This window comes from Zootoca vivipara, chromosome 10 (genome assembly GCF_963506605.1).
Source record: "Zootoca vivipara chromosome 10, rZooViv1.1, whole genome shotgun sequence".
NCBI classification, from domain to species: domain Eukaryota; kingdom Metazoa; phylum Chordata; class Lepidosauria; order Squamata; family Lacertidae; genus Zootoca; species Zootoca vivipara.
In genome coordinates, this window is record NC_083285.1 from 57,235,185 (window position 1) to 57,379,363 (window position 144,179).

The 144,179-nt window shown below is 45.3% G+C and overlaps 2 protein-coding genes and 1 non-coding gene across 3 annotated transcripts in view; 2 read left to right on the forward strand and 1 right to left on the reverse strand.

The window, feature by feature from the left end:
• Positions 1 to 1,929: 1,929 nt before the first annotated feature.
• Positions 1,930 to 109,101, reverse strand: RERG (RAS like estrogen regulated growth inhibitor). The gene is made up of 5 exons (XM_035126985.2): positions 108,840 to 109,101; positions 99,049 to 99,227; positions 18,299 to 18,355; positions 11,175 to 11,248; positions 1,930 to 8,623 (listed from the first exon to the last, which is right to left on the reverse strand). Exons 2-5 carry the CDS (start codon positions 99,107 to 99,109, stop codon positions 8,216 to 8,218), a joined length of 600 nt encoding a protein of 199 aa, XP_034982876.1. The 5' UTR covers positions 99,110 to 99,227; positions 108,840 to 109,101; the 3' UTR covers positions 1,930 to 8,215.
• A 10,278-nt stretch (positions 109,102 to 119,379) lies between these two features.
• On the forward strand, positions 119,380 to 119,453 carry TRNAK-UUU (transfer RNA lysine (anticodon UUU)). The gene has a single exon. It is a non-coding gene; the product is annotated as a tRNA-Lys (tRNA).
• Positions 119,454 to 130,291: 10,838 nt separating this feature from the next.
• The window catches only part of PTPRO (protein tyrosine phosphatase receptor type O), a 127,186-nt gene continuing 113,298 nt past the window's right edge, over positions 130,292 to 144,179 (forward strand). Inside the window, exons 1-2 of the mRNA XM_060279443.1 lie at positions 130,292 to 130,326; positions 130,873 to 131,081. Coding sequence (XP_060135426.1) covers positions 130,292 to 130,326; positions 130,873 to 131,081 — 244 coding nt within the window. The remainder of the gene's footprint in view (positions 130,327 to 130,872; positions 131,082 to 144,179) is intronic.

Here is a 144,179-nt window from a genome sequence, read left to right on the forward strand (position 1 = left end):
CCTTATGGTGCCAGACCACTGTTGTCCCGATGCGTGCATTGATAAAACACTCCAAGAAAGCAACCTCAATGTGTTTGTAACCCATTGCCTTGTGGTGGCTTAAGATAGAGGTGGCTGTGTGGCGCTTTACCTACTGATCAAGAGTGCATGCATGCAATCATTGAAACATTTCACAAAAGGAATCTTGATGCAACGGCACGTAATGTCGAGATTGCTGTTTTGCAGTGTTTAATCGAGGCATGTATGGGCATAGGTGGGAACTCCTGACTGGCGCACCCCTCTTATTCATTCTTCTCACTCTGAGCATCTTTGAAATCATGCACAGATTGAGTTGCCTGCCCCCGCCCCCCCGGCAATGATCTTAAATCTAGCTTCTACATATATGGTAAAAGCACTGGACGACTCCGCTTGGAGTCTCCTTTACAGATTGCATGGCTCCCAGAATGCAACTGTATTGGACAATCCAGGACCATTAGAGCAAGCATGGGGAACCTCAGCCCTGGGATCCAACTATGACCCTCCTGGTCTATCTGGCTCTTGAAATTTTCTGCAGGCCACATCCCTCATCAGCTTTGCTTTGCACACCCCCCCCCCCAGTGCTTTTCAAGGAATGTGTCCTTGAACTCTGATTGTGCTTTTGCTTGCCGAGAGGACGGAGAGATGTGCGAATGCTGAGAGGTTTCCACACAGTATACAAAGGTAAAGTTTATATTTCTTGCTCTGTCCTCATTTGCCTCTGACCTTACTCAGCTCTGCCATATGGCCTCCAGAAAGTTGCCATGACAGGAATGTGGCCCTCAGTCAGAAAAAAGTTTCTTATCCTGACATTAGACCGAGGAGTGTTTGGACTGTGATTTCAGTGGGAAGTAGATAAACACCGCTTGTTTGTACTCTTCCGAGTTGAAGATCGTCCCAAGAGCTCATGGCAGGCTGGCAATGACCTTTTGTTTCCTTTCCTATAGATCTCATACTTTTGTCTGGAACAGCAACACATCTTCTAGGCTCTACGAATTGAGTTATAACTAGGATGTGAAAGGAGGCTGGGGAGAATCCCCCCCCTGCAGCCGTTATGCAAGCTAGATCTGTCTTTGTCTCCACCGAGGTACTTTGTAGACTGAAACGCGGAGGAAGAATTGCTACCAGAGGGAGGCTGATTCATGAAGTGATGCTCTTGAAACTACTTCAGGTCCCCACAGGAAACAAGACAAGCCTGCTGTGTCAGGCCAATGGCCCACCTAGCCCAGTATCCTGTTCTCACAACAGCCAACCAGATATGTTTTGGGGAGCCTGCAAGCAGGACATGGGTGCAACAACACTCAATCCTGCTACAGGTGGTCATGACAAAGTCCCAAGTAGATAAGTCATTATACTAAGTTCCAAGTCTTAGTCAGGGCCGGCCCTAGAATTAGGCAGTACGAGATGGCTTCCTCAGGCGGCAGGTGCTGGGGAATGGCAGGCGGCAGGGTGTTGGAGGGCAGATCTTTGTGCGCCACACAGCTTGTCCTCAGGTGACAGGAAACTGTCAGCAGCCAGTCTGGTCAAAATGGGTACAGTATATGGAATAATAGGGGGTGCTATTTTGGAATGGAATGAGGGACATTATCTTGTCCTTCACCTCAGTCAGCATAATGTCTTGGGGTGGTCTTAGTCTTGGGCTGCCTACACACTACAAATTTAAAGCACATAGCTTCCTGCAAATCATCCCAAGAATTGCATCTCACCCCTCACTCAGCTACAATTCCCAGCACCCTGAACAAACTGAAGTTCCCGGGATTATTGGGGGAAGTTATGTGCTTTAAATGTACGGCGCATACACAGACATCCTCGCAGTTAACTGTTGGGCCATCTCCGTCCTCACGGAACAAGATGACTGAAATGTTACATTTAACTTCTGGCATAGAAGGTGGAAACAGCATCCAAAAGCCGAGAGCTTTTAAAATGACACTTTTATTATAGATTAATGTTTTCAAGGAAAATAAAGTCAGCTATGCCAAATAGCCAAGAAATATTGTTCAGTTAAAGCCTCTATATTTTACAAACGCTTTCGTTTCCTTTCTGAAAAGATATGTGAATACCTCAAGCCGAATACCTCAAGCCATTAAAAACAAAATACTTGGGGGTGGGGACAAAAAGCAGCCAAACTCAATGTCCATCTGGCAAAAATCATTTAGGTCCCTTCTCCTCCAGTACAAAGTATTACAAAAAATGCATGTTGAAACGATGCCCACCCCGCTTTCAAATCAAGTAAAGAAAAGATTAGAGTTGAGGCTAATCATTGATAGAACAAAATATGAATAATAGGGGTTTCAAAGACATTTCCTTTCTGGCTGCCTTCCACAAGTTTTGTGTAATGCTAAACCGTTGAAAATATGACCGATCATGTATTGACTTGGAACAGAACCAAATGGTGAGCAGAGCACAAGGTACCATCTTCACCACTTCAAATAAATTTCTGCCTGCAGTTTGCTTGTTTGAAAAAGCCCTCATGCCACTATTAGTTACAAAGTCATCACATTACATTGAAGGCAGGCCCAGGAACCTCCCTGAAGTGCTGGCTTGCCACATGTAAGGGGGTCTGAGTACAAAGGATACATTCAGACCTGGAATGTTCCCACCTGGAAAGTGAGATGATACACTCCTGTCTCCCCCCATGCAACATCTCCATCAGCATGGCCTCCAACAGGTCCAGGCCAAAAATCAGGACACACGTCTTCTGGGCCATGCTCCCATGTGAGTCACGAGACTCATGCGAGAGCACAGAGCCCCCAAATGTGGATTTTTGGGTGCTATGCTCTCATATATTTTGCCACTGCTGTGTGAGAGCATGGCTCCCAAAAACTTGATGTCCCAATTTTATCAGGACAGTTGAGGGGTAGCATCAGTTCCCAGACTGTGGCACACCATCTAGTGAACAGAGATTATATAATTACAGTATACACTGTGGCACTTTAAAATGAAGACCTTGGGAATCCTTATAGCAATCCTGCCAGGTGGATTAGAAACATATATCAGAAGCAGTATTCTACCAAGTTAGACCATTCGTCTGTCTTAAGACGGGGACTTTCCCAGAGCTACCTGGAGATACTTGGGATTGAATCTGGGACTTTTTTCACATAGATGCTCCAGCTACAGCCCTTCACACATAAGGGGGGGTCTCAAAATATGGCATGCAGACCTCTAGCAGTCCACTACCTCCATTCGGATTCAGCTGGTCTGCTGAAATGTTGCAGAACAGTTGAGAACATCTGTGCTTGGCCCTGCACTTTTTGTTGTTGTTGATGATGCTTCCCCCTCCCTTCCAACCAAAGCCAAGTAATCAAACAGGGTCACAACAACTGGGCCTGTGGTTTTCTTAATACTGTACAGGTGCAGCCTACCAATTTCTCCCGAAAACAATTACCACTTTAAGGGGATCTTCCCAAGGTACCTAGGCTAGAGCCCACGATTAGCATAATACAATGCTGGCTCTTGCGTTGCTGCCACTGGAGGAAAGATGTTATTAAAATATGAGTTATGCCTGTGCTGTGAAAGTTCTTTAAGTGGTCTGCTGAGGCCGCCAGCCATTTTCAAGCAGTCTGTGAAGAAACGTTTGAGAATCGCTGCCTTAGCTGGGCAACATCCTTAACCTGCTCCGGGTTCTACCTCCCGGATTCAAGAAGCAGACTTTTTTAAAAACTTCAAGATTTGGCACCCATTTATAAATAAATGTGTGTAAGATTGAGCTGTTGCTGCTGCTGCCTATCCTCCCCATTAGCTAATGCAACCCTGGCTTAAAACCACTTTCACTACAGGCAGAGCTCCAGACCCTCCGAGTGTCTCTATTTTCCAGGGACAGTCCCAGATTTACAGAAGCCATCCCGGTTTCTAACTTCACCCCACTTTTCCTTAGGGCATCCCTGTTTTCATTCGAGAAACATCGGAGGGTATGGAGCTATCTGACCCATGAGCCATCTGAAAGCAGCATCGTACGGGGAAATTTTTCAGTGTTTAATGTTTTGTTATGTTGGAAGCCACCCAGCATGGCTGGGACAACCTAGTCAGATGGGTGGAGTATAAATAGAATAATAATAATAATAATGATAATAATGGCCCTATTTTTATTGAAGATATGCTGGAGGGTATGGAACTCTGTGTTTAATGGAATCCACATTCCCTGACTTGACAACCTCTCACCAATTTTTAGCCAAACGATGGCCATTGTAGGCCTCTGTACAACTCAACCACAGATGCTACTACACTCATTGCCTCCAGTTAGTGCAGCAAAACACGCATATGTCAATCAGATGGCTAGTATGGTAAACGGCGTCAGCTTCAGATTTTTAGGGGCTCTGTGCAAGCTGCCCTCAGTCCCCTCCCAGCACTGACTGGGACCACAGTATTGGTGGTTCCTCAGCCTTTAGCATGCTCACCACCCCCATCACATGCTTCTGAGCTCACCTAGTTGCATGCTTGCTCATAGACATACTTGGCGGTGGTCCTTTCATGGGCTAGGAGCCACTCAGCACACAACAGCTGTTAGATAAGCAGCAGGAGGTTGCTGGGAGTAGCTGCTAGCCTTCCTTTTGCACGTGCAAGCGGGCTTACATTATTTTATATACCACTGATATTAAGAAAAATAACTCGCGGCAGTGAATGGCATAAAATCAACAATAAAATTACGTTAGTAGAGCAAGCTCATCGTTGCTGGTTAAGCACGCTTGAAAACAGGGAGGGGAGGTGTTGGCAGCACAATCACCCAACCACCAGGGGGCAGCACGTGAGGGGGTACAGAGGTGACTCAGCCAGGCAAGGGGTCTGCCTTGGTGGGCCCAGGATGTAGGGTGCAGGGCTGTCCAGCAGAATATCGCAGAAAGCATGAGAGCAAAGCTGGGGAATTGGAGCGGTGGTGGCCGGCAGAAAGAACTCAAAGTAAAGAAAGTAATGGGGGCTATTTCAACCCTGCTACTTTCTGCTGCTGAAAACCCAGTTGAAAGTGGGTCATGTTACATTGACTCCTTTCAACACGGCTGCCAAAATTGAAAGACTTCTGGAAGCAAAGCTTTAATATACTTCAACACTTTTCGAAAGTGGTACCCTGGGCTCTAGGCAGGAACACATTGCAATAAAAGAGTCGGCTGTAACACTTTGATGACTGAATAGCCAGGCTAAAGGGAACAAAACCCATCTTTTCAGATTATTATAACCTCCTGAAATCTTGACCATTTATGATAGCAATAGCCACACTTGTTGGGCAACTCAAGTGTGCCGATTCCTATAGATGCTTCTGTGTTGGTCACACCATAAACTTCTTGGGTACCTAATAAACTTGGGAGGGGTACAAGGGTGGGGACCAGAGCTTTCAGATGTTCCTCCACATCATAGACAGGGAACTTTTTTTTAATGTAAAGGAATTTTTTCTCTTTTTCTCTTTCTGTCACCTCTCTCTCCCGCCCCCATGCAGCTGATCTGAACTCTTTGCTTGGAGATGATTTCCCCCCTGCTCCTTCTCTCATCACTACATCAATTTCTGCTTTTCCCCACTGAAGGTGGGTGCAAAGCCAGGCTGGTAAGAGGGGCAGATGGAGAGGGGTGTGTGTGGCCTGGTGAAAACCCCAAGGGCCAGATGAAGGGGCCTGAAGGGTCACATTTGACCCCCCAGGCCTGAGATTCCCCATATATGAGGCAGATTGAGGCAGTTGATTCGGGGAGCCCCATGAAAGGACAGCACACTTTTAGTCATTTAATTGGTTGTTGTTGTGCTTTTATTGGCAGGGGCAGGGAGAGACACTTGGGATATTTTCTGCCTCAGGCACCAAAGCAACTTGACCACCCTTGGGTACTTTGTGCCTTGACTGGCTGGCAGAAAAATGTCTTCGGCCCGTTCTACAAGGAAATTCAGATGCTCGTATATTCCAGCCCTTGCACAAATCAAGCTCCACCCAACCTGGAATCAGCTCCAGTACCGAGCTCATACTGTAGACAAATACAGTGGTACCTCGACTTACGAACGATTCGACAACCGAATTTTTTGACTTACGAATGGGGCTCATGGCCGTGTGCTTACAAATGTCTCGACATCCGAAAGGAAACTGCGGCAGTTTTAGAAAGGAATTTTTCAACTTACGAATTTTTAGACAGGATTGCTTCGACTTACGAATTTTTCCGTTTCCAATGCATTCTTATGGGAAATCGCTTTTCCAATGGTGTTTTTCGACTTACGAATTTTTCGACCTACGAAGGTGCCTTCGGAATGGATTAAATTCATAAGTCGAGGGACCACTGTACAACTTTTGATCAGCACAAATGGGGCTTGTCAACCCCAACAATAAACAGGACCTGCCGAAGTGGTTTCTTTATAGCCAGTTCCAATTAAAGTAGAAATGGATCCACCAGTTAGGAAGCAGAACAAGAAAAAAGCCAAACCTTTGTTTAAAGAAATGAGTATTATTTCCTGTCTATCTCTGCAGGGCTTACAAACATAGGTACACAGCCAAGCGTATAGTGTGTCATTTTCATACAATCTCTTGGTAACTGATATTTTATTTTTTTAAACTTTTTATTTTTTGCATTTTCACTTTTCTGTACTACTTTGGGGAACTGAAAAGCGGCATAAAAATAAACTTTTAACATAACGTAACAAATCCAGTTGAGCCTACCAACTCGTTGAAGAGTTTCCGTTAGCTGAGTTTACAAAGATATCCTACTAAAATGTAGGTGTCATAAAGGTTCGGGAAAAGTGACACAAGGAAAGAGGCGGCTTTGTTCTTAAGAAAAATTGACCATGCATTAATATAGTGTCGTGAAAAGTGTGAAATCCATCCCATACCCTCCATAGGTTGACAGCCAGATACATAGCGTTGATAGATAGCGTTCTCCTAACCCAGAGACTGCCTTCTGTGTTATGTAGGTAGCAACAGGCCACTTTGCCCACAATGAGCAAGTTAGACCACCTTCTCCAACCAGGTGCTGTTGGGGGCTCCTGGGAGTTGTGGTCCAAAACATCCTGGTGGTGGGAAGGCTGATGCTTGCTAAGGTGCCCACTTGCAATAGGCCAGTAAGCACACTGGAGGAGTTAGGTGACAATTCCTCTGCTTTCTTAGATTATGGATGGGGTTTAGACATCCGGCAGAAAGGGTGGATGTTCTTGATCAAATGCTATATGAATCGGCAACATGCAGATTAACGCTGTGTACACACTAACCAGGCCTGGGCCACCCATGAAAGCCCTACTGCCTCTGCCCCTGGTGGGGAAGTTCTGGCCTCGGTGCCAATTTCCAGCAAGGCATTGTGAGACCTTATCAAAATCTCATGAGATCTTGCCAGATTTCAGCAAGATCTTGCTGGAAACCGGCATTCACGTTGTCCCCATTTCTCATTCTTGCTTATCGTCAACATGCTCAAACCATTCTCATTCTCAACATGCCTTCAAACTAGATTGATTCTAGAGCCTGCTGTCCACAAGAGTGGGTGTGGTTACTCAGTACAGATTTGAAAACCCTCCCCTCGATTAGTTTAGCCACACCTTTTCCACCCTGCACATGCACCAAGTTGAATGAAGGAGGAAGTGATGATTCCCTTCTTGTTATACATCCTTCATCAAAGCCAGGTACGGATGCAACCCCCACTGCTGGGACCACCTACATCTGCTTTCAAATGGGGGCAATGCAGAATCAACTTGCAAGGAGCTATCGTTTTCTGAACGAAACCAGTTCCTCAAATCAATAAAAATGCACTAGATCTAGCCTGTGTGTGTGTGTGTGGACTATGTAGGAAAAAACAAATACTGCATCCATACTCCTTTGATTCTAGAATAAAATGTTGTGTGTACACAGCCTAAGTTGCCAGTGGTAAAAGACCCCATAAAAGAATATATCACCCAGTAAATCTGGACTGGAGACTCATTTACCTATTGGCCAGTGATAAGTCATCAAGTAATAGTGAGAGGTGAACATGCTGTGTTGTAGGGGAAGCAGTAACCGATCTGGTACATTCTTCCATGTTCCCCATTCTCTAAGTGACCCTGTGAATTTATTATTTTAAAAAAATTATTCTATTTGGTAATTGCTCCAACTCCAGAAACCTGCTTTGCTTCTCTTAATTTCAGGAAGAGTAATGTGATGGTTTTGGCAGTGTAGGGAAGAGCAAAGCTTTGACCATCTTGTTGATTGCCCACAACCCGGCCTTTTCACCCCACCTCAGTTGAGATGTTCTATATTAACGAAACAAGCGAAATATTTTAGCTGCTGATTTTGGTGAGCATCTTGTTGATTGCTTGCTTGACGTGAGTGGTGGAGCTCCGTCTCCGGGCCTTGCCCTGGACCATCTTCCGGCGCCGCACTTCCCGGCAAAGCTCATAAAAGGCCTCCATGATGTTGCCTTCCCCTGTACAAGCAGAGCACTCGTAAAATGCACAGGCTAGATCGGTGGCCAGCTTTTCCCCTTCTTCGGTGCTGACCTGCCTCGAGTGGTCCAGGTCTGCTTTGTTTCCAACTAGGATCAAGGTAACATTCTTGGGTTTCTTAACTTCGTCCAGCAAGTTCTTAAGTGGTAGGACTTCTTCAAAGCTCCCTCTGTCGGTGATGTCATAGACCAGCACAAAGCCTTCGCCCCATCGCACATGGCCTTCCCTCTGAATGGCATCCTCCTGTTTCGAAAGAAAGAGGCAGGGAGAATGGTCAAAAGACACAAACAGGTATCAAGGGGGTGTCCGTATTTTGGACCGCAGAGGACTCTGTTTTGATTTAGTGTTGCTGTACTATGGCTTTTGTTTACGATCTATAAAAGTATCCATTCTTCAGGGCCAGGCACTAAATGTGCAAGCCCTAGTGCAGCAACACTAGCAGAAAGCATTATTACCCTGCATTCCTTCAATGGTTTTATGGTACATTGATGCTACATTCAAATGAACAAGGCAGCATGAAAAATAGGAGCAGTAGTAAAACAAGGACTTCTAACCTTGTGTGTGTGTCTGTCTGTGTCCCGATTTCTGGTCCATTTAGATCACTCTAAATGCCCTGTTATGCAATGGAGACCTTTCTTTAAGCTTTAGTATGATGACATTGAGGGGAAGCGGGTGGCGCTGTGGTCTAAACCACTGAGCCTCTCGGGCTTGCCGACCAGGAGGTCAGCTGTTCGAATCCCCGTGATGGGGTGATCTCCTATTGCTCGGTCCCAACTCCTGCCAACCTAGCAGTTCGAAAGCACCCCAAAAAGTGCAAGTAGATAAGTAGGTACCACTCCGGCAGGAAGGTAAACACCGTTTCCATGCGCTGCTCTGGTTTCGGTGTTCCGTTGTGCCAGAAGTGGCTTAGTCATGCTGGCCACATGACCCGGAAAAACTGCGGAGCGGACAAACACCGGCTCCCTCAGCCTGTAAAGCGAGATGAGCGCCCCAACCCCAGAGTCCTTTACCTTTACCTTATGATGACATTGATCTCAGATGATACCATGCTAAGGAGAACCAGTGTGGCGAAGACACCCAACCCAGCCATAAAGCTCACAGGGTATTCTTGGGCCAATCGCTGTCTCTCAGCCTAACCTACATCACAAGGTCATTGTGGACAAAATGGGGAGCAGGAGAGCCGTATCTGCCACCTTGTACAGACTGGAGGAAAGGTGGGATATAAATGTAACAACCAGAAGCAGTTGTCCTAAGCACCAGGAAAATAAACCTCACCCGCCCCTTTGTAACTAAGGTGCTTGGTTCAGCTAGGACTCTGTGCATGCCTCAAAACTCATTGACTCCGTTAGCTTCGTTCAACAAGTTGCTGTGTAAGGAGCACAGTTTCATTTTCTTTGTTTGGTAGAGAAAAAAGGTATGTTGGGTGTTGCGGGAACAAGATGCTCTTGGGTAGAGAGAAAAAGGGAGAGAAGGGTATGTAGGGGGGGGGAAGGAGATTCTCCACTGCAAAAGACACCAGGGGTGCAGATGAGAAGAGGGGCTTGGATTGCAAAAAGGTCTGACCTCTTCTGACCAAAACAACAACACACCCAGTGAAATATGAACCGTTCTGGATGTTGTGCTCATCAGCTGTGGCCCTTCTTCATGTGCCTCCTCCAGGAGAGGTACAGAGGGTGGCAAGACAAGAACGAGCCTTTCCTGTGGTGGCTCCCCATTTGTGGAATGCTCTCCCCATTGAGACTCACCAGGCACCTTCATTAAATATCTTTAGGCACCAGGCAAACAGGCCTTTTCGTCTGATGAATGTTCTACGTCCTTTACATATGTTTGTGGGAGCAGGGTTATTGGTTTGTTCTTGTTTTTATTATGTCTTTTGTGTTCTCATTTTGCAATTTTATGTTGTGAACTGCCCTGTGATCTTCAGATGAAGGGCAGTATACAAATTTAATAATAAATAAATAAATAAATAAATAAATAAATAAATAAATAAATAAACAAATACAATTACAGGCAAGGAAAATAAGATGTTACCTCCCTACCCATTCGGCCCATTGTGTTTTGGCATGTCCCCTTTTGCCTCTTGAATGCTTTTAACATCTAACGTTCGGCTTAGCAATGCTTCACAGCAAGGGCGTACCCACCACGGGGCAAGTTAGGGCAGCTGCCCTACTCTAGAAGCAGGGCTGGTGGGCAGAGGCGGAGCACAGCCCGGCGGAGCGCGAGTTTGCCATTCCCGCCGTGCCGCGCTGCACCCTCCCTCCAGCTCCCCGCCGCGCCCTCAGGCAAGGCCAAGCGCGGCGGGGAACCAGGGAGCGCGGCGCGGTGGGCAGGAACGCCGAACTCGCGCTCCGCTGGGCTGGGCTCCGCCTCCGCCCACCAGCCCTGCTTCTAGGGAGGGGCACAGCCCGGCGGAGCGCGAGTTCGCCGTTCCCGCCCGCCGCGCTGCGCCCTCCCTCCAGCTCCCCGTCGCGCCCTCTGGCAAGGCCAAGCACGGCGGGGAACCAGAGAGCGCGGCGCGGCGGGCGGGCGGGAACGCTGAACTAGCGCTCCGCTGGGCTGGGCTCCGCCTCCGGCCACCAGCCCTGCTTCTAGGGAGGGGCACAGCCTGGCGGAGCGCGAGTTCGCCGTTCCCGCCCACTTTGTGGCCCCTCCCCTTCCGTGCCTTGGCCCCTCCCCTTGCCCCCCCCTAGTTTTGATCCTGGGTACGCCCATGCTTCACAACCTTCCTCTGAAGTTACTTACAGTTCTTTGGCATTTGGTTTCTGTTGTAGGAATCTGTAGAGTTCTGACTCACCTGCCCAGCTGTGTCTAGTATTTCCATAGAAACAACTTCATCGTCAATTGTGGCCTGATGACGGTAAGTGGACTCTTAAAAGAAACACGAGAGAGAGAGAGAGAGAGAGAGAGAAAATGAAATTAAAACTCAAGAAGCAAACAGTTTTGGGTGCAGCCACTCTCAACACATCTCTATATATCTGGTTAATTAGGCCTTGGGACCCCTCCTCCCCACTCTCTATTCCGACAGATATGTGCTATGATCCCAACCAGTGTGAGGCAGTGTGGCGTACTGGCTAAATTGTTGAAGTAGGAATGATCACCCTCTCTCAGCCTAACCTACCTTGTGAGCATAACACGAGGAGGGGAGAACTATATATGCCCCTTTTTGCTCCTTGGAGGAAAGGTGGACTAGAGAGCTAATAATAACTACAAAAGCTGGATCAGGAAGTCATGGATGTTCTGAACCCAGACTCTGGCTCTAAACCTGAGCTGGAGCCTGTTGGTCGAATCCCCTTGAGCCAGAGACCCCCAAACTGGGTTTCAGAAGATGGCAACCTTCTCCTTGCCTCGAGCCAGGTTCTCCTGACAAACCAGCCTGCTCTATACCAGTGGTCTCTCTGCTCCCAACATCTGTTCACCAACACAGGCAATGCAGAAGGTGGGGAGCTGATGAGGAGTTATGCTGCAGGCAACCGGTCTACCCCTTTAAGAGTGTCCACTCTTCAGAAAGAGGGTGGAGCTTGGGAGGGGTGGCCTGGCCCAAGAAGGATAAAAGGTCTCAGCTGAGTACCAGACCTTTCCACCATTTTGGGAATTCAGATATTTCACACGATTAGAGGAGGAGAGCAGAGAACCAGCATGTCTTGTGTCTCCCTGCCCTCATGGCTCCTCGTGAGCTGGAAGACTGAATGTCTGCCATGTTTAAGAGTGACAGACTTAGGGCTAGGGTGACCCATCTTTTAAGTCCACACTCAGCCATGAGAAGATCACCAGGTAACTTTGGTCCAGGTACAATCTCTCCATGTAACCTCCCTTACAGGGATGTTGTGAGGTTAAAAGGAAGGAGCAAGAGGAATGTGACATCACCCAACGCCTTGAAGAAAGGGCAGAATATAGGTGTAAAAATTCATAGCCACAAAACATGATGTTAATCCATTTTACATGCTACTGGCATAACCTTGGATCATTTCCCACCGTCATTAATCCAATGGCTGGTTTGTTATTTGGCTCGCTCTCCTGTCATGTTCTGTTCCCTGACTGGATTGAAAGCCAAGATTTTGAGATATGTAAAACTCACGCTTTAAATATTTAGATCCATGCTTGAGATATTAATTCGGTTCAGCTTTCATTTAAAAACAACAACAATGGGGGCTACGGAATATTGGCAGAGCCAGGCACTTTCATTCCTTCCCACCCCATGTCGCCCAATTCAATTTATTTTTAAATTGCCAGAGACACAGAGTTCTTCTAAAGGAGATGCAGCGAGAAGGGGGGGGGAAAGAGAAAGCAGAATGAAAAAAACTCTCCTGGGCTGATTTGTGCCATAGAGTTGATGAATACGCTAGAAAATATGGAATTAGAATGTAGAGCAGGCACCCCCAAACTCCGGCCCTCCAGATGTTTTGGACTACAATTCCCATCATCCCTGACCACTGGTCCTGTTAGCTAGGGATCATGGGAGTTGTAGGCCAAAACATCTGGAGGGCCGAAGTTTGGGGATGCCTGATGTAGAGTCTCTGGAGTTAGGTGAAACTCATATACCCACTACACAAACTCCTAACTCAGGAACTGGAAACCTCAGGCTTGGGGGGGGCCAAATGCTTGTCTGACTGGCCCTCGGGACTCTTCCCAGACCACACCCCTTCTTCCCAGACCATATCCTTCACCAGCCTTGCTTTTCACCCTCCCTGAATGTTTTTTTTATCGCATTGCGATGTGTCCTTGAACTCTCTTGATGCCTCTTGCTTGCCTGGATGAAGGACAGAGAAGGATGTGTGAGATGTGTGTGTAGAAACTAGCCTACTATTCAAAAGTAAAATTTACATACAGTACTGTCATAGACTGGCTGGATGCAGAGGAATGGGGGGGGCACCAGCTGGGGAACCCCCAAGTGAAGAAGGCTCAGAGCCCAGGAATTGGTGGTGGGAAGGCGATGTGAGGTCAGAGGGAGGAGACTAGGGGGGAAAGTGTCAGACGCTGCGGAGGTAAAATGGCTTAGTGAGCTGGGGGAGTCTGTGGCAAAGAGAAGTCCAGAATCAGAATCAGAAATCCAGAATCAGAAATCCAGAATCAGAATCAGAAAGGAGGCCAAGAAGCAGAGATGAATCAGGCTGGTGAAGAAGCCATGGTGTCTCCCCCTCCTGCTGCAACAATCTCCCCTCCCCTGGATCTCCTATGACCAGGAAAGGTATGAAGCAGGAGAAGCAAAGAGAGGCATGTCGGCGTATCCTCAGATTGCTTTAGAATGACCCGGAAGAATAAGAGACTTAGGCAGCTGTGGGAAGGCAGGGACCTTCAGTCTCAGCAACTGCTTCCTAAGACCAAAACCCACCACAGAAGAGTTGCTGTGCTCATTAAGCCAGGGACTCTTGAACAGACCTCGTTTCTTCTAATAGAGAGTTAACTTCACTTACTCCGTGTGATTTATTGCTGGCTCACTCCTGGAACATACATTACTCTGCCCACTGTTGCCTCTGGCCCTACCCACCACGTTCATGTGGCCCCCAAAAGGTTGCCCAGGAGGAAAAGGTACACTATCCTGTCTAACACTTTGGTGGTGGAGTCTCCTATTGGGGCTTGCTAGAGGCGGGCAGAGTTGTGGGAGAGAACGAGTGAGAGGGAGAAGTGGTAGTTCTGCCCACATGGGTTGTGGCTCCACCCACCATTGGCTCTGCCCCTTCATTGACTTTTCCTGAGAGTCACTGGCCCTCCCTAGAAACGAAGCTTCCTACACACCCCTGTAGGAAACCATGTACTGTGGACACCACCCACTGGAAATTTCAGACAAAAAAGAGCAGGAACTCCCCCTGCCCCCCAATAAAACTCCTTTTTATTTACACAGTGGTACCTCTAGTTATGAACTTAATTCGTTCCGGAGGTCCATTCTTAAACTGAAACTGTTCTTAACTAGAGGCGTGCTTTCGCTAATGGGGCCTCCTGCTGCTGCTGCGCTGCTGGCACACGATTTCCATTCTCATCCTAGGGCAAAGTTCTCAACTCGAGGTAACTCTTCCAGGTTAGCGGAGTTTGTAACCTGAAGCGTTTGTAACCTGAAGTGCTTGTAACTTGCTTGGGGGCAATTACAGGTACCACTGTAATTGCTTGGGGCACAAACCATGGCTCAACATATTGCAGTGCACTCACTGCCTTGCATTATTTAGTCCCGCATGGCATTTGGGGATATAGGATGGATGGGGAAATCTATCTGGGAGCCCAGATTTTAGTTCTGCTGCACAAATGATGTGGAAGAAAAGCCCAAAGCCCAATCCATTCACGTTCTTCACTACGTCAGTGGAGAGGAGAGAAGTGAGCTGCCAACAGAAGGCATATTAAATTCGTATGAAGTCAAGTGACTTGAATATTCCACTCTCCCTTTTGGCAACTGGAAATAATGTCTTTGCGGGGCGGGTACCTGTCAAGGTCGCCTTGAGAATGATAACACACTATGGTGCTCTTTAGCTGTGAAAATCTGGATAAGAAAGCAGCTCCCCAAACAAGGCATGCCACTAATTAAACAGGGGACAGACTACAGAACTCCGATACAGAATTCAGTGCCACTTTCTTTGGAGAATAGCAACGCCTCCTTTCTTCACTATTCCCCCCCCCCAAAAAAAAAGTATCAGCATTTTTTGATGAGTTAAGGAGCTTGTGGTGGACTTTAGGAGACAGAAGAACGAGGTCCAGCCACTTTTGATTGACGGAATTTGTGTGGAGAGGGTAACAACGTTTAGATTTCTAGGCATTGAGTTACAGGAGGATCTGTCCTGGAGTGTTAATACAAGGGGGCTTGTGAAGAAGGCGCAGCAGAGACTGTATTTTTTGAGAATTTTAAGGAAAAACCATCTTCCACAAAAGCTGCTGCTTGCCTTCTATCACTGTGCCATACAGAGCGTGCTCACGTACGGTTTATGTGTGTGGTACGGAAGCTGTACTTCCCAGGACAGAGCAGGGCTGTGTAGAATTATTAAAACAGCAGAGAGCATTATTGGCTGCTCACTCTCCACCTTAGAACAAATCTATACCACCAGGTGCCATAGAGAAGCACTAGACATATCAAGAGATCCAACGCACCCTGGTCACCATTTCTTTCAGCTCCTGCCATCGGGATGGAGATATAGAACAATGCAGGCAAGAACGAGCCGTCTCAGGAACAGTTTCTTCTCTAGAGCGATTTTGGCCTTAAATGGAAAGCCTGGACTTTGAAGTCATCTTATTTTACTTGTTATTTTGTATTATATTTACTGTTTTTAATTAGGTTTTTGTAATTTTGGATTATGCGGAATGCTTTATCTGAGTGGATGTAGCAACCGAGTAATTTCGTTGTTCCCGCAAGGGGACAATGACAATAAAGATATCTGTTGCTGCTTCTAGACAGCCGATATTTTGCAGCTGGGATTCAACTGCATACTGGCAAATGCAGTTTGTGCAGTTGAAGAAGTGGATCGGGCACTCTTGCACAACAAACTTTCATTTAAAAAACAACACCCCCCAAAAAACAACAACAACAACTTGTGGACTTAGTTCAGGAAGGAAATTGAAAGGGCAAATGCACTGGAAAGAGCAGCATAAGGAATGCTTGGGATAATATATAACCTCTCCACGAACTAATTGCAATGAAGGCTCGGTAAACAGCACCTTCCCCACAAACAGAGCTTGGGAAATGGTATTAATTGTTAAACCACTCTAGGATTTGTAGTTCTGCAAGGGGAATAGGAGTCTCCCAAAAGGGATGTGGGTGGCGCTGTGGGTTAAACCACAGAGCCTAGGGCTTGTCGATCAGAAGGTCAGCGGTTCAAATCCCCGCGACAGGGTGAGCTCCCGTTGCTCGGTCCCAGCTCCTGCCTACCGAGCAGTTCGAAAGCATGTCAAAGTGCAAGTAGATAGATAGGAACCACTACAGCGGGAAGGTAAATGGCATTTCCGTGTGCTGCTCTGGTTCACCAGAAGCGGCTTTGTCATGCTGGCCACATGACCTGGAAGCTGTACGTCGGCTCTCTCGGCCAATAACAACGAGATAAGCGACGCAACCCCAGAGTCGGTCACGACTGGACCCAATGGTCAGGGGTCCCTTTACCTTTACTAACAACTTTCAGCACTCTTAATGAACTACAGCTCCCAGGATTCTTTGGGGGAGGGGGGCAGGAGACATGGCTGTTTAAATTGGTATGATGCTACTTTAAACACATAGTGCACATAAGAGCCATTAATGATCATGTGACCTATCTATTTTTGAAATGTCATTGAGCTAAGCATTATGGTAAGTAACTCCATACTTACTGGCGTAAAAGATTTTAGAGAACAATCCTATGTTTAAAAGCCAACCCGCCTATTCCTTCCCCCTCCAGTGGTTTTTAGAAATAAAATGTTGAGGTCATCTGCGCTGGCAAGAGCCCCAAACATCTTTCCCCCCACAACACCGCAAGTCATACCCATTCTGTGTATCTCATTGCCTGACATAACTGCTCTCTACTCAACGGCCACAAGGGAGCATTTAGAAGGTGGTAGCGGTGGGGGAGGAAGATGTTCCAAAAGCACTATTAAGAATGAACAGCTTCATTGGCAAGAGAGCCATTTATTTGATTTTGCACGGGCTTGTTTTTAGAGGACCTGGCAGCCGTCCACAGATCATTTAAATTGTCCTTGGTCTGCAGAGTATGCGACTGGAATGCCATATGCTTGAGTCGAAATGGGTTGCCAGAAAAAAGGATCACACAAATTCTGACTTTGCATGAATACTCCACATTTGGAGCAGACCACAATTGGAAGGCCGGATCATTTGGGTTTTTAGAATAGCTCGGAGAATTTGAATCATCAAGAAAAGACCTTTCAAGAAGCCAAGATTCTCCCCACCCCCCAAAAAAACCTCGGGAATGCTTAATGGACTGGTTTTGTATTGTGCTCCAAATCTAACTTTAATTGCCTTGTTGGGGGTTGAATCAGATCCAAATCTTATTGCCTGGTGTATTGGCAGAGGAGAGTGCTCTTAACAGTACATGGCTTGACTCTTCTGCACAGTTACCAGAGCGGTTTTCATTACACCTTCAGCTTGAGGCAGAAGGTTGCTGCTTCTAGTGTCATGACCTTTAAAGATTTGTATACTCTGCTCTTTAGGGGGGGGGGATGAGCAAAACCCTGTGCCAAGCCAACTCGAAAACCACGTCAACAAATGCCGAATTCTTCACAATTTATATAAACACACCCACGTTCGCATAAACTAGGGGTGAGCTTCATTTCCCGTTCCATTTTTGTACGGCCATTCTGCCACCACCTGCAAAAATAGAGTGGGAATTGCTTTTTTGGGGGGGGGAGGGTGTTCAAATTGCTAAAAGAAGGGTTTTATTTGTCTTTTATTTCCTTTAGCGGAATGTATATATTGCTTGCTTGCAGTAGAACTTCTAAGGAGTTTGCGAGAAATATCAAAATTATCAATAAAAAACATTTTAAAACAATAGTAAAATGCATCAGCGTTGATGGGTCTGGGTAAACCTGCCTAAGCAAAAATGTTTCAAGCAGGTGCTGAAAAACATACAGCGAAGGAACCAGCCTGATGTCAATAGGCAGGGAGTTCCAGTTCAAACTTTACCAGGAAATGGTCTGACCCATAACAAGGGCATGTATTGCACCCCCGCCCCCGACTTGGGTTCACCCTCATATCGCTAGGGGTAAAGATTACATCGAGAGTATGCCCTACCAGGTGCATTGGATCAATGACCATTGGGTGGTTTTTTGGGATGTGTGTGTGTGTGTGTGTTATCATTGCAATAACAATGCTAGGATTGTTCCCTTGCTGATCTTGAAAGTGACTGGAAGTTAGAAGGTTGTAGAGAGGGAGAGGTACTATAAATCAATCAAGTCCTATAAATCATCTTTCCAACCGGCTCTGCGGCATTCCAGGGTTACAGGCAACAGAATAGAACTTACCAAGAGTAGGATCATACTCCCATATAAACCGTTTGGTCAGAAAACGCACCACGAGAGCTATGGAGAAAGAAACAAATGACGTTAGATTCAAAGGAGTACAAATCTTTTGTTCAGGAACATTCTCTAGGTCAGGCATCCCCAAACTGCAGCCCTCCAGATGTTTTGGCCTACAACTCCCATGATCCCTAGCTAACAGGACCAGTGGTCGGGGATGATGGGAACTGTAGTCCAAAACATCTGGAGGGCCAAAGTTTGGGGATGCCTGGTCTAGGTGAAGAGCCTGCAGCTTCTGGATGCTACTGGACTACAACAACTTCCATCATCCCTTACCACTGATGATACTTGGAAAAGGGCACAGGTTCCTCATCCGTATTCTAGACAGTTGCTGTATTTGAGGGCTGTGTGGCACAATATTGCAGGACAGAGCAGATTCACACAACCAAACTAGCATGTTGAGAATTTGGCTTGAATGGATTCCACACTGAATTCAGTGTATTGGGGGGGGGGCTCAGTCTCTTAGCTACAATACTGCAGCTCTGTACAAGAGTCTCGTAGGATGAGGACATTCAAGCAGAATTTCTTCATTATTTCCTGTCACGTAACGTCAGGTGCCCTAGGTACAGAAAGTGCTCAAATACTGACCTTTGACTGCAGCATGTGTCTGCACTGAGTGTAATTTGGGGAAGTAAATTCAGTCAGTCTGAGGGCCACATTGCATCATGGGGATCCTTTCAGGGGCCGCACCCCAGTGGTGTGGTCAGAGGCAAAAGTCAGGGTTTTTGTTTTTTTTAATACACACATACACACTTCTACTGCACTAAAAATCTGCATGCTCCATCAATTAATGAAAAGAGAAATGGAATAGAGAAAAAAATGTCCAAAGGGAGAAGAAAAATAAAATTAGTGATATTCTCATGGGTATTAACTTTGCATTCAAGGGGGGGGGGTCAAGGGGTGTGCCGTTTTTTGCATTCAGCAAATCATTTCTCTGGAGGGCTGCACTCTGCAACCATCCTGGTGCTTGTCTTTCCTGAAAAATGCATATAATAATAATAATAATAATAATAATAATAATAATAATAATAATATATTATTTATACCCACCCATCTGGCTGGGTTTCCCCAGCCACTCTGGGCAGTTTCCAACAGAAATATTAAAATACAATAATTTATTAAACATTAAAAGGGTTGCCTTCAGATGTCCTCATTCCCAGCTAAGCTTTCCTGCAAGCCCAAAAAGGTGGGGAGGCTGTCTGCTGTCTGCCTAGCCTAGCAGCTGTTCAATGTTATTTATTTAAGTGAATTTTTTAAAAAGCTTTTAAAGAAATCAGTGTAGCAATGTATTTTTTAATTCAATTAACAAGCAAGAGGTTTTTTTATTTAACATGCTGCTTTTTGAGTTTTCTATGTTCACCCAAGCTTCAAAATGCTAAAAGACCAGCAACATTTGGATCCTCCTCTCTCTGTTCAGCATACAAGGAAGGATGATAGTTCATAGCCACACCTGTACCATATGTTTAAAGCACTCTTATACCACTAAAAGTCATGGTTTTCCCTAAGAATCCTGGGAACTGTCGTTTGTTCAGGATGCTGAGAGTTATGAGGCCCCTGTTCCCCTAACAGAGCTACAATTCCCGGAGTTATCTGGGCTGAGGGATTGCTAAAGTTTGGAAGAACCCTTAGTTATTTTCTGCAATGTATTTCCATAAAACCAATTTGATTTACGCGTAATGTTTTATGAAACCAAGGCTAACATAACTTTTGATTAGCTATTTGCAATGGTTCATCATTATCGTTTTTTTTTTTTTAGGCACATATTTGCTTTCTGGGTTTGGCTAGCATCAGAGTCACAACCACAAAACTCTTAAGAAAAATGTTTTTCCTTGTGGTATAAACTACCCATCCATTAGCAGGATGGGCTGTTAAATCTTGTGAGAACATCTGCTTCGCTGAATGGATCGGAAGTCTGGAGAAGTTCAGGTAAACACCCTTGACGTTCTAATTCAGTGTACATCAAACCTCCCAACATGCTGTGGTTTCTGTAGTGCTCCAGCTAAACGCCATGGCAATAAGGAGATGGACAAAATGTTAAGTTTAGGATCCACATTTTGTTCTGTATTGTGACCTTTCCATTCCTCTGACCTCCAAACGGGGGCCACTTGGCAAGTCCTTCTCTCTCTTCCTTAATAGTGTATATGGAAGAGACAATTAAAAGCATTTTGGAAACCAGCTGCATCTAGCTGCATGCTTGGGCCATTTCCTCTTACACTTCCTTGGTTAACAGAAATATGGATGGAGGTTACATAAACATGTGCTGGACATATGGCTTCCTGAAAATGTCCTTAAAGGCATTTTTGAAGTAGAGGGGCCCTTCTTTCTCCTCAATGTCCGCAAGATGTAAAATGGGCCCAGGCAACTGCTCTTACAGCAGGCATCCCCAACCTTTGGCACTCCAGATGTTTCCTATTTATAGTAGGTCTAGCCAAGACAGTGCCCTGCAGATGTTTTTGGACTCCGGCTCCCATCAGTCCCTCCTAGCATGGTCAAGAATGATGGGAGATTAGTCAGGGGTGGTTAGGAAGTACCCAGGAAGCCTGAGTCCCAGGTCCTTTTAACAAGGCTCCAGATCTCCACCCCCATCCTCCCTTCTTGAACAATTTTCACAAATGAATCTTTGCCTGTTGTTCTGCCTTACATGGGAGTCCTTTTTTGAGGCATACAAAGATAAGAAGAACCTGCTAGTCCATCTAGTTCTGCTTTTTTCTTACAGCTGCCAACCAGAGGTCCATGCAAAACCCATAAGCAGAACCTGAGTGTGTCATCCATCTCCGCGTCTATGATTCACTGAGGTTCGCCATCTGATGAATATCTGTTGCTGTAATTCAGACAATGGCTTATATTACACAGTGCTTGGTCTCAAGTCTTGAGAAGCACATCCCCCTCCAGGTCTGGATGTTCTGAGATAAGAGATAAGTGCGCTGGGTTACCACAGCAACACCAGCAAGGCCTATAACTTGCTGAGTTATTCCTCCTCCCACTGGTCCAGGAATGGAGAGATGGGTATTGCCCTGTTGCAAATTATGATGCTGCACTCTTTGTGGGACAGGGTCTGACTCTGAATCTGTGAGAATCAGGGGGAGACAGTGTCGACTTTATGCGTTAGCTAGCATGGCGACCGTGTTAGTGGCTCTTTCTGTACATATGAATCTTTACTTCAGAGACCCGAGGAACTGCATGTGGCCTCACAACACCTCTGTATTTTCTTTAAAATAATGGAGGGCATTTGAACCCCTCTTTTCTGTAAGGATGACATTACTGAAGCTGTGATGGGAAAGAAGGTCAGAACAGGGAAGGTGACGAAAGCATCACATAAGGAAGGAATAAAGCTCTAAACAACAGTAATCACTGCTGATAAATATGCTCATCAATGCATTAGGTTAAATCCTGGTAAAATAATGCACATTGTGCCTAAATCTGCCACCTTTTGCATATGTTTACTCATGTTTATAATCAAGACATCTGTTTGTTCCTACTGATTGTTTAGCACATAGCGTCTGAAAATCTGCTGTCTATAAAATAGCTATTTCTACGGTAAACATATTTTATTGTCACACATGCGCACACAGAGCCTATTTCGCAACCCCATTAAATCACAACCCTTCCGATTAGTCCCACTGAAATAAATAAAATAAAAATCTAGAATAGAATAGATGCAACCCTGATAGGCCGACGCCAGATCTTTTCCACTAAGCAGAGTAGATGGCATTCCTAAAGGAACATGGCTTCTAGCCTTTTAAGACCACCAAGGGATACAACAGGGCTTCTGGTCCAGCTTCTCCCATCAGCTGTTGAACACCGCACTCCTTAGCAATGCTTAAAGAACACAGCCAAATCCCACTTGAAATATAGTCTACAAATTTTATTATTATTTAGATATTGCCGTCTGTGTACATGGTAAGCTGCGGACTAACATAAGCAGAGGAAAGGCTCTGCCCTGAGATGTTAATCTCCATTTAGGTCTAGTTCTCAGTGTGGTAGTTAAATCTGTGTCTGGGTGATGTCAATTCAAACAGCAGGTAGGGATGCGCAGAATGGAACGTTCCTTCCTGAAAACAATTCCTTTCAAACAGAAAGTCAGACGCCAGAGCAAAGCGCTAGCCCAGAAGCCTTTCCCTCCCCCTTTGGCAGTAGATAAGCAGAACAAAGGAAAATGAGCCTTCTTACCAGTTAGAAACTTTAATGATCACAGCGAGAGAACAAAGAATCCATTTCCTAGGAATGGCAGTGCTCCCAATTAAGGGTTCCACCCACTTCCTCCCTAGTCACCCACGTCACTACTGCATCTTGTACCCTGAGCTCATAACCACTGTGCTTTCTGTGCTGCCAACTTATCGGCTCTTCTTGACCTTGGGCTGAGTCAGTGAATGGTTTCCAGAGACAGTGAATCTGTTAACTCTCTCTCTCTTCCAGTGCTGCTGCTTCTTCTCCTAGCTGTTCCCCATCCAGTATTTCCCAGCTTCTGCCTTCTGAACTATGCCCCTCTGCAAACCACTGTTCCAAATCTATACTGTCTATACTGTCCTCCTGCTCCTGGGAAGATTCAGGATGCTAATCAGGAGCAGGGGGAGGGGGAGGGGGAGGCTCTCACCATTCCTCCTAAGTGCAGCCCTCCTCAGCACGGTCCCTGACATCGTCAGTCCCAGGCAAAATGGTCAACGGTCAGGGGTAATGAGAGTTGTAGTCTATCAAAAAGCACAGGATGAGAGCAAGGTTCTCAAAGTGTGTAAGTGTGGGTGTTCTTATAACAGCCAATACAACTGCTTTCTTAAAAAACAAACTGCAAATACCACTGAAATACAGTGCACACAATAAAGTTTCTGTAACATGTTATCCTATCACCAATATTCTCTTTATCCAACGTCTCATATTTCCTTTCTACAATCTTGATACACAGATTTCTGATTCCAGCATAAGCTGAGTTTACACTGTTGTTCCAGTTTTTCATATATAACCCTTTTCCAAATCCTATTCTGCAGGATATTGTGCATCAGTATTCTTTGGCATATATCTATTTATCACTCTCCCAAAGACAAAAGTTATTCCCCACTCCATCAATTTATTGTCACTAAAATGCCAGAAGCCAATATATGCTCAAATAAGTTTTAAAGACTCAACTGGAACCGAACCAAATCTGAATCAAACCACCCAATCTATCAAGGGAAAAGCCAAGGCAATAGTTAGCTGGGGTGGAGGAATCTCCATTGAATACCCTTCCTTGTTTTGTGTGCATGTCGATGGGGTAAAGAGGTACAGGTTTCTCAATAATAGATAGCTGGCTGCCATTTTCACTGCTGCCTGATGGGGTTTGAAGCCAATGCAATGAGTTCTTTCCCCCCAGCTGTTTTGTTCTGTTACAACTGGTGAAGCTCAGAGCATTTGTTTCTTGACCCTGGAGAGGATCAGTGGGGCAAAATTTGATATCTACCAGCCTTGCACTTGTTAACCCTTTTCCTGAAGTTTCTTCTCATATACCTTGAATTGTGCTTTCATCTTGCAAGGCCAGTTAAGTGAAAGATTATTATTATTTATCTAGGCACATTATTTCGATTAATATAGCAAAATGCTGCTTGGAGGATTATGGTTTTTGTGTGTCCCCCACCCCCATAAATATCAGTGCTGTTGAATAAAACCTACAGCTATACATAATGGATGTTGTAAAACCAACAGCTTATTGGGAGTTTTAGGATCTTGACAGCCAAGAGGATTCTTTTATCCCAGGCCTGCACAACTTTATTTAATTTTATCTCTATCTCACTTTTTGATGTAAGAAGTTTCCCAAGGTAACTTGTGTTACACAATAAATTATAATTATCCCGGGGCTGGGAATGGGCAAGTCTGACAATTGTGGTTCCTCTCAGTCTTTCACTTCCCTGCTCTTTTTTTATTAAATATTTTTTATTAATTTTACAATAAGAAACAACCAAAACAAACAGCACAATGAAACATAATAAACACAAAAACCATAACAATACAAAGAAAAACACAAAGGATCCAAATAAACAATCTTTTTCTTTTAACATTGTAAAGAGGGACTTCCTCGAGTTCTCTCCAACTGCGATTCATTTCTTCTTCATCTTTAGCAATTTCCAATTTAATTATTAAAAATCTCTCATACCTCTATTTATCTCTCCTTTTTCCGCAATCCACAGTTTCTATACACTTCTAAATCTAATCTTAATATACAATTTTACCATATTTTTTCAAATAAATTTTAAATTCTTTCCATTCTTCTTCTATCGCTTCTTCTCCCCGGTCGCGGATTCTCCCGGTCATTTCAGCCAGTTCCATGTATTCCATCATCTTCATTTGCCAATCTTCCACTGTTGGTAACTCCTGAGTCTTCCAGTTTTTAGCTAGTAATACTCTTGCCGCGGTTGTAGCATACATAAAGAAATTTACATTTTTCTTAGGGGTCTCTCATCACTTCCCTGCTCTTAAGCTCTGTCCTCCACATTTCCACTTCAGCCTTGCTTTTCTTAGAAACTAGTCCTCATTGAAATCCATTAGCATTTTAGTGCCAATTTCTCCTAGTCCACATATTTTTGTGTGCAGTTTTGCTTGCCATACACGTTTCTGCAAACAATTTCGCCTTGTATAATGCATTTTTGTACTCTATTTTCACCAACAGATGCATTGTTATTGCACACTTGACCCTAATATATTATGCATTTGTGTTCACGCTACTTGACTGGAGAATTGCGCTGTGAAATGTAAACAATTGCCAGTTGCAAAAGATGTCTGTTTTGGAATCAGAAAATGCAAAGTTATTGTTGCTGTGTTGCTTTTGAGCAACAAACCTCGAGGAAATATACAACCTTACACATGATCGGGTTCACCGATGCTGTTTTGTCTTAGTTTATTATTTACTGAATGTTTATGATGCAAAATAAAGACCTTTACAAAGAAAGTAGGCAAGTTCATCAATCAAGGCAATCTGGATCAAATAGCAACCCCCAGCAGTTTCGACCTCTTCTGGTAAATATCATTGCTCTGGGATCTTACCACACAAATCAACACCTTAGATAATGGCTGTCCACTGTCCCATCTTTCTCTCCTAACTGTTGTGCTGCTTTTATGAGACGTGAAAAGAGGGTGACTTCATGACTTCTGCCAGCTGCCTTTGGCATACTCTTAAAGAATCTAAGTGTCCACCAATTGCAGGGTGACTTACTGATTTAATTCCAGGGTGACTTAATGACTTCTGAATTGTTTGTCAAGGATCTGCTCAGGCAGAAAGTGCTCTGATGTGTATTGCAGCAGGGCAAAAGACGCTCTGTGTTCTCTAGCCTCTTTTGATCCAGTCCATCACCTATAAACACACAGGGCTGCATCCCACTCAGAATCGACCCAATTATGGTATTCGAGATGACTAATTTAGGATTATTCATTTACTCTTGAGTATAATGTAGTTGGGTACAACCAACCTTAAATAAGAATTACGATCTATGCAGCTTTGGGAATCAAAAGCTGCCTAGGCCATACCTGATCTGAAGGCCTAATCCAAAACTGGATAGATAGACCAACCGAATCCATGGTGTAGTGCAAATTTGAGCATGATATTCGAGTTTGTTACTGAAGGGAGCAACTGACATATTCAAAAATGCAGCAGTTGGGCTTTTCATGGACTCAGAAAATGGAGTTCAAAATGGAACGTTGGGGTGATTCTAATCTCTTTTAGCATTTTAACTTTTGTATGTTTTAAAGTAATTCTTTCTTGATTTTTACTGTTTTATATTTTGTAATTCGCTTTGAGGTTTCTTTCCCCTTACAATCAAGCAGCGTTTAAATTTTTCTGAAACAAGCAAGCAAGAAAACAAATGGAACAACATCTGGTGCTCCAACTGCATTCAGTGAGTGAGCTCTAGATGATATATCATATTTGAAATTTGTGGGGATTTGTCTGCTTCAGTATAATCTGTGCAGTTATGCAAAGCCGTTTATGCATTGCAAGAAGCATCTTTTCCTGCTGAGTCTGCCTCACTCTTCTCTTCCTTTTAGTGCTTGTTCTTTATCTCGCCAGCCTCCTAAGAAGAATTAGCAGACATGCTGCAAGCAGAGGCTAATGCCTGTGGCCACCAACCCCTTCCCCGTTAATAATATTTGCTGTTGTGTCCAACCATCTGGCTTCTGCCTTTCCTCAGCTCGACCTAGCCAGCAGCGTGGGTGGGTGGCAGAGCAGGTTAATTGCCTGCCTTTTCTAAAGATCAACAACTCACTGCACACCATAGAAGCTGTAAGAGTTGCAGCAGGCATGGAAGAACCGGAGAGGCGGGGCAAGGTAAGCAGAGAGGGGGTCCACTTCAGAGCTGGTTAAAAAGCATGCCACTTTGTGTACTGAGTAGGGATGAGGGAGAAACTCAGCTCCGTTCACATTTAAAGGTGACTCTGCCTAGTTTGCACTACCTGAAGCAATCCTCCTTAGAAATCCCGAATCATCCGAATTTTGCAATGCAGGTCTCCATTCAAGTAACGTGCCTTAACGATGCATATGCCAAGTTTAAGGTGTGCATTGTAATGCATACGGGAGCAAAAATGCCTGCAGAAATGCAATATATTGGGGAAAATTGATTTGCAAAAATGTGCACATTAGGCAAAATTGCCTAGAATGAAATTTTGCATTAAGAGGAGCCTGGATTCTCATCAAGCTCCTCCTCCTCCTCCTCCTCCTCCTTCTAAAAAAAGAATTGCAAACTGATGTGGAAATGTGGATAACTGAACTGCAGGAAGAAAAAAAATGGGAAACCAAGAGAATTCAAAACTGTCCGGATTGCCCATCCCAAGTACTGCATGCCAACAATCATTGAGCAGTTGCACGATCCATTTCACTCTACTTTTCCCCAGCATTCAGGGCTGGCGCAAGAAAATGGTCTGCCTGAACTGCTGTCCTTACTCCTCTTCATCTTATCCTGCCTCTACTACCGCTCTCACATTGTTACTCCCCCCCCCTAATTTTAGGCACCATTAGCCACCAAAGCAAACCACAGTTGTGGTGCAGGTGCTTTCATGGCCACCCTACCCAGAATGCTTCACACTGAGGGCCCACTTAACTCTTGCCAGAGGCAGGGAGGGAGCAGACAGAGCCCCTCACCCTGGGGCAGTAAGCCAGCAGAGGGAAGCAGCAGGCCTGGCAGGGGGGCAAGACAAATTTGCCCCCCTCTGTGCCTGCTTTCTGAGGCAGTTGCTTTAGTTTGCCTAATGGAAGCGCCGACTTCTGCTCCACCAATGCTTCTGCCTCCACCAGCAACCACGATTCCTGCTGGGATTTGAGCAAGGGCAAAGCTCTTCCCCGTCTTTACCTGTCACGTGGCTCTGAGATGTGACTCAGTCCTGGTTGCCATTTCCCCAAGCTTATGATTCCGCTCAAGAGCCTGCTCCCCACTCTCCCCACGAGTCAAGGCTTTATGTATACAAACAGTCTGAACTTCTTCAGCATTACAGTTCCCATATTCCCCTTTTTAAAAGAAACCACAGTGAAAAAGGTCTGGAAAATGCGTCACCGCTGTCAGAAAGTTCAGATACAACACAAGACCCTGAGAAAGCGGCTGTCAGTCAGAGCGGGCTGCCCTTGTGTCTGCTGGGTCAACAGCAGACGCTCGGCTTAAAAACAAGCTCCAGGAGAAAGTCAAGGGTGCTCCTGTGCTGAAATTGCCCCTCCAATTTCTTTTATGTTTTCTTCCCTTGTGATTTTTGTGCCTCATAGACAGGCATCTTTAGACCTTCTTTGTAATTTCAGTGTGTGCAGCGCTGAGCTTACCTCATTGCTGCTGGTGGCTGTGGGTGGACTGTTTTCACTTCTCTGATCTGAAGAATATTTCCTAATCTGGAAAAAGTCGCACAGGAGGAGTTGCCTCATGGTATCTTTGCTTGTACTTCAATTAAACTATAGCAGTGACCAATTTACAAGTGTCCAATTGGCGTGCGTCCGTGCACGTCACTCTAAACCCAGAAGTGACTTTTAAAATAGCAAAAATGGCCCTCAAAGAGCCCAGAAAGGGCCAAAGGTGCAAAAACGGTGCCTAGCAACCCCACAAACCTTTGCAATTGCAATCCCAGGAGCCCTTGCGCCGACCGTTGAGAATTGGGAGTTTGAGCAAGGAGGTTTGGAGGGAGCTCTGGTTTTTAATGGGTTTTCCAAGGGTTTCCAGGGGTTTGGAGGATGTTTGCAGGCTTTTCTTATGATGTTTCAAATATAAGTCATTTCACTGAAAAGGGAGGTGCCTTGGAACGTAACCCCCACGTAAATGGGGAGTTGCCTGTACAGATACCAGGGAGGTTGGTAACATAAGGAGAGCTCTCCTGGATCAGGCCAAAGGCCCATCTAGTCCAGTATCCTGTTTTCTCAGTGGCCCATCTATGTCCTGCTGCTTGTGTGTTTCACAAGGCATCTTGCGGACACTGTTAGAAATAGGAAACTGAATGAAAAGGAACTTTAGTCTGATCCAGCAAGGAAGTTACTCTGTTTTCAACAAACAGTGCAGAAAATATTTCAGTGCTCTTCCCTCCCTCTCCTATTCTTCCCTTCTTCTCTCTTCTGTATATTAATTTTTAAATGTCCTTTTATAATTCAGGGTATCTCTTTTCCCAGATGCTTCCTCTCCCTCTTCTTTCAAAAGAGTCGGCTACACAGGGAATTTCTCCAAGCAATCAGCAGATTTGCAGCTGTTTTGAGTTTTATAGGTTGCTGTTGTTTTTAATTAAAACACGCACGCGCACGCACACACACACCAGGAAAGCCCACATGCAAAGGCAAATTTTGAGTCCATTGCCATATTTTTCTCCTCCTGAAGTCAGAAGAAAAAGCATACTTGTTTTTCATGTGGCCTATAAAAGGTTCTGTTTCCTTCCCTGCCCCATCCTGCTCTCCTGTAATTTGCAGGATGAGATCAGAAATGAAAGTGATGAATTACTGGACTAAGGAAGCAGCGCTATGCACATTTCACCTGGGATGAAGTTCCGATGAACTCAGTGGGAGATCATTCTGAGCAAACACGCAGAAGATTGCTCTGTAAATGATGCTATTAGATTCCGAGTCAATTCTGAGAAGCAGCTTTGCTCTTAGAACATTAAAAGCATGCCTCTGTTTTAGGGGTGGGTGGGTGGGTTTGTCTGTTTAGGAAGTTGCTGTATACTGAATCAAGCCATTTGGTCCATATGGCATTGCCTCAGTGGCTGATAGTGGCCTTTCAGACAGGGGTATCTCCACTTCCACCCATAAATTTCAGAGACTGCACCTTCTACATGCAAAGCAGTTTCTCTACCACTGGGCTACACCCATTTTTGAGTTTGCAATGTTCCATTCATGTTCATTCACTCCTGTTTCCACTACAGTTTGTGAATTTTATTTCCTATTTGTGGAACTTTGCATTACTTTTACCCCCCCCCCCCCTCAATAAAATGCACATTTTGGAATACCATTCTCCTTGGTATTCCATTGCACTCTTACACAGTTACTGGGGTGAGACTTGAAATAAATGTATCATAGGCCAGCACAGCATGCTATTTTTGTTTGCAAAATTAATCACTTCTATTTTTGTCTGACAAATACTGGAGAGGGTATGCTGTCGTTTAATATACAAATTTGCCAAAGTTCAGAGCACCATTTCCCCCTCCCCATTTTTTGCTTCCCATGTTCTTTTCTTGTCCTACATTGCTGTCAAAAGCATCACTGTGCATAATATTCAAGCTAAAGTAAAACCAGGCGATAGAACGCAGCAAGCGGAGAAAGGAGGAGGTTCAAGAGTGCCAAAGGTTCTTACACACTGGAGGGGTGGGAACTCAGTTGGTCCGACATGGATAGATCACTCAAGCATGCAAGAGTTGACCTACATTGCCTGAAATGGTGTGTGATGTAGTGCAGGCCTCCTGAGACTATACCACTGTGGAATGCTGGTGGGGAACTGGATATTTGAATGCGCTTGCATTTTCACACCAAAGAACAGGTTTAGAATGATCTACTGCTGTTTAAGGTGGTTTAATGGAGAGGTGCATTTAACTATTCAATCCCTGACCTGCTGCCTGAAGTGGCTCATCTGCACAGGACTGTTCCACACAATGTTTCCAAAAGTGAAGCTTTGGCTCCAGTTCCTGCTGGCCACATGTAAAAAGCCAGCAACAAGCAGGAAGCACTTTAAGTTGTATCAGGACCTGTGGCCCTTCAGAGGTTAGGGGATTCCAACTCCCATCAACCCTGGCCATTGGGCATGTTTGTTTGTTTACAGTGTTGACATACTGCTTTCCCCAAAGATGTCCTGCAAGGCAGTGGAAGAAGAAAAGACTAAGGATTAAACCCTACTCAAATCCAGAGTGGAGTCCCTAAGATGGTTGGATGGAGCCTTGTACGCCTCCTTCCGGCAACTCCTGCAGCCAAGCTGGTGCCAAACGTCTTGCTCTGCTTTCCTTTGGTGTCACGGTCCGGTTGGCGGGCAATTGAAGCCCTGACTGAGGACGTCAGGACCAGAGGAAAGATGGTGATGTAGAAGCAGGAACAGGTGCAGGGCTGAGGGTCCAGCAGCAGGCAGTCGCAGGGTCAAGGAGCAAGGCAGAAGTGAAGGTCTGGGAGTCAAGGAGCAAGGCGTCGGCAAGGCAAAGGTCCAAGGGTCCAAGGGTCCAAGGAGCAAGGCGTCAGCAAGGCAATGGTCCAAGGAGCAAGATGCCAGATGCAACCAGGCAGGGGTAGCGTTGCTGTGGCAAAGAGCTGAAGGGAAATGCTGAGTTTTTATCCCTCCCAGCTCCTGCCACCAGGTGCAGTGAGGTATCAAGTGGCCTCACCTGAGTGACCACTCCTTGCCTCTCCAGCACAAGCTGAGGTCTCACCTGAGTGGCCACACCTTGCTTCTCCAGCACAAGCTGAGGCAGGCCCCAGTCCTGCAAAGCACTACAGGCCACAGAGCCTGACTCCTGCCCATATTCCTGACATTTGGGCCACATCAGCAGTCTTCTTGTCTCAGGACCTCCATACACACTGCTCAGGCTTGCGCCTCAGGGAGGTCACTTCGGTGCTTCAAACACAGCAAAAACAACTCAGGAGGCAACAATTGAGAGTTCCTGGCCTCTGCAGCCACAGCAGGTGCTGTGATTCTCCAGCGGTTTGACTTCACTCCCAGAGGCGCACTTCCATTGTCTCTCCAGAAAGACAGGTGCCAGCAACAACAATGCTGCTTTTCAGGCAGACCTCACAAAGCAGTTTACATAGCATTAGTTTAAAAATAAGCATCAAATTAGAAGGAAAAGGTTACAAAGGAATTGAAAGGGCAACTTGTCCCTTTAGAAAAAGCTGCTACTGCTTCTTCTCTCCTTCTCTCAGGGCAAGATGGTCCTTCAATACCCCCTGAGGTGGCAGCTGAGGGGAGGGGAGGGCCGCTATCCCTATGCTGGAGCTGTAGTCTCACAACATCTGGAGGGCCAGAGCTTCCCCCATTCCTGTTTTATGAGGCAGATTTATCACATGAATTCCCACTCCTTGCAAGTGGGAGCCTCAAGTGAGATTGATGGGTTACCAGGGAATGGTGGTTTGAAGGCTACAGGTACACAACTATCTGAAATGGAAGCAGCTGCTCTGTGACTTGTTCTCACAGCCAAAGCTGGATTGCTGAACATTTATTCTGCAAGACAACCAAACATTTTCATAGTTGGTGGTGGAGTTTGCTTCTTTATTTCCTACCCACAGAGCGATGCTTAACAGTCATGCATCACCCTAGCCTGCCCGCAAGCAATCATTCTTCTCCGATCTGTATGGCTTAAGAGTGATGTCGAATGAGTGAGTCACACGTTTATTCACAAGATAACACACAGGAGGAAGTTGCACATAGCAACCGGCGTGCTTATTTTCTGTGGATTTTGTGCGCTATAGAAGCGTTGCCTGAGAAAACTGTTCCCTGCGGAAAAGTGTGTTTTCAGTGAGAGGGGGCTGGTGAGAGGGAGTTCATAAAATGTTGATAACTTCGACAATAATATTTCTGAAGAGGAACTCGGAGGGAGGGAAACCTCAGAGACAGGCTAGACACACAGCTAGTCTGTACAATAGATTTAGTCGAGGCATTCAAAGGCCTTTCTCTGTCAAATTAATTGCATCTGGCATAGAATGCTGCAAATTTTAACTTTAGCTGTCAGGGATGACCTAAATGCAGGCAAGCCAGGAACAGTGATATCAGGTCAAACTATTTGCCCATTAACTGTCAACTCTGGTTGGCAACAGATTTCCAAAGTCCCACCCCCCTTTTGGGGGGGCTAGGGACAGAACTAGGGGCCTTTAAATGTTCGATGTCACTATGCAAAACTCTCTGCAAACAGAATAGAAAACGCAGGAGTTCGCAACAGATTTCAGTGTGAGATTCAACCCTGAATAAATCCTCTTCTTGCTCTCCGAGGGAGTACTTGGCTCTGATGTGTGTGTTGAATTTGACTCTGGTTAAGGGATAAATTTGGAAGTTTCCAAACAGTGGAGCAAAATGATAGGTTACTGTTGCTGGTAATATTTATAACCAGTTAATAATTCTTCTTCACCAGTGACTCATCCGTCTTGTCTGACCTCGTTTGGATTAGGCAGCCAGCCAGATTGAGTGGAGGGGGGAAAAAACAAACCCAAAAGGAAGAAAAAGTGGCCATCACAACCTCCCTTTAAACAAACTAAGGACAATTCCTCCAGAGCTTGTTTCCCACTCTGGCCTTCGGAGGTTTAAAATATTTAAAGCTCCTCATAAAAGTATGATAATGGGAGTAGAGGTCACACACAGAGAAAGTGTATAAAACAGAAGGAACGAAAGGAACGAAATGGAATCCAAATGAAAACCAGCTGGTTTTGTAGACATTGTATCCTCCCTTAAAGAGGGTGTGTGTTGCAGTGAGACCTGGAGACCGATTCCCTGTGTTGTGGGTGGGTAAGATTGGTCTGCCACAACACCCGATTGGAGGCTTAGGAAATTCTCAATGGATGGCCACTCTCAGCCTTGTCTTCCTCACAGGGTTGTTGCATAGCTGCCAAGTTTTCCCTTTTCTCGCGAGGAAGCCTATTCAGCATAATGGAAAATCCCTTAAAAAAAGGGATAACTTGGCAGCTATGGGTTGTTGGGAGGATAGACTGGGATTAAGCCAGTCTATCCTCACTGCCCCCTGCCCCATTTACTGGCCAAAATACATGAGAGAGCAAGAGAGAGAGAGAGAATGAATGCTGAAAATGGTCCTGGCTAATTTACAGGGAAAAGAAAGATAATCATTTCACAGTCAGCTTTAACATGCAGAGAACATGAATGAACTAACATAATACTATTTTCGTTCTATTTAGAAAATTTAGACTCTGCCTTTTGTTGTAGTGGTTGGTCAATGAGAACTTCCATTGCTACTGGTCTCCAAACTGCTATGGTTCAGTTTTAATTCTTATTGGTTGTTTTATTTGAATGCATTTCTAATTGAGTTGGTCTATATGTTCGAAACAACCCTGGGATGACTTAAGTGATGAAAGATGGTTGATAAAACTGATGGATGAATACATAAATAGGAAAAACAAGGATTGGAATAGAACAAAATCACATATAACAGACGTTGAATAAATGAAATTTATTCCCAGGTAAGAGCTCGGAGGGATCGTTCTTTTGTGTGTGGAATAAGGGTTAAGACATAATTAGGGTAGAAATTCTTGCGTTTATTTCTTCTTTTTCTATGTCTTTATTTTCTTCTTTTGCTTATTTTTGCTTCTTCCCTATTCATCTTCTTTAGATTAGTTTGGCTTTTATTGCATTTTATGTTGAAAACTCTTAATGAGATTGATTTAAAAAGAATAAATGTTTTTGAATTCTTAATCGATATACATACTTATATTGACAGATCTTGCAGCTCTGCTTCAATGATAAAAGATATTAAATATGTATTACATTTCTTCCAAAATAAGCTGTTATTTGTTCAGTCAATAAACAAAGGCAAAATGTGGCTTCTTCTTTTTGTTTCAGCGCAAGGTCGCTGCAAATTCTGCTGGTGGCTGAAAGCAGCACTGAAGCAAAAACAATTGCCTTTTTGAATTGTAATCTCATATCTGTGGCCAGTGTGTGTGGTCTTTATTCCATGCAAAAAGTACAGGCTGGTTTTCCACAGTCAAGGGCACCGACTGTGACGAGACACTCCTGGAATGGAAACCTGCTTCAACTTGTCACTGAGCAATCTCTTTCGCCAGTGAATGCCATGCTCACCCTCAGTCCCTCTGAAAGCTGCTGTGGTTTATTTATACAGGGCATTTATTCATTTATTAGATTTATATATCGCTCAACATCATAAGATCTCAGGGCAGTTCACAGAATAAAATACAGGATTAAAACATGAAAATAAACAAAACAAAACCGCAAAACAGACCGCAAAAACCTTCCCACAGACCCAATTAAAAGGCTATAGAATAGAAATCAGCCAAAGGCCTGGTTGAAGAAGAATGTTTTCACCTGGAGCCTAAAATATATATAATGATGGCACCAGGCGGACCTCCTTAGGAAGAGCATCCCACAAATGGAGCCACTACAGAAAAGGTCCATTCTCATTTCGCCACTCTCTGGACCTCACGTGGAGGAGGCACATGAATGAAGAAGGCCCTCAGAAGATGATCTCAGGGTCCAGGATGGTTTACCTTCTGCCCACCAGTGCTCCACGGCTGGGGGAGGAAGACAGTCCTCCCCTCCCCCCCAAATGTTCTCTAATGAGGTTCAAAATTGTCAACACAATTCTAAACACAGAAGGAGCTTGCTTACCACTAGAGATAGCACTGAGCTAGGTGGCTTGATGGCATGACTCAGTAGAAGGCAATTTCTAGAGATGCTGATGATTCCATTTCAGCCTTCTGACTTTCTTTGGCTTACTGCTCCCCCAGTGAAGCACTTTGTGGATCTGTTATACCTCCCGGAGTTAAGAGAGATCATGATTTTATTTTATTTTTACAGAGCCTGAGTCACCCTCTCTCAGGCGTGTTCAAACAGAGCCATTAATAGTCCGACTACTATTGAATGTTTCCACTCACCACCTACTTAAGTGGTTTGTGACTCAAATTTTGTCTTGAATTTTTTTATACACCTTGCACAGAAATATTCATAGGTGAGCCTCAGATGTGCAACATTTGGAGCAGAATCCCTGTGTTTTAGTCTAGGCGTATTTTGAGCTTAGGGGTCTGTTCCTCCACCCACTTGCTTTCCCCCTTCTTCTTTAAAACACACTTGCTCTTTTTTCTGTGGCAAGGTTGTTGGAGGTGAAAATATTAACCAATTTATTGACCCGAATGTTGAATTCACTAGCCGCAGTGACAAACAAGCCTGTAGATTTCCCCCCACATGTAAATGGTCCAGATATTTACTTCTTTTTTAAACAAACAAACAAACAAACAAACAAGCAGAGGTAGTTCTAAAAACCTGCAACTATTTTGGCAAACTGTACAAAGCACTCAATCTGGCCAAATATAATGAAGGAACTCATGCACAGCATGGGAAAAGCAGAGCATCTGCCTTACACACAAAAGGTCCCAGATTTAACCCCCAGCATCCCCAGGTATGGCTGAGAGAAAATCCTGCCTGAAATCCTGGGAAGCTATTGCCAAATGAGCTGCTGAGCTAGATGGACCAAGGACCTGACTTCGCATAAGGAAGTTTCCTATGTTCCTATACTAGATCTTTTCTTTTCTTTTTTCTTTTTGCCTTCAACCATTTTACAATGGAAGGGACGCGGGTGGCGCTGTGGGTTAAACCACAGAGCCTAGGGCTTGCCGATCAGAAGGTCGGCGGTTCGAATCCCTGCGACGGGGTGAGCTCCCGTTGCTCTGTCCTAGCTCCTGCCAACCTAGCAGTTCAAAAGCACGTCAAAATGCAAGTAGATAAATAGGTACCGTTCCAAGCGGGAAGGTAAACGGCGTTTCTGTGTGCTGCTCTGGTTCACCAGAAGCGGCTTTGTCATGCTGGCCACATGACCTGGAAACTGTGTGCCGGCTCCCTTGGCCAATAATGCAAGATGAGCGCCGCAACCCCAGAGTCGGTCACGACTGGACCTAATGGTCAGGGGTCCCTTTACCCTTATTTTACAATGGAACAGAGACTTGGGGTTGTCAGATGAACAATTGTCGCTTGGTCATTAGTCCCCCCCTTCCCCCTTTCTTTCTTTCTTTTCTTTTCTTAAAAAAAGAGAGGTGGCAGTCTAAGCAGAGGTCACAAGAACAAAAGAAAAGCCTGCTGGATCAGGCCAACTAGTTTCTGGGCCCAAGTGCTGGTTTGCACCAATAAATCCTTGCACGGCTCAGGACCACAATACCTCTAGGACTGCCTTCTCCCCCTATGAGCCAACCTGGACCCTGGGGTCACCCTCTTGACACCCTTCTTCATGGGCCTCCTCCACAAGAGGTCCGGAGGGCGGCAACATGAGGACAGGCCTTTTCTGCGGTGGCTCCTTTCTTGTAGAATGCTTTCCCCAGGAGGCTCACCTGGCGCCTTCATTATACATCTTTCGGTGAAAGCATTCCTCTTCAACCAGGCCTCGGGCTGATTAACATTCTACGTCCTTTTAAATGCGCTTGTGGGCAGGTATTGTTTCATTTCGTTCTCATTATGTATTATGTATTTTTATTTTGCATTTTTTAATGCTGTGAACTGCCCTGAGATCTTTGGATGAAAGGCAGTATACAAATTTAGTAAATAGTAAAATTAAAGTGACCCCTCCCCCCAACCCAGCAACCTGTTCTCACAGTGGCCAACCAGATGCCTATGGGAACCCTATAAGCAGGATCTGAGTGCAATAGCAACTGGTATTCAGAAGCAGATTGTCTCTAACCATGGAGGCAAAGCATATCCATTGTGGCGAGAAACCTTATCCTCCAGGACATCTTTTTTTTTAACCCAAGAGGCTGATAAAACTGGCTTTAGCCACAGTGCACTTCTCCAGACATAACAGGGCAGAGAGGGAGCACACACACACACAATCTAAATCAGGGGTCAGCAAACTTTTTCAGCAGGGGGCCGGTCCACTGTCCCTCAGACCTTGCGGGGGGCTGGACTATATTTTGGAAAAAAATATGAACAAATTCCTATGCCCCACAAATAATCCAGAGGTGCATATTAAATAAAAAAGACACATTCTACTCATGTAAAAACATGCTGATTCCTGGACCATCCACAGGCCGGATTTAGAAGGCGATTGGGCCGCATCCGGCCCCTGGGCCTTAGTTTAGGGACCCCTGATCTAAATGAAACCTCTACCCAAAGTAAGAATTCTGCTTGCAGGCTGCATCGCATTGTCCAGCATCCTCCAAAGATGTATTTGGTGCACAGCGTACAAGTCCCACATGTAATTATTCCACTGGGTAAACCCTGCCTACCTACATGCTCAGAAGAAATGCCAATATTAAGTTGCTAAAGCTCATTTACATATTCTTTTTTTTTGCAGAATAAAACATCTTTATTGATTTTTATAACAGAACAAACAGAACAAATATTTTCCTCTCACAAAAATAAAGATTTTCATTAAACAGACTACAAATTTGTTTTCATTATTATTACCCTGATGACTTCCCATCACCTCCCATAGCGCGACTCTTCTTTTTTGCGAAGTACATACTTTTCTCTTCGTCCTCTTATAATCTCTTTTGTACATCAATGAATCCAATCATACCGATAATTCTTTTAGGTTCTAATATTACTTTATAGGCCAGTCATTCTAAGGCTGCCATGGAAATTACAGAATATCCATTTCTCTCTTGCATATATCTCTTAAGCACATCCCATTTTTTGGTAAACATCTGTTTCGTAACTCCCCTTAAGTTATCTGTTAACTGAGCCAGCTCTACCATATCTGACAATTTACTTTGCCACTCCTGGAGTGTTGGGAGCGTGTCCCCCTTCCACCTGGCCGCTATTAATAACCGGGCTGCCGCTGATGCATATAAAAAGATCTCCCTATATTTAGCAGGTAAGTCTCTGTTCAGGATTTCCAACAAAAAGGCCTCTGGTCGTTTTTGGAATGTTAATCTAAAGATCTTTTTCATTTCTTCATAAACAAGATAAAAAGAAAGGATTTAATAATCAACCAACCGAATTGGAAAAAATTTTGCTTGACAACAATAACAAAATTATATCAAAAATGTACCGCCTCTTGCTTGACTGGGAGGTCAAGGAAGAGGCGGTAAAGGAAGTTATGATTAAATGGGCCCAGGACATCGGGCGTACGATAATGATTGATGAGTGGGAGGCCCTCTGGAAGAACAGCATGAGATTTACTGTGTCGTATTCCATCAAAGAAAATATGTTCAAAATGTTTTACCGATGGTACCTCACACCTGCCAAACTCTCTAAAATGTATAAGAACATATCAGATCGATGTTGGAGGTGTGGGGAAGGGAGAGGAGATTTTATGCATATGTGGTGGGGATGCCGGATGGTTAGAGGATTTTGGAATACAATTATGAAAGCTCATTTACATATTCATCTTACCGCACACCGTATAGATATTTGCAAAAAACTGCCTTTGAGAAATAAAGCAGAGCAATCTATTATCTGCTGGCGCCATGCACGAATGCAAATCTTTCTTTTTTACTAAATCAAATTATCTGAAACACTTTGTTCTGAACAGCGTGCTATTTAGCAGCCAGTGTTGCCTAGACTGTTGGGATCTGTACGTTTGCCGTTCCTCTGTTCCTGAAAGCAACGTTTTTGTCCTGGGCCTTGAATCTCAGGAACAGCTGCCAGCCCAATCAGTTTTGCCTAGAAAATATTTGCCATGTTTTCTGCAGTCACGCTATGCCACTGCCAGCCTCAGCAAATGACTTCATTCTTTTAAGCACATCCCTGATTATCTGCAAGGTGCATATTCTCAACACACATTGGAACCAGCCAAAATGGGGGAGGGAAATGGAGGAAGGAGGAATGTGGAAGTTTCAGGGCAAAAGATGTCTCATTATCCCACTTCCACCACTCCAAGGAATTGTGGCTGGTGAGAGAGGCTGGAAGATGGATGCAACTGAACACGTAGTAAGTAGCATCCATATAGGAAGTAAATGCAAATGGAAAACACACTCAAAGGAGAGTTGTCATTACTGAGGCCCCTTCTATGTTTGCATGTAGAGGTGGATACTGAATGGATTTCTGAGTGCTGGGTATGCAGCAGGCTCGGCTCTGGGTTTTGAGGGCAGGGCCTTAGGGCTAGCTGGTCACGAGTTCCCCCCAGCGGTACCATGAGCCACATAGCAGCCTCACTCTCTACCTATTCATTAGCTGTCCTTCACCCGAAGGTCCCAGGGTGGATTACAACAATTTAAAATTCAATATTAAAGCCAGTTTTGAAAACTTATGGTTACAAGAAATGACACCACAAAGTAAACAGTGGGTCCTGGAAACATATTAATTGGTTGGTAATCAGGTCGCTTGCCTGCCTGCCTTGGGCACATGCCAAGCAGAGCTTCTGGCTTGCACACCTGACTGTACTTGCTAGTGCAGGTGGCAGGGACTGGTTTGACGCAGAGGAATGGTGTGAGGAACCACTGAGGGAAGAAGGCTCAGAGCCTGAGGATTGGTGGTGGGATGATGACGAGTGGCCCCGGGGAGAAGAGGGGCTTAGTGAGCTGGGAGAGTCTGTGGCACAGGGAAGTCCAGAATCAGAGGCAAAAGCTGAAGCAGGAGAGTGGGATTAGAGAGGCCAAGAGGCAGAGAAGAGTCAGGCTGGTGAAGAGTCACAGGTGTCTCCTCCTCCTGCTGTGATAAGCTCCCTCCCCACCCTTGTCCTCCAGAACCAGAAGAGGCATGAAAAGGGTGGAGGAGAGGTTGACTTCACAAAGGCGCAGTCTCTGGTTGCTTGAGAAAAACGCTGGAGAGGAGGAAACTTAGACAGCAGTGAGGAAGTGGGGAGTTTCATTCTGGACAAATGATCCATGGGGGAATGAGCTGCTGTGCTCATTTGACCTGACACTCTGCCAAGGCTGTGCAGATCATGTTCTTGCTAAGAAAGAGTTAACTCCAACTTGCATGGTGTGATTTACTGCCCACTCCTGACAGCAGGCTTCTGAATCATGCCAGCTCCACTATTGAGTTTATGCTTACCATAGGGGTCTGGTCATTCCCCCTTAATCACCACCACACAACTGAGTCACATCTGCTGCGGCCATGGGTCCCTGGGTATGTTGTGTGCTGGCACCATGCACAACACACAGTCCCACTGAGACCTCATCTCTCTTGACTTTCCTCACTTGCTAAGTGAGACTTAGGAACCGAACAGAAGAGGTGTTTGAAACTTTGCGACTGCCTTTGTTTCTCTCTTGCCTCAGCTTATTCAAAAACACATCTAGCTCGGGGTTGTGCCATGTGAGGTAGCTGTTTGGCATCAAGCTGCTCTTAAGATCTCCTTTAAAAAAAGACTGAAACATTCCATTCATTTCCAAATCTCAGGGCTGGACACAGAGCAATTTGTTTCAGCAAAAGAGCTGCTCAATCAGAGTTAAGCACAGACTAGCACAGACATTTTATTTATGGGGGAACGTCACAGTGCATTAGTCAAGACGGTTTGGTCACCACTCATGAAGACAAAGTGCAATGTTTTGATTGCGTTTGGAAAACTGCTCATGCAGGGGAAAGTCAGAGTTCCAACTTCCTGGCTGTTTTTACAGCAGGGATTTTGAAAATGGCAATCAGAAGGGATTTAGCAAAGGGTTCACTGTCTCATAGCAATCATTGGAAAAGGTTGCACAATGTAGTTGACCATGTACATCTGCCACCAAATGCAGGTTTCAGATTTTGTCCAGCACCTTCAAATGGTACTTTGGGGTTGTGACAGAAACTGAACTTTCCACTCCATTCCACAATACCTTTCTGGGGGGAAACATGCCTTTGGGGGCATCTGAAGAAAACTGGACATTGAATCTAGGATTTACAATTAACAATAAACCTATTAACAGCAGCAAGAATCTGTATTACTTCTTCCTGAAAATGGTACATTTTGGGAAGGGTACATGTTTATTCATATATTTATTCAAAGTACTTTTTAATCAGAAGGTTCCAGGATAGTGTACAAAACAGTGAAAGCAATTCATGCAGTGTGTACACCACCATGCTGTGAAACAAGCATACACAGAGCAAACACAAGATAAAGACACAACAGTAAAGAACGAAAACAGCACCGGTAAAAATTCTGTCCAAAATGCCCTGGCATTTAGGAAGGGCTTAACCTGATGCCAAAAAGATTGTAATGGTCATGATAACATGGTAACATGCAGTTGATATCATGGCTATTGCAATTTTTAAAAAAAGTTGGTATGAAGAGTGTCTGCTAAACTGGAAACCCTATACTGAATTTTCTATAACTATGTTATGAATAGAATAAAAATGATTTAAGCCCATGCACCCCCCCCCGAATTCTTTATAAACCTTTACTGCAGTCTTTGCCAATCTGTTATGCTGGCTGGAGCTAATGTGAGCTGGAGTCCCAAACATCTGGAGGGCACCAGGTTGTCTAAAGCTGTTTTACTAGATCTACCTCCAGGGAAACCCATATTCAACTGCAGGATGGCAACTGGACTGGACCGACCATTGCTAGCCTTCTATAATTCTTGCAAATATTGCTGGCAGGCTCCATAGGATAGGGGAAGTCAACATGATACGCTCTAGAGCAGGCATCCCCAAACTGTGGCCCTCCAGATGTTTTGGCCTACAACTCCCATGATCCCTAGCTAACAGGACCAGTGGTCAGGGATGATGGGAATTGTAGTCCAAAACATCTGGAGGGCTGAAGTTTGGGGGTGCCTGCTCTAGAGTTAATGACACCATCCCTGGTCACTGGCCATACTAGCTGGGGCTACCAGGAACGAAGAGTCTGACAGCATCTGAAGGCCACCCCACCATCTAACCTCCCTACAGGAGATGGAAGATAATGTATTACAGACCCTAGTCCACTATGCTGTTAACATCAGTGGCAATTATGGAAGTTGTTTAATTTGCCACCGTTACGGCGAGCGATTAGTTACACACTCCTTTACACCAACATGCCCTATGGATCTTCCATGCCACCAACTTACATCCCCAGGAAACTTGGCACCGTGAAAAATGCTCCATCTTATCAGGAAGATCCAGAGTAAACCACTCTAGAATTTACAGCTGCCAACATGGAGAGTCCGCATACTAAACCTGCCTGCCAAAAGGATATGATCACATGGAAGCTGCCCTTTACAGGCCTCTTACTATCTTGACTCAGCAAAGAACTGGTGTCTATGCAATGCTTTACTAACAGGTGTTTGCCCAGGCACTGCTGAATGCTAAGCATGCCTGCCCCCAACGAGTTGCTTATAGAGACACTACATTTTCTAAATACTGCAAATGCCTGGATGGAATGAAGGTCTTTTTTATGATTGACGACATATCAAGCAAATATTTTGGACAATTTGTCAACTGGGGGACCAAACTATGCATTTAATTTACATGTCGCAAGGTGGCTGCTGTGTTTTAATACAATAATAACAGAGCACGGGAAGCATTGTTTGTGATGGTTTAATTACACCATGATGCATCCAAAAATTATATCTATTTCCAACCTCTGGTGGATAATTGTCAGTGCTTAAATATTTAATGTCTGTGGCTGCTTTTTATACAAGACCAGACTGTTAATTCAAAACTGCACAGATTGCTGTGAATTGCAACTGTTTATAGGCTGGATTTTTAAAAACGGGTTATAATGAAAACAGCTTTGATGCTTTGCTAGCAAAGATCCGGTCCATGTGATTGGCAGTGTGTGCATGAAGAAGAATTTGTATATAGGAAGACTCCCAGGTCCGTGGCATCTTAGACCTGCTCATGAATTCACTCCCCATCCCCAAACAGAATAGCACAAGGAAGAGAATGGGAACATGCACACTACCCTAATCTCTTCCACTGCTCTCTCAGAGGTTGGCTTTGTCACCCTCTCAGCATCAGGAGGGGAAGCGTCTGTAGAAGGGAACCTGCTTTACTTACAAAGGCTCTCTGCACAATTTAGAATGTCAGAGTGCTGGGTTCAAATCATGAAGGGAGCCTTCACAAATAGACAGGATCCCATTTCTGGGCTTACCCCTCCGACCCACAGAAGGTGATGGAGTTGAGCAAACATAACGAAGGTGGTGGGACCAACAAGCACATTCCTACTCTTCCCCCACACCCAATTCCAAGTGTGTGTTTGTGTGAACACTTGGACTGGGCCCTTATGTCTGTAGCATCTGTGGAAGGAATGTTGAACAGGAGTTGTGGGGAAAGTCTTAGCCCCTTGCTACGCCCCATCTATTGCACACATAACATTCCAGGTTCTGTTGTTTCGAATCACAGCCTTTGGTAGTACAGGAATGAAGTGTGATGAGGCTGAACAGCACCCTGGACAGCTCCATGCAGGCCTCAGACTGGAGGTTCCATAAGAGCTGGGATGTTGTTTCAGTAGAGGTCATCCTTAAATTGGGAGATGCAGCTCTATCTCAGTGGCCAGCTCTGCCATGAGAGGAACTTCTTCATCTGAAGATGCCCAGCCTGCTATAGTGTGATCCTAGCAGGGTTCTGAGCAGTAGTTATTGGGAGTCAACGGAGGGCAATGTGACATTTTCAGGGTGGAACGGAACTGATACAGTCAGGTTCCTCTCATGCTTCTGATTTATTATGTACATTTGGGGATGGTCCAGAGGCCGATTCTCTCATCCACTCCAAATCCCCAGCCTGAAGAAGGGGTCACGACAGTTCCTAGCTTTCCCAGTTGAAATAATTTCAAGTAGAAGGGATGGAAAAGACCATAGTCCATGACCAGCAGGATTCATTGGAACTTGCCCTGAGACTTGCCCTGGGCATCAGGTGGGCATTAGTGCTATGCCAGGTGCTTCAGGGTATTATGGGAAACTTACTACTACTGTCCCCAGGGAAGCCTATTGCTGGGGCAGGCTGGCACTGATAGAGAAGGGGCCTCCAGAAGGCTCCTTGGCTAGGCCTCCTCAAACTTGAAGTTGACCCTGGCTCAGCAGCAGGAGACCTTGGAGAGTCATTTGGTACAGAGAGTACTAAGCTGGATGAATCAATTGTGTAACATATTCTGCCTTTCCTCTTAAGAAGCACAGCACAGCGAACATGGTTGTTTTCCCTGCCACCAGATTTTATCATTCTGCATTGTAGGTTAAGATCAGGTAGACCTGTTGCTCAAGAGAAGTTCCACTGAGGCAGGATGTCCTTTCTACCCAATGGCTAGGTTGGGCGGAATCATTCTGGAAGGTTCTTCACTGTGAAGTACATGGGGCAGTGGTCAGCATTTCCCGTCAGCTTGAGTGGGGATTTGAATAGCTCTCTTTGTTCCTAACTCAGATACTTTCTAAGCACTACAGCAGCCCATTTATTCATATTTCATCACTCATTCATGTTGAAGGCACATATAGCCTGGCAGATTTTGGCTCTGTGGTGCTAAGCTGAGTAGCCATGGCGATATGTGCTGCCAAATTGACTTCCTGCTTTTGCCTCATGTATCATTATGGAACTCTATAGGCATGGATTAGGGTACCTCAGGTTGTGCTTTTGCTCAGACTCCTGACTTATTGTTCTCATGCTTCCCAGGTTCAAGTTGAAAGCACCCAGCCTGCCCCAACACTTCCTCACTGTCTGTAGTGCCGTCAGGAATAACACTCGCTAATACAGTTTCTGCCTTTGACAGTTCCTCAACAGCTGTACTCAGTTTGGCTTCAAATGCGCATACAACCCCCTGCCTTAAAAAGCAATGCTCTCATCCAAAAGCTTGCTGTTTGCAACTTGCTAGGCCTCTGAAACGCTTGGAAGTTACATATTTCCTCAGTGCTTTAGTGGGACATCACCGCTAGTTTCATGCTCAAATTAAGAAGTGACAGAATGTCCGCAGCTATCATTTATCAGTTTTAATCACACTCCCTGGTTGGGGAACATGTTGAGGAGACAGATCCTGAGTTCCCCTCCTGCCATACCTGCCAAGTTGCTGTCAGAGAAATAAGGGACCGGGCGGAAGTAGCAGACCGGAAGTAGCGCTGCCGCCATTTTGGAACTGGGCGGAGCATGCTCAGAAGTGACTTTTGATGCTGCTTTGCCCAGTTCCAAAATGGCCGTCGCGCCAAAAGTCGCACTGCAGCCATTTTGGAACTGGGCAGAGCAGCATCAAAAATCGCTTCTGAGCATGCTCCGCCCAGTTCCAAAATGGCCGCCGCACCAGAATAAACCGGGGGAAAACAAAAAAATCCATTTTTTCCAGCTAGGAACAGCTGGAAAAACGGGGATTTCCCGGGGAATACGGGAGACTTGGCAGCTATGCCTCCTGCCCCACGGGCTGCTTTGACAGGTGGGCTGGGCCATGCACCTTTCATCCATAGCTGCCAAGTTTTCCCTTTTCTCGCGAGGAAGCCTATTCAGCATAATGGAATTTCCCTTTAAAAAAGGGAGAACTTGGCAGCTATGCTTTCATCCCCATGAGGACTGGTGACTTGACTTCAAAGGAAAGAATAAAGGGTGTGCTCTTGATTCTTTCCTTTCTTGCTTTGCAGGAACAGCTTTAATTGAGCTGTGTCTGCAAACCAAGATGCTGAATGCCAGCCCCACTTGTGGCTGGGATGGGTTTCATTTGCAAGCACCAACTGGGTGTTCCCAATCAGAGTTGATCCCACTGCCCTTAGATTCAGAGTTGCATTTAAATTCAGTGCTGAACGCAAACCCCACTTGCAGAGGAACAATCATGAGCGTAGTCTAATGTTCCCAATTGTTCCTTTGCAGCCATGGGTTTACCTGCCCCATACCTGGGGCAGGTGGCTTTGGCTGGGGAAAATGGCCCCATGGGGCAAATTAGCTGTGGGCCTACTTTGGCTGTGGTGCAGAGATTTCCCATGTCTGTATTATTCCTGTCCTATTATTTCTCACTAGGATCCTATTTTTTTTTGGGGGGGGGGAATGAATTCTGGAGGTCACTAAGAAACGATCAATCAGCAAATAAAACTTCAGCCCAATACTATGAACACTCAGCATGAAAAGACAGGCATGAATTTCTTGAGTTTTACATTTCTTCCAGGAGGAAGGGCCATGGTCATACATGGCCGTCTAGGGGGCTACCAGAGAGAACGCTCTGCATCTTCCCAGCAAGTTTTCATGTTCTTCACTGTAGAATTTCTCAACAGAGCCCAACGAAAAGACTTTTTTAAAAAGTCAGGGGGAAGAAAATTTAGAAGAATAAAAATGAACCAGCAATATATATGTGTAGGGTGGTGGGGTGGGAATGGGGTGACCCTTCCGGGCTTCCACATTCAACTGCCAGTAGAAAACAACTTTCCGTGGTGCCCACAGAAAGATAGCCAAATAGCAGAAGCTAAATGCAACCTTTGGGGATTTTTCTCCGGGCTATTTTTGACTTCCAGCGTGTTCTGCAGATTGGCAGCCTGCTGTGTATTATTTTAAGCATTTCCCAACCACTCCCTTTCAAATAACATATCCCCTGACAAACAAGTCACTCTCAGGCGAGCTGAGCAACCTCGGACCATGAGCCTAGGTAGCAGTTCCAGGCAAGCTCCCACAGCTGGTTCCAGCAGAACGCCTGCGGCGGAGGGACTGAGAATGGCATTTTTCCCACGCGTGCAGAATGGCGATGGGACCCATGCTAAAGGGCCGGCGGTGAATTCCTTTCCTAGACATGTATGGTAGGAAATGCTTCGGGCAGTCCTGTTGAAATGGCCCATCATCGAGTGCTTATTAAAGTGAATGGGGAAGTTGCATGGTTGTGGGTTTTGGTTTTTTGTTTTGCTATAGACCTCTTTCTCTAGAAATGATGTCTTCTTCCTCTGTAGGTCTCTTTTGTTTGCTTCATTGGGGAAAAGAGATCAGGAGCGCACAGGTGCCTATCTCTTCCCCACCCTCCCCACTAAATACCCCAGCCCCTGGCCATCCTCTATCAGTGGCTGCTTTTAAGGACCCCTCCAGGTTAGTGTACTCTGCAACATGCCCTTGATGCAATAACTGCATTTGTGGTGGATTTATAATGGACCATCCATGTATCAGGGGACGCGGGTGGCGCTGTGGCCTAAACCACTGAGCCTAGGGCTTGCCAATCGGAAGGCCGGCGGTTCGAATCCCTGCAACAGGGTGAGTTCCCGTTACTCGGTCCCAGCTCCTGCCAACCTAGCAGTTCAAAAGCACGTCAAAGTGCAAGTAGATAAATAGGTACCGCTGCAGCGGGAAGGTAAACGGCGTTTCCGTGCGCTGCTCTGGTTCGCCAGAAGCAGCTTTGTCATGCTGGCCACATGACCCGGAAAAACTGTCTGTGGACAAACATCAGCTCCCTCGGCCAGTAAAGCGAGATGAGCGCCGCAACCCCAGAGTCGTTCGCGACTGGACTTAACTGTCAGGGGGTCCTTCATCTTTACCTTTATCCACGTATCATTCCACTTCATTAACTTTTTCTGCAATGCCTTCCTCAATGTCATGCACTATTGACATCGGAATTGAAATCAAGAGATGTTATGTGTACCTTTGTTATCCATGAAAATCTTTCAATAAAAACATTTTTTTTAAAAAAAACCTAGAAAAAGGCAAAGAAAAATAAAATAAAATCAATGAACGCAACTAATTTAGATTAATTTCAATGGGTCTGCTCTGAATAGAGTTGGATACAAGCCATAGCACCCCATACATAACAAACAGCAAAAAAGGAAAAAAAGACAAAGATACGCCCACCACCATCCTATTCTCCAAGCCTGTCCTGAATTAAAGGTCAGCAGAGTTCAGCAACCCTGAAAGTGGTGGCAAATAGCTTGCTGGAGGCAATGCACACAACCACCCCATTGCTCAGCCCGGACACCGGGGTCCTCCTCCGAGGGTCTTCTGCTGGTTCCCTCACTGCAAGAAACGGAGTTACGGGGAATCAGGCCTTCTCGGTAGTGGCACCCTCCCTGTGGAATGCCCTCCCACCTGATGTCAAGGAGATAAAGAATTACACAACTTTTAGAAGACACAGGCAGCCCTGTATCAAGGGACTTTTAAAGCTTGATGTTTTATGGTTTTAGATACGCTGTAAGCCGCCCAGAGTGGCTGGGGAAATCCACCCAGATGTGTGGGGTATAAATAATAAAAATTATTATTATTATTATTATTATTATTATTATTATTATTATTATTATTATCATTCACCAACTGAAGCTTTGCACAATCCATTTGTGCAAATCTGTTCCCTTTAGCAGCTGCTTCTCCTGTAGCATCCCCACCCCCACTACCTCCAGGCAGGCAAATTGTAACTGATGAATAACAAAGGAGGAGGTGCTATTTTTAATCTCAACCCTGTAGCACTCTGGTAGTGATGATGAATTCATAGCTCCTTTTCTTTACTGACAAAGGCTTACCTTTCTAAGGACATGCGTGGGTGCATTTAATCCAAGGTTGAAATTGTGCTAAACAATTCCCAACAAATGTGGCATTGCCCAAGGGTGACATTTGATATTTCAGGGAGAGGAGAAAGAGGAGGAGAGAGACTCAGGCAAACCAAAAAGGTCCAACTGTGGGAGATGCATATGCCCCATGACTGGGCTGCAATCAAAGGCACCCTGTAATGTAAACACATTTGCAGAGTGTGGATCCTTCTGCAGCCAAAAAGGCCCCGTCCACACACAACAGGGAGGTATTGGCAGGCTTAGGGGAAACCCAAAATTTGCAGAAAGGGGGGGGCAAACCAAGTGGTGTAGCGTGGGGGGGGGCACAGGGGTGGTTGCCCCGGGTGCAAAACCCTGGAGAGCCACTGCCAGCCAGTGTAGACAATACAGAGCCAGATGAACCAATGGTCTGATTTGGTATAAGGCCGTTTCCTAGTGTGCATTCACACCCGCTTTCTGTGCTTCAGCTCAGTTGGCTACAGCATGGTGCTGATATCGCCAAGGCTGCAGGTTCGATCCCTGTTCTGGGGCAGATGCATATTCCTGAACTGTGATCCTCAGGGTCTCGTCCAACTCTATGATCCTATGCGCAATACTAGCTGCGTGGAATTTCAGGGGGAGACTGACAACACAACCCTATATCTGTCTAATCCTCTTTTAAAGCCATCCAAGATCTCTGGGTTGCTGTTAATAACACCCCTCTCGTGTGAAAAAAAAACCCACGTGTTACGATATAACTATTTCGACCAAATAGGAAATACAGTATAAGCCCCAGTGTATGTGAACATTCTACTAAAAGCAAAAACAAAAAAGACGCACACAGAGAGAGAGCTTTACTCTCTGAGGAATTGTTGTTAGTGTTGCTTTTCTCTTTTGAGTCTGACTTCTCCCGAACAAAACACAGCCAACTCAAAGAGAAACACACCCTGCAAAAACACAACAGTGTGGCCTATGAAAGTAAGCTGAAGTAAGCTGAAACCCCATGGCACCGACTCAGACATCTCTCCCATCCCACTAGGACCCTCCCCAAGATTGTCCAGCTCCTTCCACTCTTTCTCGGGTTCAGATCCCCACTCCATGACATCACCAAGGGGCTTATGGCACAGGCCATATATCAGACCAACCTCTATCCCTGACAGCAGGCCGTGATGTTTTTAAAAACATGAAGCAACCACAAAAAGTAAGGAAGTCTTGAACGTCATTATCCAGATGCCCTATTGGCCAGTGTAGATTTTTATTATTATTATTAGTGTATAGACACTAATACAGATTCTCCCTGCGAGGCTTCTTTTATTATTGAGATAGGCACTGGTGCCATTGGTCTGCAATGAAGCAATTTACGGCGAGAGAATATTTTGTTTAAGTCTGCAAAAGAAACGCTGCTGAAGCCAAAAAAGAATTCCGACAAGTGATTCGGCCAATTTATTAAGCTGAAGAGATGTCAGTCAGATGTCTGGCAGAACATGGAACCATGATCAGCTGATTCAAAATATCCATCATCATTAGGATGGGAGGCCGGTTTCTTTCCTTATCACTCTCATGCATGAGAGATAAGATAATATAGGGGCAGGGAGGGAGGAGAGAGAAAGGACTTGTTTATTTCCGAAATGCGCCATAAATCATTCCAGCCTCCACTCATTTCCCATTGGCAATTCTGATTTGCCTAAGGGCTCATCCACACTTCCGCTCCCCCGCCCCTTCACTGCTGAATCGGAACAAACATCAATCGGCTTTTCTCCAAACTGATGTTTGCTCCAATTCAGCAGCAAAGAGCAGGTTTTCCAAGGGAAAGTGGTGGGGAGAAGGTAAAACTGCTCGGACCCATGCCTAGAAAGCAGAAGTGTAGACAAGAACTGATTTAGATATATATGGAAGTATAAGAATGGCAAGGTAATGGGGGGGGGAAGGTGGGGAGTTAAGCCAGAGATACAAACCGCAGGTGAACTGACTCACAAAACTCCCACCACCCTTCAGCACCAGATTAACAGCGAAGCATACAAGGCAAAAAAAAAATTATTTGGGGGGGGATTCGTTATTTCACGAGCTTCACCTCATTCCAGACCCTCCAAGTGTCCCTAATTTCCAGGGACAACCCCAAATTTAAATAAGTTTCCCCGGTTTTTGTTTTGATTGTGGAATGCCCTGCTTTTCTTTAGGACGTCCCTATTTTCATCTGAGAAAATTTTGGAGTTATGTGATCCTCGAGCCAAGGAGATAAGTAACTACCGTATACAACCTTTAGAAGGCATCTGCCCTGTATAGGGAAGTTTTTTTATCCTTAATTTTTTTTATTACGTGTTTTAAATTTGTTTTTGTATGACAGACCAATATAACTCATTTTAATTTACATCCATGTATGCTTATCGGATAAAATACTGACCTTTCCACTACTTTTAAAAGCTAGGGGAAAATAAGTAGGACACAACAGGAAGGAAGGAACTCAGATGGGACAAAAGTTTGGGGCAGTTTCAGGAGATATCAGAGACGGCATAAAGCGAGGTCAGGGCCAGATGTGGCCCTCAGGCTGTAAGCAACAGTCCTTGGTCTGTTGCTGAAAACAGTATTCCAATGGGAAGAAATCCCAGATATCTACCTCACCTTTATCTCCAGGGAATAGCTTGTTCCTCAGCAAAATGTGATAAAGAAGCAATTTATCGAGCACATTAGACCTAAGGCTCAGGTCCCAGCAACTCACATAAAAGGGCTGTACTTGGATAAAGCTCAGGAAAGTAATGGGCAGTAGGACCCTGGGGGAACGTGGCTGGTGCAAATAGCAACCCAGGGAGAGGGGTGCGGAAGAAGCAAGTTTACCAAGGGGTACCAGGGAAGGAGGTAAAAGTGGTTCTGCAATACAAGAAAAGAGCTCAAGGGGGAGGGATGAGTCTCTTCCCAAATATGGCTGGGATCTGTGGCTGTAGCCCACTTGCCTCCTTCACTGAAGTTGCCTTTGTTGCTGAGGCTCCCAAAGTGAAGCTCTGGCCCCCAAGGGACAGTGGAAGACATTCACTATCAGGGATGGAAGAGAAAGTCAATACTTCTTGCATTTGACAATGAGAAACTACCTGTTCCTCACTTCTTCAACCAATGTGTGACCCTAAACAGAGTCATCTTTCAAAATTTGCACTTTTTCGAAATTCCTATGTAGGAAAAAAATACATAAATTAACAGGAAATGTACATAAAAATGCATTTTTAAGTGAAGATAATGAACAAAAATGCATTTGTAGTAAATTGCTGATGATTTTTTATGAGATCATTTTTGGCAGCGGTGGGAATCACAAATTGCAGCAGATATGCAAAGAACTTAAATTAAGATGGGAGAAACAAGAAACTTAAGGAATGGAAATTGAACCATCTCTACTGCCTATACTCATGTCGTCGGAAGAATCTCCCTGTAATATTTCTTCTTCTTCAAGAAATGCTACAGTGCAATGTTCAAATGTATTCAAATATGTCCTATCGCACAAGTCATTCTTGACCCAGATTCCACTTTCCCCCCACCCTCCACTATTTCCCATGTACACCCAATCTGGCTTCATTAACATGACAAATTGAAATACAGTGGTACCTCGGTTTATGAACACAATTGGTTCCGGAAGTCTGTTCATAAACTGAAGCGTTCATAAACTGAAGCAAACTTTCTCATTGAAAGTAATGGAAAGTGAATTAATCCGTTCCAGATGGTCCGCGGAGTAAGCGTTCATAAACTGAAGCAAACTTTCCCATTGAAAGTAATGGAAAGTGGATTAATCCGTTCCAGACGGGTCCGCGGAGTACTTAAACTGAAGCGTTCATAAACTGAAGCATGGGTGTAATTGGTTCTGGAAGTCTGTTCATAAACTGAAGCGTTCATAAACTGAAGCAAACTTTCCCATTGAAAGTAATGGAAAATGAATTAATCCGTTCCAGATGGGTCCGCGGCGTTCATAAACCGAAAATTCATAAACCGAGGTGTTCATAAACCGAGGTTCCACTGTATGTGGAACAGCTTTCCTGGTATAACTCACTCTTCCTGAAACATTTATAAGGTGACGCCCGCACAGCGTCACAAACATACAAGATAAAATGAGGGCTTTGAGGGGGGAAATATGTGTAATCCCCTCTGCTCTTTAATTTCTAGCAGCGAAAGACTAAATAAAATGACTGACTGCTTTTCCAGAATACGAAACCCCAAACCAGAAAAAATAAATATACATGATTAATGATTAATCTGTTAGACTAGGGATTGTAGAGGTGTGTGTATTAATTACACGGTAGGTGATGAATGTGGTGGTTTATAAAACTCTCACAGAAAATATAAGATCTAGAAATCAAGATCTTCCAAAGGATGTTTTGTTTGCTTATGAGCACATTTATATCCTGTTTTTCCTCCAATGAGTTATTTTTGCCCCCTTTAATGCTGCAACAACCCAGTAAGGTAGGTTTTGCTTCATAGAGGTTGAGTAGGGATTCGAACCTGCGTCCCCCAGGTTCTAGTCCAACACTCTAACCACTGCACCACTATGGCTCTCTTTGCCCACAGAGCAAAGATGCCAACCCTTTTATTCTGTAGAATGATGACAGGCTCAAATAGCCTGACCCCCCTCCTTGATAGTTTGCAAAATAGGCTCCATTAGCAACACAGCATACACACTTGGCTGGGAAACGAAGATCATTCCAGACACCAGATTGGTGGTGGTCCTTTGGATCTCCAGAATAAACACACATAAATTATCTAATGTACACAGAGACTTATTGCTTCTTTCCCTCCCCGGTGACACCATGAGCAAATTTTACAAACTGAATTTTGATTAGCATTCAGGGCCAGATGGAAGTTTCTCTGGTAGTTGGAACCAGCTTAATAGTTTGACATCTTTGCTCTGGAGCTATTAAAAATATCACAGATTGGATTCAGCGACTCAGCAATGAGAACGCTTGTTGGGGTGTTATCCTGCAAACTGCTATGCAAGAGCTCACGGAAGACTTCAAAATACGCAGATGTTGCACAAGAATGCACCCTGAGACCTTTTGAGAGAGCCAGATATTAGAATCTAAACCTTTCATAAAATTTACCAGGCTGGTTCTTCATTTCATGCACAGAAGCGGCAGCCTAGCTTACGAGTGAACATCAGGCCATATGGCATGCACAGCCCTGGCTGCCAACACCTTGCCACTGTCCCCTGCCCTTCAGCATGAGCTGCCTGATGTGCTTGCCTCATCCTGTCTAAGGAAAGGGCCGGCCCCGGCAAGATCTTGCGCAAGAGATTATGAAGAGGATGATAAACTGAATTTAGATAGCCACTTGCCAATAAATATTCCCCGGACAGCTTACAAACAAAGCAATGCTAAAAAAAAGCAATATATCATTATTAAAATCAACAAACAGAATAAAAGACAGTGAAAAGAAGATTGCAACAGCGAGAAAGCATTAAACAAATGCAACATCTCCTGTACATCCCTAGATTTCAGGTCCAGTTTGTCAGGCAAGAAGCTTGTGCTTAGTTGGGGAACAGTTTTCTATGAGTCAAAGGACACTTTTAGACTCAACCCCGTGGCTATTAGCCATGGTGGTTATATGGAACCTGTCACTAGATACTTCCTCTCTGAAAGCCACTCTACAAACCCAAAAGAAGGGAATCCTCTGGGAATGCTTTCCCATGGCAACATTAGAAATCAAGCACTGCCTATCTGGAGGTTAGGTTGCAGCTCGGAGGTAGAGCTCAGGGGTGAAACTCAGGTTTAACATGCAGAAGATCTCAGATTCCCTGTCTGAAATCTCAGAGGGCTGCTACCATTCTATATTTATGCAGTACTGAGCTGGATGGGCCAATAGACTGACTTGGTGTAAGCAGCTTCCTAGTGCTTTGACTGAGCTAGAAGGCTGATCAGGGATCTGAAGCTAAATTTCATGCATTTAAATGCTAAAGCAGTTGCTTTGATGTTGCATACATGAATATGCATAGTGAATGTAGATATGCAGCAGTATTGAATACCAAAGACTTTCAATAATCTCATTTAGTTTATTGCACTTTACACTAACACCACCTTCCATGTCTTGGTTCTCGAATGGAATCCGTTCCGGAAGTCCATTTTACTTCCGAAAACGTTTGAAAACCAAGGGCAACTTCTGATTGGCTGCAGGAGCTTCCTGCACTCAATTGGAAGCCGTGGAAGCAGCCTGGGATGTTTGGGTTCCAAAGAACGTTCACAAACTAGAACACTCACTTCCAGGTGTGCGGCATTCAGGAGCTGAAACGTTCTAGTTGCAAGGCGTTCAAAAACCAAGGTACGACTGTATGCTTTATCTTAAAAAAAGTAGGACACCATTTAAAAAGAAACCCACTAAAGTAACAATTCATAGTAGCAGCAATTCAGAAGAACAACACCACTCAGTTAAATCTGAAAATAGAGAGGTGGGTTTAAGTGTCTCCAAAGGCTCACCGGAACAAAGCAGTCTTCAATTGACCTCCTGCAAACCAATTCCAAGCCAGCTTTCTGACCCTCTCTAGGGAGGTTTGTTTCGGTGGCTTAAAATATTTCCTGCATGTCACACACACAGAGAAAATGGGATGTATCAAAGTGGCTGCTTCATGCCAGCCATGATGTCCTTGCCAATTTCGGTGGGAGATTAGCAAAGGGGTGTTTGAAATTCTCCCAGCCTCTGCGTCTTTGGGCTTTGACATTTTGGTAGAATTAAACCAGATTCTGCCCCCACCCGAACTGCATCAAGTGGGCCTTATTTACTTGCTTCTTTCAGTGTCTGGGCCCTGTTGAAACAAGTTTTATGAGATAATCAAGTTTGTTTAAAGAATAATCTGACAGATAATGTGGAAAATATGATCTCTCCTACCCTGGTATGATATATCTCCAATAAAACCAGCTATTGTTAGATTCTGTTAAAACAGACAGAAGAGAAAAACATGGAGTCTGGTTTCTGAAACAGGTTTCTGGAACAGGAAATCTCCACCTGGCCTCTAAGGCATCCTTTGCCAGCCAGGAGTCCAGATGTTTTGGACTCCAACTCTCATCAGTTACTGTCACCAGGCTGTACTGACTGCGGCTAAATATTGCTGTGATGTCTGGTGATTGACAGGTGGCTGGGTGGGATATTCATCTGCTAACACAATACAAGGTATTGCAAAGGGGTGGCCGACAACTAGAATTTGGCAGCAACTAGAGTGATTTTAAGTGAAATGGTATCTCTGCCCAAGTGTAAAGGGAATCCTTGTTTTTGGCCTGATGATTCAGTACTTGCTATCAAGGTTCTTCAGTGGAAATACTATTGTGACAGGGTGAGCTCCTATTGCTCTGTCCCCGCTTCTGCCGATCTTGCAGTTCAAAAGCATACTAGTGCAAGTAAATAAATAGGTACCGCTGTGGTAGGAAGGTAAACAGCGTTTCCGTGCGTTCTGACTTCCGTCATGGTGTTCCGTTGCACCAGAAGCGGTTTTGTCATGCTGGCCACATGACCCAGAAAGCGGTCTGTGGACAAACGCTGGCTCCCTCGGCCTGAAAGCGAGATGAGCGCTGCAACCCCATAGTTGCCTTTGACCAGGGGTCCTTTACCTTTACTTTTTACATTACTATTGATACCACTGAGCATAAGGAAATGGAAACACACCAGAAATGGGGGGTAAATTCGATTCAGTTCACATCTAAAGGCGAACCTGCCTAATTTTCACTTTCCCAAACAATTCACAAACTGAAACAAAGCTAAGCTTTGAAATTCCCACTTCAGCCTGAGTTTTGCAAGTGAGTTCTCCAGCCCAGTGATGTCCCCAGAGATGCATATACAAGGGTAAACTGTGCATAATAATGCCCATATCAGTGAAAATAACATTTAGAATGCAGGGAATTGCTTCTCAAGAATGTGTGTTTTTCGGTAGCAATATAACCATGTGCCTATTAGGAGACATTTAATGATGAATTTTCATGAGGACTTGGAAACACATAATCTGGAAACTGATGTGGAAATGTGAGGAACGGAACTGGAGATATGAAAAATGAGAAGCTGAGAGAAACCAAAATTGACAGATTCGCTCATCCCTAAGTCATGTTGAGTAACCTTGCTAGGTAGAGGGAGGATGGAAGTGTTCCATGGCAAAAATTCAGCTCTTGGCAGGTTAATAATATTCTGTATTTTTGTTGGGTTTTGGCTTTGAATTCCTGCCAGAGGCCTTCATCCAATAAAAATGTTATTCCGTTTCTAAGGGTTACAGAACACATGAGAATATCGGGCTTCCTAGCATCTAACTAACCCACCTTGTTCCCTATGTCTTCTCCTATGGGTCATTCCACACCATCCCCTTTGACTCAAAAGTTATGAGGGTCCCCAGTCATTCTGACCTGGACATTTTCACATGTTCTGCTAATTGTATCTGATTTGGGGCAGGGCAAGGGGAGTGCTTCCAAGGAATGGCAAAGGAGTCAAAACCACCACAAACATCAACAAGAGAGGAGGGCAACTCCTTCCCACCTCCTCTTGCAAAATCTTCCACCAGGTAAAAAGAAGATCAGAAGAGCCTGGTGGAGCAGGCCAGGGGCCCATCTACTCCAGCATCCTGTTCTCACTGTGGTCAACCAGATGCCTGTGGGAAATATCCACCAGCAGGAACTGAACACAAAGTATTCTCCCTTCCTGTAGTTTACAGCAGCATCGATTCAGAAGCATTATTGCCTCTGACCATGGTGGCAGAGCATAGCCATCATGGATGGGAGCGATTGATATCCCTCTCATCCATGAATTTGTCTAATCCTCTTTCAATGCAATCTAGGTTGGTGGCCGTCACTGCCTCCTGTGGCAGTGAGTTCCACAGTTTAACGATGGGCTGTGTGAAAAAGTACTTTCTTTTATTTGTTCTGAATCTTCCAACGTTCAGCCTCATTGGACGGCCATGAGTTCTAGTGCTGGGGGGACGGGACTTTTCTCTATCCAGTTTCTCCATGTCATCCATATATTCTATAAACATCAAATTGGAATTTGAACCTGGCATGGCCCAGTCATAGACCAACAGATTAGCCACTACACCACAGTGGCTCTAGGGTGTTGCATTGCGGCATCAAACTGTGACAGAGCCTTGAAAGGCAGAAACACTGTAGTTTCTTCTAGATCTCAATGGGTGTGCAAAACAGGATCATGTTTGTGTGGAATGGCAAGGAAATCCTTCCCTTTCTCTGAATGCATTAATTTCTCTCTGCTGAAATGCATCATGAAGACAATCTGCTAAAAAGAAGTATTTCTTTGTTTTTACAAGGGCAGGAGAAGAAACACTGCTTTCCATAGACAAAGCATAGCATCACCACTGAGAATAACTCTTGCTGTTCTCGACAGAAGACCATCCAAGATAATGGAGCTACATACTGGACTTGATTGCTGCCTTGAGATTAGTATAAATGGCTGCTTGAGCCAGCCTTCCTGATGTCAGGAACTGGAAAAAGTACATCTTGAGCTACTTGCGAATGGCAGCCAACAGATCCCTGCAAACAAGTTGCCTTGACTATTTTATCACACTGTTAGCTTATGTGTTTGCTTAGGAACAATCTTTCAGAGTATATTCTATTTATAACGCAGGCTCCTGCAGGTTGGAAACCTTAACTCATTAGCTCAATTCAGGCACAGTTTGTGCTAATCATGGTTTACAAAACAAACCATGGCTTGAGCCCCCACATTTATAGGCCATGGGTAGCAAAGATTGTGCCTCTGGGGAGGCAATAATCCTTCCCATCTTATGTTTCCAGCTTTAGGCATTCAGCTATCCACTGCCTCTGTACTTTGAATCATTGAATCGGAAGAGGCTGATGAGAACATCTCGTTCATCCCTCCTCTACAATGCAAGAGGTAACTACATTGGCTATGCAGCCACTGCTTAAGTATCTCCTTCAAAGAGGAGCCCACCAGCACCGGAGGTCATTTGCTAGGAAGTGGAAAGGCCCATTAAACCAGGGATGGCACCTTCTACATGCCACTGACTACAACTCCCATCATCCCTGATGACTGGCCATGCAGAAGAAGCATTTTCTTTCTGTCTATCTGGAATCTTCCCATTGCTCAGCTTTACTGAGTGGCCCAAAGTTTGAGAGAAGGAGAAAACCGCCTCCCTGTCCAGTGTTTCTATTCCAGGTATGGGGAACCTTTGGGCCTCCAGATCAGTGTTTCCCAACCTTGTGCCTCCAGCTGTTTTTGGACTACAACTCCCATCATCCCTAGCTAGCAAGACCAGTGGTCAGGAACGATGGGAATTGTAGTCCGAAAACAGCTGGAGGCACAAGGTTGGGAAACACTGCTCCAGATGTTGCTGAACTGCAATTCCCATCATGCCTGGCCACTGGCCATGCCTGCTGGGGTTGATGGGAGCTATAGTTCAGCAGCAGCTGGAGTATCAAATGTTCCCCATCCCTGCTCTATACCATGCATAATTCTATACATCTCTATCATACCTCCTGCCCACTTGTTCACCTTTTTTTTCTAATAAAAGAGAGCTCCAAATGTCGCTGCTTTTGCAAATGTGGGATTCTGGGTGTTGTTAAGAGTTCAACTCCCATCATCCCTAAGCATTGGCTGGGGTTGATGGTAGCTGGAGCCAAACAGCATTTTTGCGCTGTCCCAGAGGACCCGAGACTGAAAATCTGGGGTGCTTCTGTCAGTCAGTGTGGACACTACTGAGATGGTGGCCCAATGGCCTGATTTGGTACTATAAGGCATCAGAAATGCTAGTTTTCCATGGGAAGGGAACTTCTGATGTGGAAGAACATTCAAACACATAGTCTTCCACTTGCACTTTGACATTTATTTACTTAAGAACTCACTTAATATTAAAGAAACCTCCCTTAGCAGTGTGCAAAACTCAACATGTAACAACAACATATAACCATTAATCCCCACATTGTTATAACAACAGATGAAACACAAATCAGAATTGCCAACTCCAGGGCTCGGGTTCAGTAACCAAAATTCAGCAGTCACAAGAAGTCTGGATGAATATACTGGTCTTTAAAAGCATCTCGTATGTTTGTGCCCTGCCATTTATTTCCATGGACACATCAATCAATTGCTCCAGAATCAGAAAAAGACCTGACTTTCAATCCAGTGGATCCACACAACACCTGCCAGATCTGCTGGGGCACATTTCACAAAGGGTGAAAAATTTTGCAAAGGGGGGAAATAATTCAGCTGCCTAATGACTTCACAGGAAACAATGCGGCTGAGAATCTGTGCCCAACCTCGCTGACCCAAACCGTTGAGGGAGTTCTGCCTCACATACCACATTTGTTAAGTAAGAGCAAAAAAATGATTAACTGCGGCCAGGCTGAAGAGCAACATGGTCCTATTAATAGAATGTTCCTGGGCTTACACTTCTTTGGTAAGAAAGCGTTCAGTCACTGAACTAACTGAGCAATCATATGCTTGAGTTACACCCACTCGGATCACTTCCAGACCACCTTGCAGCGGTGGAGCAAAGTGCTACGCCGATTGGGGGGGGGGATGTGCTGGTTTAAGCAATATCTTTGTGCCAGTGGGTGGAATCTGTGACTTGAACACCAACAGGGCAATTCTACAGCATCAGCTCCAGAGCATTCAAACTAACACCAGGAAGAACTTTCTGACAGTAAGAGCTGTTCGACAGTGGAAATGGACTCCCTTGGGAGGTTGTGGAGTCTCCATCCTTGGAGGTTTTTAAAGCAGAGGTTGGATGGCCATCTGTCATGGATGCTTTCGCTGAGATTCCTGAATTGCAGGGGGTTGGACTAGATGACCCTCAGGGTCCCTTCCAACTCTACAATTCTATAATTCCATGAAATTCAGGAAGGAGCTCCCGAGGGAGACCACTGTCAAACAGCTCTTGCCATTAGAAAGTTTTTTTTTCTGATGTTTAGTCAGAATTTCCTTTCTTGTAATTTGCTGGCATATGATTAAATCCCACCGGGGGGTGGGGGGACCAGTGATTTGGGAATGCCCCAAGTTTCAGAGTTTTTGCAGCAACTCCCAGGGGCGTAGCCAGGTTCAAAATTAGGGGGGGGCAAGGGGCAGGGGCAAGGGGCGGGAGGGGAGGGGCCACAGCAGAAATGTGGGTGGGGCCACGTGGCCTGCGCCTCCCAGGTCTTCCGAGGAGGCGGCCCCAGGCTCCCGCTCCCGGCGCGAAGCTCCAGAGTCACGCGGGGAACGCGAGCCTGTGGCTGCCTCCTCCGCGCCTCCCAGAGCGCGTTGGGAGCGGGAGCCTGGGGCCGCCTCCTCCGAAGACCTGGGAGGCGCGGAGGACGCAGCCACAGGCTCGCGTTCCCTGCGTGACTCTGGAGCTTCGCACCGGGAGCGGGAGCCTGGGGCTGCCACACTGCTGCGCCCCTCAGCCTTTGCTTCTAGGGGGGGGCAATTGCCCCCTCCTGCCCCCCCTGCCTACGCCCATGGCAACTCCTTCCCCCAAAGCTCACCCAGCCTTGCTGAGCAAAGCTTTAGCAGCGTTTATGAATGTTCTTTCCAGCACAGCTGGTTTTCACAGGTCTGAGGATGTCTAAATAGTGCAGGACAACAGGGGCTGACAATAAGCTCCCCACCCCCCTGCCAATTCATCATGCTGTAAAATGAAACGGACGACAGGCAGGAAGTTTTCATTGATCCAAAGGCCACACTCAACAAAAACACACACTAGCATCACTGACGATAACAGCTTTCTTATTGGAGGAGAGAGCGGCGGAAATACCTGGGTGTTCTGTGCTGAGATAACCACTATTTCTAAGTTATTAAATTAATAGGAAGCACCTCTCTCTGCGAACCGTCCTTGAGTTAATTACTCAGAACCGGCATATTGCGAAAGAGTAGCCTGCAGGCCCCCTGCTGCTTCCCCCTGTCAATATTCCAAATCAAAATGCCACAAAAGGAGTAATCATTAACTGTGATGCATGTTAGCTGCTCCTCGGCCAACATGATTTTGGCTCTGATATTTCGCTCTGATATTTTGCTGCTTCCAGAAAGCAATTATGGCATTTGCTATAAGGCAGGTGCGAAAAGCCCCAATGTAATCTACCCTGCGTTTTCTCATTTCAGAAGCCGTCTCCCATCGAACCAGCAACAACTTTGTAACTAAAAATTGGTGCCTGAGCTTACTCCCCCCTCTTCCCTCCCCAAAACCTTTTCCTTAAACTTGGTGTCTTTTAGTCGATAAACCCAAGGGAAAGGAGTCTCTTATCAGTGACCTTGGTAAGTGACTCTGAAAACCATTTTTAGCTGAAGCGTGGGCTAAAAACCTATTAATAAATGCAATAACGAATATTTACACCAGGCATCCTCAAACCTCGGCCCTCCAGGTGTTTTGGACTACAATCCCCATCATCCCTGACCACTGATCCTGTTAGCTAGGGATCATGGGAGTTGTAGGCCAAAAATCTGGAGGGCCGCAGTTTGGGGATGCCTGATTTATACACTCTTTTAGACGAGGTTGAATCCATTAAATTTCACTTATGGGGAAACATGGCTTTGAAGGTGTATCTCTAATCAACTGTCTTTGCTGCCAGGACTAGTCTGGAAACTGGCCAAGAGGATATCATTTTCTAAAGGCTTTATGAGTAGCTAATACAGAAGATCTGAGGGCAGTTTGCATCAACGGAGGTTTGCAGTCATGATCACAGGACATGGTGTGGATGAATCTGTTGGAAATTTGCTCACTCAGGAGGTGCTATTCTGCCTGCAGATTTTATCCATTTATGTGGGGGCGGGGGAGTTTGCTACGGTATGTATATACATATTCAAACACATATATGCAACAGGAGCAAAACAGAGCTTTGGATTTAACTGGTCAGCGTTGGACGCAAATAAAGAATTGAATTGGAATGGCACCAGATCAGTTTGCTGCCAAATGCTGCAAATACAGATACAAGATGAATCTTGTGATCGCAGTTATTTGAAGGACTTTCTTGAAAATAAAATTTAAGGAACTACACAGCACATGCCATGTTCCCCTCTTGAGGCCTTTCTTTTCTTTTCTTTCATTCTCTCTTCCCTTCTTTTTTGTAGACCTCCCATAAGGAGGGGATGGCCTCGGGCCCCATGAATGTGATGGAAGCGGCTTTTGCTTTCCAGTTATCTGTCAGTTTCAACGTAGTGAGGAAATATTGCTGGAAATGTCCAAGCATTGCAAGGCAGAAAGAAAGCCAAAACTAATTTTTTGGCTCCTGCCGTGAAAAGAATCTAAATGCAGATCACAAAAAGGTTTTTGTTTTTTAAAAAACATGTCTTGAATGTGAAAGGTACTTATTTTGGCTGTTGAAGTGATAAGAAATATCTTATGAGCTTGACGGTTGTGCGAGACTTTGGGATTTTTATTTTTATTTATTTTTTAAAAAGCTTTTCAACTGAATCAGCCTTTAAAAAAACAAGCCCACAGAAGACCTCTTTTCGAGCTACCGAAGGCATTATGAGAGCAGAGGCACGGGATAGCAATTTGGACATAACAAAGCACCTCAGGCCAAAATGCAATTTGAGCCAAAGACAGTTGGAGAGAAACATGGTATATAGGTGTTTATACACTAATGCTCAAAAGCCTCTGAGCCAAAATGGGTGAACTGGAGCACTTGAACAGCATTGGTGTGGTAGGCATTACCGGAGACCTGGTGCAGGGATTCCCAAACTTGGGTCTCCAGCTGTTTTTGGACTACAACTCCCAGCATCCCTAGCTAGCAGGACCAGTGGGTCAGGGGTGGTGGGAGTTGTAGTCCAGCTGGAGACCCAGATTTGGGAAACCCTGACCTGGTGGATTGGAAAGAACCAGAGGGACACTGTTATCTCAGGATACAAACTCTGCAGGAAGCACAAGGAAGGGTGTACTGCAGGTGGCGTTGCTCAGTAGATGACAGAGGGCATTGAAATGAAAGGCACAAATACAGGATGGGAGACACCTGGCTTGAGAGCAGTACTTGTGAAAAGGATCCAGGAGTCTTGGTAGTCCACAAACTTGACATGAGTCAACAGTGTGATGCAGCAGCTAAAAAAGCCAATGCAATTCTGGGCTGCATCAATAGGAGTATAGCATCTAGACCAAGGGAAGTAATAGTACCACTGTATTCCGCTCTGGTCAGACCTTACCTGGAGTACTGTGCCCAGTTCTGGGCACCACAGTTCAAGAAGGATACTGACAAGCTGGAACGTGTCCAGAAGAGAGCAACCAAAATGGTCAAAGGCCTGAAAACGATGCCTTATGAGGAACGGCTTAGGGAGCTGGGTATGTTTAGCCTGGAGAAGAGAAGGTTAAGGGGTGATATGATAGCCATGTTCAAATATATAAAAGGATGTCATATAGAGGAGGGAGAAAGGCTGTTTTCTGCTGCTCCAGAGAAGCGGACACGGAGCAATGGATTCAAACTACAAGAAAGAAGATTCCACCTAAACATTAGGAAGAACTTCCTGACAGTAAGAGCTGTTCAGCAGTGGAATTTGCTACCAAGGAGTGTGGTGGAGTCTCCTTCTTTGGAGGTCTTTAAGTAGAGGCTTGACAGGCATCTGTCAAGAATGCTTTGATGTTTTTTCCTGCTTGGCAGGGGGATGGACTGGATGGCCCTTGTGGTCTCTTCCAACTCTATGATTCTATGAACTGAAAGAGGCAGAAATCACCAAAGAGGCAGATTCCTCCACAGAATTATTATGGGTGGTGATGGCTGGTTCCAAAAGCAATTTGAAACTGGGAACGTGCTGTTGTCCCTTGGATCAAAATGCTCAGGGAGTTCTTGAGATGGAAATGGGATCAGGGAAGCATCCAAAATAGATGTTGTAGTTATGAGTGACCAACTGCCCTCACACAGAGGGTTTTCCTATCATGATAAAGAGATAAAATTTATTGATAACCCTGGACAACTGGGCCCTAAAACAGCAGGTCATACACTCAATGAGAGGGAAGGTAACCCAGGAGTTACTTTTAAATGGCACCCAGGACGTAGTGTGGTTGAACGGGAACAGCAGTGACAGGGCTATCAAATTCAGATTCGGCCAATCGCCAAGAAAATCCAGCATGGTCAATTTTGACTTCAAAAGAGAAAATTTCCCCCAGTGATAAAGGGGATTGGTAAAAAGGAAGTTGAATGGCAAAGCCAAGAGAGCCATATTGCTTCAAAACACTTGAACCACACAATGTTAGAAACTCCACTGGAACGAATGAAACACTCAGTAAAGCAAGTCTTATTTTGTCTCCTTTCTCTGCCTGAAAACTCAGTGTGCGTTAGAGTTAACTGAACAATGCTAAGGCGTACTGGGTTGCAAAGAACTTGAATGTGAACCCTCACAAGCTGTGATATGATGGTCAGTTCCATGTTTAGTAATATTTTTATTCCAATCCCTCTGCCTTCAGTGGTAATTCAGCAACATGGCCATTTATATCTTGTGTTTTGTGTGTGCACTTATCTTGAGAACAATGACACTATTTTTGCCTCCAGGAGGGCCAATATTTTACAGAAACCACACCAATTCCCCATAAATCAAGACAAAACCAAATCCCGGTAATACTGACACACCCAGAACTGGCACACACCCTCTCTCCACCACGACAGCTCTTCTTCCAAAACAGGACTCTTCCAAAGTGTGAGACAGCATGGAACAAATTAATCTAGTTTTCTTGGCACTGTACAAGTTGACAGCCCACACCTCGCACTCAGTAATGAAGGGCGTGCATCTTCCCTTGTGGGGAATAGGCCTAATATTCCCATTTTAAGCAAAGTAATTAGAGGCCTGAGGCCACACAGAAAGCTGTGCGGCTTCCTTTGGCCACGTTGAAAACTGACCCCAAATCTCCCATTTTCAAGCAGCAGGGCTCTCTCCACCAGCGCAAGCCAACCTTAACAGAGAATCACAACTTCCTCTGTGGGTGGTTCACAGCTGGGACAGGCATACCTGGGATGGACGGGTGTGGGGAGGCATCCCCAGGACCAGCTCTAGACACAGTCTTGCTGTCTTGCTTGCTTTTCTGCCTCCTCCCTCCTTAGCTCGGTAGCCGGAAGGCAAAACTACACCATAGCATGCGAGGGAGCTGCACACCCTCCTGGAGGAATCCTCAAATCATAGGCTAGACAAACTTGTCTCGGACCAGGTCAGATCACTGGTCCATCTAGCTCCATAATGTTGACACTGACTGGTAGCGACTCTCCAAGCTTTCCTTGGAGATTGAACCTGGAACCTTATGCATGGGAAAGCATCTGTTCAACTGTGGAGTTATGGCCCTTACGAATGGGGAACGCTCTCACTTTCGGCTCAGGTTTAGCAGGCTTAGGAATAAAGGAAGATGCACAGGCAGATACAGACCCTCCAAATAATGATAATGATAATAATAAATAAATAAATAAATAAATATTATTAAACCGCTTCTTAAAAAACCATCTTTAGATCCGGCCAATATGGCCAACTATCGCCCAGTCTCAAATCTTCCATTCTTGGGCAAGGTGATTGAGCGAGTGGTTGCGGAACAACTCCAGGCACGCCTGGAAGAAGCGGACCATTTGGATCCCTTCCAGTCAGGATTCAGGCCTCATCATGGGACTGAAACTGCCTTGGTCGCACTGGTCGATGATCTCCGGTGGGCTAGGGACAAAGGTAAGAGCTGTTTCCTTGTTCTGCTGGATCTCTCAGCGGCTTTTGACACCATCGACCATAACATCCTTCTGGACCGTCTAGAGGGCTTGGGAGCTGGGGGCACTGTCATGCAGTGGTTCCGCTCCTTCCTCCTGGGCCGTGTTCAGAAAGTGGTGGTGGGGGATGAGTGTTCAGACCCCTGGGCTCTCACTTGTGGGGTGCCTCAGGGTTCTGTCCTCTTCCCCCATGCTTTTTAACATCTATATGCAGCCGCTGGGAGAGATCATCAGGGGGTTTGGGCTGGGTGTCCATCAGTATGCTGATGATACCCAGCTCTACCTCTCTTTTAAATCAGAACCAGTGAAGGCGGTGAAGGTCCTGTGTGAGTGCTTGGAGGCGGTTGGAGGATGGATGGCGGCTAACAGATTGAGATTGAATCCTGACAAGACAGAAGTACTGTTTGTGGGGGACAGGAGGCGGGCGGGTGTGGAGGACTCTCTGGTCCTGAATGGGGTAACTGTGCCCCTGAAAGACCAGGTGCGCAGCCTGGGAGTCATTTTAGACTCACAGCTGTCCATGGAGGCACAGGTCAACTCCGTGTCCAGGGCAGCTGTTTATCAGCTCCATCTGGTACGCAGGCTGAGTCCCTACCTGCCCACTGACTGTCTCTCCAGAGTGGTGCATGCTCTGGTTATCTCTCGCTTGGACTACTGCAATGCGCTCTACGTGGGGCTACCTTTGAAGGTGACCCGGAAACTACAACTAATCCAGAATGCGGCAGCTAGACTGGTGACTGGGAGCGGCCGCCGAGATCACATAACACCGGTCCTAAAAGACCTACATTGGGGCTTCCGGGTTCAGCGCCAGCGCCGATCGGCGGGGTTTCGTCTCGTCTCCGAGATGGCCCGTCCCTGCTAGGAGTGGGGAGGGCAGCAAGAGCGACGCTGCGCCCCTTAGAACCTCGGGAAGGGCGTCCCGGGGGCAATTTGCTCGGCACAGCCCCAATCCGGACTCCCCAACTCTTCGGTTAGCTCTAATAAGAGCTCCGGAGCGAGGAGGGTAGAAGTCGCGGGGGCCATTTTGAGCGGCAACGTTATTCTAGCAGGGAGAAGCTTCAAGCCGAAGGCGGAGAGCGCTGGATTCTTCCGAAAATAAAACGATTGGAAAAGACTGTAAGTAACCTCACGATTTGGATTATAAAACAATTTGGATCTGGGAGAGAGGGGAGAAAAGAGGAAGCCACCCCCCCCCCACGGCAACAAAAGAGACAGTAAATAGAAACCCGAAGCCATAAACAGAAGATTTGCAATTCAAAAGGATCCCTCAAAGGCATCAAAGAGAATCTCCCCTTTGATGCAGGGTGAGAAGGGGAGAGAGACTGTGGTTTATGACTGCCCTGCAGCAAGAGGTAAAGACTGAGAAAAATCTTTCTTTTCCTCGGGAGCCGGCAGCCCAGACAACCCAGTGAGTTGATCAGGATTTATGAGTCAACTTTTATTTCACTTTGTATTTCTGGATTTTGTGGAATTTCTTTTTTGGTTTAAATGTTTGTGAAATGTGAGTTCGAACTTTATTGTTAATAAGACTTGAAGAATGCAGCCAGCTTGTTAAAATGGAGTCGAGAAAATAAACTGTGATCATATTCCACCCCACGTGACAAGTTTTGACCTTGGCAGGATTGAATTATGTCAACAAAAAAGTGTTCCCCTGAGTTCCAGCGGTCTGTTTTGACCTTAATGTGGGAAACAAGAATAGAGCTATGTCAAGAGGAGACACGACGGCAAGAGTTACAGCAAAAATTTCAGATGGTGATGGCAGAATATGATTTTTTAGGAGATGAAGCTTTTGACACTGAAAAAGATGAATGTGAGAATGACAATGATGATGACTGTGATTTGGAAGGAAAGGATGAAGATGAGGACTGTGATGATTCAACACAAAATGAAGCACACCACGAAAAAAATGATGGCTTTACTCTACAAAAAGTTGGATGGAGTGCCCTGCTTTTGAGGGGAGCACGATTGGTATTATTGGAACTCCAGAACGCCCACAGGGAAGAAGGAAAAAATATGCAGAGAAGAGAAGAAATTCAGGGGTCCTGTATGGTGGCCTGGATGGCAAAAGACTGTAAACAGGGGGTGGGGTGAAGGGAAAGTGATGTTGTGATTATATGGATGGATTAACAGGTTTATAACTGGTCTGCTGATTATGGAATTTGCTGGATTGGGGGGGTGGAGCCGGTAATCGGGGATGTAAGGTTAAATTGAGAATAGTTATAGTTTTAAAAGTGAATGGATTTTGGAAAATGTGAAAATATGGAGGCTTATAGAGGGAGAAAAAATTAGGCACGGGAAGATAAAATGGGAGTTTGATTTTTCAGTGATTTGAATATTAGATGAAAATGTTAACAATTGATTTATAAGTTGTATAAGATACAAAGGTGTATTTTTATAAAGTAAGAAACTGTTGCAGATGATAAAAAAGGGATGAAAACCGGGGAAGGGGGGGGAGGGGAAGCCCACAAAATATGGTTTTACAATCATGAATGTAAGAAAAAATTTTCTGTTTTGTATTGTTTTTTTCTCTTTTTTTGCCCTTTCTTTTTTTTCTTTTTTCCTATTTCTATTTTTCTCTTTTTTTGGTATGACAATAGATGGTTGGATGGATGGCCTCCTGCGTACTGCCCTGGTTTGCTGGAGCTCCCTGGTGGCAGGGGGGGGCTTTGGGGTCAGGGGAGGGGGAGGAGGACAGAAATCCAAGCATAAAATGGACCATCTCTGACTGTTCACATACATGGGATACTTCTGTGGCAGGGGAGGACCCATGTGGGTGGGTAGGAAGGAGGTGGAAAAGGTGTTTATGTATGTACCGTTTTTTTTGTTTTTTTGTATTCTGTAAAATTAATAAAAAGTATGTTTAAAAATAAAATAAAAGACCTACATTGGCTCCCAGTACGTTTCCGAGCACAATTCAAAGTGTTGGTGTTGACCTTTAAAGCCCTAAACGGCCTCGGTCCGGTATACCTGAAGGAGCGTCTCCACCCCCATCGTTCTGCCCGGACACTGAGGTCCAGCTCCGAGGGCCTTCTGGCGGTTCCCTCATTACGAGAAGCCAAGTTACAGGGAACCAGGCAGAGGGCCTTCTCGGTAGTGGCACCCACCCTGTGGAATGCCCTCCCACTAGAGGTCAAAGAGAACAATTACCAGACCTTTAGAAGGCATCTCAAGGCAGCCCTGTTTAGGGAAGCTTTTAATGTTTGATGGATTTCTGTATTTTAGAATTTCTGTTTTTTTGGAAGCCGCCCAGAGTGGCTGGGGGAACCCGGCCAGATGGGCGGGGTATAAATAATAAATTATTATTATTATTATTATTATTATTATTATTATTATTATTATTATTATAGAATAAGATGTCCCTATTTTCATCGGATAAATGTTGGAGGGTATGCAGATATTGTGGATATTCCTGGTGGATTTTGCACAACTATTTCAGCTCCATGGATGGCATCAGCTGACCTGTGCTGAATATCATTAAAAGCAGATTTCTTTCTCCTACTCCCTGGCCTCTCACCCCATGGGACAAACATTCCCATCCAGGGGGCAGGTAGCAGCAGCAGAAGCCCCATCAGTCTGTATGAAAGGATCACATAGGAAGACAAAGCCACAGAGCTCAGGGTGCTTTAAGAAGTATAACAAAACAAAACAAAAAACCCTCGCCAAACAAACTGGGTCATTGGAGGTGTCAGGAAAACCACTGATATCAAAAGACCCTTTGTTCAGAGTCTAAATGTATCATCTGAAGTGTCGAACAGACGAATCTGAAGCAGCCACACAAGCGTCACACGCCTTTTGTCTGACATGAAAGAAAGCATTTTTCACACTGCAGGGCGGTAGTGTGATGTGAAAGGATTGTGACCAAAATAAAATCCTTGGAAGTGATTGGGGCATGCGGTGATAAATATCTTTAAGCTTCCAGTTAATGGATTATAACAACTTCCTTCAGAACTGCAATATAGTTTTATTTATAGGTTGGGTAGAAAAGTACATTCTGCGTGAATCTATAGTAACAAACACACACACAAGTGTGTTTGCTCAAAAGTCCACATGTGCTAACATAATTCCTCCTGAGGAGTGTGAGGAGTTTCTAGTCCTTCACGCAATAAATATACAGTAGGTGCTTTTTTGATACCAGGCACAATTGACGATGGAGCTGGGGAAGAAACTGGCCCAATGTTGGGTAAGATTAGAGGAAGCTGAGCAGGGTCAGTCCAAGACATTTTGCTGTCTGAGACATAGGACAGGATAATACCCACCCCCAATCCAACCAGAAGTCAACTAGATTGGCAGTTTTATCTTATTCCGTCAATGACCATACTCCTTGGCACCTCAGGACAGCAAACTAGCAGGCCACATGGCACAAAGCCACAAAGTCTTCCGATCACTTGCCACTGCTGTGCACTGCCAGTATCGGTCACCAGAGGCAGCTGACTCAATTTACCTAACAGTAGGGCCAACCCACCCCTGGGTTCGAATCCCCGTCCTGCTATCCGGATGATGTTGAGTCTCTCAGCCTAACCCACCTCACAAGGCATAAGAAAGAGGTACGGAGGGGAGAAAGAACTGCGCACCATACCCCAAGCTCCTCGAAGGAAAAGCAGAACGGAAACATAACAGATTATACTTGTCAAGGACAGAGCTTTAGCATTTGCTTAATTCACATTCCGGAGACACACAAAGGCTCACCTCGCCCCAGCTGTAAGTTTTCCCCAGTTCTGCAACCACAAACCTCACATTACTTTTAAAAAAAATACATTAGAAAAACCAAACCAAACTTTTTAAAAACATTGCATGCTAAGTATCCAGGGTCTAGTTTGTTTCCCCTTTCCCCCACATTTCCATTTCTTCCAGCTGTGCTTTGCAGTCAGCAGGGCTATTTACAAGATTATATCTCTCTCTCAACTGGATGCACCCTGGACTCCTGTGCTAGCTATTTTTACAAACAGTATGTGCTCGTTTGGTTGCTCTGTGTGTGTGTGTGTTTAAAAAACACCCCAAAAGGGATTATATATGGATATGAAATAAGAGCTACATCTGCAGTTGCACTTAGTATGATAAAAGTCACAAGGGCATAAAATCCATGTGCTTTGAGGAATACATTTATCACCATGTGGAATTAAGATGAAATCTCTCTCTCTCTCTCTCTCTCTCTCTCTCTCTCACACACACACACACACACACACACACAGAGAGAGAGAGAGAGAGAGAGAGAGAGAGAGAGAGAGAGAGAGCGAGAGAGAGCGCACATGCTTTTTGCTTTCCTTGACCCACAAACCACAATGCCCTGGAGGGACCTTCTACTGAAGTCAACTTGACTCTGGCCCAGTGCATTTATTGTTTTAAGCCAGACCATTAGCTGACGCAAACTAATTCAGGTAGGGAGGGCCACATTCCCTTCTCGGCAGGCTTCCAGGGGCCACACGCCAATGGAGGGCAGGGATGGAGGCACAAATAGGTACAGCACTGAATGCAAATGTTACCTTTGTGCAGTAGGCTAGTTTCTCCTCTCTCCATTCCATCCAGGCAAGCAAGCAGGAGGCATCACCAGACCCCAAGGATATATTCCAGCCAGGCAACCACACTCAAAGAGGATGCAGAAAAAGGCCCATGGTGGATGTGGCTGGGGAAAGCATGTGACCCGGGCAGCACTAGACATACAGGCCTCCGACACTGAATTAAGGGGGAGTAATAATGTATCCTACTGCAAGCAGGGCACAGTCACGTATTTGAAGGTCTGTCGGTGAACAAGCCTCTTATTTCAGGGATGGGGAACCTGTGACACTCCAGATATTGCTGGTGTACAATCCCATCATCCTGGACCCACTTAGAGCAGTGGTTAGTTGGAACTGCCCCTGTTCTGTTTCAAGGACTCTTGGGTCCAGTTTAATGATAAAGATGAGAGAGAGCTAGAGTCTGGATGTGGCCCACCAACAGCTCACACCTAGAAGCACACATTACCTGGCCTCGGCCTTACCAGCTATGGATGGCGAGATATAGTTCTATTTAAATTTCAGCAAATTTCAGAAGATCATTCTGAAGTTTTCTGCTGGCTGGGGCTGATGTGAGTTGTAGTCCAGATAGCACAAGGTTGGTGAAAGCTTACCTAGCCCCCAGCCTAAAGCATCATCAGTTAGCTCAGTTGGTTAGAGCGTGGTGCTGATAATGCCAAGGTCGCATGTTTAATCCCCATATGGGCCACCTGCATATTCCTGCACTGCAGGGGGTTGGGCTAGATGACCCTTGGGGTTCTTATTCTAAGGCAACTTCTGAATTCTTATGAATCCTTTTCCACATCCCCTGCAGCCGATTAAGGGTTGGGACAGTACAAAGCCTCCTTTCAGCTTCTATGAACATCATTTTTCCACATTAATTCTGCCACAAGCTCCTGCTCTTTCATCTCCATCCGCTTCCTTGACAATTCCAGATTGGAAATGGAATCAGTGACCTACGAGCACTCGGGGATTTCGTACTCTGTCAAAAGGAGGCCTGATGTTTTCTGCAGGTTTTCTGCTTTCCCCTCCACCGGCTACTGTCTTTAGTTTCTGGGATTCCAGATGGCATCTTGCAGAAATTCACATTTCGTATGTGTATCGGCTGCTTTCTTCCCTTCCTTGGGGCTTCATTCTTCTTGTCTTGATAGCTTTTTGAGCTGCATGTCAAGAACCCTGGGTAGCGACACCAGCATGAATCATTTCCAGCTTCCTTGCTAGATTTTGTGCTCCAGCACAAATGGAGTTCAGGGTGGGAAGTTGCCCTTTGAGTCTGAACCAAAAAACGAGGATCACCTCCTGATTTTCAGTATTTTGCAGGAAGGATTCAAACACACACTGCAAAATTTGGGTTGCACTTGTAAACTGCTCTTTCAGCTCAGCATAACAAATCCACTACTTGTATTTTAAAGGACTTGTTTGCAGTTAGGAATGTGATGAAGAATGAAAGGCAGAGGAAGAACAAATGGTTAGCAGGGATATGTGTGAACGCCACACAAACAAATATGATCATGGGAAGGGACCCCGGGGATCATCTAGTCCAACCTCCTGCAATGCTGGAATATGCAGCTGTCCTGTATGGGGATTGAACCTGCAAACAATGAATGTTCATTGACATAGCACATGCCAGTGTAAACCTTCTTTGGGAGCAATAAACCATAATTCAAACAATGTTTCAAAAGGTAATCATGATAGAAATGAAGCTTTCACTTTTATTTACCTCTCAGTCCAGGGAACCTCCAGCTTATAAGTGAGTTGAGTATATATAGAAAGTGCCTTGAATTAATTAATTGCTTGGCAATTAAAAAAAAGACAGAAACAAAATACAATAACAAATTTAATCCAGGATGAGAGAAATATAGAGAACCCTGTAGAGATCAGAAAATGCTTCCAGAAGTATTACAAACAGCTATACAAGAAAGAAAAAGAGAATTTGGAAAAGATCGAGCAGTTTCTGGACAGAAATGGGATGCAAAAGATTCCAGAGGATAAAACCACCCTACTTAACCACCAGATAACGATACAAGAAGTGGAAAATGCAATAAATCAGATGCAACTCGGGAAAGCCCCGGGACTGGATGGACTGACAGCTAAATATTATAAAGCTTTAAAGGAATGGCTGATAAGACCACTGACAGATTTGTGCAATGAGATCCTGAGGGGAGGGGGGGCACCGGACTCCTGGAAAGAAGCTTTTATCACGCTGATACCAAAACCGAAACTCAAATTAAGAACTACCGCCCCATATCCTTATTGAATGTGGATTACAAAATGTTTGCAAATATTTTGGCTTCTAGATTAAAGATGGTGTTGGGAGATTTAATTCATCCTGATCAGGCTGGCTTTCTGCCGGGCAGACATATGAAGGATAATATTAGAAATGTAATTGATATTTTGGAGTATTTACAGGAGAAAATTAACAAAAAAGCGATGTTGATTTTTATTGATGCGGAGAAGGCATTTGATAATATCTCTTGGGCCTTCATGAAGAAGAACTTGGAAAGGATGGGGGCGGGAAGTGGTTTTATGAATGCGATAAATGCAGTTTATACAGAGCAGAAAGCTAAAATTATTGTAAATACAGTGGTACCTCGGTTTATGAACACAATTGGTTCCGGAAGTCTGTTCATAAACTGAAGCGTTCATAAACTGAAGTGAACTTTCCCATTGAAAGTAATGGAAAGTGGATTAATCTGTTCCAGACGGTCTGCGGGGTACTTAAACTGAAGCGTTCATAAACTGAAGCAAACTTTCCCATTGAAAATAATGGAAAGTGGATTAATCCGTTCCAGATGGGTCCACAGAGTACTTAAACTGAAGCGTTCATAAACTGAAGCATGGGTGTAATTGGTTCCGGAAGTCTGTTCATAAACTGAAGCGTTCATAAACTGAAGCAAACTTTCCCATTGAAAGTAATGGAAAATGAATTAATCCGTTCCAGATGGGTCCGCAGTGTTCATAAACCGAAAATTCATAAACCGAGGTGTTCATAAACCGAGGTTCCACTGTAGTGTGGTATCAGAGGAAATAAGAATTGAAAAAGGAACCAGACAGGGGTGCCCACTATCACCCCTCTTATTCATATCGGTTCTGGAGGTGCTTTTGTCAATGATTAGAAGAGATGAATCGATTAAAGGAGTGGGGGTAGGGAGGAAACAATTCAAGTTAAAAGCCTTTGCTGATGACCTTGTCTTAACTTTGCAAGACCCAGAAACCAGTGCGATTAACGCACTGAATTTAATCCAAGAGTATGGCAGAGTTGCTGGTTTTAAATTGAACAAGAGTAAAACCAAAGTGCTAGACAAAAACTTGACACCGGAAGAGAAAAAGACTTTGGAGGAAGCCACCGGCCTACAATTTGTGAAAAAGGTGAAATACCTAGGGGTGAATTTAACTGCGAAAAATCTGGATTTATACAAAAATAATTATGTTAAAGTTTGGAATGAGATCAAGAGGGAGGTGGAAAGATGGTCGGATTTAAAACTGTCCTTGTCAGGAAGAATATCAGTTGTGAAAATGAATGTATTGCCAAGAATGTTGTTTCTGTTTCAAATGTTGCCAATTATAGATAAGGTGGATTGTTTTAAAGAGTGGCAAAAGGCGTTATCTAAGTTTATATGGCAAAAGGCGTTATCTAAGTTTAGTCAGCAAAAACAAGACCTGGAGCTGACTGTAACTCAGATCATCAGCTTCTTATAGCAAAATTCCAGCTTAAACTGAAGAAAGTAGGAAAAACCACTGGGCCAGTAAGATACAATCTGAATCAAATCCCTTATGAATACACGGTGGAAGTGAGGAACAGGTTTAAGGATTTAGATTTGGTGGACAGAGTGCCTGAAGAACTATGGATGGAGGCTCGTAACGTTATACAGGAGGCAGCAACGAAAACCATCCCAAGGAAAAGGAAATGCAAGAAGGCAAAATGGCTGTCCAACGAGGCCTTACGAATAGCGGAGGAGAGGAGGCAAGCAAAATGCAAGGGAGATAGGGAAAGATACAGGAAACTGAATGCAGATTTCCAAAAAATAGCAAGGAGAGATAAGAGGGTCTTCTTAAATGAGCAATGCAAAGAAATAGAGGAAAACAATAGAATGGGGAAAACCAGAGATCTGTTCAAGAAAATTGGAGATATGAAAGGAACATTTCGTACAAAGATTACCATAATCAAGGACAAAAGTGGTAAGGACCTAACAGAAGCAGAAGACATCAAGAAGAGGTGGCAAGAATACACAGAGGAATTATACCAGAAAGATATGGAGGTCTCGTACACCCCAGGTAGTGTGGTTGCTGACCTTGAGCCAGACATCTTGGAGAGTGAAGTCAAATGGGCCTTAGAAAGCACTGCTAATAACAAAGCCAGTGGAAGTGATGATATTCCAGCTGAACTATTTAAAATTTTAAAAGATGATGCTGTTAAGGTGCTACACCCAATATGCCAGCAAGTTTGGAAAACTCAGCAATGGCCAGAGGATTGGAGAAGATCAGTCTACATCCCAATTCCAAAGAAGGGCAGTGCCAAAGAATGCTCCAACTACCGCACAATTGCGCTCATTTCACACGCTAGCAAGGTTATGCTTAAAATTCTACAAGGCAGGCTTAGGCAGTATGTGGACCGAGAACTCCCAGAAGTGCAAGCTGGATTTCGAAAGGGCAGAGGAACCAGAGACCAGATAGCAAACATGCGCTGGATTATGGAGAAAGCTAGAGAGTTCCAGAAAAACGTATACTTCTGCTTCATTGACTATGCAAAAGCCTTTGACTGTGTCGACCACAGCAAACTATGGCAAGTTCTTAAAGAAATGGGAGTGCCTGATCACCTCATCTGTCTCCTGAGAAATCTCTATGTGGGACAAGAAGCTACAGTTAGAACTGGATATGGAACAACTGATTGGTTCAAAATTGGGAAAGGAGTACGACAAGGTTGTATATTGTCTCCCTGCTTATTTAACTTATATGCAGAATTCATCATGCGAAAGGCTGGACTAGATGAATCCCAAGCAGGAATTAAGATTGCCGGAAGAAATATCAACAACCTCAGATATGCAGATGACACAACCTTGATGGCAGAAAGTGAGGAGGAATTAAAGAACCTTTTAATGAGGGTGAAAGAGGAGAGCGCAAAATATGGTCTGAAGCTCAACATCAAAAAAACCAAGATCATGGCCACTGGTCCCATCACCTCCTGCCAAATAGAAGGGGAAGAAATGGAGGCAGTGAGAGATTTTATTTTCTTGGGCTCCTTGATCACTGCAGATGGTGACAGCAGTCACGAAATTAAAAGACGCCTGCTTCTTGGGAGAAAAGCAATGACAAACCTAGACAGCATCTTAAAAAGCAGAGACATCACCTTGCCGACAAAGGTCCGTATAGTTAAAGCTATGGTTTTCCCAGTAGTGATGTATGGAAGTGAGAGCTGGACCATAAAGAAGGCTGATCGCCGAAGAATTGATGCTTTTGAATTATGGTGCTGGAGGAGACTCTTGAGAGTCCCATGGACTGCTAGAAGATCAAACCTATCCATTCTTAAGGAAATCAGCCCTGAGTGCTCCCTGGAAGGACAGATCGTGAAGCTGAGGCTCCAATACTTTGGCCACCTCATGAGAAGAGAAGAATCCTTGGAAAAGACCCTGATGTTGGGAAAGATGGAGGGCACAAGGAGAAGGGGACGACAGAGGACAAGATGGTTGGACAGTGTTCTCGAAGCTACGAACATGAGTTTGACCAAACTACGGGAGGCAGTGCAAGACAGGAGTGCCTGGCGTGCTATGGTCCATGGGGTCACGAAGAGTCGGACACGACTAAACGACTAAACAACAACAACAACAAAGTTTATATGGCAAGGGAAAAAACCGAGAATCAAATATAAATTGTTAACAGACAGTAAGGAGAGAGGAGGTTTTTCTCTGCCAGATCTTGGGATTTATTATGAAGCTGCCGCTTTTTGCTAGTTGAAAGATTGGTGTTTATTAGAGAATACAGATGTTTTAGATTTGGAAGGATACAATAATGCTTATGGATGGCATGCATATTTATGGTATGACAAGGTCAAGAATCATAAGAGTTTTAAAAATCATGTAATTAGAAAATCATTGTTGAAGGTGTGGATTAAATATAAAGACTTATTAGAGAGGAGAACACCCCTGTGGATTTCACCACTGGAAGCTAAGGCTCATAAAAAATTGACTACGGAGGCCAGGTGGCCCAAATATAGAGATATCTTGGTGGAGGAAGGAGGCCAGTTAAAGTTAAAAACATATGAACAGTTAAGAAGTAAGGTAGATGACTGGCTCCAATACCACCAGATAAATGAAATGTACAAGTTAGATAAGAAAAATGGTTTTTCACAGGAAAAATCCAAGCTGGAAACAGAACTGCTAGATCCAAAGACAAAGAATCTTTCCAGAATGTACAATCTGCTATTGCAGTGGCATACGAAAGATGAACAAACAAAAAAGGTAATGATAGATTGGGCAAAAGATGTGGGACACAACATCATGATGGAGGATTGGGAAAGGTTATGGAAAAAGAATATGAAATTTACGGCATGCACGGTTTTGAGAGAAAATATGATGAAAATGATGTATAGATGGTATTTGACTCCAGCAAAACTTGCAAAGATGTACCATAATCAGGATAATAAATGTTGGAAATGTAAGGAGGCAATAGGAACGTTTTATCATATGTGGTGGACGTGCCCATTAGTAAAGGACTTCTGGGAAAAGATTTATAATGAATTGAAAAGAGTCTTTAAGACTACGTTTATTAAGAAACCAGAGTCCTTTCTTCTGGGCATAACGGGAAGAGAATTACCTAACAAAGATTGGAATTTGTTTTTGTATGCCACGACTGCGGCAAGAGTTCTACTAGCAAAGTACTGGAAGACATCTGAGTTACCTACAGTGGAGGAATGGCAGATGAAAATGTTGGACTACATGGAACTTGCTGACCTGACCGGGAAACTACGCGACCGGGGAGAAGAGAAGTTGCAAGAAGATTGGAAGAAATTCAGAATATACGTTAAGAAGTATTGTAGCTTAGACATTTGAGGGAGATTTTAAGCAATTATATAGGTTGCAGATTATGAAACAGGAGATTTAAAAAAAAATGAAACCTGTAAAGTGGAGCTGATATTGGAACCGTTAAAAAGGGGGCTCGAGGGGGTCCAATAAGGAATTAAGAAATTTAAAATTAGGAAACTTTATTGTTATTATTGTTCTTTTTCTTATCTGTGTTTGTATATCTTTTTTATGTTGTTATTTTATGTTATATTTTGCATGTGGACATATGGACTCGGAAATAAGATTGTCATGATTGTTTTTATTCGTTGTTATTATAATTTGAAAAATCTAATAAAAAATATTATTAAAAAAAAAGAAAGTGCCTTGAATTAGAACAGCCACTCTAATGCTGCCTTAGGTGTGAATTCTGAATTGCTTTTAAACCTATTTTCAGGTTTGTACTGTTTAAAACACGACTTTAGCCATTCTTATAATACAGCAAAATTGCCTTGAGACCTATGCATGTAAAATGCAATTCATAAATTAATAAAAGCTAGGAGAACCCAACATACTGAATCCTTAGGAAGTTGTAGGTTTGCTTTAATATGTTGCAATTTTTATGCCATCAGACACCAGGGCCTGAAAACTCTCATTTTCCCAGCTGCATCTTTGCCTGTGCCCAACACCTGGCACAATCCATGATGGCAGGTGGGCATGAATTGGCTAAAATGGCTGGGGGTGGGGGGAGAGAGGTTCCCATACCCTCCAACTATCCTGGAAGTACAGAAGCCATCCCAGCTTCTGAATTGATCCCGGAATGTCCCGGGAACGAGCCAGTGCCACACAACAACAACAACAACAACAACAACAACAACAACAACTTATTATTTATACCCCGCCCATCTGGCTGGGTTTCCCCAGCCACTCTGGGCGGCTTCCAACAAAATATTAAAATACAACAGTCTATTAAACATTAAAAGCTTCCCTAAACAGGGCTGCCTTCAGATGTCTTCTAAAAGTCTGGTAGTTGTTTTTCTCTTTGACATCTGGTGGGAGGGGGTTGCACAGGTCAGGCGCCCCTACCGAGAAGGCCCTCTGCCTGGTTCCCTGTAACTTGGCTTCTCGCAGCAAGGGAACTGCCAGAAGGCCCTCAGCACTGGACCTCAGTGTCCGGGCAGAACGATGGGGGTGGAGACGCTCCTTCAGGTATACTGGACTGAGGCCATTTAGGGCCTTAAAGGTCAGCACCAACACTTTGAATTGTGCTCGGAAACATACTGGGAGCCAATGTAGGTCTTTCAAGTGTTATGCACTCTCGTAAAAAGGTAAAAGGTAAAGGACCCCTGGTTGGTTAAGTCCAGTCAAAGGCTGGGGTGTGGTGCTGATCTCACTTTTAGGCCAAGGGAGCCGGCGTTTGTCTGCAGACAGCTTTCCGGGTCATGTGGACAGCATGACTAAACCGCTTCTGGAAGAACGGAACACCATGACGGAAACCAGAGCGCACGGAAATGCTGTTCACCTTCCTGCCACAGCAATACCTATTTATCTACTTGTACTGGTGTGCTTTTGAATTGCTAGGTTGGCAGGAGCTGGAACAGAGCAAAGGGAGCTCACCCCGTCGTGGGGATTCAAACCGCTGACCTTCTGATTGGCTAGCCCAAGAGGCTCAGTGGTTTAGACCACAGTGTCACCCGCATCCCAGCCACACTGTCATACGAGTCAGCTAGCTCTCACCTTCTGATTTTCATCAGGAGAATGATGGAGGGCACAGGTTCCTCCCCACTGAACTAGATTCACTGCAGGAGTAGGCCCTTTGAGGGAGTCAAAGGTCAAAATCTGGAGCCAGCACTGGAAGCACCCTACGCTTTCTGGCACTACGGCGAGCCGAGCCTGTCCCGTTTTGTGAGTGTGTACGTGTGCCTCAGCCTCTCTCTTCTCTTCTTCTGTGCAACTAATAATTAGACTGCAAACTTCATCCATCTACACGCATACCACAGTGATGGGGAGACAAGCACTACCGTATGTCCCCATAAACTCTATTCCGCCGAGGAGCAAGCCTATAAATTGTCAGCAAATGCTCTGGGCTGCTTTTCACAAAAGCCTATTTATTCAAAGCTTTCCCTGTTAATTTCTCCCCGTTGCAAACACAGAGTTGAAAGCAATGTAAATGGATCTGTGCTGCCCTTTTAAACCAGTCTGGCAAAGCTGCCTCATGACCTGACTAAGTGATCTATGTGTCCACACAGCCCAATCCAGTGTGCGAGCCAAGGAAGGTTCTTTCTTACAAACCAGTCTGCAATCTTTGCTTCTATCTCTTGAACCACTCCCTGGGGTCTTTTGAAAACAGGGCAGAAGAAAAAGAGAAAGAAATTCCTGAGCGCTCAAAGGCAAAAGGCAAGACGTTGGGGCAAAACCCTGCAAATTTTACTGGAAATATCCTTGTGTACAAAAGGTAACAAGAAAGGGAAGCAACTTCTTAACCTGGTAATAAAAATGGAGTAAATCGCAACTTTACAAACTTAATGCAATTAAACACTTTTCAGATGCCAAACAATAAAATAAATCATACAGTGGTACCTCGCAAGATTAAATTAATTCATTCCACAAGTCGTTTCGTGTTGCAATAATTTCATCTTGTGAAGCGCGGTTTCCCATAGGAATGCATTGAAATTTAATTAATGCGTTTCTATGGGCAAAAAGAAGTCAGAACCAAGTCAACCCTCAGCCTGATGGGGACATAAGAACGCAAGGGGGGCGTGAGGCGCCGCTGCCCTCCGGGCTTCCTGCAGGTCCGTCCCCGCGGCGTGCTCTCTTCCCCTTCCCCCAGCTAGCCCTCCAGCCTCGCATGTGGCGCGCTCGCTTCCCCTTCCCCCAGCTCGCCCTCCAGCCTCGCATCCGGCACCGACTCACCCGCCGAGCCCAGGAGCAGCCGCATTGCCCCCAAGCGCCACAGCTGCTCCGGAAAGTTTTAAGGCTCTGCCGAGCACCTCCGCCTCTCGGTCCAAGCCTGGCCCAGGTGGCTGTGTGGGCGGGGAGGGGGAAGCAGGAGGAGGGGCAGGGAGAGGCTCCCTTCCCCAGCAGCTGGACCCTCGCACCCAACCAGACAGACAGCCTGCCTGCCGTCTATGCGCTCGCTCTCCCGTTTGCATGCAGCCTCTGGAGTGCAGGGTGGGGAGGCTACTTCGTCTTGCGAAGCACGGCCATAGAACAATTCGTCCTGTGAGTCTCCAAAAAAAATCGCAAGACGCTTTCGTCTTGCGAGTTTTTCGTTGGGCGAGGCATTCGTCTTGCAAGGTACCCCTGTGTCTGACCCCTGTGTTTTTCCTCCCTCATGGCTTGAATTTGTGGACTACTCGAAATGAGGCTGCATTTTAAATTTTAATACTGTATTTTGGTCTGTATTTTAATTAATTGCTTTTTATGTTTTATTGTAATTTTATTGGTGTGAGCCGCCCTGAGCCCGGTTTTGACTGGGGAGGGCGGGGTATAAATAAATTATTATTATTATTATTATTATTATTATTATTATTATTATTATTATTATTACCACTGTACATAGTTTGGCTCCTGCCAAACCCAGAATTATCATTCCACAAACACAATCCAAACAACCTGCAGAAAGAAACTGTACTCTACAAAAGGTGTTTGCAGTGGAAATACCTCTTGGAAGATTTGAGCAAGTGAGTCAAATCCCATGTGTCAGAGGAAAGAAAAACAAACTGGGGGGCTGGAAAGGTTAATTTACTGCCCAGTTATGGAAATACCCCAGAATAAACAAGTTGTCTGTACAGTTTCTGTGCAGGGACTATACCATTTCACACTGCAGGTGGAGGGTTTGCACCTTGGAATGTTCCTTTACATGGAGGAGGAGGAGAGGGGGGTGGGGACAACACACACACACATCTTCCCATGTCTGTTGAGAACTAGCATATCAGTTTTCTACATGAAGAGTGTCATAGTTTTTTAAGACACAAAAGGAATATGCAAACATACTTAACCCTCCATTTGCGTTGTCAGATGCTACAGTCTCAATAGTCTTGTATTATGTGACAACTAGTATCATTAAGCCCGTTAAATAAACGGGCGCTAGAACATATGTGGTGAAACATTTGTAAGAACAGACTGGTTATAGTGCATAATAAAAAAGTGGACAACCATGCAGTTGATTTGTATTTTATTGTATTTATTTTTTTAGAATTGTTAAAGAAGAATAATTTGAAGAATTTCTTTTTCTTTTCTTTTTTTGATGTTATAAACCAAAACAATTTAGGTATGGTAAATGTTTCTTAAGTGCAAACCTTGTCAAACAATTGTAAATAAGCAAAATTAGTGGGTTTTTTTAATTTTTGATTTTGTGTTTTTGGTAGGTTATGTTGAATTTCTATAAAATTTCTTTATAGACAACATTCCTTGTGAATATTTTGTCACAGTTTTCCAACAGTTTGCCTTGGTTAGGACCTTCTATGACTTTCACCATGACATCATTAAAACTCCTTACTCTTGATAATGCAACATATAACTGACCATGGCTGAATACTGGTTCCGGCAAGTAAATTCCAACTTTTTCCAAGGTTTGCCCTTGAGATTTGTTAATTGTCATTGCAAAAGCTAATGTTACTGGAAATTGTCTTCTTCGTAAGATAAACGGTAAATCAGTTGTTGTTGGAGCCAAATCCATACGGGGAATAAAGACTATGTTTCCTTCCGCTGAACCTGTTATTACTTGAGCAATTATGATGTTTTTCTTAAGTTGTTTGACGATGAGACGGGTGCCGTTGCACAATCCTTTTTTAGTGTTTAGGTTTCTAAGGAGCATAATTATAGCGGCCTTTTTAAGGTTGAGTTTATGCTTAGGCATACCTGTTGGAGTTATTTCATTGAGGAACTCAATTGGATAGTTTTGAATATCTTCCTCACTTGAGTCATCAATTGAGTTTGAACTGAGGTATGTCACGGTCTCTCCTTCTAAAATGTTAAGTACCTCTTCATTTATGGAGTTTACATCACAGTTCTTTGGGCAAAGAATAGATTTTTTTGCTAAGTTAGGGACATCTGTAACAGGATTTTTGTCTCCAAAAAAGTTTTTTATAATATCTCCTGTGCATAAAATTTTGGAAGGTATTTCAATTACATCTTCAGGCAAACCGTCAATGTGTGGTGTATCACCACTGCCCACTTTGATCAGCCAATTGCTGAATTCAGTGTCTACTGAGCGTATATTCTTTTTAAGTTTAAGGACTTGGAAAATACTCCACAGACTATTATTCTTAACACAGGCCTCAACAATTTTTGTACGGTCACCGTGAGGTACTACGGGAAGTGTTTGCCTGAAATCTCCTCCAAGTAAGATTACTTTTCCTCCAAACGGTTTGTTGTTGTCCATTATTTCTTGGAGCAGTCTGCTAACCACTGCAAGAGCTACAGAGGGGGCCATAGTACATTCATCCCAAATTATTATTTTTGAATTTCGTAAACGTTCAGCATCAACAGAATTGAGTCGTATATTTGATGTTGTATTCTCAACTATAGGCACAGGTAACTTGAATTGGGAGTGGTATGTTCTTCCACCCTCAAGAAGATTGGCTGCTATACCTGTGGAGGCTACAGGTAGTGCAATATTTCCTTGTCCACGAAATGTGCTGAGCAGGGTCTTGTAAAGATATGTTTTACCACTACCTCCTGGGCCATCTATGAAAAAACAGTGGTTACTAAGGTTGTCATTTTCAGTTGCTTGCAATATTGTTTGTAAAGCTGTTTTTTGTTCTTTGTTTAATGTAATTGTCATTTCTTCTGCTTTTTGTTTTTTGAAAACTTGGTTGTAGTTATCAGTAAGTAAGTTTGAATTTGGTAGTATAGGTGGTAACCCAAAATCTTCACATTTTTTCCCATGGAGTTGTAGAATGTTACATATTTCCTGTAACGCGATATAACGGCATATTGTGCATTCATCGTTGTGATGGATATGTTTTTGAACGATATCTTCGGTGAGGTACTGTTCATATTTTACAAAAAGATCATTCATGTTCTGTAGGGAGGCAAATACACAAATGTACGCAAATAACTCTCTTAGTTGTTTTGGCATGCTGTATTGGATAGCATCTTCTAAAGTGTTCTCCCACACTTGATCATCATTGATGAGGCCTCTTTCTTTTGCAGCATCTTGGAAACTGGGATAGATATTTCCATTGACAGTTCTCAGATCTTCAAATGATATTGCACCGGGAACATGTAGCAATAGGAGACGCATGCAGTAGCGTTCTGGATCTGATGATAAATTGACAGAATACATTCGTCCAATGATTTTGTCTGCACCCCGCTGTCGTAATTTCCATGTATTGGTTTCAGAGTCAAATACATAGTGTATTGGAATGTCTGAATATAAAATTTTCCTTGCTTGCTCTTGCTCTTGATTTAATTTAAACCAAGCCGTCAATTGAGTATTTCTTGTTGAAGCTCTCTGGGCTGCTGTATTGATGTCATTCGGATTGAAAAATACAGATTGTTCATCAGGCAGATGCACTGCTAACCTATGGATGGTATGTGATTGGTAATGCATTTCAAACCCATTTAAACGCCATGCTGCTTCTGGAGCGCTGACATATCTGGAATCCATGAAGGTCTTAATTTCATCATGATTTAAAGTGCCTTGTTCTTGAATCACAACATTTGCACAATCATGACCTTTGTACACATATTTAAAAAGGTATTTGACACTTTTTATGGATGCGCAGACTTCAACATTAATGTGGCAATTGTAATTTAGGGCAAGATGTGGATTATATGGTACAACCCAATGGTTATCTATTGTCCTGCCATTCACAATTGAAGTTTGGTTTGTGTTTCGTCTTCTATATTTTGGATAACCATTTGTATTTGCTGATGTTTTTTCCTGGAATGGTTTTGGAAATTCCTTAGTGCATTTGTCATTTGACATACATGGTGAATTAGGGTTGAGTGGTCCGCATGGTCCATGGATCATATGTTTTGTAACAATTGCATGTAAGCGTGGAGTGTTGGTTATATTTGGAATTTCAGCAGATACTATTTTGTCTATCAGTTCTTCGGTTTTGGGTTTGCAGTCATCTTTAAGAATAAGTAGTATGTGAGCATGAGGTAAACCCCTCTTCTGAAATTCTATTACGTAGACCATTGCTTTTGGTACTCCAAAAATATGTTTTTTACAGAGATCTTCAATTAAAGCTTTCAGTTTTAGATGAAATACTCTTGCAACTAAATCAGGTCGAGCATCAGTAGTTTGGCCATGTTGTAGGTTTTCAACAATCTCTTGCCATTTGGGGTTGCACGTCATTGTGATGAAAAGATCAGGTTTGCCATATTTCCTAACAATTGCCATTGCATCTTGATAATTTTGGAGCATGTTTCTTGGGCTACCTGCAAATGAGGATGGTAATATGTATGTTTTTCCAGGAATCAGGCCTTTCTGATTGGATTCATTAATTAAGTGGTCCATCAATCCTGAGTATTTTTCAACTCTCAATTTTTGCTGATTTTGTCGTACATAGTTGAGTCTGTTGGATTCAGTTTTTACATATGCATCAACTATATACTGTTGTGTAAGGCGGCCAGCATTTAAGAAGGGGTTAAAGTTGTCTCTGATGGAAAGACGATACCCATAGTATTGCATTTGTGTAACTCGAATTCTAGGATTTCGTGTTTGATTTGTTAAATTTTGTAACGCTTGAGGTCTGTGTTGCAAAGGTATATCAATTCCCCAGCTTTGATCACCATAAGGGAAGAGTAATGGATAAACCATGGGTTCCAGATTGGGGTCAAGGACACTAATCCTTTGTGTTGTTCTTTTATTTATATCATCTGTACTTGCTTTGCAGTGTATTAGAAGATCTCTTTCTAGTGGTGGTTCGCCATCATCATTTTGAAAAATGAATGCAACCTCATTATGTTTTGGTGCATTATAGCGTCTTTGGTCATTTCTTCGATCTTGCACTATTGTCATGGTCACTTCCTTAATAATGTTTCCAGTTGTTGCAGCATCCTCCTCATATTCTTTTTCAACTTGGTACAACATTTTGCAGGCCTCTGCAAATGGATTTGTTTGAGCAATGAGTGTGCTTAGTTTTTTTATAATTTCTGGATTTATTCCAGTATTTGCGGAATTTTGCATTCTTTGCTCTGCTGCTTCAGAAGGATCTAAAATATATAATTGAGCAAACTGTCTGTTTTGTCCCTGTTCTGGGTGCAGTGTGCCTGCTCTGTGACAAATTGATCCGTGGATCCGGAAACAATATGGGCCATTGCCAGGTGGTGGAGTAATGTTTGCTCCCATGGAGGCAAATGCTAATGCACTATTTATAGATCTAATATTGTTGAAGAAATTTTTGCTGTAGTAATGTTGTCCAGTCATGAGCTGTTGGATTAATGGATTTGTACTGATTGAGGGAAGATTTACTTTTCCTTTTGAACAACATTGTGAAAATTTTCGATCAGAAGGTCTTTCAGCTTCAAAATGTTTAGCACTACAAAACTGGCATATCTGATCTAAATGTCCACACGTGTGTGTTTTAATGATGTCCTCATTGAAGTTTTCCAATTCATTCATAAGTGTCATTGTTAGTTTTGCAGGCCTTGAGTCTTGGTTTTGTATTGTTTCTCTCTCTATGTTTTTCCTTTGTCGTAATTCTCTTTTCCTCTGTGTTAATTGTTGTTTCCGTAATTGGCGTTCATCTGGAGGCAGATGTGTTAACCTTTCTCTTTCTAGTGTGGCATGTCGTTTACATTGTATTTTTCGTTCCTCTGGAGTTCTATTTGCTCTCCTTGCTTTTTGTCTTTCAGCATCTTGCTGTCGTTTTTGAATTTCTTTTTTAGCATTTCTATTTTTCTCTATATAAAATGTTTTGTTTTTTCTGCGAGTTAGTGTCTTTGCATCTTCATGTAAATGTCTTTTATCTGTTATACTGTCATTCTTGTTTGTGTTTTGTTTCTGATTTAGAGGTTGTCGGTCATTATGAGTTAAAGTTGCTCTTTTAGATCTTTTTCTTTCAGTGTCTTTCTTTTGATTTTTTACCTTTTCTTCAATTGATCTATTTACTCGTCTTTTTCTTTCCCTTTTGCTGTTTTGTTGACGTATTCTTAGTTGTTCATCTGGGGTTTGACTTGCTCTCTTAGCTCTGCGTCTTTCTGTGTTTTTATTTAGCTCATTTTCGTCTCCTTTTTTTGTTTTTTGTGCTGGTTTTTGTCTTTCACTTTCTGCTTTTTGTTGTCGTAAAGATTGTAGTTCTTCAGGAGTCAGATTTTCCCCTCTTTGTTTTACATTTAACATGCTTAGGGTGTATACCTCAGAGGAGTGCATAGTAGTGATATTTGTGCAGGTTGTTTTCAATTAAACTGACGCTTCACTTGGGTTTTTATAGGTTTTTCATATGACTGGTTTGATGTACACATATAGTATTTACCTAACACAGACTGACAGGACTTTGGATTTGGGACAGGCTTCCCCCCACAGCCCTTATAGGAAAGAGTTTTGAAGTGAATGAGTGGAATGGATCACTTAGTACTGCAGTTGTCGTAAAGATTTTAGTTCTTCAGGAGTCAGATTTTTTCTCTCTTTTTTTACATTTAACATGCCTAGGGTGTAGACTTCAGAGGAGTGCAGAGTACTGACCTTTGTGAGGCACAGTTTATTCAGATTAGCTTTTGGTCCACTCACAGTAAATGGGGACAATAAAAGTTTCAGAACAGGCTTGAGTTGCAACCAGATCCGTAATGAGTGTCAGTTTACCAACAGTCCCTTGCTTCAGAAACCAATACTGATCAGGAGATTTACATGTATTTCAGACGGAGAAAAGATTTCCCAATCTGTAAGTAGGTAGTGGTGGGGGAGGCAAGCAGAGCTGCTTTGAGAAAGTAAGGATATGTTAGGCAGATGGGTGGGTGTGGGGAGAGCTCGCACGTGTGCCGCTTGCTGCTGGTCGCCTAACAAAAGCAGCCTCCTTCTCCTCCCGTAAGGAAACGTTAGCAGAGGGGTGGGGGTGCGGAGAAGCGAAAAGAAGCAGCCTCCTTCTCCTCGTGTAAGGAGACGTTAGGCAGAGGGGTGGGGGTGAGGAGAGCGCCTGCGTGGAAACAGAGCGCGCGCTCGCACGGAAACGTTAGGCAGAGGGGTGGGGGTGAGGAGAGCTCGTGCTTTGAAGCGAGTGCGCCTGCGTGGAGACAGAGCGCGCGCTCGCACGGGGCTATCTTGCAGCCTCATCCTCCTCAAGCTGCTGTTTTGAAGCGTGTGCGCCTGCGTGGAGACAGAGCGCGCGCTCGCACGGGGCTATCTTGCAGCCTCATCCTCCTCAAGCTGCTGATTTGAAGCGTGTGCGCCTGCGTGGAGACAGAGCGCGCGCTCGCACGGGGCTATCTGGCAACCTGATCCTCCTCACGCTGCTGCTTTGAAGCATGTGCGCCTGCGTGGAGACAGAGCACGCGCTCGCACAGGGAGCTGCGGTTGGCGGCCTCAGGTAGGTCGGGAGGGGGGGGAGAGCGCGCGCGTCCAATCCCTGTGTCCCTGGTTGTCTCTCCGTCCAATCCCTGTGTCCCTGGGGGACATGCGCAGTGACCCAGGGACACACGGGACAGCTTGGACGCAGGGACATCTTGGACATTATTATATAGGATTCTCAGCATCTGTATGAGCAGATTAGCTCTAACTTCAGACACATTGCAAGCAACAAAAAACAATTCTCGGCAATCCCTGCAGAAATATGTTGGAGGGCGATATGATGGAGGAAGTCATCATAACAGTCAGCTAAACACTCAGATTTTTGCAGAACAGACGCAGTCTTTGAAGCCTGGCATCCTTCCCTTCAGGGCCAGGTGTTAAAGACTGCTTAGCAAAACATATACAGAAAGAAGCAGTGATGTGGGATGGAACAATTTATAGCGCTTTGTTTTTCTGTGGAAACGAATAACATTAATTCATTGTTAATGGTAGATGGATGAAAACTGCAAAAAAGAGAACATCAAAACAGTAGGCAAGCTAGTCAGTTTCAATGTTTTTTAGCTTTATTTCCTAAACACAAGGAAAATAACATACTAAATCAGATCACTCAGGCATCAGAAAAGTTTCCCATTCAAACCGGAAATGTCCCTATGCAAACTATACTATGGTATAACCCCAGGGAAAGTTTTGCATAGTAAACTTTTCCCAAAAAAGTTCCCAATCAAAAATATTCCAGAAAACCCATAGCACTGGACAGGAAACATGGAAACACAAGCATTAATAGCTGCCACCCAGCTTAGACCAGACTTGGATAGAAAAATATCTGATTTAGTGGAAATGAAAACAGCTGAACAAAATGTTCTGTATTAGCTAAGTCCAGTCTTGCAAAAGCAATTTGTGATTTTGAAATCTCTCAAACTCTGGGCAGTCAGCTGAGGAACCCACACTTGGGAAGTGTTAAGAGTCTGCCCCTGCTGCAATGACATTAGAATACATGGTGCTTGGCTATCACAAGTGCATAGCTGCCAAGTTTTCCCTTTTCTCACGAGGAAGCCTATTCAGCATAATGGAATTTCCCTTAAAAAAAGGGATAACTTGGCAGCTATGCAAGTGTACTTTGCAGAGATAGTGGCCCTTCACAAGATAGAGATAGTGGCAAACTGGAATGACATCTTCTGCCCAACAGACTCAGAACATTATTTCAGCTCACTAGGATCGTGATTTTTGGCTTTCTAGTCCATGAAACACACCCAACTGCAACCAGAACATTTGTAGGCAGACAGAACAAAAGAAGTGACTTTTGCAAACTCTCTATTTTTCTGGAAGAGGTGTTAGTGGGCAACCCCTCACTTCTTCCTATTTATTTCCTCCTAGACACAGATATAGGTTTACCATTGTAGGAGAAAAAAATGGTGCTGATGACAAACTTATGATGAGCGTCATGCACTCACCATATGGGCAATTAATTGCAACAGTGGCTGCCTGGCAATCCTTTAATCACCAGAGGTGAGAGGCATCACCAGCAGTAATTATGACAACCCAGAAGGGAACTTGCACTGAACAAGGTTTCTAACTCCTCTTTTACTACCTGTGGGGAACTTTTGCCCATTCAGATGTTGCTGAACTACAACTCCAAACATCCCTGATCACTGGCCATGCTTGCTGGCACTGATGGGAGCAACATCTAGAGGGCAAAAGGTTTACACACAGTCTAACCCATTGCTCCGATGGCACACCAAACACCATAGCAGCACAGTATCAGGAAGTTTTTAATGTCTGATGTTTTATTATGTTTTTATATACGCTGTAAGTTGCCTAGAGTGGCTGGGGATACCCAGCCAGATGGGCAGGGTATAAATAATAAAATTGTTGTTGTTGTTGTTGTTGTTGTTGTTGTTGTTGTTGTTGTTGTTGTTTGCAGTGCCCGGATCTGTCGCTTCCCCATTTTCTCCCCCATAGCTCCTTCCTGCCAGCTTTTTGCAGGATTCTTTCGAATGAATGGCTCTTTAGACAGAATTTTATCAGCAACGATTCCACTTTTTTTAACCAAAAGGAAATGGTCCGATGAGTAAATCAAACAAGTCTATTGTGCTACCAGCCGGTTGTTGCGCAACGTCATGCAACAGATCGCCAAGAATGCCATTAAGGCAAGTCCGACTTAATTAAGGAACTTCAACAAGGCCAAAGTGTTGGAACGAGCAAGTGGTCCTCAGAAGCAGCAAGAGAGCCTGGGTTCCTCCAGATACAAAGCCCTCCACTGACCACCTCCTTGCACGAAAGGCAAAAATCTCTGTAATTAAGGGATTGATTAAGAGATGGGCTGTGCTTACTCACAAAGCGACAGAAGAAATAGCACTCCTGCACCCACGTAATGTAATTAGCAAATAACTAAATAAATGGTTGCTGCAGCCAGTTCTCTCCCTAGCAGTGAAGCAAATGTGTGTTAACGGAATAATGAAGCCAATTATCTTGACGCAGAAACTCAACTCGTGCTGCCTTTTGCACACTTTCCTTTTCGTTCTCTTGCTCTCCCTCCCATTATTCTCCTGGCATGCACTTCTATGGAAATTCAACTCACTTAAAGGCTCTTTCAGGCCAATTTGCCATTTATTATCTTTCCTACTGCATCAGCTCTGGGACCAGCTCTGAAACTCGAGATCGGCAACTGGAGGCCTTTATGCTCACAGCTGCCCTTCCCTTTGCTTTTTGTTCAGCAAGAAAAACCAGGAACAGAGTGCCATTTGCGAAAAGGAGAATAGGATACAGACCTGTCTCATTGTCCCTTATGTTCCTTATGGGACCTGGATAAGTCCACATGAAAAGCCATCAACATTTTTGTGCAAGTTTCTCCAATGTTTGTATGCAATTTTGCCTAATATGCACATTTTTGCAAAGCATAAGTTCTCTAATGTAACATTTTTTTGTATAGAGATGTCACCTTGCCTACAAAGGTCCGTATAGTTAAAGCTATGGTTTTCCCAGTAGTGATGTATGGAAGTGAGAGCTGGACCATCAAGAAGGCTGATCGCAGAAGAATTGATGCTTTTGAATTATGGTGCTGGAGGAGACTCTTGAGAGTCCCATGGACTGCAAGAAGATCAGACCTATCCATTCTGAAGGAAATCAGCCCCGAGTGCTCACTGGAAGGACAGATCGTGAAGCTGAGGCTCCAGTACTTTGGCCACCTCATGAGAAGAGAAGACTCCCTGGAAAAGACCCTGATGTTGGGAAAGATGGAGGGCACTAGGAGAAGGGGACGACAGAGGACGAGATGGTTGGACAGTGTTCTCGAAGCTACGAACATGAGTTTGACCAAACTGCGGGAGGCAGTGGAAGACAGGAGTGCCTGGCGTGCTCTGGTCCATGGGGTCACGAAGAGTCGGACACAACTAAACGACTAAACAACAACAAGAAATCAAAACTATATTCCTTTTTTGTAACTTTACCCTAGCTTATACTTCTTCTCTTTTTAAAAAACAAAACACATCAGTTGGCAGGAGAAATGCATCTTAAAATTCAGAGAAGTGTAAATTTTGAAGAATAGCTATGTTTTGGTTTGTGAGTGAAGCTGTGTGGTAAGTGCAAAATAGGGAGGTTTGTATTCAAATGTGGACTGAATCAAATTTTACACTTGGGAAATTTACGTTCTTCTATGTATTGCTTTTCACTAGGGATAGAAGGACCTGTGAGTCTGAGTTCTGTCAGTTTCTTATCCCCCCCCCCCAATCTTAAATTCAGTTCTCCACATTTTGCAGCAATTTGTGACTTTTTAAAAATTAAAAATCCTCACTCAGTCATGAAGTTCACTGGGTGATCTGGGGCTGGTCACTGTCTCTCAGCATAACCTACCTCACAGGGTTTTTGTGAAGATGAAATGGGGACACTCAAGGTACACCACCTTGAGCTCTTTGGAAGAAAAAAGTGCCATATAAATGTGATTAAAAAAATTAAGAAAACCTCATAAAAACTCACCAGCATTTTAGTGCAGATTCTTCCTAATAAAACACATTGTTAAATGCAGTCTTGACTAATGCATGCAGATTCTTGTAAACAATTTCCCCCAACACAATGCATTTTTGTGTTATTTTCACTAACATATCCATCCATATGTACACTTTCAAGGTTTTTGTAAACCTTGTTTGGTAAGTGAACTGCATAGTGAAATTTGCAGAAGTGCAAATTTCAAAGGCTAGCTGTGCTTCTGTTCACATATTGTTTCAGAAAAGTGCAAATTTGATAGATTCAACTGGGATCAATTTTCTCCCCAACCCCACTCCTCACATGCTGTCATTGCCGTCTGACTAATCCAGATCCCCAAACCTGCATGGCGTAGTGGCAACTTCTTCAGACAGCAGACTGCCGTTTCCTGAAGTTGGAAATGTGACTGCTACATCTCCCTTAGGAGGGTCCTTTTTCAGGAGGGTCTTCTCTACAAGAAGAGCTGCAAAAGGCCACAACTCTCTGGCAATCATGCATTGCATATGGACACATCTTCGCACTTCTTCTACATAACAAATGCAGATGTGGCTCAGGGGCCCATTTTGCACACGGCAGCCCTTTCCACCACGGCGGCTCCAGAGAGAGTTTTTGCTTACCAAGCATCTGAACAAGGCTTGCAACCTAACCAACTTTCAAACGAGTTATTTGAAAGTGCTACGGAAATTCCAGACTGACCACTTGACAGGCCAGTTTCTCCTGGTTTATCTTCTGAGGCTTCCCAGCACTAGTTTTGCCGGCCTGTTTTTAGCTTTGCTATGAAGCCTTTAATCAAGGTGCTGGAAACGGAAAGAAAGCTTGCCAAATACACTCTAAAAAGAAATATCTCCTTAGGATCACTAACCCAGAGATGCAAGAACCACCCATGTTTCCGGGTTAAATGTTAAGAGTGCACTGAGATTCCTCAAAGCATCCTTTCTTGGGTCATCACACCTTCAAAGCACATTTGTACTGTCACAGAGCCACCGCTCCTGGGATTCTTTGGGGAAGTCATGTAGGGTGTGGGTGTGATCTTGGGGGAGGTGGGAAGGAACAAAGGGTGATAGTCTAGTAAGTTTTACTCAGAACAGACCTGTTGAAATTAATGGCCCAAACTTAATGTTCACTGATTTCATTGGGTCCACTTTTTAAAAAAAATCTTAGGTTATTAAAGTACACGTAAAGGTAAAGGGACCCCTGACCATTAGGTCCAGTCGCGGAAGACTCTGGGATTGTGGTGCTCATCTCACTTTATTGGCCAAGGGAGCTGGCGTACAGCTTCCGGGTCATGTGGCCAGCATGACCGACCCCAGAGTCGGTCACGACTGGACCTAATGGTCAGGGATCCCTTTACCTTTACCTTTACCATCTTGGATTCCACATATTCGCCTTTGGAAAGCCAGCATACAGCATATATTGAGAGAAGCGCTAGAACCCAGAGGCCCTGGCAAAGCCCATTGCTACTACTGCCTGCCAGGTCCCAAACCACTCCTGCTGATACTACCACTACCACCACTCTTGGGCTGGCGTGAAGGACTGGGGGGTGGCAGGGAACTGACCAGAGCAATTGGCCATGCATGCAAATTCCCCATCAACACCAGCTTAATTAGGCAAACCATGATTGGGGAAGGGCTGTGGCTCAGTGACAGAGCCTCTGCTTTGCATGCAGAAGGTCCCAGGTTCAATCCCCACCATATCCATATTTCCTGTGTGAAAGCCAGGAAAGATGCTGCCAGTCATTGCAGACAATACTTAGTTAGATGAGACAAAGGCCAAAATACAGGGCAGCTTCCTATGTCCCCTGCCATGCCTATGTTTGAGGGTGAGGCGGGTGCTGTTCAAGCTGGTGGAGGCAGGGAGCTTGTGTACATAGGCTGGAGTTCTGATCTGCACCACTGCTGGGCCCCTCCTGGGTCCTAGATGCGGGGTAGGCTACCTGAGGGCGTGGCAGGGTGCCGCTCTCAGCACTGGGCCACACCTGCAGACTACCTGGGGCCATCAGCTTAATAGTGCCAGCCTTCTTCCTGAAGGCAAGGACCCTTCAGGGTGTGGATGGCATAAGCCAGCATCGCCAGGGAATGTGTGTGCAGCGTGATCAGTACAGCCGCTGCCAGCATGGGCAAGCACCGGGAACCCACCAAGTGATAGGAGCGAGTCAGCAGGAAATCACACCGAGCAAGTTGGAGTTAACTCTTTATTAGCAAAAACACGATCTTCATAGACTTGGCTGAGTGTCAGGCCTAATGAGCAGGGCAACCCATCTGTGGTAGGTCTTGCCCCCATGAAGCAGAGACTAAAGGTCCCCACCCTCCACAGCCATCTACCTCCTCTCCAGAGGTTCCCCCCCCCAAGCAATCGGAGACCACACCTGCATACCTGCCTTTGCTCCTCCCGATTCATGCCTCTCCTAGTTCTGGGACACCAGAAGGGATGGGAGCTTGTTGCAGCAGGATGAGGAGATACCCATGCCTCTCCCTGACCCATCTTTGCTTCCTGCCTTCCCTCCTCTCCTGCTTCAGCTTCTGCCTTTGATTCTGGACTTCTCTCGGCCACAGACTCTTCCTGCTCACTAAATCCTATTACCTCTTTAGCTTCCAACACCTCCTCCGCTCTGTCTCCTCCCTCTTCTCACTGTGACCACTCATCATCATCCCACCACCACTCCCCAGGCTCTAAGCCTTCTTCCCTTGGGGGTTCCCCAGCCGGTGCCTTCCACCATTCCTCTGCATACAACCAGTCCATGACACCAAGGGCAAATGAACTGGGGACCCCAAATCTTGGAGCCAGATCTGAACTTTGGAAGACCAATAAGTGTTTGAGTCTATTGTCTGGCTGTTGGTTAGAAGCTATGAGCCACACCAGTGATAGAACAACTGTCAGGGACTCCTGGCAGTTATGGTGAACTTATTTACTATTGCATGCACTTTTCTCTTCATAGTGGATCAAGGCCTCCTCCTCTGGGAGCTTGGCTAACGTTTTTGGATTACGCTGCTTGGCAAGGGCCTCCAGCTGTCTGGCCAGCACTGTCGAGTAAAGCAGGCAGCGCAAAGCCCTGCCACATAAGTCATGATGTTGGATAGACTTTCCTCCTGACAGCTTTGCATTCAACAGCGGCCTCCCTTTGATGGCGCGAAGCCCTGCAGATCTGGAGAAGGAGAAGCTCATCCATTAGGCAACTATCTACTTGAACTGAGAATTGAGCACATCCATCAAGGCCAGACTGCTCCAAGCAGAAAACCCAGTGGCTGTGCTAGAGTCCAGAGACTTCCCCTTTCACAAAGCGAGCACCACACTTCTCCAAGAAAACCATCTGCAGAGCAGGAAAAGGAGGGGAGGGGGGCAATGGCATGTTGTGGTGGCTGAGAAATCCCTGCTTCAGAGAGGCTGGGCTAGCATAGTGTTGTGGCTAAAGTGCTGGGCATGCTAATAATTTTTATCAGCTTTTCAGTGATAAATGCACTGCATGAAGTCAGAAAATAGAAATTGAATATAACATGAAATACAAAAACAAACAACCATACCACCCTCCCCTCTATGCCAGAAGCCAGGAAACGGATCTTATTCATTCTTATGTATTCAATGAATTCTTATGTATTTTTCTTATGTATTATGTATTGTTGCCTGCTTCATTCATTTTCTGTTTTGCTCTTGCAGGGACCTTGCAGGGCATACCATCAGGACAATGTTACTGTTTTCAGCGGCCAGAAGAGATACCCAAGCACAAAGTTCAGAGCAGAAATATAATCATGACATTCAACGCTGGCAATAAGGTATTTTGTAAACCCGGTATTTCAGCATATGTAATAAACGACCACCAAATAGCACAACATGCATCTGATTTCTAAAGAGTTGGCATTTATGCAGGGTGATTTGGGTTAAAAAAAACACCCAATCCCAGAGCTTCCTGGTTGATCTTGAACCAGTCACTGCAGCCCTCTTTGTGCATTTCTTCTAGTGCCATGCCCCTCCCCAATCATCCAGCAGTTCCTCACCCCCCACTCAACTATCCATCACGAAATTGCATTTGAAAACTATCAAAGGAGAGAGAAGATTTCAGTGACATTCTCATGCTTTGGGTACAGGGATCTAACCTTCCTCCTACTCTACAAATCATCACACCAGTGTTCTGCACTTTGCAGCCTCCCCAGGTGCCAGCACTTTAATTAGAGCCCAATACTGAGTCTTATACTGAGTTAGACCCTTGGTGCATCTAGCTCAGACATTCCCAAACTGCGGCCCTCCAGATGTTTTGGACTACAATTCCCATCTTCCCCGACCACTGGTCCTGTTAGCTAGGGATCATGGGAGTTGTAGGCCAAAACATCTGGAGGGCCGCAGTTTGGGGATGCCTGATCTAGCTCAGCACCGTCTCCACTGACAGTGGCATGTAGTCAATACACAGACACTGAAATTCAGGTAGGAGTCTCTCCCAGCCCTACCTGGAGATGCTGAGAATTGAACCAGGAACCACCTGCGAGCAAAGCAGACACTGAACTAAGGCTCCTCCCACAACATTGCTCCCTGGAAATAAGGTGGGACTTAAAATGCTAGCCAAAACAATGCTTTCAGTCGTTCATTCCCATTTATCTACAAAATTGGGATCCTCGCTGCCTGCCTCTCTGGGATATTGTACTGACGATGTCTGCAAAGGACTTGGAATGTGCTATATGAAGACTAAGTATTAGCATTCAGAACCAGGCATTGACATTTTACCATTTTCCGCAGCAGCAACTGTTTTGCTTTCACACCCATCCTCCTCAATACGCTTGAACCTGAACAATTCCTCCAGTCAGAGGACAAAAACGGGCAAACTGCTAATTTTTAAGTGGAGACCAAAAGGAAGGTAATCGGTTAAGCAGCAGGATGGCAGCTTTTCCCTCCACACAGCCCCTGTTCCAAAGAGTTAATGCTTTGAATGAAGTCAATTGCGGCAAAGCTGGGCCATTCCAAAAAGTCATGCTGACCTCCTCTGATGAAACGTTTCATTTGTTTACCACTGACTTTCTATGACAGGAGGAGGGAGCCTTTTTCAGCTCCAGGGCCACATCCTTCCCATGGGAAATCTTCCAGGGGCCGCAGGCCAGAGGTGGTCAGGGCCAGGGGTTTACCTCTTACCCCTGTGAAATAAAACCAGGAGGTTTCTACATATGCCTCTCTTTATTCTCCATCCAGGCAGACAAGAGGCATTATCACAATTCAAGAAAAAAAATGCTCAAGGAGGACACAGTGCAGGGCCATTGAGGGTGTGTGGCCTGGGGCAGGGGGTGTGGCTTCAGGAGGGGTGTGGCCTGGGAAGAGTCCTAAAGACCAGACCAAGACAGGCCTGTCCTAAAGACCAGACCAAGACCAAGACACACCTGTGGCCTGAGGTTTTTTCACCTGTCTTCCAGGAAAGGCTACTCAACCAAGCTACCCTACACAGGTTTGTCCTAGTAGTGGCCAAATTTTTATTCCACAGAAGGGTGAAGACAGTCTACTGACTCTGAAGGTAGCCCCTCTCCCGTTGCCCCTATTTGCTGTTCCAGAAGACTCAGTGAGACCATGGTGGGTGGTCGGGTTTGGTCACCAACACAATCACAGTGCGATGCCTGTTTTAAAAGAAACTCCCACATCTTGGCTCAGGTCAATTCTTGTGACCTTTTCTGCGTGGGGCAACAGCTTCAGAATTTATTTAATGCAGCGATAGTGGCTAAAATGTTCCAACCTTTTAAAAAATAAAACAGAATTACGGGTGTGAGGGGCCTTAGCTGGATCAGACCTCTGCTGTGTGTGTGCAAAAATATGTCTTAAAAACACGAGAAAACAAAGCAGAATAAGGAGCAATGGAAGAGAAAGCAGACATACCTGACTTTCCCACTCCGGCTCGGCCAAAGATAGCCAGTTTCACTTCTGCGCTCTTAGCCATGGCGGGGAGAAAATGGAGGCTGGCGGAAACGTCACTGGCTGAACCAAACTGGCACGAGGGATGAACAGCCAAGTCCTTTCTTCCGCCTTACCGTGCCATTGTGATTTTCAAGCAGGGCCTAATGGAAAAAGACCCACCAAAGAGAAGGAATGAGCAGGTGAACAGGGGTGCTACCAACCACTGCCAAGGTCTCAGCAGAGGGTTGAGGTGTGTCCTGTTTTTCAAGGACCCACAGGGAGAAATTTCTGTCACATGCTGCCCTCAAATGATAAGCCATGAACCTAGAACCAATCTCTTTTCTAAAAACTCTTCGGGCATGGGGGAAGAAGAAAAAGAGCAAAAGCTGTATTTCTTTATATTGTGTATTACATTTACCTAGGCTAGGCTGAGAGAGAGTGACTAGCGTAAACCCACCCAGTGAGTTCCATAGGTGAGTAGGCATTTGACCCCTGGTCTCCCAGGTCCAAGTCTGGCACTCTAAGCCACTGCATCACGATGGCTCTGTTCAGAAGAATCACATGATCATAGCTGCCAAGTCTCCTGTTGAAAAATCCGGGATCAGCAGCGGCGCGGCACCGGAAGTCGCTTCTATGCATGTCTGGACATGCGTAGAAGCAACTTCTGATGCTGGCGCTGCCCGATTTCCGGTGCCCAGACATGGGCAGAGCGGCACCGGAAGTCGCTTCTACGCATGTCCAGACATGCGCAGAAGGAGCCTCCCTGGCAGGTAGGAAATCGGGGGATTTACAGGATTTTATTCTATGCGGGATAACAGTGGGAAACAGATTAAAATCCGGGGGTTTCCCGCGAAAAAGGGGAGACTTGGCAGCTATGTCCCATATATATATATATATATATATATATATATATATATATATATATATGCATACAAAATATTTGCATACAAAAGGTGTGCAAATCATGTGGAAATCTTGGCAAGAACCCTATTCCCTGAGCTGCTACCTTTCCACATAACTTCATGTTAAGAGCTCTGCTGGATCACGTCAAAGGCCCATCTATCCCAGCATCTGGTTCTCACAGTAGCCAACCAGATACCTGGTGAAAGTCCAAAAGCAGTATCCGAGAAATGCCACAACTGACTTGTGATTCCCAGCAACTGATTTTCAGAGGCGTTCTGCCTTTGACAGTGAAGGTAGAACATGTGTGTCTTTTTATGGGGGGCAGCATTCATCCATATTATTCCTCTGTTTGCATTTGGAAGTAGCACAGTCCCAGGAGCACCACCCTGCAAAGAACTTTTGACTGAGCAACAAAGCCCTAAGATGCCACAGATCAAAACAGGAGAGGGTTCTTGCTATGTGGTATCGCAGAGAAGATGCCACTGTTTTCTTCTCAGTGAAACAAAGGCACAAGTTCTGCCCACTATCCAATAAGGATCAAGACCCCTCACTCCACAGTGCCCAACCCCATTATTGGGTTTTGCAAAACTTGCAGAAAACCTAAGCCCAGTTTTGCAATGTCCTTAAACCTTCCCCAAATCTGGAATTTAGCTTTCAGGCCTGCGCATCAACAACATAATGCATATTCCCGTACACCCACCCCCAATTTCTTTTTGTAGAACATACTAAACAGTACAATCCAATGTGCTGTTGCATGAAGCAGGGAACACAGATCAAGTGCCAAGCCCCTAATGTGGCCTTAATGGAGCAATCCATTTTGCATCAGCACCATAACCGACCCAAGCCTTGGTGCAACAGCAGAAGCCATTGGTACTACAACACATGCATCTTCTGCCGATTCCTGTGCAGCTGAGTTTCAGGAAAAAGAAGTTGTGCAGCAAAGCAGATGGAGGAGTGCAGCTTCCAGCAACCCATGGTATGGAGCCCATAGGGTAAAAATTGACAACCAGTCCCTCCATTTGGTCCTGCTTGTTTCAGCCCCCTCCCTCCCTCCCTGGCTCCCTCACCCGCAAACCCAAGACCTCTCCTCCCTTCTGCTCTTCAATCACATTTGAGGACAACACAATCAAAGCTCTCTTTAGCAACCCCCCCCTGTGTGTGGGCATCACAGCTCGTGGCAGAGTCTATGCCTCATTATGCACAATGGCTGGTCACTTCAAAAAAACAGAAGCACAAAACAGTTTGCCTTAAAAACATACTTTAAAGGGCATAATCAGGAAATAACTCTGCACAAGCTTCTATTACAATTGGGAGGAAAGGGTTAAGCAGCCCGTTACTAGCTGTCAACATTTAATCATTTCAAAGTATGGCCCTTGTTTAAAAAATGATATGCCAATCCAGATTCAGACCGTTTTTGAGGGTGCAACTCTGTGCTTCCCTGTATTTAGGGGAGCTTTAATTTGGGGCTTTTCAGTGGTTCTATCTTGCTTGCATAACAGAAAATGTCAACGTCATGTTTGGCAAAATCAGCTATCAGTTAATAGATACCATAGGACACACAACCGCTGAATAAAGTCTGAACATTCTTCAATATAATCGGCTCAAAATACTGAAAAAGTTCCATTTCCACCCCATTGTCACGCCAGCCAAGATAGCTGCAATTATTATTGCCAGCAGTTGGCCTTGGCAATTAACTTCCAATACAGGTTTTTACATTTCTGAATGTATGAAAAACCCATTAACGCCGTTGCAGGGTCAGTTCCCCACAGCCTACTGTAACTCCCTTTATTGGTCCTCAGGAATTACTATAAAAGCCACACCACTTGGGAAAGGTATGGTTCTCAACATTTCCCCCTAAACCAGTGTTTCTCAACCTTGGTTCCCCAGCTGTTGTTGGACCTACATCTCCCATCACTCTTGACTACTGGTCTTGCTAGCTAGGGATGATGGGAATTGTAGTCCAGCAACAGCTGTGGACCCAAGGTTGAGAAACACTGCCCTAAACAAACCTCTGTGCTTTGAAGTGCTCAGAAGCCCTCTGTGCATTCTGCATCCGGGGCAGAGTGCAGGGTTAGGCAAGGTTTAAAAGGTGTTTTATTATAGGGCTCGGAAAAGCTTTCCCCACCCTGCCCCACCCCATCTCACTCATCGGCTTGATGGAGGAGTTCTCTGTGAGAAATGCTAAGAGGTGGAGTGGACCAACACTGACCCCCCTCAACCTTCCCAGTTGCCCACCCCAGAAAAGCATGAGAGTTTAGCATCTGACAACTGTGAGAAAATGTGTGGCCATTTTTGGAAGAGGGTGTGAGTAATCTTTAACTACGCAGAGACGCTTTGCCCAAAATCAAGGGTCCCTCCAGATGTCCTTTCTATTGTGCATCCACAATAATTTGTGCTCATGATAATATTGGGGCAGTTATAAGTAATCAATGACACTGGCTCCCAGGATGTTTCCGAGCACAGTCCAAAATGTTGATGCTGACCTTTAAAGCCCTAAATGGCTTCAACCCTGAATACCTGATGGAGTGCCTTCACCCCCATCGTTCAGCCTGAGGTCCAGCTCCGAGGGCCTTCCAGCAATTCCCTCACTGCGAGAAGGGAAGTTACAAGGAACCAAGCAGAGAGCCTTCTCAGTAATGGCCTCCCATCAGATGTCAAACAGATTAATAACTATATGACTTTTAGAAGACATCTGAAGGCAGCCCTGTACAGTATAAGGAAGTTTTAAATGTTTGGTGTTTTATTGTGCTTTTAATATTTTGTTGGAAAACGCCCAGAGTAGACGGGGTACAAATAAAAAAGTTGTTGTTGTTGATGATGATGTTATTGTTGTTATGTTACAGAGCATATCTGCAAAAAGACTCTGGCCTGGAGTGTCATTTAAAGCCATTGTAACTTATTATTATTTTGCTATGCCAACAATTGACAAGCAACTGCAGAGAGTATTCTTCATCACCCTCTATTTTCACAGGGTGGCTACAAATGACATCAGTTATGTGGGAAAACACAGAAACAAACGTATGCAGAGTCGGACCCACTGATCCATCTAGTCTCCAAATTGACTGGCATCAACTTTCCAGGGTACCAAACAGGTATCTCTTCCACTCCCCAGTCTCCCGGGAGATGCTAGGGATCAAATCTGAGACCTTCTGGCATGCAAAGCAGATGTTTTACCCAATGAGATACAGCTGTTGGATAGCTATTGCTATAGGAACATGCCACACACTCAGAGATACTGTATCTGCATTTATACTAAGGGGGCAAAAGTATGTATGTGTGTGTGTGTGTGTGTGTGTGTGTGTGAGAGAGAGAGAGAGAGAGAGAGAGAGAGAGAGAGAGAGAGAGAGAGAGAGAGAGAGAGAGAGAGAGAGAAGAGGGGAACCCTAGCTTCCTCCTTGTTTCCACATCTGTGTTCTAATTTACATTTTTAAAATGTGTTTTCTATTCAGAGTCATTGAGAGCTAGTGACTACCCAGTTGGCTTCATGGCTGACTGGGGATTTGAAGCCTGATCTCTCAGATCCTAGACCAGCACTCTAACCACTAAACCACACTGGCTCTTTTCTTCTTCTTTTTTTGCAGCTGCATCACACTGTTAATGATCAGCTATAGTCCTGAGATCTTTTTCACCCATACTACAGCCAAGCAACCATAATTTGACTTGAGGACTGACAGCTGGGCATGTGAAGTGATTCCACTAGGGTTTTTTGTTTTTGTTTTGGAGGGGTAATGCGAGGCCTTTTGAATGTTCTTGCACAAATGGAGACTTTAGTGCTCCGTGCCAAGTTATTTCACTAAACACTGACTTATTTCACTTTAAGTAAGTTTCTAACACAGCTCTTGCATGATTTATTGGGCTGGCAATAAGTAAATAAATCCAACTTTGCTTGCAACAGAATTTAGAATTCATTTTTTAATGTGTAAGAAGCACATAGTTGGGCTCTCCAAGCTAGCACTCTGATGGGATACCTCAGCCTGTAGAACATGAGATTCTTCATCTTAGGGGTCGAGGGTTTGAGTCCCATGTTGGGTAAAAGATTCCTTCCACCTTTATGATTCCAGGATCCAGGACTTTGCAGTCAGACAACATGGTGATCGCCATCCAACAAGTTCAGCTCACTGAAATCATTTGGTTTAAACATGCTTAATTCTGTTCAGGATTACAGCCAATGCCTTTGAAGCTTTTTTTTCATCACAACTTTGTTCCCAGAGCTATCTCGTTGGCTCAGGGGTGTTTATAATACTGGCAAAAAATAATAATCTACCGAAGGCCTCAGTAGGCCAAAAGGCCGGTTAGAAAGATAAAGTAAAAACAAACCAACACTCTACTCTTCGAAAACATCACCCCAAAGTGTGAAAGCTGTGAAAAAGGACATTTATATGTCATGGGTCATAACAAAAGGGATTGAAAATAAAGCCTCTAATTATCATAATTCCTTTGTGCAAATCTGTGGTGCGACCACACTTGCAATGCCAATGTGAGGTAAACGGCTCACCTCAAAAAGGGTGAGGTAAAGCTGCAAAAAGGTTTAGGAAAAGAGCAAGCAAAATGATCAAGGAGACTGCACAACTTCCTTGTGAGGAAAGATTACAACATTTGGAGCCTTTTGGGTTAGAAATACAGTGAGCAAGGGAGAATGCGACAGAGGAATACAAAGTGTACACGGTGGGAAGGAAAAAAGTTGGTAGGCCTCTCTCAAAATACTGGAACTCAGGGTCATTCAATGAAGCTGAATTGGGGAGGGGGATTATATTTCTGCACTTGGCACATGGGCTCATCCATTCTTTTGCTTGTCCTGGGCCTAGAAACGGAGGTTTTCCGCTTGCCCTGTGCTTTCTAGGCATGGGTCTGAGAGACTTTTTGTTAGACCCACCACTTTCCCTAGGAAAACCTGCCATTTAGCATTCAATCAGAACAAACGTCAATTCGCTTTTACTCTTGTTCGGATTCAGCGGCAAATAACAAGTTTTCTAGGGGGAAAGTGGCAGGGCAAGCAGAAGTGTGGAGGAGCCCACTGTTAAAGCGATGACCTTCACTACCATAAGACGTGATGATAGCTTTTGTCTTCTATTGATTTGGCTAATCCCCTTTTAAAGCCATCCAAGTTGCTGGCTATCAATGGTTGATAATCAGAGAGCGATCAGCGTTACCTTAAGTATTAGAGACAGCATGCCTCTATTAGAGACCAGTTGTTGGGAATCAGAAGAGGGGAAAGGGCTCTCATGTCCTCCTTGTGGGCTTCCCACAGAAATCTGGTTCTTTCACTGTGGGGACAGGATGCTAGGCTACATAGCCCTTTGGTCTGATCTAGCAAAGCTTTCCTTATGCCCATCGCACATCGCGGAGATCCACCACAAAGAACAAATATTATATTCCACGCCTGCCCCACCTCTGAAACTGGTCAGCCTCCAGCTCAAGAAGATGCCCAGAGCTGGAAGACAGCCATCCTGTACAGAACATTGCCTCTCTCTATTACTCATTGCATCTTGTGGATTTCTAAAACCTTTCGTGTGCCTGGGCCAGAGTCAAAGACACCTGAACACTGATAATATTTGCAAGGAGATGGCAAAAAAAAAAAGTGGCAGAGAAGTTGGCAACGTGATGTTAGCAAAAGGAGCGAAGGAAATGTTCTTGAGCTTTGCAGAAGTAACAGAAAAAAATCTGACTAGGAGCTCTGTGAGACTAACATTTTCATGCTAAATTAAACAAAGCAGGAACTTTCATTCATCCTTGCAAAGCTATTTTTAAAAGCCACACGTAAAACAAAGCAGGCATATGCATCTATTTCCGGTCTTGGCTACTGTGCAGCTTTGTTTCTTGGACACAGTCAGGACGCCAGAGAAACGCAGCATTGACAAGGTGTCCTGATGAAAGTGTTTCTGATCGCCCAGAAGGTACAGCAAGAATCAACAACTGGCAACCCCAGGTATTAATCTGCCCCACCAATTGCTAACTTCAGAGGCAAAAGAAAAGCTGATGAAACAACTCGTGGAACTTGATAGGAGACTATTAAAAAAGCAGCAGGTGTAAAACTAAAAAGTGCTGCTGCTGTTCAGGGCTTATTTTGGAACAAAACCTTTGCCTAAAAGGTGGGCATGATATACTATTTTCAAAAACTGTACTGTGGTTCTTGCCCCCCTTGAGTTCCCTTTTTTGAAAATAAGGCAGGACAGAATTTCCCCCCTAAAAATAACAAAAAATAACATCCTGCTCCATTTACTTTATTTCGATAACAAGCAAGTTTAAAAAAAATGGAAAAGAAATGAAAGAAAAGTTAATTTTTAAAAAGGGAAAGTTGTCACAATTGCCAGTAAACAAAAGTATAGGATACAGTTTTGAGATTTACCGAGTCCATAATAAGGCATACCAAGAGGGAATGGATGTTTGGTCTATATAATTACAAAGCGTCCCGTGGTCTAAAGCAAAACAATTTCAAGCTTTTATTTTTTTTTTTTTTAAAAGACTACAAAAAGTAACCTTGAGCTGTACCAAACTGACACACTAGCATAGCTCTTTGGTAGCTCCTGAGCTACCAAATGGTCTCAAGCATTTTGGCCCCCAGACACTTTTAGCTTATGTAAGGTTCCCCCCCACACACACACACCCGAAGGGTGATTTGCCAAAGCTTGGAATACTACGTAGTAGTTCAGATTGAGCTCGAAATAAAACATGTTTTCTGTGTCACTAAGATCACCCTGAAAATACATGAATTAAGGATGGAGGTCTGTACCCTGCAAGCATGTGCAGAGCGCCTTTCTCAGAGCATTGAGATAGCCGCAGCTGATCCCCAAATATCTGCATTTGGTCTAGGCATGCAGGGAGAGTGCAGGGCTTCTGAGCAGCCTTGCTCCCAAGCAAGGTGAATTAAGATCTGGCCTAGACTTTGGTGGTGGCAGCAACATATAACATGAACTTCTTTTAAGAAAAAGAAAACTGTGCCTCTGAACATATGCAGAGTACCTTCATCACTCGTTTATAACTCACCCTTTTTCTAAAGAGTTCAGGGCAGCATACCTAGTTCTCCTTCTTTTTAACGTCACAACAACCCTGCAGTGTAGGTGGTATGTTAAGGTGGGGGGGGGGTAGCTCAAAGTCACCCAGTGACTTATAGAGCTGCAGTAGGGGATCTGAACTTAAGGGCCCTTCTAAGATATCCTTTTTTATTGTTCATCCATGATGATCACTCATGGTATCAGGGTGGCCATACGCAAACCCACCATCAATACTGTTTGCACCTGCGAAAGTTTTGGGGCGGACGTACTGTTTCATTCCCAAATCAGTGCATGTCCCATAACTTCCTGCAGAATTTCCACAACTTTTAAAGACCAAAACCATTCCTTTGGTTTTTGTCCGGCTTTTGTTAACACTTTCGTTGCCTCTATAGCCATCGTGAGATGACATCGGAGAAGCGTCGCAGAAGAGCTGGTGAAACCGACTCAAGTTTGGATGGTCCAGTTGGCGCTCTGAGTGCTGGATCAGGACCTGGGAGACCAGGGTTCAAATCCACACTCGGCCACGAAGCTTGCTGGGTGACCTTGAGCCAGTCCCAGTCTCTCAACCCCAAACCTACCTTGCAGGGTTGTGATGATAAAATGAAGAGTGAGGAGAACCACATTGGAGGTTCCTTGGAGGAAATGCTGGTATATAAATTCAATTCATTGCATTCAATGCAATGCAATGCAATGCAATTCAAAAATAAAATAAGTACCAAAATCCACCACTATCATTCCATCACACCCCCACAAAAACACAGTCGGGGGGGGGGCTCCCAGTCTCTCCAGCCCTAGCAGCCCAACATTGCCTTGGCGGGTGGAAAAAGTTTCTAATATTGAGAAGCCAGGATTCCTAAACAGCCCAGGTGCCTCTGGATTCCTAAACAGGAAGCCAGGATTCCTAAACAGCCCAGAAGCACCAGCTTTGGTGGAGTCTGCCCACTTTCTCAGAGGCTCGAAAGCTTCTACCCCCATAAATCTAGCAGCCTTTAAAGGTGCCAGGAGATGCTTTCGGAGAAAGAGGCAGAAGACGCCAACCTCTCTGCAACTAACTCCCTCAACCTCTTCTACCCTGGAGAGGAGCGAAAAGCTTCAAAATACACACACACCCAACAAGCCTTCCTGCACCTGCCTCCTCAGCGGCTGCAATCCTGCCCTTCTCCCTGGGAGTAAGTCCCAATGAACGTACTTCTGAGCAGACATAATAGTGAGAGTGCCGGACCAGGACCTGCGAGACCAGGATTCGAATCCTCGCTCGGCCATGAAGCTTGCTGGGTGACCTTGGGCCAGCCGCTGCCTCTCAAACTAACCTACCTTGCAGGGTTGTTGTGCAGATTAAGTGAGAGGGAGAAAAAAAGGTGGGGGCATAAATGCAATCTATAAAAAGAATAAACAAGATATGTAAGATTGCAGTTTTGTGTTGCTGTTGTTGCAAAGAAGGAGGACCCCTTCCAGGAAGTGCGTCTCCTTTTTCACTCTCGCGCTGTCATTTTCTGCCTGACAATCATAGAACCGTAGAGTGGGAAGGCACCCCAAGGGTCATCTAGTCCAACCCCCTGCAATGTAGGAATCTTTCGCCCAAAGCGGCACTGGAACCCACCACCCTGAGATTAAGAGTCTCATGCTCTGGCTGCTTTCAAACCTGGGAGATTTCTCTCCGCTCTCCTCCCCGTTCATCCTTGGGAAGGACGAAACAAAACTCTTCCTTTCTGGCACATTTTAAATGCAATTACCCGCCCACGATCCCGGAGATCTGCAAGCTTGTGGCGGCGGCACATTTTTCCTCGTGCTTTTGCCGCAGCGATTGGGGGGGGGGCGGAAATCACCATTCCAAACGCGCAGCGACCCTCGATCTCCCATCCGGCGAAACCGACTCACCTCGCTCAGCCTGCACTTCGGAAGGCGGCCCCTCGAGGTCAGGTCTTTGCCCGCCCGCCTCCAGCCCGGCGACCCTGCGGCGCTGCAGCAGCTAAGGGACCCGGCGACCGGATCAAAGGCGCCGCCTCGGCCGCGGAGCCATCGATAACCTCCCGGATTCTTCGGCTAGCGGCAGAGACTGCGGCGTTAAAAAAGACGGCGCGGCGCGCAGCGCTCCAAACCAGCCCGGCGCGTCTCCCTCGCTTGCCGGCAAAGCTGTGGGAGCAACGAATCACGCCGCCGGTTTTTTCAATAGGGGGAAAGGAAGCTCTAGGGCGCCACCGGCAGGCCGCCGGGCTTCAAGGCGGCTCGGGGGACCGCATACAAAAAAATGGCAGCCGAAAGGTGGGGAAGCGGAGTTTATTTTCTAGGGTGCCCGTTTTTGCGCAGCGAGAAGAACGCACGACCCAAAAAGTTGGAACGGCTCCCCGATGAGGAAAGGTTGCCGCACTGGTTTGTTGTTTAGTTTGGGTAAAAGGCGAGCAAAGGGGAAGCGTGGAGTACAAAATGATGCGCGGGAATGATAAAAGTGCCTAGAGCAGCAGCAGTTCTCAATTGTTTGCCTCTGGGCCACACTTTCAGCATAAAAATTTGCTCACCGAATTTTTCTCTCTATAAGAAATACATTGGAAAACAAAAAGAAACAACCCCAGCGGTGCTTGATGAATAACATAGAACACAACTGCTTTATAATATGATCAGGGCCAGTACCTAAAACAATGCAGCTACCAAAGAAAACGAATCATTCCCAAAATATAAGTATAAACGGAAATTGGGATTGTCCTCAGCTTCACTTGATGCTCTTGCTCTCCTTCTGGAAAGATATCTATCCATCTTCTGCAAATAAATAAAGTGTGGTATTATACTATATTATTACACACAAATGTTGAAATGTTTACTGGAATGTGACTGTCCTTGAATCTTCTTCCCACCACTCTTGCCATCCTCTTCTACCAGACCTGTGTGGTGCACCACACCCTGTGAGAACCACTGGGGTAAATAAAACTTTCCCTCCTCTCCTGATACTGAATGTTGGATAAAGCTGAATGTTGAAAGGTTCAGGGCAGGTGAAAAGAAAATGCCCCCCCCAATGGTGCATGTAGTTAAACTGTGGAACTCTCTCCCACAAGAGGCAGCGATGGCTACCAACTTGGATGGCTTTAAAAGAGAATTAGAGAAGTTTGTGGAAGGCTATCAGTGTATTCCACTTCTACTGTCAGCTTGGGTTGATTCTTAATATCAGCCTGTTGCCCTTCAGATTTTTTGGACTGAAACGATGATCATCCCTGACCTTTTGGCCATTCTGGCTGGTGCTGATGAGAGTTGTTCAACACATCTGGTTGGGAACAGAGGCTGTCTATCCTTGGCCCCTTTTCTTTCTTTTTAATAATCTTTATTGGTTTAAAATACAGACATAAACATAAAAGATCATTTACAGCAGAAACAAAGACCCTGGCCCCTTTTCAATACCAGTTCAAATTATGAACTTACTGGATGCGCTTTCGAGTGAAGTAGCCTCTGGAGCAATTTGTGACCAAATTCCACGTCCATATATATTTGCTTTATTCGCAGCGAACATTTTTCTTTAAGAGTCCTTTAACAAGATATAACAGGGTGCTTTGGGGAGCGAGCTCATTTCCTCACTTTGAAAAGAAGCACGTTCCCAATCAGTTGTTGCTGCTCAGAGGAGAGGTTATTTTTAATTCAAGGTACTCTCTTAGAAACGAGACGAGGCTTGCAATAAGGGGAGAAAGAATCAATACTGGTCCATAGAGGTTTTCTGGCGAATTGTCTTTGCAACCCACATGATGTCTGCTTCAATGCAGACGTGGAAATTGGTGATGAGTCAAACCCCGATAGGACTAGAATTTCTGGTATTCTTTTTCCACAATGGCTCTTAGGCACTGAGCTAGAGGCTTGTGTAACTACACCCCACCCTCCCAAAATATACCACTCCCCGAAAAGCCAGTGCCCTAGGTACATGCTTCCCCACTTTGAAATAATATATATTTATTAACAGTAGAAAGATGAAGATAAAGATCTGGCAGGTAAGTGCTAGAATTCAGGTCTTAGCCCATTCATATAGTCCTGTCTTAGGGCCTTGTTCGTTTACCTCCATCTCCCACCTGCTTAATTGGTCTATTAATCAATTGCTTTCGATTTCCCTCCTCAGAAGCATGCCTGAAGGCTTTTGAAAGAAAGCGAGGCATTGATATTCCGCCCCCCTCCAAAGCAAGCAACCCACCCTCCCAATTCTTCAGAAAGCATGTGCCCCTTAGTGAAGCAGGCAGCAGATTTATTAGTGTGTTATGTTGATACCTACTGTGGCATTTATTTATTTATTTAAAAAAACAAAAGTCACCCAAGTGGAATTTAAAAGTTAGAAAGCTACATAGCAGGGGGGGGGGAGCAATAATGCTTATTCCATGAGATCATTCATTGGTGCCAACTGCTTGGTGCGAATGCAGTTTGATAGCACCACCTACAGGCCACGTTTGTGCTCACAAAAGGCTGGATTAAAACACTCCCATCAGCATTCTATCTTATCACTGTGGGAACTGGTGAAACTTTGTGACTCCTATTAATTTTCAGTATCTCTTTGAGGTACGGATATCAACCTCACACCATGAAACTTTAAGAAGAGACACCTGATTGCAAATGGCTCCGGTATATTTTTCTCTACAGTAAGACGGCGTTTCCGTGCGCTGCTCTGGTTCATCAGAAGCGGCTTAGTCATGCTGGCCACATGACCTGGAAGCTGTACGCCGGCTCCCTCGGCCAATAATGCGAGATGAGCGCCACAACCCCAGAGTCGGTCACGACTGGACCTAACGGTCAGTGGTTCCTTTACCTTTAAGCGGGCTATAAATCAACTAAATAAAGGAAAGAAGGTCTTCACACTGTGGTGGAATGCCAGCAAGCATTAAGCAAGATGAACTTCCCTACATAAGGAGTTACAAAGTCTGGGTGCCCCCATTCACGTGAATCAAAGGGGACAGCTGAGCACCCTCAAAGGGATGTGTGTGAAGAGATGCTCCATTCATTTCATAGAATCGTAGAGTTGAAAGGGACGATGAGAGCCATCTAGTCCAGCCCCCTGCAATGCAGGAATCTTTTGGCCGACATGGGGCTCTAACCCATGATTCTGAGATCAAGAGTCTCATGCTCTACCAACTGAGCCATCCCAGCACTGGAGCCCCAGTGTCTACAGCAGGCATCCCCAAACTGCGGCCCTCCAGATGTTTTGGCCTACAACTCCCATGATCCCTAACTAACAGGACCAGTGGTTGGGGAAGATGGGAATTGTAGTCCAAAACATCTGGAGGGCCGAAGTTTGGGGATGCCTGATCTACAGCAAGATGGTTGATTGGAGTGACTTGAGAGGAATGTAGATGCAGTTGTTGGCTATCTCAAAAGACAACGGAAGAGTGCGCCTCAAACTGTTGGAGAGTTACAGCACCTTTTGTGGCTGCAGAGACCGATATGGGAGAGACATATTTTATTGCATGAAGGCATCCCACTTTGCTGCTACAGGTGCACCATGGCGTTTCAAAGAACCTCACTTTCTATCACTGCCCTATTCACACATGCATTAAGCAATCTCAGTGCAGTGTTGCCAGCCAGTGTTTCACATTTAACAGAATATGGATTGCTGTATATTTTAGGTTTGCTTGCAGGGAGATGAAATCCCTTGTCCAAAACGCAGTGAATCAATCGGTCTAAACATGAATGGTTCTGAAGCTAAGCAGCAATCAGCCAGCAGTGAGCTTTCATCTGTGAATCAATCCTGCTTCCCCCCCCCCCCCCAATTGCCTTAGTGTTGCTAGACTAAAAGGATTGGCCCACAGATTGGCTTGTTGACCAGCCCCCTTTTTTTCTTTTTTTGAATGAACAAAAAGGGAAGCTGATGGGAATATTTACTGGCTCTGTTGCCTGGATACTGAAAGACAATTTGTTGGCTGCAGCCAATGGGGTGCCATGAAGCATTTGGATGAAGGGCCACGTTCTTTGTTAGCAATTGGTCTGAAGAAGGCAAACTAAAGATTGCGCTTCATAATCCACTTAACGTGAGATATGAAAAGATCTACATGGGTGGCACAATGGGTAGTAAGGCAATTGTACTGACTGATATGGCTACCTATAGTGTCAGGCAGTTCTTCCTTCCTTCCTTCCTTCTCTTTATTTGGCTACAAATTGTTGTATCCTATTAGAAAGGTATGTAGCTGTGATGGGACATGACTATAGGGAAGAGATACAGCACTGGTGAATTTGCCACTACCCTACTGCAGCTGGGCTTCCCAGGTTCACCTGATCACTTCTGAGCCGCTTAGCTGCAGTTTCCCTTCCTGCCACTCTCAAGGCGGGGGCACTGTGGAGCAGCATCCCCTCTCCTACGCCAGGTTGCTTGTTTCAAAGCTTGAGCCTGTTGCTGCCTCCATGCATCTCGTTTGGCCTTGGTGGAGCTGCTTCGAGGGGCCGCTGAGTGGCTGCTATTTTGTGTCCATGGCCCCAAACATAGACAAGTTTAGTTTCTGTAATCATCAACTCTTCGTCTAGACAGACTGATTACCATTTCCGAGAGACAGAAAAGGTGGCCAGATGGCATCTGTTTCATGGAGAAATCTTTCAAAGAGGATTAATTTTAACACGAACGCTACACAGTAATGGGCAACCAGTCTAGGTTAAGCTGGATGTTTCCACGAGTCAGTGCAATTAAAATGGATTTGCACAAGTTTTTTGAGGATCTCTTGGGGCTCCAGAGAAATCCATCACATGCAGAGAATTTCAGCACTGGAAATATCCACTTCCAAATGTAAAAATCAGCACCCCTGACAGATTCTAGGCTCCTGAACATTCACCCTGATTTGCTTGCACAAAGCTTACAAGGAGGTTAGATTCATTCTATCTCAGGCACCCCCAAACTTCGGCCCTCCAGACGTTTTGGACTACAATTCCCATCTTCCCCGACCACTGGTCCTGTTAGCTATGGATCATGGGAGTTGTAGGCCAAAACATCTGGAGGGCCGCAGTTTGGGGATGCCTGTTCTATCTGGTCTTTATTGAGTGTTTGTTCTGGTTTGTTTTGTAAGTAGGTTATGCAAACAATGAGCATTCATCCTGCATTCATCCTGCTTTGACTACAAGGTTTTTAGATGTCTTCCTGTAAATCATCGCTCTCCCCACGCTTTTCAATGTATACCCACGTCACTTTCCTAACTGCAAAAGTATGTTTCGTTTTAAAAGTGGATTTGTTGTGCTAGGGTATAAGTTTTGGGAACCTCAAGGTGTCCATTTTATTGTGCTTTCCTGATGTTATGGGGGCAATCCTAGACAAGCATAGAACCGTAGAGTTGGACGGAACCGCAAGGGTAATCTAGTCCAACCCCCTGCAATGCAGGAATCTTTTTGCCCAATGCAGGACTCAAACCCACGACCCTGAGATTCAGTCTCAGTTATAAGAGATCACACTTTCAATACCATTTGCTTCTGCTAAATGCCTATAACTTTTCGTGCCACAGCTGTTCCGGATTTTTGTTACCGTTTTGCTTTCATTGTACTGTAGTGCAGTAGTGCCCCTCCAGATGGCAGTAATGTGGAAGCATTGGGGTAGCATTATGGAACAACTAATAAAGTGTGCAGTGGTGTGTGGACAGTCCAGTATAAATCCACCATTAATGCAGTCTTAATGCATCTGTGGCATGTTGCAGGACACACCTGCAAAAACAAACAAACCCCACAACCCCAGCAATCTGCATGGGCTCTTTAACTGCACAAAGCTACATTTCCCAGTGCTTAGAATGATCCTTTCTTCAAATTGCTGGCCGTATGGAGGTGCCCTGAAACACTGAGCAGCAGCACTGCAACATTTTGTTGTAGATCCCACTTGCCATCTACATTCATATTTGGGGGAAATGTCACCCAGGCCTTTTTATTCGCCAGACTGTCTTCCTGTCTCTGGAAACAATTGCTATGCCCCCACCCCCCGGGATTTTAAGCTGCAAAGCCTTCAGAGGAGATCTCGGTCGGGCTTCGCTTCGGCTGATTGAATGAAACCATATTTTGCCTGTCCAAGGGGCTTTCTTTAAGCTGATTGAAATGCAGGCTACAATAGGCTTGTTTACTTGTTTGATAGGAAGGGCTAGGAGCTGACTTTACAGCCTCTTCTCCTATCAAGCAGCAGGGAGACATGACTTCTGGGTGGGTCAGTCAGCAAGAGTGTCAGGCAGTAGTTTCAAGGCAAATAAAAGGAAGTGCAGTATTAATAGGTGGAACTCAGTGACTCAATATGTAGTGCATGGATCCGTCTCTGTGCCTCCCCACAAGCAAAGTGACACCAGAAAGGGCCTTTTTGGTGGTGGCTCCCTGTTGGAGGAATGCTGTCCCCAGCGAGGCACACCTGGTACCATCACTATCTGCTTTTAGACACCAGGCAAAAAACTTTTATATCTATGCAGACCTTTGGACCTTAATTTTCTGCATATTTTGAAGTAGGGCTGAATTGGATCTGTTCATTTATGCACAATTGCTTTTAGTCTTGTTTTTAATACTGTATTTATTTTGATGTTTGTTTTTGTAATCTTGGCTGTTTCATAACCACGGGGGGGGGGGGAACCATGCAATTGGCCCTCATCCATATCAGAATCAAAAGTTATTGATTTGCTTTTACAATATTGTATTTACAATACAATACAAAAAAGCCTCACCCTTCCCCCCCCCCTTTCAAATTCTGACCGTGAAAAGTTAAAGTGCGGCTTTAATTCACGACCTTACAAAAATTGGCTTTTACGATATCGCTGCTGAAACAGACACATGGTGAAATGGAACGGATGTGAGTGCCTACAGAATTTTAAGGGAGCGGCTTATATTCGGGTATTCTCTCCCCTCCCCCTTGAATTTTAAAGGTGCAGTTTATATTCAGGTGTGGCTTATATTTGGGCCAATATGGTATATACCGCTTACTAGAACAAAAGATCTCTAAGCAGTTTTTAAGGCCAAATAAAAGACCAACCTCCTGCCAACCTAGCAGTTCGAAAGCACGTCAAAATGCAAGTAGATAAATAGGAACCGCTACAGCGGGAAGGTAAACGGCGTTTCCGTGTGCTGCTCTGGTTTGCCAGAAGCGGCTTTGTCATGCTGGCCACATGACCTGGAAGCTATACACCGGCTCCCTCGGCCAATAATGCGAGATGAGCGCGCAACCCCAGAGTCGGTCACGACTGGACATAATGGTCAGGGGTCCCTTTACCTTTACCTTTAAAAGACCAAATAAATAAATGAATAAAACCTTAAAAGCAAGCTATGTTAAAACAAAAGATAAAGTAAAACCAGTAACTTTTAGGATCGCTTATCAGTCTCTACAACCACAACAGGTGCCATAACTCTCCAACAGTTTGATTTCAGTCCTGAAGACACACTCTTTCATTGTCTCCTGAGACAAACAGATCCCAGCAACAACAACCTACCTAGTAAAATCATTTGTCAAAATTATAGGCCTGGGGAACTTGCTGGAACAAAAGGGTTTTGGCAGGCACCCAAAATAATACAGTGAAGGCACCTGCCTAATTTCAATGGGCAGGGAGTTCCAAAGTATATCTGTTGCTATACTGTTCTGACTAAAGGTAAAGGTAAAGGGGCCCGTGAACATCAGGTCCAGTCGTGTCCGACTCTGGGGTTGCGGCGCTCATCTCACTCTATAGGCCGAGGGAGCCAGCATTTGTCCGCAGACAGCTTCCGGGTCATGTGGCCAGCATGACAAAGCTGCTTCTGGCGAACCAGAGCAGCGCACGGAAACGCCGTTTACCTTCGCGCCGGAGCGGTCCCTATTTATCTACTTGCACTTTGATGTGCTTTCGAACTGCTAGGTGGGCAGGAGCAGGGACCAAGCAACAGGAGCTCACCCCATTGCAGGGATTCAAACCGCCGACCTTCTGATCAGCAAGCCCTAGATTCTGTGGTTTAACCCACAGCGCCACCTGAGTCCCCCCAAACATTGCCACCGTGTTCTGCTCATGACATTTCACAACTGTTAGTTTATGTGATCAAATATGGAAATGGGATGTGGAGCTAAATGAACCTTCCAGAAAGGCAATCCTTTTGTGTGCAGCCAGAGAGATATGGTTGGACCCAAATTTGGGCTGCAACCTACCTAGGAGCAAGCTCCATTGAATTCAATAGGTCTTACTTCTGAGTAGACATGATTATGATTGCACTGAAAGTCATGCTCAGGGTAGATCCAATGGGAAACTTTGACTAAGTGAAGGGAAGGCTTGGTAATGTTACCGTTCTTACTTTAAAGGTAACTAAGCCTGGATCTATATCTGATTCTGATAATCAAACAAGAGGTAGAAGTGTTTTCAAGCTTTATTCCAAATATCCTGTTTTGACTCTCGGTTTCCCAGGTGGTGACCCCGTGCCTGGCTGCACCATTTCAGACTGCAAAGTTGAGACATATATTTGAATGGTCCTAGATAAAAAGAAAGAATGGCAATAATAATCCCCGCACATAGAAAGCTAGCATGTCAGGGCTAAACTGGATTCTAGTCACAGCCTGGCAAGGTTTTTAAGGATGCACACCCATCTTTGAAAGGTCTTTCAGTCCCTCTGTCCCTTCTTCAAAATTCAACAAAGCTTCCCCAGGATGATGAGTTAATAAAGAGATCCCGCTGAGTGAATGGTTTTAATTGTAAATGTCACCCAAGTGTGCACAAGCATTCTTTAATTTCTCTTAGTTGCTAATGACATTCCTATTCCTAGGGGCGCGATACATTCATTGCAGGGTTTCCCACCCACCCCGTCTTTCTCGCAGAAGAATACTAAGCAGCTGATATATTTTTAATGCCAATTTAATTAATTCTACTGTGACGGTGCTAATTTATTCAGAAAAGCAAACCACAAATTAAATGTGCAGGATACTGTATGGAATAGAATGTCTTTGGTAATCCGGGGTTGATCTAATTTAATGTGGCGCATTAATATTGATTTCTTTTTCTATGCCACATTCCGTTGTCCCCCCCCCCCTTTGCAGATGATGTCCTTGGAATAATTAAAGAATGGCTTCTGAACATCTTTGTCGTTCATAAGCATTGATGGATAGACGGGGAACCTGCAACCGCGTTTGGAGATTTGGAGCCGGTGTATAGGGATGAGTGAATCTTTCCATTACAGCTTTTTGGGTCAGTTTCTCATTTTTCCAGTCTCGAGTTCAGCTCTCACATTTCCACATCAGTTGGAGATCTTTTTTTATCTTGCAGAAAAGTTATTGTGAAAATTCACCAGCATTTTATTGCAAATTTCTAATATAAGCATTCTTTTGCATGCAATTCTGCCTAATATACACATTTTTGCAAAATATTTTCCTGTAATGTGATGCATTTTTTGGGGGGGGGGTATGTCGTTTTCACTAATATATGCACTAGTATGTACTTGGCTGGAGAACTGCACTGCTTTGTATTGGAGAAACGCAAATTTCAATTGGTGGCTGTGTTTTGCTTTGTATTGGAAAGTGCGAATTAAGTAGGCGTGCCTTTAAATATAAAAGCAAACATAAAAGCTATGTATGATGTAACTGTTAAAAATCATAAGCAGTCCTGAGGACACTAGGAGAAGGGGACGACAGAGGACGAGATGGTTGGACAGTGTTCTCGAAGCTACGAACATGAGTTTGACCAAACTGCGGGAGGCAGTGGAAGACAGGAGTGCCTGGCTTGCTCTGGTCCATGGGGTCACGAAGAGTCGGACACGACTAAACGACTAAACAACAACAAAGAACAGCAGCAAAACAAAAAGAGACAGCGCCACAAATCAATTTGCTTAGTAGTTATAGAATCAGAAAAAAACATGTTTAAAATGGAAAGTTTTCAGTTGTTGGCAGAGTACAAATAAAAGAATCTCTTGGGGCAATGAGTTCCACTTATTGAGTACCACCACAGAAAAATCCGGGTGACATGAGAGGGACACAACATCTGAGGACTTGGGTTCATTGATAAAACACTGTACAAAAGTCACCTTGATGCAATTATTAATTTGTTATGGTGTTTTATCAATGCTCTTGGGTAATGTAGAGTTGAAAAAGATGCCAGACAAGCGCAAGCGACTCTTAAGCTATAGCAAAATGTGCAGGCTGGAGTTCAGGGGTAAATTTTAGAAATATCCCCAACTAAATCTGTGTTTGGGAATGTGGAAAGCAGGCAGAGGGAATCCGTGGAACAAGAAAGTAACAGAATGGGAAAATCCGCTCACCCGTACTTGAATATTCATCTAAATAATCCCGTCTCGGGAGGGAACATGTCACTCTATGACCAAATGCCAACAGAGGCAAGGAATGTTTTTGATGAAACCATGCAGATGGCTTAAATAATGAGCAAAGCTGAATACGGAAAGGGGGGAAATGAATGCAAGCTTTCTGATACCATTTACATCAGTCAAAATCCATCTGCCAAGCCAACAGAAGAGGGAAAGAACAACCTTTGCCCTCTGGAGGAAGACCACTGCCTGACACCCTGACCTTATAGCTCAGGTGGTAAAGCATGAGACTTTTAATCTCAAGGTCATGGGTTCAAGCCCCACTTTGGGTGAAAAATCCCTTATTGCAGGGGGTCGGACTAGATGATGCTTGTGGTCTCTTCCAACTCTACAATTCTGTGATTCTAACATCTGAAGAGCCAGAGTCCTCCCCACCTCCTATCTTCAGCTAGAATATAGTCCACTATAGAAAGGATCAGATGGCCGGTTTTGATTGGTTGAGTGGCACACGACAGATACAGATTTAGACATATAAAGCTATGCAAGGAAGGTGCCAAACGCACTTCTGATGTATAGTGATAATTATATCATTAAGAACTACTCTCTAGGTTCATCCAAACTAAGGATGCAAATACTGACAAATGTGTACAGTAAGGTGAGTATTCACTCTTGATTGGTCGGCATCCGTCTGTCTCAGGAGACAAGGAAGGAGTGTGCCTTTGGGGATGAGGTCAAGCTGTTGGATGGTTGCATCTACTGCTGTGGCTGTAGAGACTGACATGGGAGAGACATGTTTTGTTGCAGCCGAGGCAGATGAAGGCATCCAGCTGTGCTGCTGTAGATGCACCATCGCATTTCTTCTCTGTGCTCCTCCCAGCGGTACTCTTAGCTCCATACAATTTCCAGTGCAAGGAACCCTTGATCTTCAATATTTCATAACTGCAAATTTCCCAATATTGGGAAAATGTCAATGGACACTTTGCTCCGACAGGCGCTGGTAGTTCACAAACAGATTTGCATTCAGTTATTGCAGCTTAAACTGTTTGTTTCTTCTGAGGCTTCCCTCTTGTCATTGTGACATGTACTGTATGCAGTATTGATTGATTGGCTGCCCGGCGTGAGTTGCATGCTGCTGATTGGGTGGGTGCATCAGAGCATCCTCATCCGTCCAAAAGCATCAGATTGCTCTGACAGTTTCGGAACACCTTCCATTCTGGGATGCTGCTTGGAGAAACACACTTCAAACAGTCTTGTAGGCATCTCTGTAACACATAGCACATTCATACTTGGGACTGGTACTATTCTGCTATATGAAAACGGAAAATGGGAGGCAATTTCATGCTATGCTAAGCTTTTCAAATTCATATATATATTAAATTAGACCAGAAATGTTACCGGGGGGGGGGGGGTTTCTGTTGTGTTATTGATGCCCTTTTCAAATGAGAGATTAATTTCATAGCTGCGTAATTCATTTGGCACTTTTTTGATTTGCAGGTCAGCAGGCAGTTTGAAAAGGAAAACCGTGTGTTTAGCTATGTGTTGATGATTTCGGCAAGGCTGACCGAGCAGAAACCTGCTGTCCGTCCCTGACAGATTTGAGGATGCCGTGCTGTTTCCCTGTAACAAGCCGAACGGGACAGTCAAAGCCCTGGCTGGGCAGTGGTGGGTTGTAATGTAGTGGCAGCTCAATCCTGCATCCACAGCCTCACTGCTCATGCTAACTAGGGCAGAAGGCAAGTCAGTTGCACCACTGTTCCAGCCTGGAACAGGCCAGGATAGGACCTAATGCTTTCAAGTGAGGGCAGGAGGGTTAGCTCAGACCCTCCCTGCCCCTGGAATGCCCCTTGTGGAAATTCCTCTAGTGGTATTTTGGTCAGGGGTGTAGCGAGGCACTGTGACACCCGGGGCGGCAAATTGCCATGCACCCGGGGGGGGGGGAGTGCGGCGTTGCTACGTAACGATGCATGAATGTTACATAACAACATCCCCACCCGGCGACTCCAATCTGTGTGCCTCCACCTACAAACTCCAGTAAAAAAAAGTCCTGGTAAAAAGTCCACTCGGTGCTGGAGACTCGGCTTGGGAGTTGCTGGGCACCGCGCCAAGCGAGCGGACTTTTTACCGGGAGGCTGGAGGCTCGGCTTGGGAGTCGCAGGGGTGGGGGCTGTGACAAATTGAAGCACTTTTGAAACGTTTATTCCTACCCGGCTGGCAAAGAGTTAACCCACCTGCAGCCTGACTGACATAGAATTCTGATGGGGGCGGGACTGTGCCCAGTTTAAAAGGAGGGAGTGTCGGTTTGGTCAGTTAGGAGGGAGAGGGAGGAGGGTGTGGTGGCTTGTATGAAGAGAGAGAAGAGGCTAGGAAAACTTAAAGTTAAATGTTTGACTGAGTTTTTTTTTTGTACAACTGGAACAAGGCAAATAAATACATGACACGTTAAAGAAACACTTATGCTTTTAACACAATAAAACTTCATCTCTGTTTTGCCAAAAAGGTCCGTCTTTATTTTTCCAGCGAGGTACCAGGACTCACAGCCGTGGTGGCTCCAGAGAGGGCAAAACTCACCTCAGGCAGGGAGGTGGCAGTTTGTGTCCTGAAGTTACACAGAGGAGGCTTAGAAGGGTAACCTGAGGTGCCAAGAAGTTGCCAGAGTGCATAGGGCAAACTTTTACAGTGGGGAATCAAACTGAGGGAGACCCTTTACTGTAGGCAAGAGGTTATTCCGTGGGACAGCCTAGAGTTTCTTAAGGTACCAGGCCACGCAAGCTGGAAGTCTCTCCTTACTAAGAAACCCATTAGTAAAAGGGGGTTTATTTTTGAGGCGGCAGGAGAGGAGGGTGGGTGTTTTCCCCTCTGGATTCCTGTGTCGCAGTGATAGTAAGAGAGAGTGGGACACTGCTCGTCACAGGGGCACCAAGTGGCACCTCCCCAGAGTGGAACCCGGGGCGAACCACCCCCATCGCCCCCCATTGTGACGCCCCTGATTTTGGCCAGCCAGCCTTGATTACTAGCCATGATTGCTATGCTGCACCTCAACTGTTAGAGGCAGTAATGGCAACTGTCTTGTCTCGAGAGACAATGGAGTACACCTCTAAGGGTGGAGTCAAACGGCTGTGCTAGCAGCAGCCAAGTGACCTCCCTGGGGCACAAGCCTGGGCACTGTGTATGGAGGACCTGGGCTGCCCAGTTGACAAGACTCCCCTCTCAGCCTCGCTGATGTGGTCCAAAGGAAAGCAGAGCAAGATGTTTGGCACCAGCTTGCCTGCAGGAGTTGTGGGACGGAGGCGTACAAGGTGCCACTCAGCCGTCTTAGGAACTCTGGATTTGTGAAGGGTTTAATCCTTAGCCTATTCTTCTCCTGAAGCTATCCCACAAGGCAGCAGAGGTTTAGGACCAGAGTTTTCCTTCTCCTAGGTGGGCTAGGTTTGTTAGCCCCTCACTTCTCTCTACAGCAGGTGCAGAAACCCAAGTGCAAAACACAACTTGCAAAGTAGACCTAATGATTTCATGTAACAACTGTAGCAGCTGTATTTGCAGAAGGTGAAGGGGGGGGGCTGACGATGAAAGACCTCAGCAGTCTTCCATCGACCGCACACACAGCCTTGAATGATACAAATAGAGAGCAGGGGGAGATAAATAGCTAGTACAAGGTAATCCAGAGAGTTGAAGAGAGGGTCAATGCCTCACCAGAATAGAAAATCACCTACCCCATTTGCCTGCTTCTTCTTGCCAACTGAGCCCATGGAAACATACTGGAATACTGCATGGGTTTTTAAATATATATATAATGCCCCAGGCTCTGTTTCTGTGTCTCCTCCTCTTCATTCTTGATTGTGGCTAGATTTTGATCAGAAGCTGAAGTGGCAACTGACAAGGTTTCGTGTGTGTGTGTGTAAGCAGTAAAAAGTCATGAGGCATTTACGTGTTTAGATACATTACTGATGTACGGGGAGACCTCATCATTCCTTGCAGATCCAGTGTGGTTGAGAATCTTTCGAGCTGCAAACTCATTGCGTGCCTCAAGTTATGACACATGCGAGCGGGAAGAAAACTGGTTGCCACACTAAACAAACACCCTGCACCCCCTAGTGCTTGTTCCAGATTTTAGGCGGCTCATGGTAAGATGCCCCCAGTGGGTCTACCACCTTCCTACAAGGAAGGCCCATCTCTCAGTAGCAGAGCACAGGGCTTACATGCCACTCTTACTTCTTCTTATAAGACTTAAATAAAAATATATAAGGTAAAGGGACCCCTGACCATTAGGGCCGGTCGTGACCGACTCTGTGGTTGTGGCACTCATCTTGCTTTATTGGCTGAGGGAGCCAGCACACAGCTTCCAGGTCATGTGGCCAGCATGACTAAGCAGCTTCTGGTGAACCACAGCAGCACATGGAAATGCTGTTTACCTTCCCGCTGTAGTGGTACCTATTTATCTACTTGCACTTTGACGTGCTTTCGAACTGCTAGGTTGGCAGGAGCTGGGACCGAGCAACGGGAGCTCACCCCATCGCGGGGATTCGAACCGCCGACCTTCTGATCGGCAAGCCCTAGGCTCAGTGGTTTAACCCACAGTGTCACCCGCATTATATATAAATATAAATAAATAAAACACAATAATATATTTATAAATAAATATATAAAGATAATGAAGTTTTTTTTTAAGGGTAGGGAGGAGTGGATTAAGGAAGGACCAACTTTGGATGGAACGAAGGCAAAAGGTGTTAATTTGTCTACTTTGCTCATGTTGGCGCATGAGTCATGTGGTCCACCCCCATCGTTCAGCTGGAACGCTGAGGTCCAGCTCTGAGGGCCTTCTGGTGGTTCCCTCACTGCAAGAAGTGAGGTTACAGGGAACCAGGCAGAGGGCCTTCTTGGTAGTGGTGCCCACCCTGTAGAATGCCCTCCCATCAGATGTCAAGGAAATAAACAACTATCTTACCTTTAGAAGACATCTGTATCAGGAAGTTTTTAGTGTTGGTGCTGACCTTTAAAGCCCTAAATGGCCTCAGTCCAGTATACCTGAAGGAGCATCTCCACCCCCATCATTCTGCCCGGACACTGAGGTCCAGTGCTGAGGGCCTTCTGGCAGTTCCCTTGCTGCGAGAAGCCAAGTTACAGGGAACCAGGCAGAGGGCCTTCTCGGTAGGGGCGCCTGCCCTGTGGAACGCCCTACCACCAGGTGTCAAAGAGAAAAACAACTACCAGACTTTTAGAAGACATCTGAAGGCAGCCCTGTTTAGGGAAGCTTTTAATGTTTAATAGACTATTGTATTTTAATATTCTGTTGGGAGCCGCCCAGAGTGGTTGGGGAAACCCAGGCAGATGTGCAGTGTATAAATAATAAATTTATTGTTACTGTTATTGTTATTGTTAGCCAGCCCTGGTCTAGAGCTACCCTCTTGTAAGTAACTAGTTATTTACTGTTTCCTCCTAATTCCTTGTTTTTCTCCATATTAGCTTCAATACCAATGGCTATTTATGATTATATTTGTTCTTGAAATGTACTCAGCATGTTCTTTTGCCTTCACAATTCATCCTTTATAGGGCTATGGCGCAGGTTCCTGGGTTCTTGTTTTTTTCTTCTGTGTGTGTTTTCCCTAAAACTAAATAAAAATATAAAATAATTTTTTTAAAAAAAGAAAGGAAAATGAATCAGCAGAACTCCTGCTGATTACATTGGGCCAGGATTGCAGCTATTGCGGTCATCAGCCTAAAAAGGGATATGTGAGAGCAGTTGGGATTGCTAGGAAAACAAAGTCCAAAAGGTCAAAAGGAAAAACACTGAAAATGTGCGCTTCTGAATTTTTGAGAAAGCCATCAGACCGTGCCATGTATTTTGATGCTTTCCCAGGCATGATAAGAATAATATGAACAGCACCGCTCAACGGGCCATCCACTTGAGAGCTGCCAATCATCTTTCTTATGAAAAGTGCACAGATATAAAGAGCTGTCAAACGTACCTGTTATGGGATGTAAAATACAAATCTCTTGGAAAAAAACCAGACAGCCTCTTGTTACCAGGGCCGTCTTAAGCAAATCCAGCGCCGTGGCGCAAAGGTCCCTCTGGCGCCCCCTCCCTTTCCTCAAGCTGCTCTCTCTCGCTCTGGCTCAGGGTCCACAGCGCCACCAGCCCAGGCTTCCCGCCGCTCCTCACCTGCTGCGCAGTGTCCCGCTGCCAGCCCAGGTCATGCTGCCGATCCCTCTCCGCCCCAGCCAGGGTGCAGGCAGCTCCCCAGCTCCCGCCACCTCCCTGGCCCAGAGGCCGTGTGGCCCATTGGCCACCATCCGCACTGGAGGAAACAAGCGTGGCAAGAATACACAGAGGAATTATACCAGAAAGATATGGAGGTCTCGTACACCTCAGGTAGTGTGGTTGCTGACCTTGAGCCAGACATCTTGGAGAGTGAAGTCAAATGGGCCTTAGAAAGCATTGCTAATAACAAGGCCAGTGGAAGTGATGATATTCCAGTTGAACTATTTAAAATTTTAAAAGATGATGCTGTTAAGGTGCTACACCCAATATGCCAGCAAGTTTGGAAAACTCAGCAATGGCCAGAGGATTGGAGAAGATCAGTCTACATCCCAATTCCAAAGAAGGGGAGTGCCAAAGAATGCTCCAACTACCGCACAATTGCGCTCATTTCACACGCTAGCAAGGTTATGCTTAAAATTCTACAAGGCAGGCTTAGGCAGTATGTGGACCGAGAACTCCCAGAAGTGCAAGCTGGATTTCGAAGGGGCAGAGGAACCAGAGACCAAATAGCAAACATGCGCTGGATTATGGAGAAAGCTAGAGAGTTCCAGAAAAAACGTCTACTTCTGCTTCATTGACTATGCAAAAGCCTTTGACTGTGTCAACCACAGCAAACTATGGCAAGTTCTTAAAGAAATGGGAGTGCCTGATCACCTCATCTGTCTCCTGAGAAATCTCTATGTGGGACAAGAAGCTACAGTTAGAACTGGATATGGAACAACTGATTGGTTCAAAATTGGGAAAGGAGTACGACAAGGTTGTATATTGTCTCCCTGCTTATTTAACTTATATGCAGAATTCATCATGCGAAAGGCTGGACTAGATGAATCCCAAGCCGGAATTAAGATTGCCGGAAGAAATATCAACAACCTCAGATATGCAGATGACACAACCTTGATGGCAGAAAGTGAGGAGGAATTAAAGAACCTTTTAATGAGGGTGAAAGAGGAGAGCGCAAAATATGGTCTGAAGCTCAACATCAAAAAAACCAAGATCATGGCCACTGGTCCCATCACCTCCTGGCAAATAGAAGGGGAAGAAATGGAGGCAGTGAGAGATTTTACTTTCTTGGGCTCCTTGATCACTGCAGATGGTGACAGCAGTCACGAAATTAAAAGACGCCTGCTTCTTGGGAGAAAAGCAATGACAAACCTAGACAGCATCTTAAAAAGCAGAGACATCACCTTGCCGACAAAGGTCCGTATAGTTAAAGCTATGGTTATTATCTTAATAAGAAGAAATATAAGAAAAATCACTACAAAGACTTCTACTACTAATAATTATATTCGTCCCATCACCGCCTCAATAGGTGCTTCACATAGAATCAAAACTAAGTGACTTGTTATGTTTTCAATTCTCTTCCCCTCCTCCTTCTCCCCCCCCCCCACAAGTTCCCTCCCTGCTCTCTCCAGAAAAGTTTCTGCGTCTTCCACACTCTTAATTGTTTTCCTTCTATCTTTGAAAGTAAATGTGAGACCTTCGGGAAACTCCCACACATACCAAATTCCCTTCGTTGTTAGGGCGTCTGTCAGCCTTTTATACTTTTGTCTTTTAAGTCTAAACCTCTTTGGGATTTCTTTAAAAATAGCAATAGTCTTGCCTTCTATCACCAAAGATTCCTGTTTTTTTCTCTGAAGGATTTTGTCTTTTAGCAGTCCGGAGTTTAGAAATACCAGGCAGTCCCCCGGACCTTTAAATTTCTTGGATCGGTCACCTCTTACTCGGTAAACTTTATCGACATCCAGCATCAAGTCGTCTTCTTTGACGCGTAGCCATTCTGCCAATTCTTTAACTAATTTCTCCTCGATCCTTTCTCCTTGTCTTTCCGGTACGCCTCTTAGCCTCAAGATCAGTTCTTTCTGCCTCATCTCTACTAAGGCAAGCTGGTCCGCCAATTCCTCCTGCATTTTTATCAAGTCCCTTCTCTCTTTATCATTTCGTTCTTGAGTTTTTTTCAAATCTCTGCTCTCCGTTGTCAATTTGCTTATATTATCCTCTTGATTATTAACTTTGACATTCAACTCTTTCACGGCTTTCTCCATTTCCTTGCTTTTGCCAAAAAGTTCTTTGATTTGGCCCGTCAACTCGGAGATTACCTTAGAATTGTTTTCTAGTTTGCTCTCTACGGAGTCTAGTTTTTCATTTAGGGTCTTATTTATTTCGACAATTAGAGTTTTATTCATCTCTGTCATCAGCTCCTTGACATCTCCTAACAGGTCGTTGTCATTCGCAAGAGATTGGCGTCTTCCAGCCACCGTTGCTGCTCTGGTTTTGGATCCCATGATCCTATGTCTCTTCCCACTTTTAAAATTCCCTTGCACAAATGTCCAGTGTTTCCTCAGGTTCTCCGTGGCGTTTACAGCTGAGCCCAGGCCTTCTTTTGTGGGAGTCTCCTCGATGGGGACTCTAATATGTCATTGGTTTTATGCTGAGGTTTAAGACAAAGGTGTTCAAACTTAGGAAAATTTCAGAGTTCAGGGTTGGGGGGGGGGTCTAGGACTCCGTTGCTTCCCTCTGGGGGTATTAAAGATCGCAAAGTACAAGCTCAGAGTGTGGTGAGAAACTGGGATGTCGTTAGGGTGTTTGGCCACTAGATGTCACTCCTTCACAATTCTCAAAGTTCTTCACTTCCTTGAAGATGACGGAAGTTTGTTCAAGCAACTTGGTAAGAACAGAAAATCGCCATTTTCTTCAAATTTCCTCTAAACCACCTCCTTCTCCCCTCTTCACCAATTCCCTTCTCTTCACCACGTCTTTCTCTTCGCAAAGCTGTTATCCAGTCACTCCACCTCCTTTGATTCTTAAAGCACACGGGTTCCACTGGTGGCAGAAGTGGACCGGTGGGTGGAGGGAAAACGAAGGGACAGTGTTATATTATATGTTTTGTTTGTGTCTGTCTTGTTTGAAAATCAATAAAAATCTTTTTAAAAAAAAATCATGGGAGGCTGTAGCTCATACAAAAGTTGAAGTAGAATAATTTTCAGTTTTGTCTCTTTTCACCTAGGGGGCCTGATTTATCCCTGGAGAAGAGAAGGTTCTATAGCCTGGAGAAGAGCTATCATATAGAAGAGGGTGACAGGTTGTTTTCTGCTGCTCCAGAGAAGCGGATACGGAGCAATGGATTCAAACTACAAGAAAGAAGATTCCACCTAAACATTAGGAAGAACTTCCTGACAGTAAGAGCTGTTCGACAGTGGAAATTGCTGCCAAGGAGTGTCGTGGAGTCTCCTTCTTTGGAGGTTAAGTGGAGGCTTGGCAGCCACCTGTCAGAAATGCTTTGATGGTGTTTCCTGCTTGGCAGGCGGTTGGACTGGATGGCCCTTGTGGTCTCTTCCAACTCTATGATTCTATGATTCTATCCCACTGTAGAAGTGGTAAAAGACACACTGAGCCATTTACTTCACCCAATCCCAATTAATTAATAAAATATCCCACCTCTCCTTCCAAGCTCAAGGTGGTGTCCTCTCTCTTTCTCCTTTCCTAATATATGCTGTCTTTAATCCCCTCCGCAGGCATCTTCACACTTCCTCTTCTGACTTTCCATTCGGGATTCAAATATAAGGGCTGAGTAAGCTGTTTTTCATTTGGAGAAGCTGTTCAGTCAGTCAGTCAGTCAGTCAGTCAATCAATCAATCACCACCTCACTCTTGGGAAGGTTAAAATGAATGAAAGAGTCCCACATCTTGATACAGGTTCATTCGCTGGCATCTTCAGGTAGGGCTGGGAGAGAATTGAGAGAGCTGGGGTTAATGGGCAATATGAACCAAAAGTGTAAGGCAAATTCCTATGTTCCTAAGGAGACGTGCAATATTTCAGAACTGGCACCCCACACTTCTCTTGTACACCCTACATTACAACTAAGCTGAGAGTTGGCTCCACCCCACACCAATAAATGTCACAGTTGTTTGGAGATTTGGTGGACCCAGGTGTCATACACACACACACACACACAGAGAGAGAGAGAGAGAGAGAGAGGAATCTCCTGGACTTCCCTCCTCCCCCTTTGTGGGTCCTATTGTTAATCGTTTCCTCCTGCATCTTTTATAATAATTCAGATCTTTTACATCTCCATTATGTCCAAAATTCACCAGTCCTACTAATGATTTTAGCTGTTTACAATGGTTTTTAAGATAAATTTAAGATAAATTTTAAGATAAATTATAATTTTCCCCCATTCCTTATTTAAAAGTTTGCTCTTCCTGATTTCTGATTTTTCTAGTCATTTTTGCCATTTCATTTCATTTTGCCATTTCATTTCATTTTTGCCATTTCGGCATAATCCATCAACTCAACCTGCCATTCTTCTCTGGTAGGGACTTTATCTTCTTTCAATCTCTGGGCCAATAACATCTGCAAAGCCATGGTCACGTACATAAGTAGTTTTTTCTGCTCCATTGGGATTTCGGCACCTTGGACCCAGGTCTTCTTGGCCAGCATCCTACCTGTGCACAAGAAGAGCCCTGCCCATTGTGGGGTCCCAAAATTTGACGCCCCTGCCTCTCACTCTCACACCACTCTAAATAATAGGTGCAGTGTCCCTCTGTTTCACCCCCAAGGCTCCATGCCCAGGATGATGGAACTGGTGGAGCTAACTTCTGTCCACCTCTGTGCCCCCACAAGCAGAACCTGGGACTGAAAGCATTCCCATAAGAACCTAAAATGAGCCGGATGGATCAGGCCAGTGGCCCATCTGGTCCAGCATCTTCATCTCGCAGTGGCCACAGGCTAGCTGTCATCTACTGTAGGCTTCTCCAGACTTGCTTTCCAGTACACCTGACGAACATGTCTAGCCTAGGGAAGGTATCTTTCCATCCAGGGTAGTAAACGCAGAAGGAAAGGACTTGGGCTTGGTACCTGCGGGGGGCCAGGAAATCCAAGCAGGTGATGGGTATATAACGACTCCGTAGGCGAGCTAATGCCCTTGGAAACTGGCCTGTGCGTGGCTGTGGGGTGGGTATGTATGGCTCTGTCAAGGCAGGAGGGGGCGGAGCGCAGGGAAGGGCGGAGGCTCCCGCGAGGTAGAGGGCGTCTCCTCGTCGCTTTCAGCGGCGTGCTTGGCATGAAGGCGCTCCATTCATTCCGAGACAGCCAGCGCGGGCGGCAGCGGCGGAGGGGAAAGGCGCGCCTCGCCACGAGAAGGAGGCAGCTAGCAGCTGGCCAGCGCCGATCGCCGGTCCCCGGACGGCTCCCCGGCCATTTAAGCCGTCGGAGCTGCGACTGAGGGAGGAAAGGAAGAAGGGGGAGGGGGAAGGAGACCCCAGACTTCTCCAGCCATAAAGGAAGAGGAGGAGCGAGGAGGGGGGGAGCAGCGAGGAGGGAGGAAAGAGGAGATGGGTCTCCTCCAGCCAGACGGGAAGGCTGCGCTGCGGATCTGACGGTGCCGCAGCTCGGAGAAGGCTCGCCATTGTTACCCCAGTTTGGAGAGACGAGCCCACAGGCGCGCGCGCGCGCACACACAAACACACCTTCCGGCTGCCTCTGTGTGTCTCTCTGCAGGCGCTTCGTCTCTTTTCTGGGCTCTCCCGGGGCTCTGCCTGCTGCCGGAGCTTTACATCCAGGCGGCGTGGCGGCTCTGCTTCAGGGTCTTTCTTCCCCCGCGCCTCTCCTTTCCAATGGTCAGGGGTCATCTCGCCCAGGGACGGAGCAGCAGCGGCGCCCCGATGAGCTGCCTCTCCCGGCTGTGGCTCTTTGTTTTGCTCCTCAAGGTAAGAGATCGCTCGCCCCAGACACCAGCCATCGCTCCTCGTGCCAGGCTCTTTGGCGCTCTTCCTTTGGCCTGGGTGGGGTGGAGGGAGCTAGTGCAACACGGCTGTGCCTGTGGAGCAAGGAGGCTCCCCCCATTTCTTTCCCCTGTTTGTGTATTTATTGAGAAATGTCGGCAATCCTCCACGTTGTTCCTCTCTCTCTCTCTCTCTTCGCCCCCCCGCCCCTGAGCTTGGGACTTTTCTGAAGCATGGCTAATAGGAGCTGGCACTCAAGGTCGCTTGGTGGGGATCCGCTTCCCAAGGCAAAATGAGGTCACTTTCAGCACCACGAACATCTCTCTCGCTCGCTCGCTCTCTCGGTGTCTGTGTCAGTCAGGACTGGCAGGCAAATGGAGGCAGGGGGCAGCCTGGCTGGTTTGACCACCGGGCTGCTTGTCTGGTTGGTGGTGTGGAGATGGAGGGCTGGAAAAGGTGGCGGTGCGTTTGGTGATTCGAAGCAAGGTGTGCGTGGGCTGCTTTCTGGGGCTTTGTTGTGGTGCTTCTTCAAGGGAACGTGTTGCATGGCTCTCCTCTGCTCCTGCGACTGGCCTGGAGGAGCCAGGATGAAGGGGGGCTGGGGGGATCTGCATCACGGGGCTTAATCTGAAGTGGGGTGGCTCAATGTATAAACACTGAGTCCCTCCTTGAGTCCCTCCTGGCTCAACCCTGGGGCCAGGGTTGCATCTGTCTTTGCTTCATTGCTCCTCTTTACAAGTCTGGTGAATTGAAGGGTAGGAGAGGTCCACAGCTCAGGCGGAGAACACATGCTTTGCATGCAGAAGGTCCCGGGTTCAATCCCTGACGTCTCCCAAGTAAGTCTGAGAAATACCCCAGTCTAAAAGCCACTTGACATTTAGTTAGACCAAAAGAGCATCTGATTCAAAAGAAGAGACAACAGGTCTGTCTGCTTCAGGACTGTTGACACCAGCCTTTGCAAACCTGGGGCCCTCCTGGTGTTTTGTACCAGGTTGGTGAAAGCTGGTCGCCTTGGCTATTGGATGGAGGTCTTTCTAACCCCTCTCTGGGATTGAACCTGGGAGCTTCTGCATGCAAAACATCTGCTTCACCATATGCAAAGAGAAGTGAGGTCAGATAACTTGTGCCTCCCACACAAATTGACAGCCTGTTTATGGGTAGGGAGCACGAGTGGGGAATTTCATTCCCTGGAGGCGAGTGAAATTCTCATCAATTTTTGGGGTGCTACCTGCTTGCTGTCAGTGTTGTTAGAGGTTCCCTGTCCGCCCCCCATTCTTCTGAAACTTAGTTTTGCCATCACCTGTTGCTGCAAGAGCAGAGCCACCATTTTTCTCCTCTCGGAATCCCCTTTGGAATTCTGGGTAGAAGAAAAGGCACCCAGGTGGATCTCCATGGATGCAAAACTAAGTTTTAAAAGAGAATGCCTGCCAGTAGCACAGAGATAAGGCTCTGTAGCTTTCTGTCAATTTTGCCAGCCCCCGCACTCTCAAAATCAGCCAGGGGTTTCATTATAACTTCAACACACACACACACACACACACACACACACACACCATCTTGAGATGAAAGTTGTTCATAGAGAACTCTCAGCTCAGTTCTACATTAGCCTGTGGTCGTAAGAGAAAAGATACATTGGGAAAAATCAGGGATGAGAATCCTGTGGCCTTGCAGAAACCACCAAGACTCCTACTGCCACCACCCCTGAGCATTGGCCATGCTAGATGGGGTTGATAGGAGCTGGAGTCTAACAAGCTGTAGGGCCACAAATTCCCCATCCCTGAAATGAGCGATTTTCCTGCATCACTTTCCAGTATAGATTTTAGAGTGCTTCAACCCCACCTTCCAGAGTGCCTTAAACAGTTTAAACAAGACAATCCCTCCCCATGAGCTATCTAAAAAGACAGGGCACACAAGGAAAAGAGGATGGGGAGGAAGAAGGGGGAAAACAATTTTTTAAAAATAATTTAGAGGCTAATTTTTTTTAATATAAAAAACATTTCCCCAGCTTGGCACAAAGAAAATTTAAAAAAATTGGGAATCATATCCACACTTGGATCCAACTTACATTAGATTAGATTAAATTATATATAAATGGATCAGTGCCAAATGTTTGCACCTCTGCTATGTCAAAACTCCTTCTTTCTTTCCCCCTTTTAGTATATTAAACATTTGTTAGATCAAAAGCTGTCTCCTAATCCCTCAGATATTGGCAAACATGGTGACAGCCCTATCCAGATATGTTATTAGACAATGGTGGTTGAACGACAATTGCTTTGTCATAAGACCCATTAGCTTCTGAGTTTTCTGGATTCTGATGTCTTTTTCTCAAGTCACCAACCACAGCTAGGAAGAGTTTTGAGGGAGAAGGAGCTATCCGTTCAGCACTGCAGACCCAATCCCCATTCACATACTACTGTGCAGAGCAGCTAAGGAGTTTTCCATAGCTAATGGGCTTACACGCTCATACCTGAACACACTCTTTGAAAATAAGCTAAACTGGTTTCAGCGGAACGTACTTCTGCATAATGTGCTTAGGATCCGTCTGTTAGAAGGAGAGAAATATACAGCCTGTGAAACTGCCTTAGGATGAGTCCATCTAGTTTGACATTGTCAACACAGATTGGGAGTGACTCTCCAGGGTCTCAGAAAGGGGTCCTTCCCAGCCCATTCTGGGGACTGAAGCTGGGACCTTTTGCAGACAAGGCATGCATTCTCTACCACTGGGCTAAGGCCCCTGTTCCCCTCAGCCCCATCAACTCTTGTTGATTACTAATTGAATATGCAAATGTTCTACCTTGTTCTAGCCACTGGGTTTGCTTGCACCCAGCTGACAGCCAATGTCCAGGAAGGAGCCATTGTGTGGACTCGGAGCAGGGACTGGAAACCTGTAACCCTCCAAAGGTTGCTGGATACCAGCTCCCACTGGTCTCAGACAGCATAGCCAATGATCAGGGATCATTTCCTGACTCAAATCAGGAATTTGATTACCTGCTTCTGAATTATTCTCATCCCCACCCCTATTCCCTCTGCTCATCTGGAGAGGCTCTGCTCCACAATGGCATCTGTTTTGCCTTCCCCTGTTTTGTCCAGTTGCCTTGCTTGTTGCCAGATCAAGACTTATATTGACGCAGGCCTTTCTGAACCGATCGTTTGGTCTCCTTTATGCTTGCAGAAGAGGAGGAGAGGTTTTAGGTCATGGTATCCATTTTGGTAGGACTCTGTGATTGAAATCTTGAGAAATTACTGCTGCTTTGGGCATTTTTATTGGAAAAGCTGCTGGTGGATGTTGGGAAGCCCATAGCTGTGTGAGGGCTGGCTCAGCCTGGGGATCAGGTGGACATTTTGACATGCTTCTTTCCACAACTGGGGTGGGGAACCTCAGGCATGAAGGCCAAATGTCACTCTCCAAGCTTCTCCCCAATACTATTCTAAGACCTCATCTCTCACCAGTCCTGCTCTGCACTCCCCTCGAATGCTTCTGCCTGGCTGGAATGTGTCCTTGAACTGTGAAAGGAGCTGTTGCTTGGATGGAGGATGGAGGTGTGTGTGTGTGTGTGTAAACATCTGACTATGGTGTGGCAGGAATGTACCCCACTGTTCAAAGGAAAGAGTGGCAGCCTTTGCCCCACCCACTTTCCCCCCTTGTCCCCCCACTCACCAATTGCATGCTGCCCCTGGAAAGTTGCTAGTGAGGGAATGCGGCCCCTTGCTGTCGAACAGTGGCTGTCAGAGGCATTGGCAATCCTGCATTAACAGGGCACTGGTCCACCTAGCTCCTTATTGTCTACACCAGGCATAGGCAACCTTTGGCTCCCAGATGTTTTGGAACTATGACTCCCATGATCCCTAGCTAACAGGGCCAGTGGTCAGGGATCATGGGAGTTGTAGTTCCAAAACATCTGGGAGCCAAAGGTTGCCTATGCCTGGTCTACACTGACTGGCAGTGACTCAGGACTTCAGACCACGGTCTCTCCAAGCTCTGCTTAGAGATGTTGAGGATGGAACCTGAGAGCTTTTGTGTGCAAAGCAGATGCGCTACAGTCTTCTCCAGTGACAAGGAATGAGTTTCACTTGTCTTTGGTCAGCTTTTTGGTCTTAGCTGTTGTCTTTTAGCTTTTATTGTGTTGTGGCTCATTTCGTACTTCAGCTTTTATTATAGTTTATTATTGCTGTTGTTACTGCCTGGGATCTATTCTGGTGATGCATGACTTAGACATGTTAAAGGTAAAATAATATGTGAGCTATCATGCCTTGGCTTCAGATCCTGCCTGAGCCACCTGCTAGCTAACTTTAGTCGAGTCCTCCTCTCTGCTTCAAACTACCAATGCAAGAGGACAATAGCAGTGTCTTTCTTGCAAGGCTGCTAGACGTATCACTGAGCTGATGTCCCAGTTCAGCTAAACAACTAGAACCATGGTTAGATGTGATTTAAATGACATGCACTGGTTAACAAACCAGGATATCGAGCCATGATTCAACCCCAGTTTGTTTTAACAAACTAGAGTTAGAATAAGCCACAGTTCCTGGAGTCTGGACATAATGGGAAACTGAGGCTCTGCTCATGTGCAGAGCTATGTGTGATCAGATGTAAATGGTTGGTCCTGATTGCCCTGTCCTGAGATGGGTTGTCCCACTCAGTCTGCTCCCTGATGCTCACACATTCCAGAGGGATGCCTTCAAGAGAGCACCTAGGCACTATGGATATCCTGATCATCAGTGTTTATACATCAGAAGCTGCTGACATGTAGATGCTTCTCTGGAGACATGGCTGTTGAGAGGAAAGGGACACCAGCCAGATGCATGGTCCTGCTTTCCCTCAATATTGCCAAGTCCTACACCCCCTACACCCAGGTAACATCTGAATAGGCATTGGGGTTTAGTCAAAAGTGGAAGGGTTTCAGTTTATTTATTGATACTTGGCCAAAGATATACAAAAGTTCATACCCAGTACAATGTATATTTTTTATAATATACTGAAATAAAAGGGATTGTTTAATATAAAAAGGAACAGAGGCAGAAAGAAAAAAAATAAAATATAAAGGGAAATAAAGGAAAGAAGAGAGAGAGAAAGAAAGAAAGAAAGAAAGAAGAAAGAGAGAGATAAAATAAATAAAGAAAGATAAAAAAGACTTCCAGTTCTCTGTCCTGCAGCTAAATATAGTATTCATTCATTAATTTCCAACCATTCTATTTTCTATAAACCCATACTTGTTCCAATCTTCAAATCCAAATATTGCAGCTTCAAATCTGGATATTATTACAAGTGGAGGGGTTTCAGACAGGGGTCTCTCCACAAAAGAAAAAAAGATGTATATGATTTGAAGAGAAACTAGAGTATCAGTCTCTCCCAGCCATACCTGGAGCTGCCGGGGATTGAACCTGGGACCATCTGCATGCAAGGCAGATGCTCTGCCATGGAGCTACGGCCCTTAATGCACACAACTAATTTAAGACTAATAATTTCAATGGATAGATTCTAAATTAGTTGGATACAACCTATTGTCTTTGGGAACCTATCCCCCCCCTCCAAAAAAGAAGAAGCTCAACTCTCTAGGTCAAGTGTGCTGAGCATTTGAGTATCACATTGCCTGTGCTCACAGTATATTCCCAGTCTCATGGCTGCACCAGCGACACACTGATAGAAGAAAGAGCCAGTGCCATCTATATTACCTTTGCCCCCCTCGCCAGCCCCTTCCAATTACTGCAGAGCCAAATAGAACAGGGTCAGCGTATTTTCTTGACGGATTCATTTCTCTGAGTTCTGCTTAACACTGCAAGCTTGGTTACACATGACATTTTAGTCTGTGAGCCTGTTGGTCCTTCTCCCCCCCCCCCCAGTGCATTTCATACACGCCACGAAACTTTGCTACGGAGAGAGCTGCCAGCCACCCAGGCTCCGTGCCATTGGCTGTAATTAACATTGCGATCAGATGACAGCGTTCGGCACATATGCAAAAAAAGAAAAGCCAGTACCCGAGAGTTCCCGATCTCTTCCCCAAGAGAGAACGGTGATGGTCATTTTTCACATGACTAAGCCTTAATCATTAGGGTTGCTTGGAAATGGGTGTGTCCTTTCCTTAAAACCCCGGTCCTGTAAACCTCCGATTCAGCAACACAAGCATGAAACATGCAGAAAGCAGCTGGCAGGGATGCCAACTTGCATAAATTGGGGGGGGGCAGGTAAGACCCGCCCTATGTAATCAATCACAAGATGCGGCACATGCACCCCATTTGAATGGCACTGCCCATCAACTTTTTGGGAGTCTCACTCCCTTCAAATATTTTATTGGGAGGAGGGGGGCAAAGGGACCTCAGCCCCTAGGAGTTGGCTCCTATGGTAGCCGGGAACACTAAAGCCAAGAGAATCTCATCGTGCTGGAGGGAGGAACCTCTGCTCCACTGGTCTAAATAGGCCTGTGAGTCTGTTTCGGCCAAGTCACATCTATGTGCCCTACTGTCAGGCATCAGGGAATCTGATCCCGCCCCCCCCCCCAACCCCAGGCAGCCTGCCAGGGATAAATAGACAAAAAAAACTCTTACCAAAGTCCTTTATTCAATATTCACAGAGAGAGGCTTAGAAAGGCAGCCTCTTGGAGCAATGGCATTGCTCAGAGTAATCTCCACCCCCTCTTCACTTCTCAATCGTCAACAGCACCATCCACATTACGGTGTCTCTTTAGGGCCAATTGCCTCTTAACTCTTTGCTCTCTTACTTTCAATGCTTGCTGGGTTCTGGGAGAAGGGGAGGTGTGGAATGCTTTCTAATGATAACGTGTCAGCCAGCTGCTCCGGCTTTGCTTCCCCAACTCTGCTCTTCTCCCATTTCCCCCCAGCTTTGTCCCTCATCTATCTCTGAGCCGTGACCTTCTGCAAACCACTGTTGTAAATCTACACCGTCTTCCTCTTCTCTGTGTGGTGCAGGAGGGGGTGGGGCAGTCTCCACCATTCCTCCTCAGTCCAGTCCCTGACACCTACACTTGACACCAGAACTCTCCCTGAGTGCAGAGCCACATTAGAAGAACCCTGCTGGATGAGGCCAATGGCCCATCTAGTCCAGCATCCTGTTCCTACAGTGGCCAACCAGATACCTGTGGGAAGCCTGAAAGCAGGACCCAGGAGCAACAGCCACTCTCTCTGCTGGTATTAAAAGGCATAATGCCTCTGGCAGTGGAGGTGGAGCTTAGACATCATGACTAGGTAAAAAGGCAAAGGTAAAGGACCCCTGGACAGTTAAGTCCAGTCAAAGACGACTATGGAATTGCAGTGCTCATCTCGCTTTCAGGCTGAGGGAGCCGGCACTTGTCTACAGACAGATTTCCGGGTCATATGGCCAGCATGACTAAACCCTTTCTGGTGCAACGGGACACCGTGATTGAAACCAGAGTGCACAGAAACTCCGTTTACCTTCCCGCCAGAGCGGTACCTATTTATCTACTTGCACTGGTGTGCTTTTGAACTGCTAGGTTGGCAGGAGCTGGGACAGAGCAACGGGAGCTCACCCCGTCGCGCAGATTCGAACCGCCGACCGTCCGATCGGCAAGCCCAAGAGGCTCAGTGGTTTAGACCACAGTGCCACCCGCGTCCCTTTTCATGACTAGGAGTCACTGACAGCTTCATCCTCCATGAATTGATTTAATGTTCTAAAGCCATGCAGGTGGGTCGCCGTCAATGCCTCTGGTGGGAGCAAATTCCAGAGTTTAGCTATGCACTGAGATTAAAATATACTCTGTGTGCAGCATTACGGTGAGGATGGATAAGCCTGTTGCCCTCCAGAGGTTGTGAGAATGCAGCCCCCATCAAACCCAGGTCTGCCAGGGCTGGGAGTCCAACAGCATCTGCACAGCCACATGTCCCCCTCCTTGCGCAGCAAGCCAGAAGGTTATGAAGACAACAGCTTTGTGTTGACTCCAAAGGCTGGGGTGAGGGTTTGAAGAATGGGTGTTCAAAGAAGCCCAGACGCCTCGACTTAAATGAAAGCCGCCCTAAGTGTAGCTCCCACAGCTCCTTTCCCTTGAGCACGCTGGCCCAAGTCTGGCTTGCACTCAGCTGCTGCCACTCCCTGCTCACTCTGCCAGCCCTACTTCTCGGGGAGGGGGGGGGGAGAGAAGAATGAGATGACTTGCTAACAAGGAGAGGGTTGGAGGCAGAAGTGGTGGCGGACATTCCCAGAGGCAGGAACTGATGCAGATTGTTTGCACCAGGCGTCCTATTGGTAAGACTGAGTTTTCTGAGTGCATGTTCTGGAAGTTGGGCAATAGGGGCAGTACAGGATTCCTTTGGGTGTACCGACCTCCCCGCTGCACCAAGGATTCCCTGCCCGAGCTGCTTCAGGTCGTGTCGGATGTGCTCCTGGAGACACCTAGCTTGGTTGTCTTAGGGGATTTTAACATCCATGCCGATACGACCTTACAAGGTGCCGCTCAGGACTTCGTGGAAAGCATGGCCACCATGGGGCTGTCCCTGAATAAGTCTGGCCCAACTCATAGCCGCGGACATGCCTTGGACTTGGTGTTTACCTCTATGGATGTTGGTGATCTGACATTAAGTAAAAGCGAAACAAAAGAAGTGCCATGGTCAGATCACTTTCTGGTGCAACTGGACTTCTCCACAACCCTTCCCCTCTGCAGGGAGGTGGGACTTATTCGGATGGTCCGCCCCCGCTACTTAATGGATCCAATTGGCTTCCAGAGAGTGGTAGGGGATGTTTTATCCCATGTCGATGGCCTTTCAGCTGATTCCCTGGTGGCCCGCTGGAATGCGGAGTTAACCAGCGCTATTGACTGTCTGGCTCCGAAGCGCCCTCTCAGATTGCATGGAGCCCGGACAGCCCCGTGGTTTTCCCCGGCGCTGAGCGCGATGAAACAGTCGTTGAGACGGCTAGAGCACCGGTGGCGGAAAACTCATTTTGAATCAGACCGGACACGGGCTAGAGCTCAACTTCGAGCCTACCAAGTGGCAATGGCGACGGCGAAGAGGACCTTCTTCACCGTCTCCATCGCATCTGCAGAAAACAGCAGCAGGAGACTCTTCCAGGTGGTTCGCAATTTAGCGGAACCACCTGCTCCATCCGGGCCCAGTACGGGCCACATGATCTCCTGCAATGATTTTGCAAAGTTTTTTGCAGATAAAGTCGCTCAGATTCGGGAAGAGGTAGACTCCACCGTGGGAGCAGGGCCGGGGCGGGGGAGTGCTAGAGTCCTGTCTAGTCAAGTTTTGTGGGATCAATTTCAATCTGTTACCTCCGAGGATGTGGACAGGCTGCTTCGACGAGTGAAACCAACCACCTGTCTCCTTGATCCTTGCCCATCCTGGCTTATAAAAGCTAGCCGGGAAGGGCTGGGCGATGGGCTTCGCGGGTTGGTAAATGCTTCTCTCCATGAGGGAGCCTTCCCAGACCCGCTGAAAGAGGCGGTTATTAAACCGCTTCTTAAAAAACCATCTTTAGATCCGGCCAATATGGCCAACTATCGCCCAGTCTCAAATCTTCCATTCTTGGGCAAGGTGATTGAGCGAGTGGTTGCTGAACAACTTCAGGCACGCCTGGAAGAAGCGGACCATTTGGATCCCTTCCAGTCAGGATTCAGGCCTCATCATGGGACTGAAACTGCCTTGGTCGCACTGGTCGATGATCTCCGGCGGGCTAGGGACAAAGGTAAGAGCTGTTTCCTTGTTCTGCTGGATCTCTCAGCGGCTTTTGACACCATCGACCATAACATCCTTCTGGACCGTCTAGAGGGCTTGGGAGCTGGGGGCACTGTCATGCAGTGGTTCCGCTCCTTCCTCCTGGGCCGTGTTCAGAAAGTGGTGGTGGGGGATGAGTGTTCAGACCCCTGGGCTCTCACTTGTGGGGTGCCTCAGGGTTCTGTCCTCTCCCCCATGCTTTTTAACATCTATATGCAGCCGCTGGGAGAGATCATCAGGGGGTTTGGGCTGGGTGTCCATCAGTATGCTGATGATACCCAGCTCTACCTCTCTTTTAAATCAGAACCAGTGAAGGCGGTGAAGGTCCTGTGTGAGTGCTTGGAGGCGGTTGGAGGATGGATGGCGGCTAACAGATTGAGATTGAATCCTGACAAGACAGAAGTACTGTTTGTGGGGGACAGGAGGCGGGCGAGTGTGGAGGACTACCTGGTCCTGAATGGGGTAACTGTGCCCCTGAAAGACCAGGTGCGCAGCCTGGGAGTCATCTTAGACTCACAGCTGTCCATGGAGGCACAGGTCAACTCTGTGTCCAAGGCAGCTGTTTATCAGCTCCATCTGGTACGCAGGCTGAGTCCCTACCTGCCCACTGACTGTCTCTCCAGAGTGGTGCATGCTCTAGTTATCTCTCGCTTGGACTACTGCAATGCGCTCTACGTGGGGCTACCTTTGAAGGTGACCCGGAAACTACAACTAATCCAGAATGCGGCAGCTAGACTGGTGACTGGGAGCGGCCGCCGAGACCACATAACACCGGTCCTGAAAGACCTACATTGGCTCCCAGTATGTTTCCGAGCACAATTCAAAGTGTTGGTGTTGACCTTTAAAGCCCTAAACGGCCTCGGTCCGGTATACCTGAAGGAGCGTCTCCACCTCCATCGTTCTGCCCGGACACTGAGGTCCAGCTCCGAGGGCCTTCTGGCGGTTCCCTCACTACGAGAAGCCAAGTTACAGGGAACCAGGCAGAGGGCCTTCTCGGTAGTGGCACCCACCCTGTGGAATGCCCTCCCACTAAAGGTCAAAGAGAACAACAATTACCAGACCTTTAGAAGGCATCTCAAGGCAGCCCTGTTTAGGGAAGCTTTTAATGTTTAATGGATTTTTGTATTTTAATGTTTGATGGATTTCTGTATTTTAGAATTTCTGTTTTGTTGGAAGCCGCCCAGAGTGGCTGGGGGAACCCGGCCAGATGGGCGGGGTATAAATAATAAATTATTATTATTATTATTATTATTATTATTATTATTATTATTATTATTATTGTCTTTTTGCTCTGGGGATTCGTGACTCTAAGCTTCATAATCCTTGGCTGGCAGTGATGCTCTAACTTGTCATTTGCTGCTGCTGAGGAGGAGGAGGAGGTGGAGGTCCGGGCTACTCTCCAAAAGTTTTTGCTTGTGTGGAAAGTAAGTGCTCTGTGGCACTCTTGACAGCACCCTGGCAAAATGACAAGAAAGAACCAGCCTTTCTTTGTCTGCTTTCCTTCTGTCCTCTGATCCCAGTCGATCCCGCCTGAAACCTCAATAGGCCTCTGAATACCAGTTGTTGGGTCCTGCTTGTGGGTTTTCCATTAGCACCCAGTTGGCCACTGGGAGAACCGGATGCTGGACTTAGATGGGCCTCCAGGCTGATGTAGCAGCCTTCTTATGTGCAGATAGTTGGTTACGAGTTACATATTCTACACTACGTTTTATGGGTGCATTTCTGCATAATTTTCTGTCTTTGCTCTTCTGGTTTGCCCTTGAGTGCCTGTACAATTAAACACTGTGTCTGTATCAAGCACAGTGCAAATTGACTTCAGATAAAATTAAAAGCCAATAAACCTTCATTCTATTTTCAGCGCCTGCTAAAAAGCATTTTTGTTTAGGCTAGCCTGTCCAGACACATATATGTTGTTGTGTTTTGATCTCTTTTTAGTTTACTGTTGATTTTAATATGTCTTTCATATATTTTAACTACTTCTTAACTGCTTTTATCGATAATTTTAATTTCTTATAAACCCCTTAGAGGTTTTGTTACTAGGAAGTGGTATATAAATTTTGCTAAATAATTAAATGATGTATCAATGCCAGCTAGTCAGAGACCTAAAACCTATAAAGCATATCATGGGAATAAATAAAATCAGATTGGTCAGGTTCACCAATGGCTTTCTGAAATCAAATATGTCTTGGCCAGCCTCATAACAAACAGAAGTGAATGAGTGTCAGATGATCAGAATGAAACTCAACACATTTGATTGATGGTTGTTGGCTAAACAGCATTCTTGGTACCCACTAAATATTCTTCTGAAACATTGGGCTGAAGGTGTGGCTAGAGCAGAGATGGCCAAACTTGCCCCTCCAGCTATTTGGGGACTACAATTCCCATAATCCCTGACCACTGGTCCTGTTAGCAAGGGATGATGGGAGTTGTAGTCCGAAAATAGCTGGAGGGCCAAGTTTGGCCATCACTGGGCTAGAGAGACCACTCAGTGGTCCTGTTCTATCTCCTAAATATGCAAAACCCGAAATGATCCCTTCTTCTTACAAAAAAAAGAAAAAGGAAAAAACATTACTCTTTCCAACAAATGAAATAAATCCCTTTTGTGTTAGGATTATTGAATTACTTATTTTGTGGTTGAAACAAAATCTTTAAGCAGTACTTTCCAGCTTGGCGATGGATCTGAAATGAAGTAAAAAAAAAAAAAAGCCCAGAAATGTGCAAATGTAATACCGAAAGCAAGGAGAGAGGCTAATCTCCGTGTGCTGGGAAATGACTTTGCCTTTGAAATGAAGCCAAATGTATGGCCTCATTGTTAATGCAGCCGTACATTGCAGTAGTAGTCCATCCACCCCCACCACCCCTCCACCATGTAACTGTGTGTATCGTAAGGAGAGCTTGTTGTACAGGAAGGAGAAAGAATAGCCAGACCAAATTACTGTAGATTGTTTGCAGGTTTCTGAGCACACAGCTGATGGAAGAGCAGGGTATTCATTTGCATCTGCGTCATGGCATTGGCTGGCTGCTCTTGTTGCCAGTCAATATACACCCCTGCCAGAGACCACTAGCTGTTGCCTGTGATTTGTGCAGCATGACTATACTGTAGGTGGCTTGCTGGGAAGCAAGGACCCCCTCCTGACTAGTATGCCATACCCTCCAAGTCCCCCCAAATTTCCAGGGACAGTCCTGGAATTATGAAAGCCATCCCAGCTTCCGATTTGATCCCAGAATGTCCCCACCAGTGCTGCTGCCGCTGAGCTCAGGGAAGAGGATGAGCTGACCCTTGTCCCAGGCAGCAGCGATGAGGCAGCAGTGATCATTAGCTATCCATGCCTTTCCATGGTTGCCTCTGCCAGCCTTCTCCCTTGGGCAGCTCATAGAGGCTGCTGGAGAGAGGGCAAGGAG

Excerpts from the sequence above, each read along its gene's own strand:
- RERG (XM_035126985.2), bottom strand. The coding sequence starts at position 99,109 with ATGGCTAAGAGCGCAGAAGTGAAACTGGCTATCTTTGGCCGAGCCGGA. Across the intron at positions 18,356-99,048 it reads AGCCGGAGTGGGAAAGTCAG|CTCTCGTGGTGCGTTTTCTG; the intron begins GTATGTCTGCTT and ends CTTTCTCCATAG. Across the intron at positions 8,624-11,174 it reads TACTAGACACAGCTGGGCAG|GAGGATGCCATTCAGAGGGA; the intron begins GTGAGTCAGAAC and ends CTTTCGAAACAG.